At 46.6% G+C, this 139,624-nt stretch overlaps 16 protein-coding genes across 20 annotated transcripts in view; 9 read left to right on the forward strand and 7 right to left on the reverse strand.

Moving 5' to 3' along the window:
- The first annotated feature begins 5,967 nt into the window (after positions 1-5,967).
- Positions 5,968-6,893, forward strand: LOC128268736 (protein DPCD). Its single transcript, XM_053005931.1, has 2 exons — positions 5,968-6,576; positions 6,664-6,893. The coding sequence occupies exons 1-2, from the start codon at positions 6,073-6,075 to the stop codon at positions 6,751-6,753; spliced, it is 594 nt and encodes a 197-aa protein (XP_052861891.1). The 5' UTR covers positions 5,968-6,072; the 3' UTR covers positions 6,754-6,893.
- Positions 6,894-7,882: 989 nt separating this feature from the next.
- On the forward strand, positions 7,883-10,341 carry LOC128268735 (raf homolog serine/threonine-protein kinase Raf). Its single transcript, XM_053005930.1, has 4 exons — positions 7,883-8,191; positions 8,260-8,907; positions 9,160-9,309; positions 9,385-10,341. The coding sequence occupies exons 1-4, from the start codon at positions 7,883-7,885 to the stop codon at positions 10,339-10,341; spliced, it is 2,064 nt and encodes a 687-aa protein (XP_052861890.1).
- A 2,897-nt stretch (positions 10,342-13,238) lies between these two features.
- On the forward strand, positions 13,239-19,915 carry LOC128278700 (centrosomal protein of 164 kDa). Its single transcript, XM_053017431.1, has 8 exons — positions 13,239-13,325; positions 13,555-13,666; positions 15,592-16,565; positions 16,647-17,640; positions 17,716-18,424; positions 18,563-18,809; positions 18,840-18,914; positions 18,979-19,915. The coding sequence occupies exons 1-8, from the start codon at positions 13,244-13,246 to the stop codon at positions 19,260-19,262; spliced, it is 3,477 nt and encodes a 1,158-aa protein (XP_052873391.1). The 5' UTR covers positions 13,239-13,243; the 3' UTR covers positions 19,263-19,915.
- A 3,290-nt stretch (positions 19,916-23,205) lies between these two features.
- Positions 23,206-27,581, reverse strand: LOC128269166 (plexin domain-containing protein 1). 4 transcript variants are annotated; one of them, XR_008269183.1, is made up of 10 exons: positions 27,303-27,581; positions 25,995-26,665; positions 25,715-25,907; positions 25,425-25,643; positions 25,190-25,344; positions 24,993-25,065; positions 24,465-24,862; positions 24,154-24,171; positions 23,820-24,003; positions 23,206-23,728 (listed from the first exon to the last, which is right to left on the reverse strand). XR_008269183.1 is itself a non-coding variant. In XM_053006548.1 (9 exons), exons 1-9 carry the CDS (start codon positions 27,388-27,390, stop codon positions 23,935-23,937), a joined length of 1,884 nt encoding a protein of 627 aa, XP_052862508.1. In that variant the 5' UTR covers positions 27,391-27,581; the 3' UTR covers positions 23,206-23,934. The 4 variants fall into 4 exon arrangements, 2 of the variants coding, with proteins under 2 accessions (XP_052862508.1, XP_052862509.1); XR_008269182.1 differs by having other exon boundaries at positions 23,206-23,733; XM_053006548.1 differs by having other exon boundaries at positions 23,206-24,003.
- A 2,706-nt stretch (positions 27,582-30,287) lies between these two features.
- On the forward strand, positions 30,288-31,078 carry LOC128278315 (cuticle protein 67-like). Its single transcript, XM_053017022.1, has 2 exons — positions 30,288-30,343; positions 30,424-31,078. The coding sequence occupies exons 1-2, from the start codon at positions 30,335-30,337 to the stop codon at positions 30,913-30,915; spliced, it is 501 nt and encodes a 166-aa protein (XP_052872982.1). The 5' UTR covers positions 30,288-30,334; the 3' UTR covers positions 30,916-31,078.
- Positions 31,079-31,753: 675 nt separating this feature from the next.
- On the reverse strand, positions 31,754-38,935 carry LOC128269122 (LIM domain-binding protein 2). The gene is made up of 9 exons (XM_053006493.1): positions 38,533-38,935; positions 37,499-38,240; positions 37,308-37,398; positions 37,111-37,213; positions 36,823-36,995; positions 36,455-36,667; positions 36,120-36,255; positions 35,384-35,517; positions 31,754-35,177 (listed from the first exon to the last, which is right to left on the reverse strand). The coding sequence occupies exons 1-9, from the start codon at positions 38,537-38,539 to the stop codon at positions 34,908-34,910; spliced, it is 1,869 nt and encodes a 622-aa protein (XP_052862453.1). The 5' UTR covers positions 38,540-38,935; the 3' UTR covers positions 31,754-34,907.
- Positions 38,936-43,328: 4,393 nt separating this feature from the next.
- Positions 43,329-59,188, forward strand: LOC128278702 (uncharacterized). The gene is made up of 4 exons (XM_053017432.1): positions 43,329-46,716; positions 46,920-49,993; positions 50,051-55,660; positions 55,736-59,188. The coding sequence occupies exons 1-4, from the start codon at positions 43,329-43,331 to the stop codon at positions 57,602-57,604; spliced, it is 13,941 nt and encodes a 4,646-aa protein (XP_052873392.1). The 3' UTR covers positions 57,605-59,188.
- A 158-nt stretch (positions 59,189-59,346) lies between these two features.
- On the reverse strand, positions 59,347-61,360 carry LOC128268033 (uncharacterized). The gene is made up of 2 exons (XM_053005029.1): positions 60,922-61,360; positions 59,347-60,722 (listed from the first exon to the last, which is right to left on the reverse strand). Exons 1-2 carry the CDS (start codon positions 61,073-61,075, stop codon positions 60,280-60,282), a joined length of 597 nt encoding a protein of 198 aa, XP_052860989.1. The 5' UTR covers positions 61,076-61,360; the 3' UTR covers positions 59,347-60,279.
- A 787-nt stretch (positions 61,361-62,147) lies between these two features.
- LOC128268254 (xaa-Pro dipeptidase) lies at positions 62,148-84,966 on the forward strand. The gene is made up of 9 exons (XM_053005303.1): positions 62,148-62,451; positions 75,463-75,681; positions 77,918-78,109; positions 79,818-79,865; positions 80,138-80,199; positions 80,275-80,319; positions 83,782-84,496; positions 84,567-84,718; positions 84,781-84,966. The coding sequence occupies exons 2-9, from the start codon at positions 75,490-75,492 to the stop codon at positions 84,812-84,814; spliced, it is 1,440 nt and encodes a 479-aa protein (XP_052861263.1). The 5' UTR covers positions 62,148-62,451; positions 75,463-75,489; the 3' UTR covers positions 84,815-84,966.
- On the reverse strand, positions 62,471-63,186 carry LOC128268256 (bolA-like protein 3). The gene is made up of 3 exons (XM_053005306.1): positions 63,065-63,186; positions 62,881-62,970; positions 62,471-62,745 (listed from the first exon to the last, which is right to left on the reverse strand). Exons 1-3 carry the CDS (start codon positions 63,107-63,109, stop codon positions 62,563-62,565), a joined length of 318 nt encoding a protein of 105 aa, XP_052861266.1. The 5' UTR covers positions 63,110-63,186; the 3' UTR covers positions 62,471-62,562.
- LOC128268255 (uncharacterized) lies at positions 68,114-73,915 on the forward strand. The gene has a single exon (XM_053005304.1). It carries the CDS (start codon positions 68,267-68,269, stop codon positions 68,669-68,671), a length of 405 nt encoding a protein of 134 aa, XP_052861264.1. The 5' UTR covers positions 68,114-68,266; the 3' UTR covers positions 68,672-73,915.
- On the forward strand, positions 81,094-83,764 carry LOC128268253 (FAST kinase domain-containing protein 3, mitochondrial-like). The gene has a single exon (XM_053005302.1). It carries the CDS (start codon positions 81,276-81,278, stop codon positions 83,343-83,345), a length of 2,070 nt encoding a protein of 689 aa, XP_052861262.1. The 5' UTR covers positions 81,094-81,275; the 3' UTR covers positions 83,346-83,764.
- Positions 84,967-85,198: 232 nt separating the features above from the next.
- Positions 85,199-94,130, reverse strand: LOC128278703 (host cell factor). The gene is made up of 9 exons (XM_053017433.1): positions 93,917-94,130; positions 92,305-93,009; positions 92,088-92,239; positions 91,484-91,817; positions 88,898-91,413; positions 88,596-88,831; positions 87,979-88,495; positions 87,289-87,904; positions 85,199-87,194 (listed from the first exon to the last, which is right to left on the reverse strand). The coding sequence occupies exons 1-9, from the start codon at positions 94,128-94,130 to the stop codon at positions 87,010-87,012; spliced, it is 5,475 nt and encodes a 1,824-aa protein (XP_052873393.1). The 3' UTR covers positions 85,199-87,009.
- Positions 94,131-96,916: 2,786 nt separating this feature from the next.
- Positions 96,917-99,028, reverse strand: LOC128268384 (intraflagellar transport protein 74 homolog). Its single transcript, XM_053005456.1, has 5 exons — positions 98,898-99,028; positions 98,723-98,834; positions 97,673-98,651; positions 97,084-97,604; positions 96,917-97,024 (listed from the first exon to the last, which is right to left on the reverse strand). The coding sequence occupies exons 1-5, from the start codon at positions 99,026-99,028 to the stop codon at positions 96,917-96,919; spliced, it is 1,851 nt and encodes a 616-aa protein (XP_052861416.1).
- A 4,022-nt stretch (positions 99,029-103,050) lies between these two features.
- LOC128277500 (SLIT-ROBO Rho GTPase-activating protein 1-like) lies at positions 103,051-120,216 on the forward strand. The gene is made up of 13 exons (XM_053015963.1): positions 103,051-103,144; positions 113,381-113,564; positions 113,644-113,809; positions 113,903-114,253; positions 114,319-114,807; positions 114,878-115,145; positions 115,246-115,458; positions 115,531-115,636; positions 115,722-115,946; positions 116,027-116,198; positions 116,269-116,348; positions 116,477-117,074; positions 118,966-120,216. The coding sequence occupies exons 1-13, from the start codon at positions 103,051-103,053 to the stop codon at positions 120,214-120,216; spliced, it is 4,197 nt and encodes a 1,398-aa protein (XP_052871923.1).
- A 4,252-nt stretch (positions 120,217-124,468) lies between these two features.
- LOC128268892 (tubulin beta-3 chain) overlaps positions 124,469-139,624 on the reverse strand; it is a 22,269-nt gene continuing 7,113 nt past the window's right edge. For both annotated transcript variants that reach the window (XM_053006187.1, XM_053006186.1), the window contains 3 exons: positions 126,914-127,022; positions 126,337-126,581; positions 124,469-126,271 (listed from right to left, as the gene is read on the reverse strand). In XM_053006187.1, coding sequence (XP_052862147.1) covers positions 125,315-126,271; positions 126,337-126,581; positions 126,914-127,022 — 1,311 coding nt within the window. In that variant the 3' untranslated portion in view covers positions 124,469-125,314. The remainder of the gene's footprint in view (positions 126,272-126,336; positions 126,582-126,913; positions 127,023-139,624) is intronic.

Here is a 139,624-nt window from a genome sequence, read left to right on the forward strand (position 1 = left end):
AGAAGCAACGGATACGCAGTATTTTTTTAGAAAATGAAGTGAACGGAAGAAAGACATGGATGAACAAAAAAGAATACAGCGCGGTACGACTGCTACGAAGATTTTTGTGGAGCAGAATATTTTTACTATACAAAATGTAACACTAAATATATTTGCATTCAAAAAGCTTCCAATCAATTAAAAAATAATAATACACTATTAGCCGTGGCTTGTATTGATTATTTATTTGAAGAACTTTGTTTTAATTCGTGACAGGGGTAACAAATTTAACAATTTCTGTGTCAACCCTTCCCATTGTCGTTATTTTTCTGGACGGTCTGGCAGGTGCTGGTCCCTTGGCAAATGTCCACGAGTCATGTTTCCAAATGTGTTGCAGTACAAACCTTAAACTAATGGCACGTGCAGCACGCTTAGGTTTTGTAGCTGATAAAAGCAGCAATAATTCCCCACCTGATGTCAATATGTTATAAAGATAAAACAAAAAAGCCCCTATAGTGTGCGAACTTCGGGCGAAAACGCGAGGGTCAACGGCTAAGGGTGTTGGGCGAATCGATAGCCATCGCAACGCAACCACCATATACGCACTCGTACAGTCGAAATTTGAACAACATACCCACATGCATTCGAATTACGGTCATCCATTCAACAACCTTCGACAGCCCATTCATCATGACGCGCTGTCACAGAGGAGGTCCTAGAGCGACGAACAATCACCTCGCTAGCTTTGTCAGAAGCCAGGAGCTCCTTTGTCGTAAAATAGATCACACTTCAAATCAACCAGCATCATCGGAACCAGACGCCGTTTAGCCGTATCCCTCAGGGCGCTCGCCACCACCAGGTGTGATACCTGGGAGGCTTCGAATAGGAAAAGGTGTCCATAGGTCAGTTCCAGCAAACAGTAGTCTCAGAGATACATAAGCGGAAAAATGGGAATCGAAAATCTTCTAGGAACTTTGTACATCTTTCAGTGATCAAAGAGATTACCCAATAGAGTTGGACCCAAGTTACGACGACGTTACGGTCGGAAGTTGTCACTTCAAATCAAAGAAATTACTACTGCTTCTTGATCCTGCTTGACCCTACAGTGAATCAATTCGTTAAATGCTCGTTCAAAGATTGATTTTAGAAATATAAAACATTTGTTAAACAGAAACTTTCTTCAACGACATACATTTTCGCGTTTGCTTGGGTTTTGTTATTTTTGTTTTCGAATCAAGCCAATATCGTGCCAAAGACGGCTACTTTTTCTCGTAGCTCTTAAGAACCCGTAACCCAAAGACGAGCCAAAGTCGGATTTATCTCGAACGTGGGTTAAAACCTCGAGCGCGTTCCGATGCGTTCCGGGGTGCATCACAATTCCGTTGGTAATTAGATTTTATTCGTTCGGGATTTAAAACCCCAGTACTCGGAACCCGGACCCGGAATTGTCTTTACGCACTCATCATACTTGCCCATCCCTAATCAGGGTGCAGCCTCGGGCTTATGGTTTTGGTTTGTGATCTTTCCATTCTAGAACTGTGGAACCTTTCACTAGGTTATCCTTCAGCTTCCAGCGCGTTCGTTTTCGACCCCTTCTTATCGTCTATTGATTCTTTCCCGAAACCGATTAACGGACCGTGTGCATTCTTCGATGCCGACCAGCTTCGCTCGGGGTCTTTCTCGCTTTTCCTTTCACGGAGGTAGCACAGTTGGATGCAGGCGTTCTGCTCGTGCATGCGGGTTGAATTGGATTAAATTAACTGGACACCTAGCGCATTTACCCCGCAAAAAAATGCAAATTAATAGACCGTTGCATTCTCCCAAAACTCACATTATATCTCCGAAGTGGAAAACAAATATTTACATGTGGCACCGTTGGCAAACAGGACAGGTGTCAATTAGTAATGCTGTTGGACCCTTCCGGGAAATATCATGTGCTGCTGTTTCAATAATGAAATTCGCAAAACAGTTCCATATGGATTGGTGTCAACCGCACGTTGATTTTCAGTGGTTATGTGATTCTTTTCGCTTCGCCACTGCAAACCACAGTGCTCCGATACAGAAGGTTTACTCATGATTTGATCGTATTCTGAATTTAATCTTATTTGAATTTAACGAATGTTATTAAAAGATACTTTAAATGATCATTCAATGGTAGCAATGGTTTACAATAACACTCACACAGGTTACAGAAACGGACACCGTTACTCAATGTTATACGGTTTCTATAAACTTTTGAACGGAGACTTAAGCACTGCAGACAGCAAACCCTTGGCCGCCGATGTTTGACCAAAACCTTACAACAGTTGAAACCTTACGACAGTTAAGTTGAAATTTATAAATCTTCAAATCTCTAAAACAATGTTACCTTATTTCTATACAAAAAACAGACCCTTTTTCTAAAGCATTCGAGCTTATTCGTCTACTTTCCCGTATGTGTTCCCGGTTACGGTGTTCTTTGGTCCAAAATCCCTATAAGCACTCAATTCTTACCATATCATTACTCAGGACACTTGTTTATCAGCGGTTGCTGCTTTTGAAGTTTACCGTCGCTGCCCTTTAATTATCCCTTTAACTAAGACCCACATTTGAGACATGGTGTGGTCCTAGAAAACGATACCAGAAGTCCATCTCCCACGAGGAGTCGAACAATATACGAAGTATTGAAGTAACGAGAGGCCTAATCATTCGTAATCTCCCTCAATGGAAAAACGCAGGTACATCTTCTCGGCACGCTTATTGTTTTGCCGGCAGACCAAGTTGATTGTAATGGACAGGATTTGGAATGCATTTCGGTCATCTGGATGTGGACCCTCGATTTGGCAGATTAGTGCTCCTGATTAGCGCTGGTTTATGTCAGTCGGTTTTGTACCCCGATAAGAACAGCACAAACGACATTCAGAAATGTCCGCCGAAGGCTGTTAACAATAACGTACATATTTACTGTGCGCATGACAGTGAGTCCTGAACATTTGCCCCCTATCGAAAAGGAAATGATTAAGAACTGTCGCATACTTATCAAAAGTTATGAACACCGGCAGTTGACCAAATAAAGCGTAATCTTAAATCACGCTCCCGGTTCTCTTCCGTGATTTTATGGGTTTCGTCCTTCGCCGCACCCTGTTACACATCCGATCGCCTGGCCCGTCACCGTACGCCTGGTGATTACTTTCCTCGTTCCTTCTTTCGTTCCCCTCCTTGCGATGGCCCTTTTTTTGTTTCACTTTCTCACCTAGCGACGGGCCGATATTGTCAAGGAGTAGCAGCGTACTGCCTATAAAAAAACACCCGGCACCCGGTCGCCGGTCGTGTGTTGCTCTTGGTTGGGCAGTCTCAGCTGAGAAAATGCAGGAAGTAATCCCTGGCCGGACGTTGAGGAGGACACGCTCGGTTCGGCACGGCTCGGCCCCATCCAGGCCGGGCACATCTGCAGGGTGGGTAGCCCAGGTAAGAATCGGGGCCTCGATCTTTCGAACCTTTCGGGAAAAGGGAAAGGTGTGCCAAGATGTGCAAAATGAAAACACGGCCTCACACGGCTCAAACGAGACAGCGCGGACAACTGGAGGGTCCCTAAGGCGACCCGAAGGGATTCAAGATTTGGTGCGCGCGCTCAAAATCAACGAAACGAAAGAGGATCCCAAAACACCAAAACTGCTCCTGGATACGGTGCAGGGCTGTTTGGCCTTAGGGCCTTCGCGTTGTGGTAACCGAAATCAGTTTGCGTTCGTAGGTCAATGGGTACAGATTGCCGGGAATGAAAGTCGTTTCATCGTCAGGGACGACGTGGTTTCTGCCTGTATGTGTGTGGAGTGAACGGTGTGTTACGCAGTCAGTTACGCATTGTGCTCAACCATATGCTCGACCGTGATTTTGGCGGCACTTCGGGCGGTCTGACGGATCCGGTGCTCTTCTCGTGGCTATTCCATTTCCACATCAAAAGTTCGGCAATTGTTGGTAAGTAGTGTTCTAAAGGTAGCAAACTATAGTGGTCAGGCCCTAGTGTTTAAGAAAAGAAAAATAAAAGACATGCCATCAGTAATGACGACAGTGTTTACACTTTTGTGGTAAAAGAAAAAGCAAATATGACTAACAAGCCCTTTCCATACGTACAAAAATGAAAGCTGATGGCTTACAAGTTTCATACGAAGACTACGCAAAATTAAGGTGTTTGAGGACTAACATGGTTTTAAAACTTAATACACTAATTTTCACTAACAGCATACGTTTTGACCGACTCACAGGTTTTTTTATTAAAAGGTGCGGTCATCGACACGAACAACTCGTTTTGCGAACAATTCAGCTACTTGAACAAGCTATCCCAACTTCTTTCTAACATTTCATTATTAACTCACAATGACAGTTTGTTAGTACTACTAAGGCTCCAGGCGCAATGTTAAAATAGTATTTTACACTGTATAGAATATTTTCTTTAATAACCCCCATTTTTATGTATCACACATCAACACCACACATCGAATAGTTGCGGTGACATCTTTTGTCTATAATAATAATGTCTATTTTTTACAGAGCCATGCTGAAGTGGGTGGTAACGCAAGGTCCACAAGCCAAATGCGCTGCCCAACGATCGTTCACGGATCTGCGGTGGGACAGTGGCAAAGATCATACTCGTTTACATGAACATCTTGATATCGAAAATAACAATGTACCCTCAATTATCGCTAACAGGAAAGGGTATCTTGTTAAAACACCAGTTACTGTGAGAAGATTAAGTCAACCGGATGAGCCCGAGGACATAGGAACAGCTTCGCCGACCACGCATTCAGTGTGTTATGCGCAGAACTCGCCACTGTCTTCCTTCGGCTACTTTCTAGTTCACGATTCCTCGTCACCCTTGAGCCGTGCGCCAAAACACGTCTCCAACAGCAGCACTATTATGTGTCCTATGTACAGTAAAACACCAAAATCTGTAGGCCGAAGGATCTACAGAACAACTAGTCGTCGCCGATTATCGAGCCTCCATATACGGGAACCAACGCAGATCGATTCACCAAGTTACCGGCCGGCGGATGATCCTGCGAATGACATATCGCAAGATCCGCTTGAACCGGATGCTGCCTACGATGTCGTCTGTAGAACACCGCAGTGGCAACAGGTTTGGGACATATTCGCCACAACGAACGAGCACTTTAACGAGAGAGAAATCAAAACACCGGAAGTGGTGGAGCTTAGGAATGCGCCCTTGATGCGCCGCAAAGCAGTGCGTAGAAGAAAACCGGCACGGAGAGCGGCTGGTAAGGACCAACATTAGCCACACGGGTAGGAATCTGCTAGAATTTGTAACTAATACGGGAGAGCGACACAATCGTAATGAAATAATAAATCAATAAGGAAATTGCGAGGTGCTAAGTTGCTAACTGAATGTACAATAGGAAATGAGAGATTACGCCATTTATAATAGTTGAATAAACACGGCCTGTGGGAAACACCATAACACGTTTTCTGCAGTTCACAATAATGGTAGCTGATTTAAATTTCATTTGAAGAATTTGGAGCAATCACAATCTCAGATCTCAGAAACAACTGTTTTAATGGTTACGGGGAAGATTTTTCCATTTTGTTTGTTTTCCAAAAATTGTGAAAACCGTGGTTCAATGTGTTCCACCAAAATTCAAATTTTTTTTAACACGATAGGCCATTTGTACTAAAAATCAACACATTCTAAATCAGATGCATCAGTAAGTAGCAAAATGAAAGTATGATGTACTTTTATGTGATATTTAAAACATATATTTAAATTGTCTTTGAATTTAAAGGGTTTGGCAAAGCAACCAGTTTGAAATTATTAGCCGAGAGTGAGAGGAAGAATAAGGAAAAGTTTTTGTACTAAACGTCGGTGTTGCTGTTTGCGCATCTGCAATTCAGGATCTCTATGAGCCGGCTGTCACAACACAACCGCAGCTCTTTTTTTATTCCATTCTCCTTCACTTTGTTTGTAAACTGTACATAGCAACCATAGGATAAATGGGCAGGAGAATTGCATTTGAATCGGCTCTTTCGTAGTGCGGAGTTGTCGGATTGCAAAAATATCGCATTGTGTTATCGTACAAACTGTTAGGCGAAACATTCTGAAAAATGTCTTATGCACATTGGTTGCAATTGATCAGAAATGCAGAAAAAACTTCCAGTCTGCAGGGAAACGTGCGCCAAGTTCACTACCGTTTCCCAGACGGCCGAGAAATGGCCGAAGAATATAGTACGGAAACTGGCGTGATCATAAGACGAGCGTGGAAAAAGAAGACCGAATTGATGCGCAAGGAAGAATGGGAAATCGAACTCGGGGAACCACTTCCCGTTGGTTTGAATAGCAACGAGTTAGTTTTACAAGAAGCTGCAACGGAACCATCGCTGCGGAAACGAATCACGAGGCACGCGATCGAATGGCGAATCAGAAACGTACCGTACACCCTATCTACCTTCAGCGTGACCTGCGATGGCGATAAGAAATCAGTGACGATAAGAACTTCAAACAAAAAATATTTCAAAACTATATCCGTTCCCGAATTCGAACGATGCAACTACACTCCGAAGCAAGAAGATCTGAATGTTAAGCATCAGAACGCCACGCTTATTGTTACGGTATGGAGAAACGATGCAATAATCCACCATTTTGCAGATTACTTTTGGAGAAACGTAATTTACAACATTATTACTGTCTGCTTCCAGTACAAAAAACCACCCATTTTGTTGGCGATGGAGAAGGCTGTTTTGGAGGAGCTTCAGAACCTAGAAACGATGGAATATGATGCGTTCTAAAGCCATTGAGTGTAGTAGAAACACAAATAAAGACTTTTTCTTTCATGGAAAAGGAAGTGCACCTGCAAAATAAAATTTTTGCTATCTTCAAACCATACGGCCGATCCAAAAAGGCTGCACTAGTTTTTAGTACAATAAAATGCCGACACTCAGGACGCTCACAGCTGACAGGACATGAATGTTGTTTGCACTAAAGTTTAATGGTACGAATCTCAAAAACACAATAAATTGTACACTTTTCAGTAACGGCCTCAGCCAAAGAAACATTCGTAAAATGCTGTTTGGCGACTCATTCTCAATGTTTTTTTGTTTACATTATTTCCGTTTGAATCAATCGGCGTCAATGTGATTGAGTTCCTTTGCGGTCCGATTTGGGGGCTGCCAATCGTGAGAACCCGAATGCGAAACACACGCACATAACTAGATTGTGCATCTGACGGCCACGATAAAAGGTGCAGAAATCGTGTTGTGGGAACGAAATGGCAACAAAAAAGGCAGCGTCGGAAGTGAGCTGAAGTAGCTGGTCAAGTGCTGCACGGTGTTACTTTTCTCCATCCACGAACGAAGGAAAATCCAGTGACGGAGGTCGAACACGTTTCCCGGGCCAATTTAGAAAAATTGGCCGGCCACCAGTAACGGTACCTTCAACTCGGTAAAAGGACATCCGTACACTAGAGGACAAATTAAAACCATTCGACCATTCGGTCGAAGGACGAGCAGCGCAACAGGATGATGCTTTCGTTTCTTCGAACCGTGCAATTGTAAAAGTTTCCAGAAGACGAAGACACACAATCCTTGACCCGTTGTATGTGGCTGGTGGTAATCGATTTATCGGAAGGCTGACAATGTAGAAAAACAATAGTAATAACAGTGACCCTGACAGCACTGCGGGAAAAAACACCAACAAACAAAAACAATCGCACCGATCTAAGCTGCAACGTTAGGACAAAACTACGCCAGCATAACTGGAAAATAGTGGCTACGAACATCACCAGAAGCAAAAAACACCGTCGCTGAGGTACTGTGCGAACGTGGTGCTCCGTGGCCTCCGGGTGGGGGCGTTTTGTTTGTTACGACTGTGGATTTCGCCGGAATAACCCGGTTGGCACTGTATCCAACTACCGATTGAATGTCAGCGGCCGAAGCCGACGATACGGACGATGAGCAGCAGCTTCAGCTGGATCCGTTCTCTCAGCTGGAGGAGGATTTGCGGAACATGAAATCCGTTATTCATGTGACGCGCGAAAATATCGACGCGTTGAATGCAAAATTTGCCGACTTTCAGCAACCGCCGGCCCTTTACCTGGAGGAATACCAGGAGCTCACGTCCAAGCTGCACGACCTGGAGATCAAGGAGCAGGCCTTGATTGATAGGAAAATGCAGTTACAGAACGAGCAAACTGGCGATCCGAGCGAACCACCGGATCCCGAGGAGCGCGTAGAGGTATGGCCAACGAGAGTGCAATGGATTGGCAAGTTTGTCTAAATCTTCTTCCACGGTTTCAGGTTGAAAGCATGTGCGGCACGCTGAGCAGGCAGTCAAAGATGCTGCTGCGAGCCTTTCTACCGAACCAGCAGCGTACCTCGGTACAGGTGATCCCCGGGATGCGTCTTAAGGACGCGCTGGCAAAAGCACTGAAGCGGCGCAACTTAACGTGCGAGTTCTGTGAGGTGACGGCCGGAACTAGCGAGTATCCCATCCCGTGGGAAACGGACGTCAGCGCGCTGAACTGTGACGAGGTGTTCGTGCGCATTCTGGACATCGGGTTTCCCACCTACATCTCGCACCAGTTCATTCGCAAAACGTTCTTCTCGTTAGCGTTCTGCGAGTGCTGCCGTCGTTTGCTCTTCACCGGCTTCTACTGCAACCAGTGCAACTATAGGTTCCACCAGCGGTGCGTCGACAAGGTGCCGCCGATATGCAGCAAACGACACATGGACAGCACCTTCTATCATGTGTTGCTGGCGAACCCAGAAAGCACGGCCGGCATTATCAATCCCGGGGCCGGTGGCTACAGTACGAATTTGCGGCACCCGAGATCATTGAACCAGCAGGATCGCTCCAATTCGGCCCCGAATGTGTGCATTAACAGTGTGATGAAACCGTTTTTCGGGACCGAAGGCCGAAACGTTATAACCAACCGACCGCTGCAGGTAAAGAGTCCCAAAATGTTCGAGTTTGAGCCATTCAATTTAGATTGTGGTGTTATTATGGGTTCGGCAAAATGCTGTTGAAATAGTTGAGGCCACATTTCCGATGCAAATGCTGTATATAGCAGAACCGATTGAAACAATGGTTTTGAAAGGGGAAGGTGTTACGAGAATTTCGGATGGTCGAATCGAGTTATCGACACGCTCAACTCAAATCGTGTTTCAACAATTTTCTCTTCTTTGTTTATTCGGCAGGCTCAAACGAATCAAGAGCATTCACATTCCACACAAGCGTCACCAACAAACACGCTGAACCACAGTAAACGCCCTAGGGCACGATCGGCAGACGAGAGCAACAAGAATCTGCTATCACCTCGGGACTCGAAACAATCGGACGAAAATTGGGTAAGTTTGGCTGCACTGTGGGTCCCAGTGTTCGCTTAAGAGGCGGGTATTGTTGATTCCCATAATGTTTTGCAGAATATCCAAGCTGAAGAGATTTTGATCGGCCAGCGGATCGGATCGGGATCATTCGGGACGGTGTACAAGGCCCACTGGCATGGCTCAGTGGCAGTAAAGACACTGAACGTGAAAACCCCAAGCCCGGCTCAGCTGCAGGCGTTCAAAAATGAGGTCGCGATGCTTAAGAAAACGCGCCACTGTAATATACTTTTGTTCATGGGCTGTGTTAGCAAACCGTCACTAGCAATCGTAACGCAATGGTGTGAGGGCAGCAGCTTGTACAAGCACATCCACGTCAACGAAACAAAGTTCAAGCTGAACACGTTGATCGATATCGCCCGGCAGGCCGCCCAGGGCATGGATTATCTCCACGCCAAGAACATCATCCACAGGGATCTGAAATCGAACAACATCTTCCTGCATGACGATTTTTCGGTTAAGATAGGCGATTTCGGCCTGGCCACGGCCAAAGTGCGGTGGTCCGGATCGCAGCAATCGAACCAACCGACCGGCAGCATTCTGTGGATGGCACCGGAAGTGATTCGCATGAAGGATCAGAATCCGTATTCGTTTCAGAGCGACGTGTACGCGTTTGGCATCGTGCTTTACGAGATGCTGACCGAGCAGCTGCCGTACAATCACATCAACAACAAAGACCAGATACTATTTATGGTCGGCTGCGGCAAACTACGACCGGACCTGACCAAGGTAAGGTCCGACTGCCCTCAAGCCCTGAAACGGTGCGTTGAGGATTGCATCAAGTTCAATCGCGACGAGCGGCCACTATTTCGGCTATTGCTAAACATGCTCGAAACTATGCTGCGCACTATGCCAAAGTTCCATCGTAGCGCCAGCGAGCCGAACTTTACGCAAACACAGCTACAAAATGACGATTTCCTGTACATGTGTTCTAGTCCCAAAACTCCTGTGAACTTTCATGATTTCCAGTTCTACAATGGCGCTGGGAATTACTAGATTATACATTGCCGTCGTCAATCGGCCGAAGGTCTGAAACAGGATTCGTTTAATATATCACGACGTCGTCGACGATTACCTGTAAATAGTGAATGCAGTGATGTATGTTGATCAGTATGCTCTAGAAATAAGAGTTGGTTTAGAGGCTTTCTTTTTTATGTTTTAAACTCAGAAAACAAACAAAAATTTCATTCTGTTGTAAGTGGAGTCTAGCTGGAGTCCGATCCATCCCGTCGTGATGGGAAACGGTACGACGATTGCATTTGTGTTCACAGCAAACGGCATGACTCATTCTCGTATTTAATTCAATCAAAGTTAATAGATTGCTGTTGACCTAGCCTGCGTGCTATTACTACGACAGATTTGTTAAAAACATATTTGGAAGTAACGTTATTGCTTGAAACAGTTCCTGAAAGTGTCATTAAATCCCAAAATATGTCTTAACAAGAAATGAACATTGAGTGATTTAGTATGCATATGTGTAAATAATTTCAAAGTAAATATTAGTTTGTAACAATAGCTAAAATGATAAATCACTTATCTACGGCTAGCTCTTAAGAGGATAGCACCTAACGTAATAATGCCAGGCACCGGCCTCTGGTACCGCACTGGTTGGAACCTTAACTGCCGTATGAAAGCCAAGCGAGTACGATTACGGCGTTTCGAAAGCCAAGTATTGCGTCAAGATAATTTCAGTGAAATGGTTAAAAGAGCCCGTGTAAGGTGCAAGTGATGCAAGAAATGTGAAGATTGGTATCGAACAATAATAATGTTGACACTGACAACGACCCAGCAAAAAAACAACGATCGGATCAAAAGGAAGAAAAGAATGGAACGGACGACGAGGAGGATGACGAACTGGATGAGGTTGTATGGTAAGAGAACAGTTAATAGACCCGTAAATTGGATAGAAAGAGCATTACATGAAAAAGAAAAAATGAATCTGTTTCAGAAAGAAAGAGAAGAAGGAATCAGAGCAAAACAATTGAAGAAACACAACAAAGTACCCAATACAGATACTATGATATACGCTCACATAGTGGAGATACACCAATCATAAACATTTATGAACAGGGCATTTATTGGACATTGTATCATATATTACTATATCATGTACGTAAATACATGGGCATAAAAATGGCAAACCTTGGCTCCCCTTGGCTGTATTGTGCCGCGGCACAAGTGATCCCCAAGCTGGTGCATCACATCAAGCACGCAGAAGAAAAGAAGTGAAACAAAAAATACAAACCAACATAATATTGAACCGTTGATAGAAGCATTCGAACAATTTAACAAAAGTACTCCTTCCGTTGTACCCCGTATGTGCGAAATGGCGAAGAATTCCAGTATCTACTAGCAACGTAATCGTAACAGTAAGAAAGTTGGGTTATCCGTGAATTGCGGCGCAAGTTGTTGTTATTTTAAAAAGAGCGCAAGCTGAAATGTAAAACGGAAGGAGCAGTTTAACTACTACCATGTGGTCGTTCATTGAACCCATTTTTTCTTTGATCATAAACCTTGCTAACTAATTAGTATGAAAATGGATTAAATAAAACTGATCTACGCCATAAATGACAATGCAAACTGATGTGTTTTGTATTTATTCCTTGTTTTCCATGCTCGCCGCTCGCCTAGTGGCGGTTGCGTCCATAGTTCTTTCGCTTCGTCAAATATGCCCTCAATAGAGGTCCTTGATTGTTACAACGCCACATACCAATCAAAATGAAGAGGATTGCAGTGCTAATCGTTGTTCCGAATAAACCTTTTAGCGGATATTCGTACATGTACAGGTTGGGTGACCGCCTCTAAAGGGACAATTGTTGTGCTTTCAGAAATAGTTTTACCAAAACTAACGAAATAAAACAAGAAGAAGAATGTTAAGTGGAAGTCATTGGACGGACGGTCACCGACAACCATGCCGTCATACGTCGATTCTATCTATTTCTCGTTTTGGAAGTGAAAAATAATTTATTTTAATTTTGATAGTGGACAGCAGGTCGAAAGCGGCATGAAAACAAAGTGAAACATTCAAGAGGATCGAATGTTATCACATAAAAAACGTGAACCCGTAAAACGACCCCGATTTCGAGCGCATGCGTTCAAGGGCATCCGAAGGGTCTTACGGCTCTCTCACGCACTCTCTGCAGTTACTCCCCCGTCGTTGTTTAAAAGCTTCTCATCGCTCACTCTCTTTATGTGAGGCAAGGATGAATTTCCCGAAAAGGACGACGGGCAGCAAGTTCAACTTCCGTCACGGTGCTCGCCAGACGTGATTTCTCATTACCGATCCGTGTAAGACCAAAAGCCCGTACGTTGCACTAGTATTTTTTCACCACAAAATCAAATCCTTTTTCCGGCATTGGAAGCAACCGTGTGACCGTGTGTGCTTGTTTTCATGTGTTTATTTGTCCGTGTGTATTGCCAAGATTCGTCAGTTTATGACCCTTTCAAAGAATCCTTGTTCGAACAAAAAAATAGTACCACAGTACTTATTGGCTTGATATTCTCATTCCAATACACATTAGCGATTTGCACAAGATTTGACTACTTGGGCGATTGGGAAAAGGATTCTACCTCCTTCAGAAAACTTCCGTTCGACATTACCCCTCTTGTTGTGCGTCGTCCTTTCTACTGTGGGCCTCGTTCCTTTAAGAAAGTAGTCTTCTTATCGCTGCATACCTTTATTGGCATGCTCTCCATAACGTTGGGCCTTCTTTCTCAGAGCCAACAAACCCCTTAGGGAAGCGGCGCATTCTTCAACATCCATGTTTCACCGTCTTCCATCCCTACACCCTTGGAAAGATTCTTGCCGAATTACATAAAGTGAATGTGTGATCTAGTTCTAAGTTCTTTGACATGCCTTCTTAACGAGTGTGTTCTCCCCTGTCCAGTACTCTCTAACATGAGCTCCTCGGCGTACGCGGCCGGCTATGGCCAACCGGAAGAGGAAGTCTTTTACTCCACCTACGAACCAACGCCAGAAGGTACGCGGAACCGGGACCGGGGTCCTGGACCCTCCCAGAGTTTGTTTACAGCAAACAAAACAAAAAAAAAGACAGGTTGCTACACGCACGCAAGACTTTGTTGACTGACCCCGGAGTCCAACAGAAACTTGTGGGCCTCCCCCTTATTTTTGAAATGTTGAATGAACCCCTCTCCTGTGTTTGTTTCTGGTCTTTTTGGTGCTGGCTCTCGTACTGATTCTCGTGGTAGAAATTACGGAATACGCTATGAAAATTGGTATCGATCCTGATAAGGAAGCCAATCTAGTCTATCTCGCACGCCAAGGACTATTACACCCGTTGCCCGAACACTGGAAACCGTGGTAAGTATTCGTATCAGGAGAATTCCTCGCCACAGAGCCATATCCTTTGCATATCCTCGTAACGATGATGTCAGACACGAGCTTTGTTGGGAATATGCGTGTGTCGCACACGGGCACACAACTGCGAGAGTGTGTGCGACTGCCACGGGAACCGAAAAAGGCGAGAGCCCAAAAAAACAGAGAACAAAACAAAAAACAGTCAGCTGAGAGCAAGTGTTGGGCCACTAGTGTGTTGGTGTGGCCTACACCATCCATCCCAGCAGTACAGCTAAAAATGGTGACCCCACAGACTCCTCTTCATTGTGATTCGTCTGCTGTTCTCTCCGGTTAGAGCTGTCATATCCCACACCGCAAATGTTGAATCAAACACATAGTCTGCATCCAGTAATTACAATATCAGGACACTGGCCTAGCCAACGCGAGCCGCATTCTTGACCGTCCCCAATTGAGTCATAACAGATGAATTATGATATTGGCCTGATAGAGGCCAGGTTAAACGCTTGGGACCTATTATGTAAGAAAAAATGACGAGGCTTCGGGTTTCTAACACAAGCTCAACAATGGGTTGGGTCGGACGAACGTTTTTAGGATGTTTTAATCAAATTAATTGCAATATTTTTTTATGGAAAGAGTAGCTCTCTTTAAGCTAATTACTGGTTCAGGAATATGTGTAGAGTTATTTAAAATTACGGGTTGAGAAATATAAGCTATGATAAGAAAGTCTGGATCGAAAGTTAGTCCAGTTTGTAATCCTGCCGAAAAGACTGAAATTGTAGTCCTGATATTTGAAGCACATCTGTTTGTCATTATTCGGCCTCAGCTCAGAACCAACGATAGTCTGAAAATGACCCTTGTGCCAAGAATTGAAAGCAACAATTTGTTTGACAATTTCATTAATAATTCTTAGTTGGTCGATCAAAGTTTGCCTAGTCCTGTTCTTCGGTAGTTTGGCATATGGGTTTCATAATGCCTCCCTGCAAGAGCCGAAAGTAACATCTCACTGGCTTAAATTTAAACGCGATATCGTTGTTGCTACGTTAAGCTAGGCAGAGCGAAGAGGGTAATTATGATAGATGGTCCACACCCTCGATGTCAACATTTTGGATTACGTAAGCTTTAAGCAGGGCAGTGGCTAGTCGACCAGGTTTTGCTGGAACCTGGATCAATGATCGATGCTGAATGGATTTCTAGACTACACCAGACTCTTTTGCGTATGTAATCTCTCAAAGGCTTAGCGTTTCATTCATGCTGGCGGACTTGGCCGTGCTTTTAAGCGGTAAATTGATACCGTTCCGTTCCGATGCCGCATGCGTGAACCGTGCCAAGAAGTTTACCAACTAAGATATTATACCCGTGCCTCTACACTAACGTGCACTACTGCAATGCGGTATCGATTTCTACCTTACCTTATACTCTGCATACGGCAAAGAGTTCAACTTGATGAGTGTGAAGAACACGCAAACAATGGAATGCCGTTGCATAGTACTCGTAGTATGCCACAAAAATTACCACCTTAACCTTCGCCAAATATTCGATGAATGCAAGGCACAATCTAACAGTTTTAACTTAAAACAGACCGCTTTAATTCTTCAGTCTGGATGGCTGGTGACATCATACCTTCCTCGACGAATGTTGACTGAAAAGTGACTGAAAGAAAGTTATCCCAAATGTCTTTTTTATTATTGGCGACTTTCCACTCAGACGTTATAAATCTTGTCTTTGCTAAAACACCATCTCGAGAGCTTTGTTTCATAGCACTACACTATTATCCTGTTTATTTCAGTAAACCCCGTAACGTTACTGTATAAACGATACTTTGGCCACTGTAATTGTTGAACCACTTGTACTCAAGCACAAATCTAGATCGTCTCCTGATAATTGAGCCGAACCAAACTAACCACGCTTGTCTTGATCTCCTCCTGCAGCTACAGCAAGCAGGTAAAAGCTTACTACTACTACGATCGAATCTCGAAAAAATCTCAGTGGGAGCATCCGATCGACGTGCTGTACCGCGCCAAGGTAGCCGACGCCAGGAAAGCGACATCATTGGATAGGTCCGACTCTGCCTCACTCGGTGACTCCGGGTTCCGTAGCCTAAAATCGGCACACGATAAATGTGACACGTCAGTGGTGGGTCCCAGTAGTAAGTCCGGCAATCTGGCAGGATCCAACGAACCTGCAAAAGTAGATGATAGTGCTGCGACCAAGCAGGGAGCACAGGTACAATCACTGGGGCCGACACAATCGGCACCAACGTCACAGTACAACGAGGAGGTAGATGACGACGAAAGTGACTCCAACAAGGAGAACAATAGTCAGGAAGGAATCGCAAGCGGCGCTACCGGTGCAACAGGAGGTGGTGATGTCATGGCGCTCTCGACAAAACTGTCGTTCAACGTGGGCGCAAGTGTGCGGGATCGGGCCGCCGATGGTACCGCTGGACTGCCGCAGATTCTGGGCAGCAAGTTCGGGCGGATACAGGGTTTCACCCTGTCCGGCACTGGCTCGCAATTTCTAAAGTCCAACAAAAAACCTGAGTTCGGCAGTCTGGAACTGGTTAGCCGTAAACCGGAGTCGGAAGTGAAGGGAATACTGCGGGACTCGAGCTTGACGTACATGCGCAACAAAACCACTCCGAACGAAGACTCGGGGTCGGACGAGAGGAAAAGTGTGCGATTCGATATAGACTTGAATGCTGAGCTGAAGACCACCATGATAGAGACGGTTCCAGACGACTCGCTGATCTACTTCGACGAGGTTGAAGAAGTGGGCGACAACAAGTTGGCCGGGAAGGGGCCCAAGGAAGATGGAGAAGGGAATGGCGATGACGATGACGACGATGGCGACGATGATGATAATGAGGAAGATGATGACGAGGGTGATAGTGATAATGATGTTTGCAGAAATATCGAAACCGTCCACAACGCTGACGCCGGAGAGGACGACCACATAACGGGTTCAATTAAGTCCACGGCACCAGACGAGGCGATCGTTGGCGACCAAGAAGAGGACCTGGGCGGCATTGTGAAACAGCTGAAACAGACGATTGAACGTGAACGAGCCCAGTACCAGGCAAATCTAGAAGAGGAGCTAAACTCGTTGGCCACTCTCGAGAAGGCCAACATACAGAACGAGCTATCGAAAGAGCGCCGACGCTACGACGAGCTGCTGGTGCAGGAAAAACAACACCTGGCGCAGCAGCACCAGGACAACCTGGCGGAAATCAAGGAGTTCTACCAGGCCAAACTGAACGAGATGAAGAAAGATAAAGAAGAGGACACGACCAAGGAGTACGAAGCGTATCGGGTCACGCTGCAGGAGGAGTTTGACCGGAAGGTGAAGGCAGTAACCGAGGAGCACCGGGCGACGATGGCGACGCTGCAGAAGAACCACGACGAAATCGTCGAAGAGCTAGAGCGGGACCTCAAGATGGAGGAGGAGTTGCTGAAGAAGGAGCAAGGGAGGAATCTGACGGAGATGAAGATCAAATTGAACCACGAGCTCGAGGTGGAGCGGCAGCGAATGCGCGAAACGGGCGAAGATCGCCTTTACGAGAAGGTGCGCTGTGAGAAGCGCCTTCTGGAGGACAAGTACAAGTGCTTAAAGGAGAAGTACACCCGGCTGAAGACGGACGTGCGCATTTCGCTCGAGAGGCGCAAGAAGCGTCGCGAGCAGCAACAGCAGCAATCGCCATCGCAACTGCCACATCAGCACAACCACCAACATAGTCTGCTCAGCAACAGCTACGAAACGGACGACCGGACGACTTCGAAGCCGCTGCCACCGTCGTACCCTCCGTACGGAAAGCCCGCTTCGTCATCCGGGATGCTGGCGTCGGAGATATCCTCCATCAGCATGCCATCGCCATCGGCAGCCTATAAACGCTTTCCGCACAAAGGTAGCGCTGGCCACGCGGAGATCAACAAGAGCAACAAAATGCTCTGTTTCACCGCCGGCGGCGAGTCCCAAAAGGCGCTGAAACTCGTCCATCACAACATGAACGGCACGAACCATAACGGTAACAATATTAACAACAACGTTAGCTACAGCAACAACAATCACACCAACCATAACAACAATAACGTAAACAACAATAATCATAAAAATCGCGGCACCACCAACAACAACACGGACGCCACGAGCCACAGCGAAACGACGCAGTCCAAGAGCTACTTTCAGTTGCGTAACATCTTTGCGAGTGTACAGCGCGAGGACAACTTCAGCTCGGATTCCGAGTTCGACCGTAACCACGCGCAAATGGCGGTGGCCGACTGCAGTAGCACCACTAGCCAGAGTGTTGTGGCCGTAAGCCGCCAGAAGCGCAAGATTTTCACCAAAACCAAATCCGCCTCCACGTCGAAGTTGAACTCCACCAGGCACGAGCGAGACGCTAGGCCGTGTACGCCCGTGGAAAACCTGCGGATTCAGTTGAAGAAACTGGAGGAATTGGAAGACCAGATACCGGAGTGTAACATTGACGCACCATACCATCTGCGGTACCCGTTCATTAGTGAGCATGTTGGCAATCACGGGGACGCCAATGGTGGTGCCACCGGCACTCCTAAAGGGCAAGGGGTCGGTTATGGCAGTAGCAGCGAGATGGAGTTCTTCAAGCATCGCATTCTTCTCGAGCGTGACTCTGTCCAGCGCGCGAAGGAGTCTCTGCGAACGCAGAAGAACATCTTCAAGTCCAAACAGCACGACATATCGATGAAATATACGATGCAAACCAGCCACGCTATAGAGCAGATCTTCGGAGTAAGTACAACCTGCGCTGCATGTTGTTAGCTTTGACAGGTTCGGTTAGAGGAATGGAGTAATGTCTGCTCTAGTACTTGATTTCCGGTTTGGAAAGTTGATCAACTAAAGCTGACCACTGTACCATTTATTTCGCAGGAGGAGAAAGAACTCATTGAAATGGAGGTGTCGTTGCACCGTACACGGGCCCTTCTGGGTGAGAAAGTTATCCGCTTGCGCCATCTTGAGCGATCTCTGCAAAAAATGGCTGAAAAAGACGTCGGACCATCGAACCGTGCGGACCAGCTCGATCGACCGCCCAAGCCGAAGGAAACACTTAGTGACCTATCATCCTACTCGAATTCAGGCTTCAGTAGCACGGACCTACCGCTCACCGAGCACTGTAGTCGTGTAATACACAATATGTCACCCAAAGATGCCAGGCAGAACGAAGCCTTGCTGTACTTGGAACATTTGCACTCAGAGATACAAGAAATCTGGTGTTTGCTAAGTAAGTCTAGACGTTCGCGTGTCATGTAGCTCATTAATAATTTCCGCTCCCACTCTTCATCCAGATCCGGCCATTGCATCGCCGGACAGTAAGTTCGATATGCTGAATTTCGTCAACATTACCAACACGCCAGGCACCAAACACTCTACCACCGAGACAGTACTACCGCTGAAGTCGGTTGCGCCGGCTGGCATTATTGGGCCAACCGGCGGGCAACAGACGGTGGCGGACCACGAGCAACCACATCAATATACGGCTAATCTGCTGGACAAAATCCGGGATCTCAAGAACTGGTTACGACAGGCCAAAAATGAGAATGAAATCATCAACAAGCAAACGTTCGACTGAACAGTGCGCCGTGATGTCGCCATCTCTTGGGCGTAGTTTTACTTGGATAACCATTCTTAGAAACTTTTTTAAATACGGCTTAGTCGCCGAATTATTTCAGACAAACTACTTCCGAGTGCAAAGACAGTAAAAGAATACGCATGTCCAAACATCTTTTAATGTCGCTGGAAGCGTGCTGGACAGGAAGAGAGTAGAGAAAGTTAAAGTTTTACTAGATAAGGTTTTAGAATAGCTTTCGTTTAAGTGAAGCATACAATGGACAACCATTTTATATTTTATTGAGTGATTGGTTGAATCACCAAAGTACTGTGGGTTGTTTTGTATGTTACACTTCACGTTTTTCTTGATGTTCTTTTTGTATGGTTTCGTGAACATCGTCCAATCGTCTCTTGAATGGTTGTGCCAATAAGTATACTTACGTTTTAGTTATACTAGCCCGGCTGTTATCGCAGTTAGTTAGTGAGCAGAGGAAAAGCAGTTTCCCCTACGTATCGACATGGACTGACATATTAAGCATTTTCGGTCACTTGTTCTTTAGTCTCCCTTTTTGATAGCGTTTTTCAATCAATTTCTCGAACAAGCAGAAGCATAGTCAAATTGGTCATTCAATTCTGCTATTGTCAAATGGGATCATAATATAATATTACGGAGATATCGACATCAATACGGATAGCCGCAGCGAAATTTACATTTCGCCAGGAAATAAGTAAATAAAAGCAGCAATATGAAAACGTTGCAAAAGTACACGAAGGTATTCCCACTTATTTCGTTCACTTTGGCCATAAAACTGACCACACGAATGACCAGCGTAGAAAGTCGCCGAGAACTATGTTACTACTTGAATAGGTATGTATCTGTGGCAAACAAAGTATGATCAAACCTGCAATCCTGCAATATAAGTAAATTTATCCCGTTTCTAAGCATCTAAGCATCTATTTATAAGCATCCACAGTGCAAACTTGGTTAACGACTAAAATGCGACGAAATATTGCAAAGAAGGAAAATTTAAAGTTTTCAATCAACGACTTCTATGATGTAAAATGAAGTCACAAAAGAAACATCCTGAAATCAGGCCAAATTGTCAAAAAGCTGCGAACATATTTCCACACTACCCAGAACTATGACATCTCAACACAGTTTGTAACTGCGAATGCAAATATAATTAAAACTCAGTTGCATATGATTGCATTAATGGTTTTATCCCTATCTTTTATGAATATCCTACAAAACATACATAGAACCTTTTGAATAGACTAGAATCGGTCTCACAACCAGATAGATCGATATAAGAGCTTGGAAAACAGTGGTATCATCTACAGGAAAAGCAAAGCTACAGTACACTATACAGTAGAGACTACTATTCAGTAGAGACCATATAAAGACGTAGTGTGATATTAATTGGTGAACGAGAAAATTGGTGAAGAAATATTTTAATTCATTCCCATTCTTTACTGGCAGTGTAACAACAATAAAAAAAAATATTCTATTCATAATTGTAACCGTCCTGGCGATTGTTTACTTCATGCAGTATGAAAAGCTGTGAATACAAGTGTGAATGTTACCAAGAATACTTCGACATAGGAGCTGGTCGCAAATAGGTTAAAAAGGAGAAACCGTTTCCCTGCATCCGGCTGAAAATGTTTTAAACATTCATCAAACACCCATCAGGCTACACTGTAAATAGAGGGAACTAAAGCGTGTGTCAATTGTATGATAAAAATGGTGTAGAAGTAAATGGAAATCAAAACGTAGCAAGGTATTTAGAAATGAACTGAACAAACGTGATCGATTCCCGATGAAAAAGCGGATTCTTCCAGGTTGGCTCGAGGAGATCAAAGAAAATGTCTAACACCCATCTCCCATGTTTTTCTCCTTGATTCGAGCATGGAGAGACCACATGCAAAAGCTCTGCTTTTTTAATTTTGTTGAAAATCGATGAAATTTTAAAATAATTGATAGCTTTTAACTTTTATGAATATTCTATTCTATCTAGACTTAATCGAATTCAATCGGTTTAGCAGTTTTCGAAATAGACGAATAGAGTGAATTTAAAGTTTAGATACAAATTTAATAAAAACAATCTATGATTATACTAATAGACTACATCTTAAAAGCAAAATGATAAACTTTATAGAATTTTGCTGAATTTGATAAACTCATGTCGTGACAAGTTGCAGCTCCGAAGAAAAGCAGATAAGGCGCGTTGGGAAGGTTATATGGATTCAATAATAAACTCAAGCAAATAACATGACTGTTCAACAATAATACCCACAGAGTCAACAAAAAAGTATTGCAATAGTCAATGGAATTTTTTAATGAAACAGCTAAAACACCTATAGTACTGTTAATTGGAAATCCAACCGTACTCATGAGGCAATAAAGAGATATATAAAGTTACGCGTATTACAAACTGTAGTGAAAAAGAAATACAAAACATTACCTGGTACTCCTCAACGAGCTGAAAAAGATGATCAACCAATAAACGTCTCAGTTTAAACTTATGAACATCGTTTTGTAATATATATTTTACCTGCAATAGCAAATAGCTTTTTTGAAACTCAAACATCAAGAACAAGGGTAAATAATTATCGCTCTCATCAAGGCACTATGCTTTATTTTATTTTTCTGTTTTTCGCTCAATTCTTTTCTAAAACACCGTTATAAAAATTCCAGGATCCTAAAAGCCGCTATTGCACGGACAATACTAGGTTGCCCATAGGTGTGTGATGTCGGGATCTCGTTACTGTTGAATGTTGCTGCAATCCTGAAGTCAAAATTAGTAAACAGGAGCATTCGTCGTAGCGCCAATATACCAGAACAAGCTGACCCGAAATAACTTTGTAAAATCTCACAAGTGGGCAAGAAACATTGTCCATGCGATAGTGCCCAGATTAGTACGTCTTATTCAAGTATTGTGTGCGCCTAATGTTATGTTTATTTAAAAACTGTTTGTCATTTTTGCTTCTCGTCAGGTGAGATGCAAGCACATTCGCCGGCACATTCTTGATAGTTTCTTTGCAAAATATATCTTCAGCCGATCACAGAACATAAATGAGCTAATTCATAATTATCATATTGAAGATATACAATCAATTGAAGTTCTCAGGTAATCAGCAAGGTTGAAATAATTTGCATACTTTTGACGTGCTTCATTTAGCTTTATATAAAAGAATGACATAGCGCAAAACTGACAAAATAACCACATTCCGATAACTCCACTTACGTTCCCACTTCTTCGAAAGGGTTTATTGGTTGAAGTATGGCCCTCGATCGGCAAACTCTATTAAACTTTGTTAATCTCCATCCTCTTGCATATTATACAAGTGAAACCTACCGGAATGTGACCACTTTGACTTCTCATACGCGAGCCTTTACCCATTTCATATTTAACACCAGAACGACCTCCATTGTGCTGCGTATTCGGACTGAGAGTATAAAACGTGCAGTTGCTTTAATATCAAATTGCCTTGGGTGCAGTTTATATGGGTGAGATTGCCATTGTGTTATGATAATTTTGCTAATGTTGTACAATATACACTAAACCTGCCTTCAGGCTGCATCATTCATTTTTTTCTTTTATTAAGATTAGGCATTGCGCAACTATCTAATCGATTTTCAGAAAATAGAATTTGTTTCCGAAAATATTGTTCAAAATTGCACACATTTTCTCTTTTACTGGTGACCAAGCCGACCAGTCGTCGAAATTTTAAGACACTTTTCTGACTGTCTATGTTTTATACAATAAAAACGAAATGAACAAATAGACACATTTATCCAACATGCATGTTGACCTATGCGTGTTTCTAACAGGTGAGTATATGTGTATGTTTAGTTAGTTATGAGTCGAGCTTAAGCCTTACTACAAAGATTAAAATCGTTTTTGCTCAGCCTTATATGTAACAAACACCGTATGTAACACAAAAAGGAAGACAACGAAACAATCCAATTTTAAACAAAATTATATTCAATATTCTGTTGACAGGGGAAACGTGACAAATCGAATTCTATATAAGCTGGTTGAACAAAATTCAATACAAAAAATGGGAATATTTAAATACTAAGTGTGCGGAAATAAAAATATTATGCGTCATAGTAATTTTCTGGATGAGTACATTTTCTCTGCAAACTACACTTTCCAGCTATGCGATTCGCTTGGGTGGTTAAGTATAACCGGTTCATTCGATTCACCTAATTTTAGCTGTCTCTTTAAACTTTTTCAATCCTGCTTTTACTCTACTTTTATGTTTGTTTGTCTTTAAATGATCCAATTCCGTTTGTTTTTTTTTATTAACGCTTTCTTCCTTTTTACTTCTAGGCGCACCTTCGAACCATCACATAGGTGCAAGCTTTTAAATATTATTCAGCACTCCCTCGGCCACTATTAACTCCGGCAAATCTTGCATTTTGCAATGTTTTCAACAAGAATCGTATAGAATCGTTCATGATCGTCGTTCTTTTCAGCGACCCTGTACTTAAATATCATCAGCAAGGGAACAACCGATTATTTAAAACTGGCTGTCAATGTCAATTATTGGATAAAGATAGGGTGGTACCAACCGTTCCTCTTGCGACGTATTGCACACGGATGATATAAAAGCGGTTGACTCAGCGATATAATTACGTAGAGAAGATTACAATGTCTTGGACGGATTGTTGAGTACTCATTGTGAATTCACATATGGATGGTTGCGGCAGTGTATCTGGCCTCTCCGCGTCGCCAGGACCACTTATTAGGTCGGTACTGCAGGGAGAAAGAAAATCAGTATGCAACATTAATGCCTCAAAATAACCATTCAACATTCGCGTACATTAGCCTAGATGCAATTATATATTTACTCTATATTCTTAGTTAAACAAAAGAAGTTACACTTAGACATTCAAACAAACCAACCTTTTTCGCCTTTGCAATCTTTTGGGTTGGGTTTGCAAAGTTGTTTTCAGAATGGAAAGCATTTGGAAGGAGACATAAAGAGAAAGTTAATTTTTGTTGGTAAATATTTTTTGATAAAAAAAACAAAGAGAACATGCGGCGATGTGTACGCTGTTTTGGTGCAGTAGATACTTTATGATTTTTTACACAAAATATTGCTTCGGAAGTGTTTATTTGAGCTTCGATCTTCCTTTTGATTCTTAAGACGCTACGAAAAGCCGAAAAATTAAACTAGTACGCTAGAAACTCTCAAGTATTCTCCCTTTACTCACCCTTATTAGAAGTTGTCCACTTTTGGTGTGCGGGTTTCGATAGGCATACATAACCCAACTAGCGCAAGCAAACAGTATTAGAAAAACGATCAGCATCGACACTATCAGATTGCTACTCGAAGAGGCATCGTGCAGATCGGTGTGATAAGCGTGCACTTTGTTTACACTGTCACTATCGTCGGCGGCTCCGTTTGGAGTTCCTTTAGTCAATATTCCAGCAAGGACGGATCCAGGAGCCACCACTTTGCCAGGCAATTGCTTACGATCATTTATGCTGTAGCTGTTGTTGTAATTGTCTGTTAATTTTGGGGTCACTTCTACCGGCTCTCCGTAGTTGTTGCCCTTTTGACCAATTGCAGGACAGTACGAAAGTTCGGAAATGGTAGTCTTGTCGCAACCTGAGACGAAATGACGGTAAGAGAATTATTGGTCACGTTCAGTACTCAGGTATCTCCTATCATTTGTCGATTAGTAATCTTTCTCAGCAGTTCAAGGATGAGATGCACTTTGATTTTTGAAAAAACTCACCTTTCTGTACCCAATCTTGACGCTTTCGATCAGTACCGGTCGAGCAACGATTAATTGTTGGACACCACAGGCACTATAAATAAAATTACAAACAATACAGATACAGTCAGTACAGATGGCTTTCTGTCACATGCAACGATACGAAGCATCGGCCTGTGACACGTTTGATCGGATCACAAAGTCCTCGGTTTAGATACCTTGAAGTCTGCGCCTTCATGTGTAATGCAAGAGTCACAATCCTTGAAGGAGAAACATGTCGGTAGCGCTGTGAGAGTTATAACCGTTCCATTTTGCACCTCACTTTGGCCAAAGTTCACCCGATGATATTCATAAATAGTTTTCTGTTTCGTGCCTATTTCGTGTAAAGCCAAAAAAAATGGAATTTAATGTTAGCCCAAGTTACAAAAGGCTGATGTTTTCGCCAATTCTCACGTATAATCGTTTTATCGATAATGTAAGCATCCGATAATCCAATCTTGACCGGATGCTTCGTAGAAGGGTTGTCGATGATTTGCTGAATATTGATGGGAATTTTCTTGTACGCGAACACAATGTCTCCTGATTTGTTCAGTGTGACACTGAAGGTGAATGAACCATTATTTGGACGGTCTTGCAGGATAACATTCTCCCAAACCACTGTGAACGTTTCGCCTGTTAAAAAATATAAAACGAATTGTTAGTTTCTTAAAAAAAGTCAGAAAGTCTTACACTACAAGACTAACCGTCATCATTGTATTTAACAAACGATTGCTCAGACACAGAGGTGTCGAAATTGGCCATCAGTGGCGCAATGTACTGGGTTGAAGCTAACCACGAATGGACGTAATCGCCGGTGTACAAGAAACCTCCACTAGCAATCGTAATATTTCGGATGGGGAATCCATAGTACGGAAAATCGAAAGACAGCAGCATGGTCTGAAAATATGGATTAACGGATTGGAAATTGATTCACTGTCGAGACAGTTCAACATCTAATCCTACGAAAGACCAGAAAATATTTACCGTAGCCCGTCGATGAGAGTTCGAAAGCAATCTGTTAACAGTCAGATTGGCTGTTATCTTTTTCCAGAATTCTTCACTCATTTTGACATCGCTCGACCACATACTTTTGTAATACAGATGATTATCTTCAAACGATTTGGTAATGTTATGCTCCTTTAGTGTGCTGTTTAGTTCTGCCTCGGACTGTTCCGACGAATTAATGGCATCGCTCAGCGGGTTTTTCGTTGAAAGATCAGGAGCAAAACCTTTCAAGCCCGCCACTGACGAGCTCTCATCGGTACTCCCCGTCACTACGCCCTGATCCGAAAGCGTGGTAGTTTCAACTCCCTGCTTCAGCACTCCTCCGACAATGGGCCCAATTGTACTGCTGACATTCGAATAATCCTTCCGCTGGCCAGTTCCATTGACTCCAAGCAAGTGCCCCTCTTGCATTCCGCTAACACTAATCGTTTCTACCGGCGGTGTTTGCAGTTTTTTAACGTTCATATTTTCATTCTGCAGTTTAAGCTTAGCCGGGCTCAACTTGTTCTCATTTAACGGCATAACCGGACGAGCTGCTGTGAATCCATCGGCCCAACTACTTGTTTCGTTTTTCGTTGCAGGCGCTCCTGTGGCCGAACCGCTTCCAGGCTCGAGTATGTCACTCTGCAGATACTTTCTAGAAATAGGCACTGTAGGACAAAAATCGATTAAAGTTATTCATTATTAAACATTTCAACGCCGTCTGTAAATATGATTCTTGTATTGCGTAGCCTACTTTTCCTACAAAGCGGACACACTTGTAAACATTTTCCTGTTTTTAAATTAGTCTAGCTATGCTAATCAATTTATCTGTTTGTTTTCACACATGAACAGCACAGTCTCGTCTGTTTTGCAAATTAAATGAGGCATTGTGAGGCACATACAAGTAAGATAAAAAAAACGACACCAGAAAATCATTGTGAGCCAATGGTATTATGAAGGAACATGAAATAAAAGTGAAAGATGTGTGTTGGAACGTATCGCCCTACGGCTTCAACCATTTCCAACGCAAACGAAAAATAAATAAAAATGTTGCCGCCCGTATTGCGAAATAGAAAACATTTTTTCCAAACAAACAACAGCAACAGTCTATGTTAGTCTCGGACATCTTTCCGGCGAGCTTCCTTACGTAAAACGTCAACCGTTCCCGAGCATCTTTCATATGGGACGAAACGTTGGATTCTTTTTTGGGTATCGGAATGCCTCGACCAAAACAGATAGCTTGGATCGTTGTTTGCAGCAGATTAAGCGGTAGTCGGAGTGACAACACTACAGGAGAGATTTTACCTTTCGCGGTTGCAGCGAATTGGCTCTGAAATAGCACTACAAGCGCCAGCCAACAGAGCGGCAAGTGTCGAAATTCGTCCATCTTCATCGTAGCCGATTTTCTATCGCAGCTGCTGCGATCTGTTCAACGTTGTTGTCTCCTGTGGCCGTTTGCGTCGCAACTCCACCACCCGAAAGGCACTACGTAGTTGACGAAATCACAACAATGGTGGCGGAGCTCCAAAAAGGGGCTTACTGAAAAGCAATAGCAAAATCACAATCAATCAAAATCACTATATCTTCCCTCTTCCTTTTCTGTACGGAATACAATGCAAAAAAATGACATGCAATGACATGGCCAAGCAGGTTTGGTGGTGGTAGTGAGTGCGGCTTCTGTTTTGCTATCTCGCTCTACGTCACATGCTCATCTCCTCTCTCCAGGATTTTTAGTTGTACTTTTTCCCAATAGGTGGCGCCCTTTCCATTTTAAATTAATTTAAGCTTAAATTTAGCCGTTTAAACCTGAAAACGATTTCAAAAAAGGAAAGATGTTAAGCTGGAAGTGGAAGTGTTTTCCACTCAGAAGTTTATGGACGAAAATATTGAGAAGTGTATGGAAAAATAAAAATATACCGACAGAAAGGAACAACAAAATGGAAAACAGTAAATTAATGAAGTACGCTTAATTATAACGTTTTTCTATCCGACTTCGATTTGTTTCAATAAGTTTTAACCAAAACAAAGTGCTTAACCTCCTGTAGTAACTGTTTTGTACCCTTTGTATGATTCGTTGTGTATATAGTTGTATTAGCTCTACATTTTAAAATTTAAAAACTTATGAAAAAAAAATTAAAAAGCTTATGAAAAATAGCGTTTGCCTAGACAACATAAATGCAATGATCTTCATGCAATTAGTCAACGGAAAATATATGCATCATGTCATTCTGTTACGAATCGTTAACAAAAAGTGCATTTTATGAATCAGTTCGCCGGAAACGTCGAATTAAATTCATTATCGAAAAAAGTATTTCTACTAAGAAAAACGCAGAAAATACAACGATAGAACAAAGGAAAAGGCTTAGTAGATTCAATCAACAATCATTGAATCAGTGCTCTTATTATGCCATCTCAATTTCATAGCCACACCCTCAACATATGCTGCTAAGATGTCGCGATTGTTCAAGGGCATACGATCATGTTGCAGGTGTTAATTTAACATCGCACTACCACTATGAAGGATCGATCACGTTAACATTAATGATTTTCGTGCTGCAACTTGCAGATCTTTTACAGGCGACACCGTTTTACATTAGTCATCCTGTGGAAACAATGAGTCAATGTTGAAAGCTTTTAAGTAACTGAATCGGCAACATGATCATCTGGTTTTGGTCAACTTTAGAACAGTATAGTAACTAATCGTGAAACTTTTGCTCAAGCAGTTATTCCATAATCATTTTGTTTTGTTTAACAGAGATATTCACATGATGTAATCGTGATAAGATAAGTCATGTTCTTCAGAGAGATTAATTTTTTTTATTACTTTTGTGTTCCCTGAATTATTATACCAAAATAATAACAACATTTACGCCCTTCGCATGCAACACCATTCTGCGACTGCATAATTTAGTTAATCATAGGCTGTAATGGTGGCAGTTGGTAAGGCAATGGGGGCCAGAAAAAATCAATTCGTTTAAAAGCCAATCAAAATAGCAACTCAGTTCAGTAACGTGAATCGGTCAACTTCGATCACTCGAGTTAGATCGAGCATCCTCCGTATTATCTGGCGGGTTTAGGCGATTCTCGTCAAGTTTTAGCGCCCCTTGACTGAAAAGTGCAACCATGTGCTGTGCTGTCCTGGCCATCATCAACTCAACCAACGTGCGAAATCGAATGTGCGCTACCCCGCCCGAAACCGATTTATGTGCAATTTGGGGTGGGCAAAAAGGGCCGCACCCTTGTGCGCTTGTTCTAGTGCTTGTTTGTCAGCCTTTCACTTCGGCCTTTGCCCGACATAGAGCTGGGGTCGCAAACGCAAAACTGTCCCTCTGCGCTGATCATTTGCAGGCGACTAGAATAGGTGGCGGATAACATGACTTGTGGGCCCAGCAGCAGCCGTGTGCTAGCCATGTGGCCTGAACTTGAGGCCTATGATGATGTATTAAGATAATAGGTGTTTTTGTGGAGCCATTCCTTTTATTGCTCGAACAGCAAATTATTGTTTTTTTATGTTGCAACAAAATGATGGACCAAGAAAAATTGTCGATTACGCCAACTACCAACTGCATTTTTGACAGAAACTACTAAAGAATGGTTGTTAATGGTTCTTCTCAACCGTCTACGCAGCGCTGATTAATCGGTCGGTTCCAATGCGAAAGTCGTATGTTTGAACCCAGACAGTTTATCAACTTAAATACAAAAATTGGCTTCTACTTCTACGCGCGTTCTATAAAATAAAACAATAAACGAAAATGTCAAATTAGACAAAAAAAGATCGAGGAGTGAACAACTTCATAAAACAAGCTAGATAAATGAAAATAAAAAAAACAGAAGGTTCCATTGATCGAACCTTCAATCCACTTGTATTGTACTAAACAATGTTGGACACTTGCTCAGGATATCTAGCAGTCTAAGAACGTTTAAACAATTTTTATGAAAAAATGATTGTGCTACACATTCGCTGCACTGATAGGATTTGGATGCATATAAAGTGTGTACCTTTTCGCACACCGCACGTTCGCCACCACCCCTCGCATCGATCGAGACATAGTGCTCGCGTGCAACTTTCCGACCGTACATTGACCACGCCACGACAGGGTGCGTACGGCCGTCATCACTGGGAGATCGGCGTGAATTTAGTGTCTAGGTAAAAAAAGAACCCAACAAAACGACCCCACGCACAACCACCTAAAGAAACCCGTGTGCTGCTGCAGGTTGCGTAGACTATAAAAGACAAGCACAGCGTGAGACAAAGTTATCAGTTCACTTGCTGCTCTCTCACTAGACGCACATCGACCACCGGTTTTGATAAGCTTAGCCTCCACATAAACACCACAATGTTCCGTGTAAGTAGACATCCTTGCTTCTGCGCGGCTTCTCAGTATCTTGGAATCGATCGTTTACGTTGGTTGTCCTGTTTCCGTAGTTCGTTGCTTTCCTTGCGGCGCTGGCCGTCGCTCAGGCTGCGTACACGCTGAACCCTGCCGGTCCCACCTATGCTGGTATCCATACCCCGGCGATCACCAGCCAACAGTCGAACATTCTGCGCAGCTACGGAAACCTCGGACAGGTTTCTACCTACTCCAAGACCATCGACACCCCGTACTCCTCCGTCAGCAAGTCCGATGTCCGTGTGAGCAACCCGGGACTGGCCGTCGGTCACGTGGCCGCTGCTTACCCTGCTGTCGCCCCGGCTTACGCCCACCACGGATACGCTGCTCCCGCTTTTGCCCATCACGGATACGCTGCGCCCGCTTTCGCCCACCACGGATACGCTGCCCCTGCTCTGGCCTACGGTGCCCCGGCTGTTAAGGCCGTCGCCGCTTCCCCAGCCCTGCTCGGCGTTGCGTACTCGGCCGCGCCAACGGTCGCTCACATGACCTACAGCAACGGATTCGGGATCAACTACGCCTGGTAGAGCGCTTCCGACGATCGTGGATCGTGCAACAGTAGGAACCATCTAAGTCAACACACAGTCAATAAACACTAATATCTAGCTGCGTGATCAACACCAACAGCGTGCAGCACTGGTGTACTTGAAGTGAAAAGTACCCTGAAACAGTAAGCTAGACAGACTTCTGGGAGCTAATAAACGAGCAAATAAGCTACAAAAACACACCCGAAACCTGTCCTATCCAATGTGTGCCAAAGGTTGATTTAGAAGCACTAGGAGTGAACCCGACCACCCCACCGCCACAAATTGGTTGGCTCTTTTGATCTTGAGCGAGGTAGGGTCGACTATCAATAAGAGTCAATGCCCGCAGCTGCACGTGTGTTTCACTCCCACTTTCTGCCCTCGGTTGCATCGACTCGCATTTACAGCGGATTCGCATGTATATATTTGCAGCGATCGCGTGACCTGTTCCAGATCCAAAACGCAAATGGGAGAATTTAGTAAAGCTCCCAAAAGGTGGTAGACATGAAAAGTTTTCAAAATTGGATGAATATTCTATATTAGGGAGACATGCGTGAATCGTCCGTAGATCATTCCTCTACACCAATTTGAATAATCGTTTATTGTACAATAATTCATCAGTTCGTGTCTTGGCAGTACATCAACTGAAATGCAAAAAAACCTAGTAATGCACTGGCAAGAGCTTCAAATGACAATATAAAATCCATAAACGAACGAACGAACGAAGATGCTCTTTAATGTTCTGTAAAGGGAAAATGTAATTTCTGATAACAATATGTTGTAACACATAGGATGGGTTGCTTGACGTAAAACAGTCGCAATTAATTAACACTCATTGTCCAGTTATCCATTTTTTCTTTAATTACAATAATAATGAGATTTACACGTAAAAATAATTTTCTTAATGATCACTCTTTCCTGTCTAATGATTGTGTATTTAACAAATACTGACGATGCGGATGTTTTTCGCGATTTTCTGATTATTTTCTTCCATGTTGCACCTTCTTATTTTGTATTACCTTCTATGATCACTACAGTTATATCGCTTATACCTTTGCAATGACATCTCATCGGATCAGTAGGTGCTTTCAAATGCCCTTCTCAATTCATTATAACTATAAACATCGTAGCTTTATAGTTTCACTCCCGGATGACCACCTACCCACCTACATCTCGGATCAATTTAGACGCGCGGCCTCTAGTCTTCTCGGCCTAATCTTACTTTCTCCTAAACAATATTTTTATATGTGCCATTGCCGTCGCACCACACATATGATTCATTGCCGGATGTTCGCAATACTCCGAACGGAACTTCGGTTCTTGCTTTCGCCTTAAACTGCGCTACCCGAAGCGCCGACTTATATTATGTATATTCCCCAATTTCTTGCTAGCCTTTATAGTTTGTTGCAACCTTAACCCACTGCGAAAAGCAGGACACGCGAACGTACCGTACCGATTTTTTTGTTTGAATTTAATTTTAAAAATTTCGCAAAAAGTTTGTTTTTGCACTATACAAAACCTAAATTTTGTGACTTTTAATTACACTCTTGACGACCTCCAGGTGGCCATCCATCCGCCATTACTACGCAGTACTAGTGCGCGTACATATTAAAATATGGAAAGTGTTGAGTGATGGTGGTGATGAAACTGTTTCCTTCTTCCCCTGGGTTGTGAACTTTTACTTACTCGTTTGCCGCAATTTTTTACACTGAAACATGTTTAGCATAGGTTGGTAATGCGTATGACCCATCACCTTTTCTGTCTGATCGTTTTCCTGATAGTGTTTGTTATGCTTTCTTTTTCCGAACAATTCGAACAAAAAAAACCTCAAATTGCTAAAGATACCGGCGTTATACTATCCGTTTAACAACCAGCCATTCATCGTGCGTGAAATAAACCGTTCATTGTTCGAATCCAAACAAAAGTCTCTGAATATCCGAACAAGCAGTTAGCAGACCGTGTATGCATTTGTATGCTCGGATTTAGTTTATTTCTATACCACCGTGTCTGATCTGAAACAATTCCGATGAACTTAATCATACACACGCACGTTTCTGTTCATGTCATTTCAAGATTCCTTTCTGCGCCGAATGGAACTTATCTCTCGCAGGATGAGGTATAAATTACTTCGTCCTTTTAGCCATACGTTCAGCCATGTGTTGGTAACAAAATACACGATGCTTGAACGACATGCGATGAACATACGGACCATGGAAAACCCATGGTTCGTTTGGACGCTAGCGATTCAAGAAAATTTATACTGGTTTCCTCTCAACAATATATTTAAAAAAAAACCCGTTCAACAATGGTTGTTTGAAAACTGAACGCATAATGGAGTGCTGGAGATTGTTTCCTATTGTTTTTACTTGCATAATTATACATTCTCGGACAACGCTTGTGTGTGTTTGCGCAGGTATTTGCTTTCCTCTCAAACGCCTACTTATCTATGCGCACTATTCACAAAGCAGACATTTTGTCGATCATCCAGTTTTCTTTTAAAAAGAGATTCTCTATATCGTTCATGCTTGTTTTCCGTACCCTTTCGTTTTAGTTCACACTTAACTACAGTTTTTGTTTCCGCATCTCACTGCCCAGTGGAGGTAAAAAATAACATACTTTTACCTTTCCTCTAAGTTCTTAATCAGACATGCCCACCATGGAGAGAGTCTAAGCCTATTTGGCAAGACAACTATTTACTATAAGTGGTAGAGTCCACTTGTTTCTATTTTACACAATAGCGCCGCGGTATTGACGTATCTAACCCAACACTGTTCCCGGGGTTTTTATAGCTTCGCCCCACTTTGTTGTAACGTTTTCTGCCATTTCCCGTCCATTATTATGTACACTGAATTGTAGCTGTATTATAGATTAAATAAGTTATTCATCAAATATTCGCGTGTTCCGTATGTTTGCATCCCCATACAGTGTACGCGAACTTGGTATTCATCTGCATCTGTCATTTTAAACTCGAATAAAACGTACTCTCAGCTCTACCAAACGGCATGGCCACATTCGAACAATACTCGTGAAACGGTGTGTTTAGATGCATATTGCTTAATTAGGTCGAAAATTAAAATTTCAAAATTAAAAGCTGTCAATTCCGTTACTAAACCCGGTGAGTCGCCCGGACTGATTTGTGTGAATGACGAGTAACAAAGCATGAGGCATTTTTAAACAAAACCTGGAATATCCAAAGTAAGGCTAAATGGATACAATGTGACCAATACCGAATCTGTTGATTGATTCGTAACAAAAAGAAACCGTTCTCCAATCTTATTTATTTGGTACCATTTGTCGCTCGTGTTCCGTAATCCGTAATAAGTGTTGGCTCGTTCACTAAACAGTAGATCACGTCTGCAGTTGGTTACCAATTTGAACAAAATACAAAAATCATAACCCAACAAAAAGTGCTTGTTCGAAGTTCAAATGAATTCAAAAAGGGAAAATTCTCATTGGTTCAAGCAAATCTTATTTAAGCAATTAAAGAAAATGTCTCTCGGAGTACTCAAACTCTTCTTTTCTTGTCCACTCGCACATACGCACACATTCCGCACTTTTCAATCTCACTGCAGTGCGCTTCTGTCCGCCAAATCGCATTTCAAGAGCTTTTATACTCCTTGAATCCACATACTCTCGAATATAATACAATATCATTTTTAAATTCCAAAATTACTTTCTTTTCATCCGATGCGCAAGTGCTTTGTTTAATGTAGCAGAAGACAGCGGGGCAGAATACTTCTGTTGCACCGAGGACCTGGTTGTAGGTGATTGAGGATTATTCCGACTTTTGATGATTTTCGACTTCCACAAACCTGGTGCCGCGCGAATCACAAGAGCTCAGCGCTCTTCTGTTGATCTTTTGGAAGACGGTTTAAGTTTCCGTCTTTAGTTGTTGTCGCTGCACGTTGTACCCAACGCACCGTTTACCAGAGCTTTGTTTCAGTCATACTGACCGAATGCACGCTGGCGAGATGGTGCGTTGCGCTTTACATTTGTCACTGAGATACGGAAGGGCTTTTCTTGTCCACATCCTGGTTGGTTGGACCGGTGTTGTTGTTCGGGCCACCACCCCGATCCACCTGCCATGAGTTTGGGCCACCAGCCATTGGGCCGTCATTGTGGCCGCCGCCGAATGCATTGTGGCCATCGTGTTCGAGGGAGTTAGCCGCATCGTACTGCGTATTTTCCAGCCGTGTTATAAGTCGCTCGTCTTCATCGCCAAACTCACCCCCCATAAGAGACGGTTCACCGACCACCATGACATCCTTTGTGTTCCGGAAACACAACGAAAACAGAGAGAGACAGAGAGAGAGAAACGGGTCAGAAATTGCTTATTCTACGTCTACGCACTACGCATAGTTGTGCGGCGCCAGCCACATCCGGTTCTAGTGTTTGCTCTGAGTGTGAAACATCTCAAACAGCACACTATCTGTAGCGTATATTATAATAAGAATCGGGAAAATCAACTCACTACCTGAGACGCCAGCGAAAAATTTGGGCCCGGAGAGCGCTTTTTGCTGGGCACCTGTGGACCAGCGTTACCTGCTCCAGCACCTGAGCTGGACCCCTTACGTTTCCTCCGTTTGTTGGCCGGTCGTTGGGCATCTTCACACATCCGATCGTAGAGAGCCCGAGTTATAGTTGATTTTACGCCGTGTCAGTGAAAGGAAAGGAAATATTGTGCACATTACTTATTTGTGTGAATTTCCTCGAGCCGCAGAGAAAACAAATTAATAATAAATCGAATAATAACTATCCACAACCTCCATTTAGGGTGAAACCGTTATATAACACGAAGAGCTAGAACATGATACAAAAATTCGTTTACTAATGCAAACGTTAGTTACTATTCGACAGAAAAGTAGATATTTTTGGCAGGATGCACATTCTTCTTGAGCGTGCATTATGTGCATCGCAAATGAATGTATCTACTACATTTACATTATACAAGGGTCCAATTATTTATACATTGATTATTAAAACAATTATTTTTCCAATTGACAAAACAATCGAACCTAATTGAAATGTTCGTAGCATTATAACTCTGGAATGTAGACACTGTAACGGGCTCAAGACCCAAGAAACCGTTACTACCTACATCCAGCACTAGGGGGAAGGAGTTTGGGACGTGTGTCATGATGTAACCATATAAAATGTGTCGACTGATACACTGTCCTGCCGTACACCGATTAAGGAAAAAAAAGTACCTCCTTTCTTACCCGGCGGTGCGACCATCCGTTGCCATTTTTGGAACAATGTCGTTTTCAGGCAATCTCGGGGGCTCAGTGCGTAGGCTTTATGTCTGGACATTAATTCCTGCATAGGTTCTAATATCACACACAACTACTCGGCACATGATGGGTGGCAGCAGCATGTTGTACATGAAACGAAAGAGATATGTCAAATGTACACATTTAAATGCCAGAAATATTGTTTACTCGAAGACGGGATCTAAAGCGGGATTTCTAGCCAACGAGGATAGAGAAGAGAAATGGGACTAGTGTTTTTAAGAGGGATTTTCGGTAAAAACATCACCACTCACGCGCAGATAGTTTAATGTGGAGTTGGTAATTCCTTGTCTAGTAATATTCTTCGACAACTGCTCTATCATGACCGGGTCCGGTTGGGGACTGTGTAGTGCGATCACCGATCGCGGTATGAGTTCGCGGTGGGTCCGCACTGCCATGTGCCACGATTTTATCCGCATTAGATCATCAAACGTAAACTCTAGTATAAGACGACCTTCGGTGAGTACCTAAAAGTAAGAAATTCATAAATATTCTCGAACAGTCTCTACAAACAAATTTTCACCTGTTTATGTTTTGAAATGTTATATATTTGAATATTACTACTTGTTTACGAAATCAGTAGGACTAGTTGGTACACTAGTGATTTGCTTTTATACTGTACCTTGGTGTAAATAGGTTTCCCATGAACTGTCTCCATCGTACACTGATCGCAGTCCAGCGTGATCGAAGTGTTGTGGAAGGACTCTTTCGAGTGTCGCAAATTAAAGTACAGTTCCGATACGCCACCCTCGAAGATACTTCGAAAATAACGTGGAATTAGTGTGCGTCCTATAGCTGTAAGAGAACAAACAAACGTAACAATGAACCTTCCACATTTTTTCGTACGCCTGTTACAGTTTCGTGTAGCGCGTAAGAGATTAATTGCCTTTTTCAGCACATTATAACGTACTATATCTTTTTGGTCCATCCTCTAAGCAAAAGGTTAGAGTCAGTGTTGCATCATCTTCGAAAAACTCGTTCGCGAACGAATCCCACCAACAGTTATCACTTTCCTGTAAACATATAAAAAGATTATTGTAATTTGGTCGATCTTGAGAGTGCTCCAGCAGTAGCAAAACAGAGCGAAAAAATAGCGAAATCAATTACTTCAGTTCTTTGTTGTAGACGTTTGTTTAGCTCGTACATTCTATAATCAGGTTGTCCGAAGTATGCATGTCTTCTGGGAACGTTCAATTGACTAAAATTGATTCGATAACATCATAAGTTAGTAAGAAAAGAATAATGGAAATGGGTATGAGAAATGGTTTATGCGTTGGTGTCACAACGGAACCGCTCACCTTTGATCCATGCGGTCAACGGGCTGTGGTCCGCCCATCATGTGTCCTTGTCCCATCGGTCCACCCATGCTAGGTCCATTTGGCCCATGCCCGAAAGGCGATCCCGGAGGCATTCCAAACTGTGGGCCTCCGAATGATCCCGGACCTCCAGGCGACGTAAAATGGGGTCCACTACCGAAGGCTGAGCCTGAACTACCCGGCCGTCCGAACTGTGGACCATTAGCGGACGGTGAGCTGAACGGACCTACGGCAACAGGGCCACCACCACCAGGACCATTGTAAGGTCCGCCGGCATTCGGTGGAGGGAACCCGGAGCCAACGTTCTGTGGGGGGCCAGGTCCCGGTGTCGATGATCCAGATGGTGCAGGAGAAGCTGTATACTGCGGGGTATTGGAACCGGCACCGGGTGGAACATTTTGATAGCTGTTTGCTGCAGATCCACCTGCAGGGGAACCTTGGCCAGCTGCAGGAAACACAGGGCCACCGAAATTGTTGGCTCCTCCAGGACCACCGAAATTGTTTACTCCACCACCTTGACCCCCGGGCACTCCGGGCCCTGCAGGGCCGACGGGGCCACCACCTCCTGCGCCACCTGGGCCACCAGGACCACCAGCCCCGCCCGGGCCTTGCTGGGAGGGATCGGAAGGTCCCGTGGGAGTTCCTTTCCAATTATTCGTAGCGTCCTCCAGTGTAGATGCCAAGCTCAATGGTGGTCCTGCATTAACCCCACGGCGGCTTAAACCTAAAAAAATGTTCAAATATGTATAATACTGCTGAAACTATATGGAAATAACAACATAATATGCACGTATATCTTTTATAATCTGCCTCCTGGTTCCGCCGCTTATATACACGAAATTGATAGATTATTCGTTTAATGAGATTGTTCGTGAATGTAACAAATTATTGTTGCGCGTAAATTAAGTGTAAAAGCACAGTAGAAGAGAACAAGCGGAAAAGGAGCACAGTAGACAGATATAACAGACAAAAGCCTGACGTAGACAAATAATAGCTTTCAACTAATCATAACTTACCTATCATATTCTAAGAAAGGAACAACTCCTGGAAGAGAAAATGTTCCTTTCGGCGTCCGCGCTTTCCTAACGAACAATGCGCCAACTTGTCCCGTGTTATTGTACTGCTGCACCACAACCTTACGCTCACGGTAACCTTAACATACACTCGCGACAAGCAAGAACCCTTTCCAACCCTTATAGATACTAAAACGTAGATAAGTAACTTAGTTGTGAATGGTACACTATTTAGGTCAATACCATTACATCGAAGCCACTAACACTGTACCGCACCGCAAGCTGTCAATTTGCCTATATTATAATAGTTTGTATAGTTTTAGTGCATATCTTCCTCTGATCGCAATGCGAATCGTGGGGCCAAAAACCGGATGGTCGTACAGGATTCAATAGCCGCAGTAGTAAGCGCGCATACACTTGGTTTCACAGTCGGACCACTAGAGTACATTACAGATGCACCGCCAAAGTACAATTTATCGATGAAATGCCGGCTCATTGTTTTCTGTACGCTGCCAACGCACTGTATACTTGCTGTGTCCTCACAAGTTTTCAGTTACACTGCATTTCAGCCGACTCACATACCGATGCAATCAATGGGGAAAGAGTTGCTGGATAATTAATCAGGATTCAACTGAACTTGGAATTAGGGGCGATTGGTATTATTATTAGTATTGCACTTTTTACACAATTTACATCACGACACGTCTGCTGCCTAGTAACGGTTTGCGTACGGTAGCTAGATATAAAAGATGCACATGAATATACTGTAAACATACAAGACAGAAGTTAGAATTATGCAGAAAAATGCAATATGTAAGAATATGCACTGTCGTCATCGGCTGCTCTCGACACATGAACACTTGTATTTTGTATCGTCTATTGAACCCGGTTTTTCTATTGTCTTTATATTCAATTTAAATCTGAGTTTAAATTTGAATTAAAGCCTTCACGAGAGACAAATCATTCTCATTTCGTATCTTATCTTTATCTATATATAAAATAAAAAAATGCCAGGATTCGTGCCATTTGCTAGGATTGCCGTCTTTTTAGAACCGATGAATCGAAGTGAGAGTAATGACTAAACTACATCGCTTACAACATCTCTTAAAACAAGTAGGAAAGAAAGCCGTAAACAAACACGTTTCAGGATGCAGGATTTGAACAATCAAAACTGCCCTTGGAGACGTAACTTTCGTTGATTCCAACAATCGTGCTTCATGTCTGTGTCTTTCTCGAGGGTATTAGGAACATCCAAAATCGCACTGGCCGCATGTATCGTTTGTTATTCTTCCTGGCGGTCATTCAAAAGGGTGCGTAGCTATCGGCAACTCGAGCGAGCTTGAGTCACGCCAACACTATGAAGGTTGGCAGATACACTGGATCGTCGCTTGGTTCGGGACGACAAGTAATGGGTTGGGGCGTTGTCCAGCAGAACTGAAAGCGGATCACAGACGAAAATTGAAGTGTTTTTGATTTGTTTTCAGTTGATTATTAGACCGAAGCACCAACTTTGATCCCGCCACACGAACAATCGGCACGCAAACCATCTTCCGAGGAATCTTGTGTCCGAATGCGGCCATAGTTGTATTGGTGACGTTTTCAAGCAAGAAAAGCTATGGATGCAATCAAGAAAGAAAGAGAGAGCGAGAGAGAAAAAGATGCAAAGGGGGAGAGAGAGAAAGAGAGACCGAGGGAGAAAGCGCGTAACGCACCACGCACACACCGGCGATCTGCTATATTCAAGCGAATAAGTCCACGATTGAAAATGAAATCCTTTGGGTTCCGGCCTTAGGATCTCGGCACATACACATACACACACACCCCAAAATTTTACATACATCATATAGTATGTACATAATAAGCACAATTCTATGTATGCATTACTATATATGTTGTTATGAACATACCCATGCATACATATAAATATATATACATAGATATATACTTTCTTTATACATTAGTCCCCTACATCATCCACACATTTTCACTCGCATCCATGTAGGTGTGCATACATCTATCATAAATGAAACAATAATCGTTTTCAATCCATGTGTAGATTTTTTTTAGAATCGTCTCAACAAGTTTTTTATGTATATCACATCATTACTGCAATTCCAGCAGAATTCACATCCACACTATCGTTAACATGGTGTTAACAAACCACAGAAAATGAGCTTACTTTTGGCTACATTTTTGGTACTTTTACAACATTGTGCTGCAGTCACGGGAGAGAGAGAGAGAGAGAGAGAGAGAGAGTTCACAACGCATTTTCATAAATACATGTTCCACCGTTCAGCTCCACTCACACACGCTACACGAAAGCGTATACACACATCTTTCATCGCAGGCAACTATCGTCGATTCAGCTCGATTTTACCACATTCACTAGGCAACAGAAAAAAAATTGAAAACGCTAATCGATTGAGCTGAATGAGATAATTATTTTGACCGAACTGTGTCTAGTACTTATCTCTCGCAGTAATCCTTTCCGACTTACGGTAACACTACGTTCGAAACACGGTCTACGTGTTTTGTTTAATATGCAATCCTTGTGCAGTAGCAGTAATACGGAAGCCGATGCCCAAATGCTATTCCAACTGTCGGGATCACAATTTAGCCGCACAAAATCGAGAGTGTTGCAAACTTGGGATCACTTAATGCACTTTTCGGCAAGCGAATTTAGAAATCCATTCCTCTCTGCACAGCCCTCGATAGATAATGTTTTTTTCCTCTACTTCACTATCACTCCATCTCCATCAATGCCGTCTCATCGTGTGCAGTTTCTCCGTTTCGAACGCGTCGTTGACGACTTGACACGATTTCATCTTCAAACGCCACTTACGCACCAATCTCCTTGATCTCCAATTAGTAGACGGTTATACCAGCATTTCGGGAACTACTGTTGGCGCTATTCAACTTGATTAATGTTAAAAATTTCGCACAAATGTAGACTCTCGCACTGACGCTATCAATTTTTTTTCAACATTGGCGGCCATTTTGAAAAGCGAATCAACGTAGTTTGCATGGCGACCGATGGGGGCGCCAGTAGAGCGTTTCGTCGCTCAAGACTGAGATAGTGATCAGCTATCTCGCTTTCGCTTTCTTTGACAGATCTTGTGCAAAGGATAGCATTTTGACAGCATGAAACATTTCACTGCATTTTGGGACATTCAAATTGCCATAAAAACCTTATCCACCTACTTATTATAGTAAGTGAATTTAATTTTTTCAACAGATGGCACTTTTCAGGTTACAGTATGTGACAAAAGTTTGTATCACGTTAAAAAAAATATTTCTAACAACGATAAATTATCATCATCTAATACGAGGAAGAACAAAAATCAATCCACAAAACACAGTTATTAAACATCAAAAAGAATTATTAAAACTTAACACCAAAATCGACTGTTATTCATTAGCTGTTCAGTAGCTAAACCGCTTTTCGCTTTTTATCACAATTATCTTTTAATAATTTAAATTAAAAGATTATTAAATTTTGCTGTTTCTTTCGGTTTGCAGTGCTGCTTTTAGTTATACCAACCAATTGAGTTATTTCAAATATTGCATTATTTACTCAACATCTAATTACACACACAACTACACCACCACTACAAAGTGAAACGTTTGACAGCATGTTCGAACACATGACTTTTGGAGTTGGGAAATGGTGTTGAGAAAAAGCAAGATGGCGACCTTTGTGCTCTTCCTAGTCGTTGTTGAAATATTGTGAAAGAGTTGCTGCTAATTTCCATTATTGCTGTACGCAAAACAAAACGCAACGCGAGGCGTGATAGTGGACGTTGTAGAACAAGTCAAACAAGAGCGGAAAAGTAAGGTTTTGACGATTCTAACGCAACTCCCCAAACAGCCCTTGGAATGGTCGATTCGTCTTCCTTTCTCGTTAGGATAATGGAAAATTGACAGTGATAGTGAGTGTATTGGTTGGGTGTACTCACTGTTGTTGAATTCAATAGGTATGTACAATGCAAAAGTGTGGTCAGATTGTAAGAAATCCTTCAAGATTGCCCCAGAAAGAGAGAAAAAAAATCATTTTGTCGCAAGGAAGCAGGGAAGAAAATGTGTTGGATAGTGTGGTAGTGTGAGGCATGCGCGCGCGCGACTGTGTGTGTGCGCGATTGTTTGTGCCGTGCCGAGGGGACAAAAGAAACAAAACGCAGTCCAGGAATAACATTAACAGCACGAAAAGATTGCAATTACTTCTTCAATGATGGTTTGCAAACACTAGTGTACTTTTTTTTCCAGATTGTGTGCCTGTTCCTCTCACAACCGATGCAAAGGCATCGTTGAAAACAATGCGCCACACCTAATGTGCGATGAGAGTGTGACCAGCACCCAAGTATTATTTAACTAATTTCTCTCTTTTCATTGCGTATTTCAAAGTGAAGTGAAGGTGCGCCTCTGAAAGCAAGCAGAAATAAATTGGTTCAAAACATCATTTCGAGAAATATACGCGCGCGTGTGTGTGTTCACGTGTGATGCTGGAACGTGCAAGGTTTAGTTGTGTTTCCAGCTTCATAGCTGCTTTTACCGTGGCCCAGTAGATCAATACTGTGTGACCAAACGTGACATCGTTTGCAATCGCGCGTGAGGAGCTTAAGAGTACCGAGTAATCGGACGGCGAGGGCATTCCCACGGAAATGGGACATCGAACATGCAACGGCCAACAGTGAAGGAGCGAACAGCCTGAAGTAAAATTACAATGGTATAAACAGTCGCTCCAGTATGCGCTGGCCAACAGTCTTTGATCCGTTTGTCCCCGTTTTTCACTGCAGACGAAAATGGTACAACTGCCGGTGGGCGGCCAGGACCAGGAAAAGCAGCTGCCAAATGTAACGCACGACGAAGACCGGTGTGCCGCGGTCAACCCGCAAACGTCGTCAGCGGCCGTGGTCGGCAAAACGCAGCTTTCGCCATCAAAGCGAGCCATGGTTGCGGGCCGTCCGCAGCAATCGATCAGTGGCAACCGGCGCACCTCGTCCCGTCGGTTGATCCCTGCGGAAGTGGTGTCCTCCTCGTCCTCTTCATTGTCATCAGCGTCTCCTTCGCCTTCCCCGGTCGGTGATTTGAGCCACAACGCTTCCGAATCCTGTCCGAGTGGCGCGCTCAGTGACAGTGATGTATTCAAGGTGCCATCCGCCGCAGATAAAACAAAACCGAGCCTCGTGTGCAGCTTACCCTTGGATCGGTTGCAGTCGATATTGGCCGCGCTAAAGACCAACAAGCAATACCTGGCAGGAGGTTCGGGCGACGCTCGGGAAGATGGTAGCTCCACGTACAAGTTGTTGTGTCTTTACTGCGACCGTACGTTCAGCAACCAGCTGCTAATGGTCAAGCACACCGATCGAGTGCATCGGATAGCGAAGGAACGCCGTAGCAGTGCTCGGGTCATTTCTGCAGCCAATGGCACCGACGTATCCTCGTGCTGCATGCTCTGCCATAAGGGAAAGGTGTTGAATCCCGCCTCGGAGGACTTGTCGCAGTTGTTTAAGCATTTGGTAAAGGCCCACTCGGATCGGTATCATGCGTGCGAACAGTGCGTGTTACGCTTCCCCAGCGAAGATGCCCGTGAAGCGCACGTGGAAGCCATCCATCCGGTTGTGAGTGGAACACGGCCAAAATCCAAAGCTGCCCTCAAAGCTTTCGGCCCGGGTCATAGCATATACAACTGTACTAGCAGCAGCAGTAGCAGTAGCAAGCTGTGTAAAGCCAACAAAAAAATCCCTTCATCCACGAACGTCGAAGATGGGGCGCATCAGGAAGCAGCTTCGCAAGGGCCAGTAACTGATGCAGAGGCTGGGGGGTATGGCTCAAACATACGCCTGCGGTCTGCTCATCGTAACGCCAGCACACCGGAATCGCTGGACGCTGGTGGCTCTCAATCCAAGTCCAAACTGTTCAAAAAGTCCGAACGGCTAATAATGCGCAACGCTGAACCGATGCTACTCTCCCGGTTAGGAATTGCCCAGCATCGGTTACCCAGGCAAAGCCGGCGTCTACTGGCGGCAGCTTCGACGACAACTTCGGACTCATTGTCCGCGTCAGCGACGGTCGCCACCTCCAACGGCGGTCGGGGAGGGCGAAAGAAAGCCACGGCCGTCAGTTCCACGGACGAGGCGCACTTGCCCGAAAACTGCTACAACAAAGTAACCAAGCTAAAAACCATACGATCCACACTGAACGTCCCGTCACCGTCTTCGAGTGTTGCGTCGAGTGAAACAGCAGATGTCGTTGGTGGTCGAAGCAAAAATCCTAGTGAAAACTTGGCTAACAGTGCCTCGGGATCCAGTAACTGCGTTGCCACTTTTACCGCAAACCTTAGCAGGTGCTGTGGAACAGGTACGTGTACCGGTAGCAACAGTTCCAGCGCCGCCGGTAGCCATACTTGTGCGACTGCTTTGACAGCAAGCACCAGCGGGAGTGGCCTCACTAGCAGTAGTGGGATTTTCGATGAAGATTTCTACGAGAGTGTCAATCGCAACGTACACAACAACCTCAGCTGCCATTTGGACGGAAAGTTAGCCGCTTCTGCATCCAGCGCGCCGAGCCCACTGAGTCTTCTGGCTACCATACCAGCAGTGCGTTCGACGGTGGTCAAGAGCCCACTCGCTGCGGAGAGCATGATACACGAGGCGACGAACCTACCGGCCGTTACCGTGTCCTTCCCAACGCTGCTCACGGTCGAACAGTATGGTAGCGATTCGATTTCAACTTCGGTAGCGGTGGCAAAGACGAAGAAACCGATCACCAAGCACTCGTGGAAGTGGAAATGGCACTGTGTGAAAAAATACAAATATGTGAACGAGAACGGACGGATTGTCAAAAAGATCAAACAACCAATGCAAGGGCTGCGGGATCTTACCAAGCTGGACATGTGGACGCAGCTGACGATGCGCACGAAGCACGAACGCACGCGCAATCACGCGAGCACCGTAGAGGAGGCACTGGCCGAACAGCGGATTGCGGAGGTTGGGGCGGTTTTACGCCAGGAGAAACGGATCATGGTGCAGCAGTTGAACAACATCCTCGACGCTCGGCTACTGCCACAGATCGATCTGGAGCAACACGACCAGCGAACTATTAAGGTGGAACCATCACTAGAGAACGATCTCGATGGAGGTGATGGCAATGAACCGCATGTTCGGGCGGCGCTGGCACAGTGCACCAGCCAGTGTGCCAGTGTGCCTTCACTTGAGCAAGACTTTTTACAGAGCCTACAGCTTCTGCAAATGGCACAACCTGCCAACCATAAGTCGGTCGTTCTGAGTGGCGAGTGGGCCCGGCCTCGGTGCTACATATGCTATGAATGCGGATCCAAATTTGCTACGCTCAAGCAAATAGAGGAACATCGAACTTTCCGCCATCCACACGTACACTCGACATTCTACGAGATTGTCGGCCGAGAGCTGATCGAGAATCAGCTCTATAAGCACTTCTTCATACCACTCGTAGCACTGTCAGCACATCAGCTCCATTACGCTCGCTTCATCGTCGACGGTATGGCCGGGGGCACTGCCAGCATGAATTGGTTCACCCACCGGGAAGCTGGAAGTATTAGCAGTACCGAGATTAAGAACGAAGACTCATCCTCCAACGAAGCTACCTCGTTTTCTACGGCAACCAGTGCCTCCTCGTCTGCATCGTCATCCTTTTCCAGCATCACCAGCAGCAGCACCACAACGGCCACGCTCGCGTCTCTGATGCTGAACGACAGCACCAATTCCATTACCTCCGTCGCACAGTATCCGAGTGCCGACGGTGCCGCCAAGCCAACGGGCGCAAACGAGAACAGTACCACGATCGTGTGCAGCAAGTGTCGCAAGGAATGTCCGAATCTGTTGGTGCTGTATGCGCACATTCTGCACTGCTCGAACGATTACGTTTGGCTGCAGGCGAAGAAGCGCATGAAGTATCGCCGGGCAAAGCGGCGACGGGCCGGAGGAAGTCGAAGTGGTATCAGTAGCTGTGCAGCATCGCTGATTGCTGCGGCCCGGAAGGTACAACACCAGCAACAGAGTGCCGTCGAGAAAGCGGAAACGGCGTCGAACGTGTCTTCGTCGTCGTCGAGCGTGGATTGTAACAGCTGCAAGAGCGGTAGCAGCGACAACCAATCAGGTGTAAACGGGAATCACAAAAAGTCAAAGTCACCGAAGCCAAAGGAAAACGACAGTAAGTTCAAGCTTCACAAAAACGGCTTAACGTTTCTTTTTCTGTTCGTGAGCAGTATTTTTTGAAGACTGGTCCACTTGTGACAGGTGAACCAGCAGCACCATTAGCTTTGAAATTATTGCAAGTTATTTTGTTATGTTATGTAGACAGTTTCTTCGCATTTTATTCTGTTACTAATTGCGCCCTTTTTTTCATTCTTGTAGGTGACATTGTGAAGCGGTTACTGGCCAATCTTCCTGAGAAACGCCACTCTCGTCAAATACTACAAACATCCAAACAAATTCGCAAACAGTCCGGTGCAATGAACAAGAAATCGTTTGTGAGCATCCCGAAAGGGACACCAATGAAAAGTGGAATGCGTAGACCCAGTGCACCTGCTGGCAGTCAATGGAAGAAAGGATCATCATCTGCACCGCGTAAGCCTTCGCAAGCGACATCAGCAGTGCAAAGTACGTCGGCCAGTGACAGCCCCAAACGTTCGCCATCATCGCCTACGCCCGCCTCATCATGCTCATCCTCAATCGCATCTTCAGCCTCGTTAACGTCACCTGAAAAGGTGCACGATGTCGTCATTATAGAAAAACCAGCCCAATTACCTTCCCGGTCGCCGGATGAAAAACGTTTGAAAGCTAGCGGTAACAAAGTAAAAGAATCGAAGCCCGCAGCTTTCCGGCGTACTCGTGGCATCGTTGGAAAAAAGAAGGCCTTCAGAAAAACCAAACTAATTTCGAAAGGCATCGCTGTCGGTAAGCCGATGGACAAAATGACATGGAAAAAAGCCAATCGCCAGTTACGGAATGCTGCTACCGGCACTCTCCGGACGCTACGTAGTGGTAGACACCGTGAACCCAATGTGGCTCGGAGTAATACTAAACGTCCTAAAAAGATCAGGAAAGGTATCAGGAAAAAACGTACCGTTAGGGCAGAGTTGCCAAAGAGTCCTACGGACGGAGAGCTTGTTGGCAGTAAGACGCGAACGCACAGTGAAGAATTTCCTCATAAATCAGACGAAGAGTTGCAGATACAGGCGACAAAGAAAACAAGTGATGGTCGTAATGAGGAAGCTGCCGAACCCTGCAAACCAGAATCAGTTCTACAACAGCTGGAAGAAAATGAGCAAGCCGAAACGACGCTGGACGAAATAAAAGAAACAGAAGAACCCCTCAAAATCGGCAAAGAATCCGAGCCGGAGACTGTGGCTGAGGAAAAGGAACTCACAATCAAGAACCATAATGACGATTCGAGTGAGCAGCAAAAAGCCACAACCCCAGCCAACCTCACGGAACATCTGCCCTGTCCCTCAGCATCTGCCGCACAAGTTACCCCAAATCAGCCGATCAAACCACAGTCGAGCACGGTGTATCCATCTGCTCCCATCAAACGCAACTCTGTGGATACCGCACAGGGGTTGGAGTCGTTGCGTGAAGGTGGTACAGTTGAATCTCCACTGTCCGGTACATCAACGTCTCTGGCGAGCAACATTATTCCCAAATGTAACCTATCATCGGCACAAAAACGAAGACCCAAAAAACTAAACGACTGCATCGCTATGTTGACGGGAATGCTCTCGGAACGCATAGGGGTGGATTTTTTCAATCAAACCAATCTTACCGGCAAATCCAGTTCACGCCAATCTCTATCACCGCCACCAGCAGCACCGCCACCATGCCAAACACCAAACAAATGTCAGCCAGAGCCAGTAACGCTAAGTGTACCGCTGAGTAACAAACCGTCAGCGGCGGTAGCATCAACAATGGAGTGTGCTTCTCCAGTGAGCTGTAACCCGGCATTACCTGATGTGCCGGCCGTTTTGAAACGATGCAGCCCAGTTTCGTGCCAGTCGCCGATTTCTCCAGTACCGCTTCTGACGGTAGCCAACGCAACACCACTTCGTACTCCCGTGTCATCCAAAGTATTACCTGCAAAGGCAGTGGCTCCAATTCCGCTCCCACCCAGCCGACGACCATCAGTGCATGTTTCAGAAACGATCGCAAGCACCCATCAAACGGCCGCAATTGCGTTGGTTGTAAACAGTGCAGCATCGAAACCGCCGGAAGCCACGCCATTAAATGCTGCCCGTTGTTCGCTCCAATCGGTACAGCAACAAGAAGCGATTAGAGCGATGGTTGCGGAGTTTTCCGATGAACCGTTGAATCTGTCAAAAACCAGCACAATCGGAGTTGCGATGCAAAGCGAGATGCGCAATAACGGGCAAAAATTTAAATACGCTCATGAGGGTGCATCTCTGCCACAGCAGCAACATCAACAGCGAACTGGTATCTTTGCACCCAGATCATTGGCTCATTATCACCACCCACAACCGTTGCAACAGCAGCAGCAGCAGCAACAGAAATTAGTTCATCCACTTTACCATCATCAAAAGCAAACCCTGAACAATGGCGCCAATCCATTTAAAATGGAGGGATCGCAAGCTGCCAACAGTTCGTTTACCATTACACCGAAGGCTGGAAGTGGAAATTTATCATCGATAAAACTACCGCCGGGTTTGATCATCGAAAGGGTGGAATACAAGCAATCAAGGCCGGTCATTTCCAAGGAAGCACCATCGGTAACAATCGTCGCACGGCATCGGCAGCCGCCACAATCGGTGGATACGGCGCTTCAATCGGTCGGCGAACATCATACACTTTTAGTCAGGCCGCAAGAGCATGCGCAACAATTGTCTAATGCACACAGCACAGCTCCGTTCGTAAACAATGCAACGTCCAGTAGGAGCAGCTCCTTGGAGACAAATCGTAAAAATGTACCGCCTCATCAGTACGATGTTCCGACGAAGGAACTACCGCACCAGCATATGCACCTGAGGCCAAACAACAGCGAAATCGAGCTGCTAGCCAATCGTGAACCGCTCGTTGAACGACCAACAGGCCCTCTGATTGAAAACAAAATTTCAGTGACAATCACGGAAGCCAAGCGCGAACGACTTGCGGACATAACATTCTTACCGAGGAAAAGTTCTACAATGGTGTGTTCACGAAACGATCCGTCAGAAATGTTACCATTCCACAGTCACCCGAAACCAGTGCCGACTTCGACCTCGGCGTCTATATGCGCGAAACTTTCGCCAGTAATCCTATCACAGTCGCAGCTTCCGAAGAATTCGACCGTTGTCGATAAGCCTGCTTTAACTACGCTAATCATTCCACAAGTACCGATGCCCCAAATCCCTGCCGGCCAGGCGCTAGCATCGAAGCCAAGGAAACCGCGAAGGAAAAGTGTGTTCGTACCACTGCCTACCGCAGCACCATCGACCATGGTTGCCAGTAGCGCTCGAGCGGAAGAAAGAGGTTCATGCGGCAACGCTAGCAACGAGAGCAATTCGTTAACACCAATAACGACGCCAACTATGTTGCCTCCCTTTACTGGTGCCAATCTGCTGGCATCTATGTCGTTATCGTTTTTGCCTCCTGGTCTATTGGCCGGACCACCTTTGGGCCTAGACTTTCACCGACTGGCTTCGGTCGTACTTCCGGCGCATCTGAAGCCTCCGGAAATACCTCCACTGACGATACCATCTACGCCACCGGCAAACGTGGTAAAACATAGACGACAATCGACACACGCACGCAGCGAAACGATGAAGCATGCATTTGAGCAAACGCTGAACGTGCCTTGTGATTTGACTCCGAAGCTTCCTGCAACGGTTTCTGCCGTAACTGTAGATTCCGCTGCTGCATCGCTGTGTTCTGATCCTAATCCACCATCTGTGGTACCTGCAAAACTTCGGAACACAGCGTTGGCGCAAAGTGCCGTGACCATGACGTTCAATACAACGAGAGATACGGGTGTGGTAGCCACTGAGGCTAGCTATAGTAAGGGACCGGAATTCGTGCAAAAGGAAGGAACGGCGAAAGAACCCCAACTGACAAGTCTTCGAGAACAAAACCAGGATCGTTTGGCAACAGAAGAGCGACACAATCGACACCATTTAGAGCATGATCTACAGGCGATCCCTTTGACTATGAAAAGGAACGATCGAATCGAGCAACAACAGTACCCAGAAGCTGCAACCCACAGTGCGCACCAGAAAAGTGAAGCCGATCGACAAAATGAAAATCAAGACGATCGGCGTCCAGAAACAAAAGCAACAGAACACTCCAAAATAGATGTAACCCCAACGCAAATGACGAGCATCGACGATACGAACGTAACACAACCGGTGTTAGTCGCTCCTCATAAAGACCATCTGCTGCTGTCCGACACCGGCGCTTTTGACCACGGTAAGCAGAGTGACATTGTAGATTCAAAATTGCAGTCAAAAGCCAATGTCGCACAAAAAGGAAGTCAAGAGCAGGAATCGTGTTCGAACGAAGTCCACGATCAGTCCGCCGCATCGGATAGCCTCTTGCCACCGGATTCCGCGGCCGAGCGAATCGTGTCGTCTCCGTCGGTGCAGAAGATAACACGTAAGCGACGAAAGAACGAACTGGCCTCGATACTCTCCGATCAGCTGTTGGAAAGCTTCAAAGAGGTGGACAAATCGAGACTAAACGACCTGAAACTACTCCACGACATAACCTGCGAGAAGCCGGACGTCAAGTTTACCCTCGAGCAGATACCGCAGCTGGCTAAGCGTAAATCAAATCCACGAATACCCGAACTGCTGGAATCGTCCAAGGGTGGAGGATCGTCGGCGGACAACAATACTGCTGCAAAGAAAACAAACCCATCTGCCAAGAGAATTCAATCGAAAACGCCATTGCCCATGGAAAAAGCTGACAGCAAATCGGAGGAAAAATCAACGGAAATAGATTCGCCCGACTTCGAGTCGGATCTTCTGCGATCATCGAAGAAAAAACAGCAGGGCACACCAACACCTGATATCCAGGAAGCCGTCGAGGACAACGGCACGTTGAAGAACGTACCCAAACAGAATGCAACGACGGAAGAAGTGAAAGATGCGCACATAAAACAACCAGTTGCAGGAAGGCGTACACGGAAGCTTTCGATCGACATCGAGCGCGTGGCCCCGGTCGTACAGAGAAAGGAGCGAGCGACGACTGCTGTGCAGAAATTGATGGCGGTGGACTTAGTGAAAAAGCGAGACCTTGCAAACACACCAGCCAGTGGACCAACACGAAAAGGAAAAACAAAGAAAATTGAGATGGACACTGTGGAAGGACCAATGCGTAAAATCACTAACGCAAATGAACAACAGTCCTCAAATGTGATAAGTCCAACCTTGGAAGCCTCTCATATCGAGGGTAGCACGAAGGTGGCAGAAGACACGACACCACGACAAAATGGAGAAAATCCAAAATCAGGCCAGAAAAACACTAAGAAAACGTGTCAGGAGCCGAATAACGCACTAGCGGATGATAAACATTGTTCTACCGTCAAAGATAAAGTATTACCATTGGCAGATGGCAATAAAGTGCTGCGAGAAACAACTCCTGAAGCTACTCTTGAAAACACAACTCCACCAAAACGAATAATGACTCGTCGGAAGTCCGTGTTTGTCGACCGGGACCTGGCGCAGTACGTCAATCGAGACGAGGAGCAAACGCTACGATCCGTCAACTCGTTCCAGGACGATCTCATACTAACATCCCGCCGCGGTACGCGCAGCCAGGGGAACAAAAACCTGAGCCTGGTAGAGAGCTTCGTCGAGGCCACGATGAAGCCCCGCGATCCTAGAAGAAAAATCGTGCAGAAACGTTTAGAGGAGGAACAGCAACAACGGGTCGCAGTGGAAAGCCGCGAAGCAGCGTCCACCAAATTGCGCGATGAGTCCATCAATGTTGAGAAAGTTGCCAAAGTGTGCTACAAGACGGACAAGAAAGTGGACCCCCAGGAGGAACTTGAAAAGTCTCCACCCCGTCGGATCAGTACTCGCCGAGCGTCGGTTCTCGTACGGTCGCCATCGGTGCTATTGCAGCCACCATCGACCCAAGACACTCCATGCAAAGCGGAAGAACCACTTTCTTCCGCTCAGGATGATGACAATTTGCGAACGATTAGCAACGAAACGAAGCGGATCTATCGGCGACGTGCCTCTATCTACCAGCTACCAGCGGAACTGCTAGAGCATCCACAGGACGCCCCAAAACCCGATCTCGCGGTGGAGCCTTTGGAGGAGAAAAAGCGCACCGGTTTCCATAATCGTCGCTCCAAAACACCGGGTCCAGGTGTACGCGGTAATCCACTTCCGTTGAACGGCACACCGGAACCGCTGCTGGAATCATTGTTACTGCAAACGACCGCCGCCAACGCTGCCACGCCGAACGGATCGAAGAGACGGACCACAAAGAACAGTCAAATAGCCGAAACAGTGTCCAAGTTGTTCAACATCCAGGAGGAGATTATGCTGATCGACAGTACGAGGCGGAAATTGAAGAAAACTAGCAGCAGCACGCCAACCCCGTTAGCGACGACACCGGCCGTGAAATTAGAAGCGTTGGTATCAGCAGGGAGCGACCGGGTCGGTGATGAAGCGAAACCCGCACCCATCACGGAGGAGTTGCAATCTGTGGCGAACGCGTCCACGACAATGCCGAAACCTCAGAAATCGATTTCCTTCTCGAGCGACTCACCAAAACCGACGGAGGAAGCTGTTACTTTGAACTATGGAACCGACAGTGACTCGATGGGCGATTCGGACGATGATAATATGTCGCTCGCATGTTACGTGGCGCGCCGGATGGAGTCCGGATCGAATGGTCGGCGAGCGTTTGTAAAACCACCGAAAGCGACTGGCGCGCTGGAGGAAGGCGTCGTGTACGTCCCGGAACGTGCCAAGTCGGTAGCCGATGACGAAAGTGCAACGAACACTGAGGCCATGGACGATGACATGAGCGTGACGACCGAGTTCCAGCCGATGAATGCGACCGGCATGCGGGGCGGAAGGCGCCGCCGAAAGAGGCGCAAATCGGTGCGTTGCGGTAGCAAGATCCAGCGCCAGAAAGCGAAGGCCCAGGCCGAGGAAGGCAAGATGCTAGTGACGTACAACTGTGACCTATGCAAGAAGGTGTTCAAGAAGCAGGACGCGTACAACAAGCATCGCATGACGCTGTCGCACATTGCCAAGTTGTCCGAGCAGGAGTTTTTGATGGCCCAGCAAAGGGTGGACCAACAACTAGCCGAAGAACCAGTGCCAGATGGCACAGTTTCTGCCACTGAATCGCGACACAGTCAAGAAAGCAAGCAACATCAAGAAACCCACTGTGTGACTGTGGACACGTATCCGGTTTCAAACGAGCAGGGAGCCCCAGCACCGGCGCCACCTTCCCAGGCCTTGGACGGAGCTCTCGCAACGATGGACGAAACAGATAATCAACTGGTTCCGCTGAAGGAACCAGTGAAAATACTGAGCCAAGAGGAGAAATTGTTCTACGAGTGTTGTTCGATGCTGAAAGAGTCCAGCGCCGGCGATGCGGTGGGAGAATGCGGCGGCAATCTCAATCTGACCGTATCGCTCAAATCGAACGAAGCCATATCCGGTACCGGTGTGCCACCGGAGAACGTACTCGACTCACCGTTGGGGTCATCATTTGTAGGACCAGCCACAGCGAGCAAGAGCACAGTTGCAGGCTTCACGGAAGTTACCGCGAGCGAGTTACCATCAAAAGAGGACGACAGGGCGCAACCAACCATCACCTCGGCTATAGATGGAACTAGTTTTCCACTGTTTCCGGAGCTGGTACAACAGCGACCAAGAACCACCATGAGCGATGATAACTACGGTAGCGTTTCGCCACAGCACTCAATCAAATCGTCCTCGGCCAGCAACTGTTCACTGTCGTTTGCGCAAAACAATGCGAAAATCAAAACAAAGGGCGCCCTGAAAGGGTTCGACAACTTCAAGGTTTCCATTCCCATGTCCGGGCTGATAGTGTCGGCCAGTGGTGGTGGCGGCGTCAGCGGCTGTGCGTTCTCTCCGCTCGGTGTGGGTGCCGATCCACCCATAGAGTCGCGCTTGGACACACTGGCCGATATCGCATTGTGCGGAGACATTCCGAAGGAGTTCGGTGTGCTAAAGCCGCTGTTGGACGTTGACACAGTAATTGAAACCAAGGTTGACGATAGCATTCCCCCGGCTCAGGTTGAGATGGACTTTGCGTTGCAGTTGCGAAAGTCTGACAACAGTGGCGAGGGAGCTGGGCTCGTTACTGTAGCTAAAGTTTCAAAACCTCAATCCTTGACGAGTTCCCGAGCAAGCCGTACCAGACGGGGAGGTTCGGAATTCGGCAACAAACAGCGAAGGAATGCTTCTTCGATCGCAAGTAGAAACGACGATCGGTCGAAAACTGAAAATCATGGACCAATGATGGCGAAGAAAGTTGGCGCCGCCATATCATTACCGTTGATCCAGGTGGAGCGTCCACCAGCGGAGGAGGATGTGTACGCGTTTCAGGACTCACCGACCGACGTGTTCTTTCCTCCAACGTACGCATCGAAGAAGCATCTCTCTGAGACACTGCCGGTGCCAGCGGACACTGGATGTGAGGCCGTTCAACCTAAGGGGCTGAACTTTGCAAAGCACCGGTCGGCGAACGAACTGTGTACGGAGGATCAGGATCAAGACAGCCAGATGTCCAGTTTGAGTTTCTCCGATCGGGACGATTTCGTGTACGGCACCAACACGCTCTCGGAGGAAGAGGAAGCGGACGAGGACGAGGAAGACCTAAGCAGCAGCTACAGCAGCGGTGGTGGCGTTAACGCCGGCGGCAACGCTGGCGGCGGCCAGACGATTCCCAAAAAGCCAGTTAAGGCGGACGTCAAAAAGAAGAGTCTCATAATGGGGCGCATCTTTAAGAAGGGCAGTGCCAAGGAAAAGCTAAAGGAGGAGACTGTTAAGAAGGCACCGGTTGCAGAGTCAACATTCGATGCGGTGGCCACCACCACCAGCGCGGTAATGAAGGAAGACTTTGACAAGCTCTTCGATACGTTGAAGAACGCTGCCGAAATCGAAAAGATGGCGTCGGTTACTTTCTCCTCCGAGAAACTGCTTGGCGGCGATACATCGGTTGAAACCTTCGACAGTGGTATCGATAGTAAGCTGCCACCTGTAGCGTTCGGGGAACGTTCCGATTCCGATGGGCGCTTGCGTCGTAGAGCTGTGCAACAGAAAAAATTAACCGAAACGTGGGACTCGGATGAATATGAAGAGTTCCACGTCGACGACGTGATGAGATTGATAGACGAAGCCGACGAAGATGACGAACTGCAGCTGAATACGGAACCGTCAAAACCTGGCGCCAAGTGTGAGGACATAAAACTTCTTTCCGATGCCGCACCAAGGACGTTGTCGCTTCTTGTCGGAAGTGTGGACGAGGCTAAGGAAAAGCTGTTCGAACCGGCCAGCAGTGGCGTGGACACATCGATGGTGATTGACACCCCAGACATCGATAGAGCTTCCAGCAACTTGGGAAGCGTTGTGACGGACTACACTATCCGGAAGGTGATGGAAAGCGTTATTCTGGAGACGATGGGCAAAACCACTCACAAGCAACCGACGAAAGGGAAGTCATCGAAAGGGCAAAGCGGTGGCGGTGGTGCCGCCACAAGCAGCCGAGGTGCGAGCAAGAAAATTTTGCGTCCCGAAACTTCTACGAATGATCTCAAACCGGGACTGCGGCAGACGTCGCTCGAGGAACACGTGCTAGAGTCAAGCGTGGTCATATCGTCGCGTACGATCACTACCAAGTTCAAGCAAAAAATTAACTCGTCGATGCAACAGCAGCAGCGCACTGCCATCAGTGGTAAGCATGAACCCATTAGACAAGTAAGTGAACAGGACGGCCAAGCAGGAGATCCAATTGTAAGTAGCGCCGCAATGGCGAACCACTCAACGACGGCAGACGGCGGTCGAGTTACCCCGTCGCTGGGGAACAACAACAACAATAGCTGCAACAAAAATAACAACAATAACAACCCAGATGGCAAGGTAAGACAATCTACTTCGTGCACTGTCGGTTTCAGAGCGGGCCAGAGCAACACAGTGGTCGGCGCATTGAGTGAAGCCGCCAGCAAACCCAAAAGCGCCTCAGCGGAACTGCCTGCAGGAGCAGAAACATCAGTCCCTGCAGACAGTGCCAGCGGGACGACAACCGCCGGCACAAAAGATCGCAGAACTTCGCAGGCAACCACCAAACAGCGCAAGCAGCCGCAGAAGAAAATGAAAAACGTCGCATATGACCCGGACAGCGACTTCGAGGACAACATCAAGTGCAAGAAGGTTAAGCGCAAGCTGCTAGAAAGCGACATCGAGGGAAACCTGAAGATCGAACAGCTTCAGTCGACGCTGATCGATAGCAGTATTCTGATGGCGGTACCGCGCCGGAAGCGTAACGCCGTCGATATGCTGTACTACTGGTCGTCCACTAGCGACGAAGACGAGGATCATCCCGACAGTGATTTCGCGGAGAAGAAAAGTGGCAAAAATAAACCGATAAAATCCGCCGCCACAAATGATAAGAGAAAAAGCTCGACTGCAACCGCGTCGTCCGCAAAGCAGGCGAATCGTGGGGGAAAGTTCGGAGAAAATAACGCTGAACGCTCGTTTGACTCGGGAGACGGTGGCCAAAAGGCGCCAAAAGAGTCGAAAACGAAAAAGGCCACCAAAACGAAACCGACGCCAGCGAAAACATCCAAAACAAAGGAAAACTCGGAAGAACAGAGCGTTAAACAGCGCCAGAGCAGAAAGCAGCAGCCGCGCGATGCAGAATACACGACGGAAGAGTTCGGAACCTCCCCCACCGTGCCACCGGAGGAGGATGACTTCAGCGGCGATACGGGCACCAGTAACGAGCATCTGCAGCAGCACGGCTGGATTGTGGGGGACTCGCATAAGAAACTGGTAACTCTACTGGCGCACGCCAAAGTCAAGCACGACAGTCGCAAAACTGTTAACAACCGGCGAAAGTAGGGAAACAATGGGGGGTCCAAAACAGTGGATACTAACCGCACACTTCTTAGTTTTCTTAGTGCAATAGCGACTCCTTAGTTCAACCATAATCAGACCATAAACAACCCAGCATGCAACAGTCTGCGGTGGTCTGCTGCGGCAGAATGTTAGAAGCTTGTGATGAATGAGAAGAAATGCATTTCTAACGGACCGAAGAAGGGACAACGGATGGAACGGAACATATTTTATACTCAAACGAATAAATTGAACAATACATCAATAATACACTTCTAAAGGAAATTCAAACATAAGATAAGAATGTGATAAATTTTCACGCTACTACTGAGCGTGTAAAAAAGCGCAACGATAGGTGTTATGGTGACGGTGGGCGCATCAGTAGTATCAGTACCAATTTTTGGAAATAGTGATTGTAAACAACATAAATACACAGCGCCGCCGTTGATTTAAAGACACAACAGAGTTTCATTACAGAGCCCTCAAGCTTCGTTGCAAGCGTTCTCGTCCTTCTTCGTGTCAGGAGATGGCAACATCTTCAGTCTTTTAAACTCCATTCGAAGATCGTCATCTTCAACGCTAGATCATTCGTGTATAACGATTATTACACACAATCAAACGACTTTATAATTGCTGGCAAGTTACACCCGTAATCTGACCAACAAGAGGATAGAATTAGCAGTAGAGGGATGCGCAGTTTGCTGATGCATAGTGTGAACTAGACGATCCCAATGATGGCAGAAACATAAATTGCTGCATACTAAAATAGAATTGTAACCACACCAATCGACGCTTTAATGGTGCACAAATGCGTAGAATAATGGCCGGAACGGAGATCGAAACGAAACAAATAGGCAAACCCAGGCAACACAACTAAACGCAACATGATAGAGCTTCCTATCTGCCCCCCCGTTTAGAGAGTGCTATGGTGTGTAGATTGGAACATATGAGTAAGCCGCGCGCCATACTCAGAGACCCTCTTAAATATTGAGTCCGATGTAAAATAGCAAGACACTGTGTTTTTTCGTGAACACTATAAACACGCAGCTACTACCCATAATCAACAGTGCTTGATGTGAAATACCTGTCCATCGGTATGTGGACTGTAAAAGGGAACAGCAGGGGCAAAGTTGAGAAATAAAACATCAGCCACACAAATCCACAATGTCCGGGGGCGCTTACTCGCCAAATGTACGAGGGATTGTATTCGATGGTGTCTGTTTCTGTGCGTATATAACGTAACTGTTTAAATTAGGCGTAAGTTTAGTGTAAATGTGGCAAGTAACACACACTATTTTTAGATAGTGTTAGAAAATGAATCTACTGCAGTTTACTAAAAGAAACTATCGAACGTGCTTTCTTTGTCAAGTGCAATGGGCTTATCATTATTTGCCGTTTTCCGTCGTCACTTCCTAGCCTCTACTTTTACATCCTTACAGAAGACCTGAGTGAATGTGAACGTTCACGAATCGCTTCTGCAATAGCAATACTGTCGAACCGTGTTCTATGGCCAATTTATAGTCGTAATCTCAGTTAGCAAAGTTTGTTTTCGAATGTAAGTTTTTTTTTTAGTAAAAGGCAAACTCAACAGAAAAATTGTATTTTTTTTATTGTATATTGAAACTGGTGATATAAGTTCAGAAATATATGTATTTTATCAAAGGACAATTTTGGGTTTACTTTGAATTTCCACTGCACAGATCTTTAGCATACTTTTTTGGATTAGGAAACTTAGGTTAGGAAAGGAATGTTTTATGTACGCTTCATAAGCAGTAGTGAAGTTGTGATGTCAACGATAGTAAACTACTCGCGAACTTAGTTTTAGTGGAAGGGATTTATTATCGCCCAACACCAGTTACCAGTCTAGAGCCTTTCCCTGGCTTATCCCGTCCGCTGCAGGTTACATCGCAGAATTTGTCTAACATAATTCAATTATATAGTTCCTGTACGTTGCTGCAGTTGTTTTGCGTGCAACGTTTGTTTCTTTCTGTTTAAATGCTTAGATCTGGTCAGCAAGTGGCAAAGTGTTCTGTGCTCCGGGTAATTGAACCCGGCCGGATTACCGTAGCCTCCTTGTCCCTGCCAGACTAGCACTCTGGCGATGACTCGAACAACGGGACAAACGATGTGTATTTCTCGAGGTCCACTACACAAAGTTTAGATATCATATCTGCCACACGATATTCTTCTAGGTCTTCGCTAAAAGTAATTTGCAAAACCTTGCATCTCATCCACGACGTGGAGCAGGTAATGTATATCACAAGGAACGAACCCTACTCTCTCGTAGTATTTTGTGACGAAGTTTTGGAGTAATGCTCGTGCATAACCAAGCAAATGTGTGTACCGTTTGTGGTTGCATATTGCAACGGCAAAATGCAACCAGCAATATAGGGCATAGTCTTCAGGCTGTAGCACGGGCTTCAGTACTACGCACCCCACAACGTCCATGAAGTACGCCCACATTGATGGCGGCCACATGCTAATGTGCCTCGTAAATTGCTTGTGTACCCTTTCGTGTGGGAACCATACCTTACAGAGTGTGTAGTGCAAGTAACGTAAGGCATCTTCAGGCATCTCCTTGGCATCATGTAGACCCAACGTAAAGGTTTTAAAAAAATTCTTAGCTGCTCCTAAATGGAGCAGATGCCGATCGGCTGCCACACAGACATCCGTTATCACATTTATGTCCAGCAGCTCCAAAGAAGTCGCACGTCGCGTGGGTGTGGGTTTGCGGTGGGTTTCGTCGTATTGATGTCCGACAATACGATGTCGACCAATATTGGAATCCTACCTTTCACGAGCGCACGTGCCTCAGCATCGGCAAGCACGGCTCGTGTTCTAATGTCTGCAGTTTGCGAATCCCGTGCGTGTTGACGTAACTGGTTTGCTTCGTTGCACACGGGGCCGAGGAGAACCGGTGCGGTCGGTTTTACGCTACCGCAATAGACACTAACAACAAAAGGTTCCCCCGGTTCCCCGGTAGCTTCTAATAACTGTCCCTGTATTACCCATGTTTGGAGACCGGGGTGTGCAAGCTGTGGCAATGGGACCTTAGCGACGTGGAGATAGTACTGTAACGCTTCGATGCCAATGGTTAATGGCGATTGTGCTCGAATTCCTGCTTCTGTAATGATAGTACACATAGTATATTTGTATTTTTGCAAAAATGTACCAATATTCGTAAATTTACTTAATGGGAGACATATTTTTGTATGTTTTGTTATGTGGTACTGCTATACCTAGTTACTAGTTATGTTTTGTATAAAGAAATAAGGTGCAAATCAACAATTATATATGAGAAGGAAGCCTTCACGCGCACTTACCTAAACCCCGATGCCAGAATGACCCAACCACTTCACCAGAAACATGTAGGACATCTGTGGGTTTGATCTCCCCCGCTTCTTGGAACACCGTTCGTGGGTCTTTTGGCATGCCCAGAAAAAACGGGCCCAATGTGCAGAGGACCTGCTGCAGCATTTGTGCTGACCCAACCTGCGGGCTTCATTGGAAGATTTGGCGCACGACGTATGCCACCGTTTGACGCTACTCTTCCGTAGCACTGTCGAACTTCTCACGATCGGCCTTCAGGTCGGCAGGGCTCAGTTCTCGGTCACTATCGGAGTGACATTCATAATATGGATCACACGGCCCTGATTCGGGTGCTACCTCCGGTCGCCTCTTGGAAGGGCCCACCTGCCGCTTCTTCGTTTGCCGGTAACGTTCTACAGGTGGCATTCTGCTGAGGATGCGAAACAAAATTTTAGTTGCAAAAGTTGAGCAAATATGGAAAACCTATTCCCCAAATGGTAGGTGTTCAACTCAAACGGTACGATGTTTGAAAAATTCAATTCATTTAAGCTCCTTCCCTACTTAGTAGTATGTGTTGTTGCTGCAAACCAAAACCAGCAAGTGACTTGCGAATAAGAAATACTTCGCCGACTTAGTTAGAATTGTTGTTAGTTCTTCGAGAAACGAGAAACTTCTATCAGTAAAAAACGAACGAACGTTTTCACTTTGAGCTTGCGATCAAAACAAACTAATGTCAAACGGGCTGCGCACCAATATGAAGGGGCAGTGTTGCCTTCTTGCCAGACAATCCAAGCGAATTACAAAAAATTCATCAAATAATGGTGTTTATTGGTATGCAATCAACAAGCTTCTTTTTTATATGAATTATAATGTGTTTTAAGAATTCGCAAAGCGAGACAGTTTCGCATTCTGCGTTCAAAGAGCATCGTAAATTTTAAAAATTTACGGTTTAATTTTTACATCGTGTTCGATAAATTATGGCGCCATCTATGAGTAAAACTATCATTCATGTGCAATCGTATCCGATTCGTTTGAACAATATTTTGAAACGGGGAGAGTTTTGCAACAATAAGCTAGTTGTTGTAAGCTAAGCTAAGTTAGTTGTAAAATATTACGGAGTACGTTGAAATAACACCAAAAATACAGTCGACGCAGAAGTTTCTTCTTCGTTCTTTCCCTCGTAGCAAGTGTCATGATATCAGAACTGTCAAATCACTCTCACAACAAAACAAATGCGTAAATGAGATTGTCTTCGCTCTCTTTTGTTATTTAAGTGGCTGTAACCGCAGAGATAATCGTTGTTGGTTGGCAAATTGGTTCAGTGATAACGCTACTTGCGGTGAAGGATTGGTTTCATATAAAATTCCTTGTAAAGCGCGTATTTGTGACCACAGCAGTGGGCGGAAAGCAGTCATTTTAATGCTAAATGTGCCAAGTTTAATGACGTAGTCGATTGTGGGTGTCCCGACGAATCTGGTGCTAAATTTACGTTGTCCAGCAGAAAACATTCCAGCGATCCGAGGCCGCAAAACCACTAGCAAATCGTAAGTAACAACATTGAAATGCTATTCTCTACACTACGTTCTTATTGTTGCATTCTGAAACTATCATTCTAAACTATAAACATTCTAAAACTGAGGCTATCATCTGATCTTCTAATCAACAACAGAAGTATGTATCCGCAGGCCGTGCATGGTTTTAATTTCATTCTTCAGAGTTTCCGTTATTAGTCGGTGCTGCTTGACGGTAGACAGGCCTTTGAATTCTGTTGTCTCCACAAAAATTTCGTACATTGAGCCACATCCACCCGAGATATCACTGACTACGATGTTCTTTGCCTGCCAATATGGAAAAGACACGACTTATTTTAGTTTCATTGTTCCGTCGCTAACGATAAGATAATCTTCGAGAGCTCATCAATCAACGATTTCCCCTTCTGTTGCCACACGAACAAATATTATCGCCCAACGTACCTGGGGAAATTTGACCTCCAGTATTTTCCTGAGCGCTTCTTCGGAACTTTTTACAGCTTGTGAGTTTCCTGCCCAAACACGGCTCAGCACCTAGAAAAAAGTTCACACTATCACACTGCTTTACGCAAGTTGTGCTGAAGCTCTAGTAAAAAAAACGGTACGTTTTCAATTGTACCCAACTCACCGAGATATAGCGGCTGCCGTAAATTCGAAAGATATTTCCGCTCATGGCGATTTAGTTAGAAATCCCAACAATCTATTGGATTCAGACTTGCCGGCAATCCTTGTCTAAATAATGTGGTTCAGATTCAGACGGACCGTGTTGCCGAATTATTTGTTATGAAACCGCAAATGTCAGAACTGGTCTAAATCGTTTGACAACCAAAATGAGAGGCGTTGCGCTACATAATTCGAATTACCGTTGGTTACCGTATTTGACGGTTGATCCAACATTTCGATCAAAGTGAAATATAGATTTAGAGTATGTTAAGTTTGAGTCTAGTAACAAGTGAAGACGGAAGTTTTCGAACATGTTTCATATAACGTGGTAATATAATATAATATTTCATTAATATAATATAATCATTCTACAGAATTAGGCCCTGGTTGCAGCTCAAACACTGCCCTACATTTTAGCATGAAACATATCATCTTGCATTTCTAAAGAGTACGTGTCTAATCGAATGATGCCAGGGATAGGCGATTAAGGAACATTGGCGATTGTTACCGGAAGTGCCATGTACAGTTCATCGGGGAGATGCCGAAGGAAAATATTTACGTGATTGAAGAGCGATTGCTCGTACGTTCGCCTAAAGCCACCCAGCACCGTGACAAAGGTTCTTCAAACAAATTTCAGCTTATGTTGTTTGTCGTTACCTAAATTGTCGCCGACGGGAACACAGCGCGGAAATTCTACTGCGGAAATTGCTACAATTGGAATTGCAGCCTTTAGTCTTAATATATATATATTTTTAAATAGATTTTTTCAAAGTTTTGTTCCTATTTTGTTGAAGTCACTGCAGCTCTACACAGTTTCTATCAAAGCTATAATCAAGTAGCACACCCGACAGCAATTAAAGTACATTGTTGCTGTCTCTGAAACAATAACGCTGGCTTAGTTAAATATCCTAGTATGGAGTGGAAATGGATTGTCTAACTATACTAGCACTACGCTAAACATTTATTCAGGTACGTAAGCCTTTTTAAAGTGTCAAACGCTTTCTGTCATTACAAAAATTCGGTTGTTGAATGTGTACATTTAACATCTTTAGCATTTATCATTTCATTCTTCATCGACTCCGAGTTAACCTGAAGGAAAAATAAAACGAAAATATAAAAAGTATTATCAAAGCAATCCAAAATGGATTGAAACCTCAAAAGATGGTGCACGCTTTAAAGAAAATTAAACAGCGGCTCTCCAAAAGGTCGTCCCAAACCGCTGGCCAGAAACGTTGCCATTTTATGTACGCTTGCAAAACCAAAAAAACTGTCATTGAATGAAGACGGCCGGTCGCGGTGGGCTAAAATTTGCAAGAAGGTAAAATTCACGCCGTAAAGATTCGACAAAGTTTCTTCTTTCTCTCTCACAGCCGGCCGCGGTCGCTTTCTCTTTCAGTCCGACTGTTTTGCAAACTGCTGCCAGCGCCCCTTATCGGGTGACCTCGCCGGGCGGTCCCTTTTTTTTTATAAGCCCCCGAGAGCAACTCTCACAATGGCACGATGGCGGCGCCGGGGATATTTTGCAATGCGCCGTCTAATCCATTCGCCAATCGCATCACGTATCATCATGGCCGCTCTGTGCGGTCGGTCGTCGGTGCGGCGGGGTGGGGCGGCGAGACATGTGCCCCCCCTCGGACCGTGTTCGATATTTTGATCGCGTCAAAACAAAAACATTAGCGCGCTCCTAGAGAGAGAGACCTCCGCGGCCGTTTGCTTATGTTGGCAGAAAAGTAGTCCGAGCATCGCAGCAACAACTACTACGACGCAGCCATTTTCGTGACGCACACACATGCAACGCGATGTGCTCTGCATGGTCACGCTGGCTCGAGACGAAAAAGCCCGCCCGCCCGGTCGTATTGTGGGAAACAGGAATTTCGCTGCCCATTGGGAGTGTTCCAAGTATTGTATGAATAATACAGGTCTGAGGGAAAAGAGACAGAGACAGGGGACTAAACCGGGCGAGGTATTGGGGGCTATGTGGACGTTGATCTCTTTTCGGCACAGCAGAGATCCCATCGGCGGTTCGAATGTTTTGCTTCGAACGATTTATTTACATTCTTTTCGGCCCGCGCATCGTGGCGCAAATGTGGCCGGCTAGGAGAGAGCGAGAGAGCGCGAGAGTGCGATGAAGATGAAGACAGAGAGGAAAGGAAATCGCAAGCGGCGATGGCGTGGTGGTGTGGCGGGATCTGCTCCCATTTGCGGCCCTCACGGACACCACCACCACTGTCGTAACGTGTTCACATTGCCACCCAGTTTCAATGCCCGGGCCCGGGCCCGCGATGTGTCAAGGGCTGTGAATGTTTTGAAAACTTTACTATACGATTGTGCTGCTCTTTCCGCATGAACGAAACTTCAACCACAGACGGCGGCAGAGTTTGCACCAACGTCAACGGTCAACAGTGCGAACTTTAGAGGAATAACCTAAACATAAACCGCAGTTACTCAAAGGCGCGCTCTATATGTTGCTGCCTAATTTTAGAGGTACTGGGATTTTCATTGAACAAAAAAAAAACGCTCAATAAACGGTTGTACTGGGAAACCGAGCGGTTCGGTGCTGAAGCGCGCAGGCGCACTTACACAGCGGCACAGTGTGTGTCCGGCTGAAACTCGAATGTTCCGAATGTGGGCTGATGTTTACGTCTGTGCATCGCCATCGGCCTGAAAAACGACCCACGAATGGCATTTCCCATATTCTGTATATATGTTTTTCCCAAATAAGTGTGGAAAAATACCGGGAACACGATATTAACTGCCAGATACTGAAATAAGAACGCGGTCGTGGTGTTGATTTTTTTCTTGTTGTGTAACTTCCTACGCGCTGTTTGCCTACGCCGCCATCGTGTGATCGGTCCCGGGTGCGGCCGTAACCGATTCGGACGTGTGTGTGTGTGCGTGTCGGTCATGTGGAGTCAGCGAGTTCGGCAGCGAAACGAACTCCGACGAACTCGCCTCGAAGCAGGCCGTTGGTGGTGTTGGTGCTCCGACGAATGAAGGTTGGCTAAAAACGAAAACAAATGTTGGCCGAAGCCTACTCAGTCGGTTCAGTCGGTTCGAGTTGAAAGCATCGGTCGGTTGAGACGCGCGCACGTAACGCGTCCATTCGCTTCTTCTGTAAATAACCCACACAGAGTTAAGGCAACCACAGCAAGCGGTGCGAAAGAGATAGCACACAAAGGAGTTAACCAACACGCGTATTGTGCTACGTTGTTCGCAAAAAAGAAACGAAAAACACGAGTGCGCAGCATCGGAAACGGTAAAAGGAGACGGCAGCACACACATCATCCGCGTGTCCCCGCGTACAGTTTCAACGCTCGGAGAGTGTGCATACTTTTCCCTGTTCCCGGGAACTGTGTTGTTGCTGCCCAATCGATCCACGGCGGACGTGTGTCTTACTAGGACCCGGTATTGTGTTTTGTTGACGTGCATCGTTGTGTTGGGCGCATTGTTTTGCCGTACGCAACGCACTACTACAAGTGTCAGTTCACAAATCGAAAGAAAGTCGCTCAACGTCACCATCGTTCGTTTGGAGCATATATTATTATTTGGAACGCGTGAGTGAAGAAGCGGAAAAAGACAGAGAAAAGAAGCTTATCGGTTCGACTCAAGGTAACGCTAGCCGCCGCCGCTCAGCGACCGTAATTCACGGTTGATCAAAATAAGAAACGGTAGCAGGCCGACACGAAAACACAACTTTTCCAGTACACGGCGGCGAAAGAGTCGGCACCGGGCTGCAGAGTATAGGGTGTATCCGTTCCCACGGCCGATCACACGACCACCACACACACCGCCCTTCGCCGCTGCGGTTGAAAACATTGCCCTCGCTCGCAGCAGTCCGCAGGCTTTTAACGCGTTATCCGTCTCGCTTTTCTTGCCGGTTGCACGGTCTCGCCATCAACAAAAACAACAACAGAGCGCGCTGCGAGAGAAACAGTCAACAACGCACCGCGCGCACCCACCCACCTTGCGTTGCTGCCGCCGCCACCGGACGTACCGGGTGTTGTTTTGCTGTCGAGCTGTTGTTGGAGCGTAAAAGAAAGGTGACGGGCGCAGCGAGAGCCGTCCGTTGGTTGTGAGCTGGCACTCTTCTTCTTCTACACACAACCGTCTCTAGATTAATGACTCGTGCAGGTGCACCAGGTGCGCAAACTGTGGAACAACACCAATTATAGAGGATATATAGAGTAAACTTATTGAAACGGGCCGCAGGAAACTAAACGAGAAACATAATAAGTGTTTAATTGATGCTGAAAGCAACACACCGACACAAGGAAACGGAAAACGCAGAGCGTTAAGGTTACACTACTTTACATTAGCGGCAACTTAGTTAGCCCTCGAAGCAAAACGGAAAAAAGGACGACTAGAAGAGGCAACACCGCAGCAACACACCGTCAATTGAAGCATTTATCATCGTAGCAACCGTGTGCGGCAGGACTCCTGTTTAAAACAGCACCTCATTTGCTGCGCATCACTAACAACGGCAGCCTTGACTCACCGTCACCAGCCAGCCGTGAGTAACGACGGCGGAAAGCGGAGTCATTTATAGAGTCGCTGTGTGTGTGTGCTTGTACGCGCTTACCAAACGACCGGAATCCGGAGCGTCGACGGGACGGGAAGCAGCCCTGCGCGCGCGGTGAAAGCCCCCGGAAACCAAGTTCAGTTCGGAAGAGACGACTCTCTGGCCTCACCGACGTGACGTGACGTGTGTGTGTGCACACACATACCGCGTACGCCCATCGACTGTTTGTTTGTTGTCCGAGGCCGAGGCCCCGGAACCGTGATTCGGAAGACGGAAAATTTTTGGCTCAAGACTTCTCAACCCGCGGATAAACCCTATTGTGTAAACAGCGAGGCGTGGTTTGTGTTGAAAATTCGTGCTCTCGTACTCTCTCAGCCTACGTTGTGACGCGACGTTTTCGAGAAAAACAGAAGAAGGTGTGCGCGTGTCTCTGTGTTTGTGTCGAGCTGACAGAGTGGATGACGTAGTTGGTTGTGTGTGAGGTGGCAAGATATATCCGGGGCTTGGTGCGTCCCGCTTTTCGCGATCCAGTGATTCATCCAGTGTTTGTTCGGGCGGACGAGAGCAACACCACCACCACCACCATCAAAATCCCGTCCATTGTTGGTCTCTGGTAGAGAAGGTGAAGCAAAACAACCGCGCAACAACATGCCGAGCAAGCAGGCGAACGATGTGCTGGCGGTCGAGGAGCTGGTGCACGAGATCCGCGAAAACTTGCGCCTGAAAGCGAAACCCGCCCACCAGCCGACGCGGAGTTCGCGGCCCTCGCCCTACCACATACCGTGCCGCTCGTGGTCGGAACCGGTCTGCGGCGGCGTCGGTGTCCTCGGGGCGGCGGACAAAAAGGTCGTCGGCAAGGCGAAAAAGAAAGACGACCAGACGATAGACGATCCGTACGAGTTTCTGCAAACCCTGCTGAAGAACAACAACCTGGTGAAGGAGGCGGTGCGCCGGTTGCAGCACGGCCTGTCGCCCAAGCAGCGCTACTTCTACGAGAGCGACGAGGACTCGTCGCGCTCACCGATCGTGGTCATGTGTCAGCTAGAGTCCTAAGAAACTTGGGGCGCAGGCGTGCCACTTAGCAAAAACAAACAAGGAAGAAAACGAGAACGACAGCCTAGGATAAAACAAAATTAACAAAACATGAAAAACTAGACATACACAATGCGTAGAGGAACTTAGGTGAACTCTAGTAATCTAAATTGTTACATCTATCTCCATATAGTAAGTGCACACAGCCCCCGTAACATAGCAGAGCCTCACACAGCCCCCCTTCACACAATTGCTCTGGCCGAGGGAAGAAAACTCAACGGGCAAACATCTCTCTCTGCCCAATGCGAATTACGTTGTGTGTACGTGTGTGTGTGTGTAGTGGCCGAGGTTCACTTTCCTATGGCCGAGATAAATCAAGTGAGGCGCGCGCGAGGTCTCTTTGTAATTTTTTATTCTGGAATAGTTATTTGTTTTCCTTTTGCGGTACGCTTTTGTTTACAACAATCGGAACTGCCCACCAGAAAGAGAGCCAGTCCCTTATTTTTTGGAGCTTGGTTTTCCAGCTTATTCGAAGGATTGAAGATCTATCCATTTTTTGATTTTGCTCTAGACTACACTTTCGGGGAAACTACTTTGCATTCTGAAAAAACCAAAAATAGCTCTGGCAGCTTTTGCTGGCTTTCAGAATGCTTTTTGAAGTACACATCACATGCGTTTGTCTCGGTACATAAAATGTGCATACTGCCACCAGCCAGAACATCTCATTTCGAGTCGCATTCAAAGTCCAGCCCTGAAGTGTAAAGGGATTCGTCAAACCTGTCCGTGGGGCCCCCACCACAACATTATGCCGTAGAACTTCTCAACGGCTTCTTCTGAATCGATCTTGGCGTGGAAAACGCGTAGACACATGAAAAGAAATATGCTCTCGCGCGAAGTCCAACGTCTGGGAACGGTTGAAGGCCTCTCTTTGCGAGCGCGCGCGCCATTCATACACTCTGTGGACGACGTCGCGTTTACCAACAGAGCCACGGACACAGAGCAAAAGCAAGTTGGTGAGTAACTGTGGGGGACCTACTTGCTGCTTCGTGGAGTTGCCGTCTCCGTGTACCAGACGGAATGGGCGCAATTGGCAAATTATTGCCGAGAACATTGCATAGTTTCGTTACATTATGCAATGCATGTCTAATGTATTCTCACCCTGACGCTCACATTTGCTGCGCGCAAAGGCACGGTGTCGTTCCGCCACCGCGAAATGCAAGCATAGGCGCCAACAAAAATAATCATTTAAAATCGATAGAGCGGTTGCGCTAAAAAGCTCCTGCTGCTATGTTTGGCTTTTGAAGGTCGGTAAAGCGACCGGTATCTGGGGCACGCCAGAAGGGTTATGAGGTTCACGTAGTAGTAGTAGACTGTAGTCCCCGTACACTGTGGTGGAAAGCACGGGAACTGGGCAAACTCAGCCCGTGCATGATGCAATACTTCGGCCATAGGTCACCAGCAGCAGCAGCAGCAGCAGCAGCATGGACGGGCTGATAAAGTACAGGCAACAAGGCCAGGGGAAGCACGTCCGAAGGCATCCGTTGGTGTAATGTTTACTCTCTCGCTCTTTCTGTGCCCCTACTCCTTTCGTTCTGTTTCTTTTGGGAGACACGGTCAACAAACCCCGGTTTAGCGTAACGACACACCCAAACAGAGAGCCTGAGAGTAAGAAACAGGTCAACAGAGAGCCGACAGAACAAGAAAGGGAGCAATAGAGATTGAATAAGAGAGAGAGAGAGAGAGAGAGAGATAGCGGGCGTTAAGCCAGCTATGTAAAGATGGCCGACTTGCTTTTTATGTTTATCCCACGGTCCCCAGGTGTCTGTGCACTCTGAGATGAGAGAGAACAAGAGATAGAGTAGGGCGCCGGCCATGGCTTTATTCGGTAAAAGTACTTCACTCTGTGCACAAATATGTACACATCTACATCCACCACCACAAAATCCTTGGGAGCTTCGCTAATCCATCGCCTTTCCTTCCCACAACAGAACGGTGTTGGACTTCGCCAAAAGTTCTAGAACATTCAATCAATGATGCGGTTTTCGATTCATTCCATGAATGATCCAAAACATCTGTCTGTTTTCGTTGTTGTTTGTGCGCTTCCCCGTAGCTGCTGCAGTCAACGAACTCAAACGAACCATAATCCTTCTGAAAATCCTTGCGAATATGCGCCCTTTTCCATTGAGTCTTCGAACTTCCGTTCCGTTTCATAGCACTGATTTGAGAATCGGTACCCAGTTCCTTCGTTAAAGTTAATTGCATAACATTAGAAGCATCAGATTGTGGAGTTTAGGAGCCCCAGAAATGGGCAGGATGGTTCTCGTCCGGATTTTGGACTGACGGATGGCCAGTGTTTTCTGGATCTTCTGAGGATCAAAGCACCCGGTGTACCCGGTGACATTGAGGATGTCTTGGCTTGGCAGCCATCATCAATTAGAACCACAGATCACGAACTTGAGCTTCAGCTCTCAGGGGCAGATAACTGGCGACCATCTGATACACTCCTTCAGTCCTGAGAACTTTCCTCTCCGGAGTCCTAGAATTATCCCAGATGCTAATTAAGTCTCAGAATAAGTCTACCTAATTGTAGCGAACCTCTAGGTTTAGATGTTCAACGAACGCCCTCCACCACAAAGAGCTTCAGCGTAAAGGGTAAAAACCTATACAGAAATAAAGGATGGTGAACCCTAAGACGAGAACTGCCCTAGAAGTTCTTAACAGCCAAAATTGATACAGCTATTCCCATTAACATAACAATGGTGAACTGTTCGAAACTCACGAAACCAATCGATGCATTTGTTCTACAGTGACTTTCGTTACCTCTCGGGCTTGAGCTTTAGAAATCAATATCCTTTGAACGTTTCCAAAAAAAAGCCAAGCCTCAATATCAGTTCTTCACTTGTGTGATAAGAAAGAGTTTTGTTCGACGTCTCCTGACAACCTGCGCTATGATAAACTTGTTAGTTCCCGGGTTCTTTACGCATCTATACATTAAAGCACCACTTGCACTGCACTGCACTTAAATAACCATTCATTTAGATACTAAGCAAAATTTGTGGCAACACAGTGCAGCACAACACTGTGTTGACGAACCGAAAAGCTGGATGGAGGGCCAATATGTGGTAAATATTTGGGGGCGGTGGAGTGTCAGAGGCGACTTGGCGAGATTTGATTCGGTCAAACAATCAAAGGTTCCCTTGTTGTGCTCCTCTCGCTCTACGGTAAATGGTTCCGGTGGTAGTCTAGCAACCATTGCCAATGTGCAGAAAACCACAACGCTCCACCGCGTAACATCTTCGTACCTATTTTTATGGGTTATGGGTAGCTTACCTTTTGCTGGTGGACGCGGCCGAGTCCTTCATTTCGCGTTCTTTGTTTTTGGCATTGCCGGCCCGCGCTACGAAAGCAAAACACTCTCGCCTATTGGTTTTTGGATTTTCCACATTGAACTCTTAAAACTGTATCATCAATCTTCAGTTGAGTGGCTGTGCTTCTAAGTAATACACATTTTCTTATAATATAATAACACATAAATAAACAAAAAGACTGATACCGTTTAGGGGGAAAGAGGACGCTCTTAAACGATGAAGACATGCCACGAGAAAGACTAACGATAACGATGGGTGCATTTTAAGTGCAGTGCAGCGCGTTAAATGGACGGCAGGGGACAGTTTGAATATCGGTCTCTTAACAGCTTCGGGCGGCTTTTTGGTGTACACTCTAAATTAATTGAGTTTGGGGTAATGCTTAACACTCAATGGTGAAGCCGCCACTCAGAGTGCAGTGTGTTCTGGCAGGGCAGGGTTGAGGTGCGTGCCCTAGTACACGCCCCGTAGTAACTTGCATCTCGTTCGCTAGTTTGGAACATTATTTTCTTCCTTTGGTGTAATCCCGTCCCCAAATGGTTCTGCTGAAAAGTCCTTGTAAGGAGACATAACACATTTGGGAGGAAACTATTCCAATTGCAACAACAGTCTCGCGTTTTCGAGTGTCGCTTGTAAATACTGAGCACACGTTGATTAGATAGGCTAACACTAATAATAAATTATTCAAAGTGCTGATGCACGTTACGTTGGAGAGGCAGGGGTAGGCAGGCGGGCAGGCAAGCAAGCAGATACACGTGATGGGCAGGTAACATCAGCTAGGGGCGCGCTGACCCATCCCCAAAAAAACCACCATTCGTCAAAGAAGCTACAACAGAATATTCGATTAGTTATACTAACAGAAACATCGCTCACCGCAAAACTTATAGAATTTAGTTTAATAGGTATTTCTTTTGAAAATTCTCTTTAGTTCCCATTCGAGTACATCCTAACACAATATCGAATGGATTTTATATTTTTCTAAAACCCTTTCCTAGAAACGACGTGGTATTGCATTCAAACACGCATTAGTAGGCGACTAGAGATAAATGAAAGATATATAGATAAAATTTGAAAATGAATAGAACAAACGTGAATAAGTGGACTATTATAAATAGACAGTGCAGTAAAGTAGAACCGGCTACAGGACGAAAGATTTTATTCACTTCTAGCAGAGGCGGCGAGCACGAGCAAAAAAGAACATAACGACCCATATATACCATAAGTATAATGCATTTTAAGTCGTCAAAGTGGCCCCCGCCGGGCCACATATCCTTGCGTTTGTTGTGTCTGTATTAAAATCCGTTTTAGGATTGGTTTCGATTACACTCTACCGCTTTGGTAATTACGCGCCTCCTCCAGTTGCCGCAACGGTGTACACCGCTGACAGAATATCCGCGTTAATACGTTTTTTATTGTTTAGTTGGCGAAAAGAAATAAACAGCATACTAGTTACTGTTGGCCGTAAACGAATTCCTGTACCGCAACGATTAGTTTTGTTTAAACAATAGAAACATAATTATCATACTATGTACTATCAGAGATGAATAGATCAACGCGATACTACTAATAAGTAAGAATTTTATCACTGCGCATTCTTTTCTTCTCTCGTTTATGTTTTCATTCGTTCATTCTTTTCACTAATTTGCTAAATATGGCAGATGGACCTATCGGAAAGTGAAGAAGTGCTTGTTCGACAAATACACTCTGAGCAGCGTACGGAATAGTAAAAAGAGAAAATTGATCATAAGTGAAAGAGAAAAAAACAGCCTTTTTGTTTTTAGATTTTTGTTTCTCGTACTTGTAAACCTGTATATGATGAAGAGAAATAGTAAGATAAATAGAGAAAATTGTGCCGACCGCGTACTCAACTGTGTTGATCGCGCAAGGCGATGAAAACGTTCGATTTTATTGTTTTATTTCTTCAGTGACGGTTCTTTCTGTCTTTTTTCCGAACACAGTTTTCCTCAGATTGGTTTTCACCATGTGTGTGTGTTTTTTTTCTGGTCCTTTTCTCTCAACGCTACGCGCCAACGCAACGCCGGAACAATTAAATACGAAAGAAATTCTATTCGGTAAACGAAATAAGCACGTGTTGGACCGTTCAAAGCGGGCATCATGGTCCACAGTTGCAAACCGCATTTTCATTTACTTTTGCTCCTAAAAAACAAGATTTATTGTGGTCTCTCAAGATTAACTATCGTAACTCGTGGATCGAAGTTCTAAAGTCTTACATTTTTGTTGTACGTTCTAAAACCAATCATCGCGATTTTATCCTTAGGTAGTCCGTTCGGGTGAAATAAATGGAATCAATTGCCAATTTTAATTGTTTTACCTTACACATTGTAAAAAGTGCACAATAGGTATGTATGGAATATAAAAAAATTGGTTGAGACATCAAAGTTTTAAAAGATTGAACCAGAATAGGATAGCAAATCATTCATTGAATAAATAAATTACGCACTATGACTAAACCGTCAACAACGGCCACCGCCAGATCAACTGCTCTACGACGAAGCACGTTACCACACATGCTCCCATTAATAAATACGAATTTGAAAGATTGCACCGACGGAAGACACGTGTGTGTCGTTCAGATATGATAATCGTTATCTTTTTAGAACAGGGATTGTAAGAGTCTTCATAAACCTGCATGCTTATTTGTGTGTAACGGTTTTCTCGACTCTCAAAGGGGACAAATTGCAAAATGTAAAAAGTTGTATCATGTTCTTAAAAATAAAGTCTATTTGAGCACCTCTCACAAACAATAACAAGAATGGTATGTACACAATTGTACCTTTGTTTGATTTAAATCAAATTTATATTTTTAGTCCAATACTTGAACGACCCGAGAGGAATGTCAACTTCGGTGCGTTTCGTTCACATTTTCCTACTTCATTGTCCGATTGTAGTTAATTTAATTGTAATTTTTGTAGGTTGAGTCAAAGGCTTTCTGTAAGAAAGACCTACAAAACCGTAAGATGTCGTTGATTGATATATTGTTTTGGGTTTAATAAGTTTTTAGTGTTCTTTATCAATCAGTTTACAAGACATTATGAAATCAATTGTTTGTAACGTGAAAATCCAACATCCGCGAAAGGGTTCTTCGTTAATTCGTTTTATTTCGTGAACCTTGATGACAAACCCCCAATATTTAGTTGTTTAACAAAAAGCATGGTAACCACATCCGATGGCAACCGATTTTTTTGCTTCACCTTCGATTGTATTTTTGGTCACGTGTAGTGAATGGGCGCCACCCAGCGTCATCTTCCGATTATCGAATAGGTTTTATCACGAACAGCACCTGGCGCTGGTCTAGCGACCGAACGCAATCTGGAACACCCTATTGAAACGTTCCTCAGGCGGATACAATATCTGAACCTATGACTAATGATAAGCTAGATTTACTCAGCGTTCCGTCTTCGTTTGTGATTCTAATTGTGTAAATAGGAAGGTCCATAAGCAGCACCACCAAAAATGGCGTTCTTCCAAATGGGTTCCCACACGCACTCGATCCCGATGACGCTGTTTCGGGACAATCGACTGAAAGTGGTTAACGAACTGAAGCGCGCGCACAACTTCGGCGGCAACGCCAACCCCACGGTGCTGCTCCAGGGTGGCGATAACGTGAGTCACTACGACACCGACGTGGACTACGTGTTCCGGCAGGTGAGTGCACGCCATGGTTACGCAAGTCTTCACCCATCGTTCATTAGATGTTTTTCAAATGACATTCCCAATAGAGCCGAACAACCGAACATAAAATCAAGTATATTTGAATGAAGAAGATTAGCGCACAGATCAGCCATAAAAAACGTGGAACGCCCAGTACGGAGTAGAAACATGCCACACGGTGCTCCGCTGGTGCTCCATGTATAAAGTTGAGGTTCATTGATAAAATCTATAGCGGGCAGATTAGGCAATTTTGGCAATGAATGCTGCGTAGAAAGGCAATCGGGAGCGCATGTTGCATCACCACATTCTTCGGTCATTTAGCTCCAAGCAGCGATTCAAAATGGCGGCGCTGGATTAGAAGTATACTGATAAGGAGTTAGTACTATTAATTTCCTCTCCAATGTTGCTAGTCGTGGAAGAAGTGGCAAATGGCCATAGTTATTCATCGGGTTCACCCTCGTTCTAACCTACGCTCTTGGTAGTTTCTGCCCTTCCGAGCATTCCTCGTCGTTGACCTTGAAAAGTTCATTGCCTGTTTGCACGTGTCATTTCGGCTGGGAACCGTCGGTCGCGGTGGCAGTTCTGGTGGCGCGTTAACTCTCCCATTCAAAATCGTTCCACTGAGAGACGTTTCTTAAACTTGGCGCCCTTTTGCTTCCCCGATACTTTTGTTGCGGAACACATCTGGACATTTCATTTCACGAAAGGTCTGGGAAAACACTACAGTTTTCATACCTGCGCGGTAAGTACCTTGTAGTAACCGGCTTAGTCTCGAGATGGTTTCAAGACACATTGTACAGAATCTCTATAATCTCGGTGCTCCATTATGCGCCACTACGAGACTTGGCCACTATCCAGAAATGCCACGCTCGAAGGGGAATGCTCTCAGAACGGTTTTTGACTCAATATTGAATTTAAGGAGAAACACCGCGAGAGTCGTTACAATGTAATGTGTTGGGTCATCTAAAAATAGCGCCAGATGTGCGCGTCTCACGTTATTGTTTGTAGCTTGGACGTGGGCAACAATGTGTTTTTTATGGAATCGCCAACCTCACTGCAGGAGAATTTCAAACGAAACGGTAGCATATTCGAAAGACAACACAGATTTTTAGACTCTCGATGCTGTAAAATACTAACAAAGTAGACTATTGTTACTTTGAACACATCTTTGCGTCATTGCTCAAACTCGCCTGTGTGTAAGTTCCTCATTCGAGGGATTGGTTCGAATTAATCTGCATTTTAATGGGCGAATATAAGCACGAGAGGGGTAAAGGTATTTCTCGTTCCCCGGCGCAGAATATTTTAGCTAGCCAAACATACGTTTTCGGTCCTACTCTCTCGTCCAACGAGGAGGTTCAGTGAATCAACAAGTGCTGAATAAAACAAGAAACCTCGACAACAACGGTCTATCTTTGGTAAGAGGGTATGCGTTGGCGACGATCGGCAATATAGGCAACACACATCTAAGCAATCTCTGTTGACAAAACATAACCGGCAACATACGATCGGGATCGTGGGAATAAGAAGGAGATCGGAAAAAAAATCGTAGAAACCCCATTGATAGTAAACACGAGGCGTTAACAACGTCAGTGACTGCGCCGTCAGTGGAATTGACGCCGCGCGCGCAAGTCCCGAGCAGGCAAGGGGGCACGTGCGTGCTACCAGACAACGAACTTTCAAGGCCAACGACGAGACCGGAAGTGCGAGAATTTAGAACGTAGTGGCCAGCGAAGAAATTAGAAAGAGAGGGGGCTTGTTGAAGCTCGGTCAGCTCCTGTCGACGTTGCTATCGACCGTTTTAAATCGGGAAACTTAATTCGCGATTTATTCACGCTTTTGTTTTCATTTGATTAGAGTTTTGCAAAACACATTCGTAAACTGGCTAGACAAGACAAGTCCGTCGTCGTGCTGTTCACAGGGTGTTCCCATCAATCCCACAGCATTCTGATAACGACTCAATGGGAATGTAGTGCTGGCATTTCAATTATTTTCAGACTTAAGGTCATGCGTTTCGACCACAAAGTAGGAGTTTATTTAAATGAAGAGAGGCAAATGAGCATAGTTTAAAAAATATAGCCGCGCTATCGAATTGTTCTCGTAAGCGCGTGATGCACCTATTGCTTCTTCTTATTTTAAGTTCATTGATTTACAAGGAACTTCCCTATATAGTGAGCTCGTCGTGTATTGAGTAGCATAACAATTACTAGCGCTTTGGTTGCATTTCTTCCAGGAATCGTACTTCACCTATCTGTTTGGCGTAACCGAGCCGGGATGCTACGGAACCGTGGAATTGAACACCGGACGCGCCTCGCTGTTCGTGCCGCGCCTGCCGGAAGAGTACGCCGTCTGGATGGGTCCGCTGCTCGGGCTGGCTGATTTTAAGAGCAAGTACGAGCTCGACGCCGTGTACTACACCGATGAGGTAAGGTATAGGAATTTCCCGGCAGCAAAATCGCGACGACCGGCAACGGACGGCAGCAGCAGCACAAAAGCGTACAAAATTAGCAACACCGGCCACGGCCCGGCAAAGTGGTAAACAAACGAAGATACATGGGGCCGCGGTATGTACACCGTCGAGACATGTATAAACATGTGCCATTATTTACAGCTCCTCGGGACGCCGGCATCGTCTGCCGGGCACTTCCTTCCGCCGATGCTTTTACGTTGCTGTTGGACCGTTTTTTTAGACCCGACCCGCTCGCTCACATACCGACCACACAAACACACACACACTCTCACACAGCCACAGACCGGACCGGACCGCGAGCGACCAAGAAGCGCGCGCGTTCACAACATTGTTTGGCCAGTTCAAATTCCTTGCCCCACTTTGCAAAGCGAAGCAAGCAAAGACATGCGCGGCCGCGTCAACCGTCGTCCGTGGGAGAGACGTTGAATGTCTGGTTTAAGGCGGCTCAGCGTAAAGTAAACGAAACTTAATATTTCTCCCTTCCCAAGTCGGACAGGACAAACCCAACGGCCGTTTTTTTCGCGCCCGTGGTTTGCTTCTTTTTCAAATGGAGCAGTTCGCACCACACGTGGGGCGTCGTTTGTTGACATTGGCGGACCTCACTATTGCACATGACTTGAATTACCGTCCATAGGCAATCCCTTCACCGCCATCCGTGAAATGTTCGCAGAAAAATGCTGTACTTGCTGATGTAATGTGAGAGTCGGTTACCAGGGGACAGTTGGCAAGTTTGTAGGCGATGACTTTCAGGATTGCCTTTTGTCTTCAGTAATTCAGGTGTCCACTAGTTGCGTAGTACAGTCACGCACTCCCGAGACCCTCCAATGCCGTAGATCATTTGTAGTTCAAAATTAAAAGGTCCGCTCGAGTGGAACAAAGGATCAGTAGGGATTATTAGCTATGAGAGGGTATATATCATATGGCACGACCGAATGAAAGTCCTAGCCAGGCAGCCTAGCAATGGAAAGCGGTGAGATTACTGCTAACCGTTACTCTTAAGCAGGACCTACTGGCAGCGCGTGTGCGCGTGTCACCTTTCCGTCCGCCGAACGCAACTGCGCGTCGACATTTGTTTACCGGAGTTATTTGTTGATGTTTTGTTGCACGAGGCAATCCCCTGAGGCGCATATTGGGTTCCCAAGATATGCCACAAGTAGCAGGCAGCGTTTTAAGGTCATCACTCAGCGTCCAATTGTAGCCGGCTAATCTCACCTCAAGTACGGTGAATCCTACCAACACAAACCGCGGAAGTGCCCCTGTGCACGCTGATGGCGGCGGGTCGGAGCAAAGGCCTGTCACCTTGATCAGCACTACGCCTTAAAAATGTAACAATCAGCTGAACCGTCTGATGTTTACTGATTCGACGACGGTTTTTTATCTTATCACAAAGTATGATGACACATTTCGGAGAATCGAAAGTATTACTTCAAAATACTGGCAACTGGCCTTATCCGGTTCACCCAACGAATGCTTATTTCGAACGGTATTTGGAAACATCCGTAAAATTATTGAGATTTTTTTGAATCTATTGAGAATTTTTTGAGATAGAACTTCCCAGTTATTGCAAACGGCCACGATAGCTGAGCTTGAAGTTGTATATGTTAGCTCAATTTGCTAGTTCGCACTTTACCTTTGGATCATTTTTTAACATTACCCTTTACAGATGCCTAAAAAACTTGAGGATAGCAAACCGTCGGTGCTTTTACTGCTGGTAAGTAACATAATCTAATATTGTGCAATGATGACAGGTTTTCAATAAGAAACTCCAGAGGTGTTTTGGTGTTAGTTGAAACATAAATACAAAATTACTAATCGAATAAGCTTATGAACTGTAATGGAAATTTTTCGACCCGTTTCCCTTCTCTGCGATGAAGTGACAATAAACTGTTTATTAACACACCTGGATCTAACGTCGTCTAATAGAACGCATGATTAAAAAGTATGCACGAATTTCGCTCAATTATTGGCCGTTGTCTTTTGCAGAGTGGCCCGAACTCCGACAGCGGTTCGGTGGCCAAACCGGCTTATTTCAAAGGCATCGAAAGGTATGGGGCGGTTTCAAAGTACTCACAATGATGGAAAATAAACTGTACCACTGTTTATTTTGGTTTTATTTTTAGCTTCGTAGTGGACACCGATATTCTGTTCCCGGTCATAGCGGAATGGTGAGTTGAACACGTTAACTGAACTTAACTATTCTATAGAACTGGTTATCCTTCTTACAATCTTAAGTGTTAACTGTTAAAACCAATACACCTCTCATTACTGTGCCACTTGTGTCTCGAGGTCGTTATCGCGTGATCATTCTTCTGAATGACTTAAAACTGAGTCTGATTACGTTCGTAAAAAGTTTTTGCTTAACATCGTTCTACTAATTACTAGTGACGAACTGACTTAACTCGCCATACTCTCAGCTTGCCCGGTTTGCAGCGATTGCTAATTAAATCAAAGAACCAAATATTTAGAGTACAATATTATATTACATTCAAAAAGAGGCAGAAGAGGCTTATTCTCTTCTAGAAGTTAACATGCAGTTCGATAGCCTCTAAAGACGCTAATTGAATGTTCCTTAATTTAATTAGCGCCATCAACCGGCACAGCGGGTTGATGAACGCCTAGGATCATTTCTATGACGATCTTCTCCTCCGGTGCCGGCACCAACGATAGTTCAATTATTGAAAAATATTTGGATTTAGTGGATGGCTGCGTTTAACCAGCACAAAACACAATCAGTAAATGTATCTTGTGTTGATTTGAAAACTGTAATTTGGACAGTTAAACCTTGAAATACCACATAAAACCAGAATCACATGTGCGTATCTAATCGAGGGTCTCTATCGCTCGAATGACAGTTCGCGCGTTTGCTGTCAAAATTGCCAATGTTTACGTGCGCACATGACAGATGATGAAAACGATCGGTTGCAACACACCTTTCTGCATTTCTGTTTCGTGCAGAACAAGGTTGCACTAAAATCAGAAAAACTTACTGCAACTGCTGTTCTTTGCGGTGGAATGGCAAATTGCATCGACTGAGGGCCTACGAATGTGTTTTGCTTTTGGCCTGGGCAAAGTGTACAACTCTCTTGGCGTCAACGCAAACTTTACATAACACCGTCACCGAATGTCGCACCGGAACATGATGTGGTGTGCCCTGCGTTCGTATCGAATCGCGGGCTCGTTCCAGTATTACAGACCCCCCCCATCGGTCTGCGGTGCCACCGGTAGTAGATGCACCTTCTCGTCACAAGACACCGGCGACGGTGATCCGCCGACCACGGCCACGGATGTGCCGTCCGGCAGAAAAACGTTTGTCCGCAACGCGACGATACTGGTGCAGCAAGGGTGCGACATTCAGGAGCTACCGGTTGTGGTTCGTAAAATCGGCGAGGACGAGTTCGTGTCGTTCGTTTCGGATAAAGTTATTCGACCACCGCCGCCACCACCGCCAGAACGGACCAGGGTGGACAGCTCCAAACAACAAGCATCACCCGTTTCGGAGGCCGAAGCAGAGGCAATCAAGTGCATCGACAAATGTCACTCGATAAAGGGTGTGCTGACGGTGCTGGACGAGTGCCACCGCGACGGCCTTGCACCAGAGGTGGCCATTCGGGCGCTGGAGAAGATTTTGAAGGTGGGGAACTTGCTCGAACTGAAAGAGCTGGAGGAAGCCAACAAATTCGAGGGGCTCGTCAACGCCATCGTGTACCACGCGGACGCCAAAGCCATCCTGGATCTGTTGGATGAGTTGCGAAGCTACCTGGAGCTGCCGAAGACGATCGATATGCTGGGCAACGAGCTGGTGTACCGGTGCTCCGAGAACACGCTCACGATCGAAGAGTGCTGCGACGCGATCGAAGTGCTGACACAGTGCCGCCGGCCGGAGATGGTGGAGAAGTTCTGGAGCGGTGTCGCCGACCAGGAAAAGTCCATCACGGAGCGCAACGTACACTTCGTGTTCACGATGTTGCCGTGTCTGAAGGTTAGCCGCCGGGCGGTGCTGGCCGTGTTGGAGCGCCGCATCACGATGCTCTGGTGGCAGATGTCGCCGAACGCCACGATCGAAGTGCTGCAGTCCCTGGTCGTGTGCAAGCTGTCGCCGTACCGTGTGACGCAAGCGTTGGCGCGTTGGCTCAACACCAACATTCACGCGGTGGCCGAAGATGAACTGGGCGCAGTGTTGGAAGCGTTCACGAATCTGGGCTACTCGGATGCGCAGATCGAGCGCGCCTTGGAGCGGTACGTGAGGGCGAAGGGCGTCAAAATTGGGTCGCAAAACCTGATCGTCACCATCCTGCAGCACTGCCAGGAGTTCCGGCTTCGCAACGCTCACATCCTGAACGGGTGCAGTGAGTTTTTTATCGCCAACTACGCCCTGCTGGAGCCGAGCCACGTGCGCGCCTTCTTCTATCCGTTCGGTGCGCTCGATTTTGTGCCCGCCAATGCGATCAAGTTCTTCGACACGATCAACATGTTTGTCGACTTGCACTTTGGCAAAATCCCGCCGACCGATGTGATCGATGTCATGTTTACGTACCTCTGTCTGGAACGCTATCCGCTTAACTTTGTCAACCGGATCTTCAACCCATACTTTCTCGACGTGCTGCACGCCAAAACCCGCCCGGATCGGTTGGATACCGTGCGGGGCAAGCTGAAGGTGTTCGACACGGGCCTGACACTCGAGTGTGCCGACTACGATGGTCCGTTACTGCCCCGTGACCATTCGGCCAAGGCCGTGTTTCACGATGGCCGGATCAAGCGCATCGTCAACTACATCACGACCGAACTGGAAGAGTTGGCCGGAGGGCCGGAGTGTATGACGAAGTTCTCCGTCCTGCAGCATCTGCCCGTCAACTCGCTGTATCTGGTCGATATCATATTCCATCCGGCGGGCTTGGGGAACATCTTTTCGATGAACACGATGAAGGAGCGCAACATTAATGCGGCCGTGCTGGTGCACCTGCCCGAGTACTTTGACAGCACCGGCAAGTACCTGAGTGGCCCGCAGGTCATGCGGATACGGCACCTGCGGCGCCTCGGGCTGAAGGTTGTCTCACTACGGTTCGATGCACTCTACCGGCTCAAGATACACCCGAAGGAACTGCGCCGGTATCTGGTGGAGCGAATGAAGTGCGCCCTGGATGCGTTGCCCCCTCCGGACGAGAACCGTGATCCGACCGGCGGGACGCCGTAAGGAACGTAGGATGGCGATCGTGTGATATGAATTTTGTTAGTAAGTCATAGTCATAGTCAAACCGCTGTGCGGCTTTTCCAAAGATTAAATGAACTGATGACACTACAGCAAGAAACCAAAAACACAAATACAACCAATAATACATAAATCGCTATCTGCGTCAAATGAGGCCGCTGTGCTTCACGTACTTAATTTGCTATTCAATTCAAAATAATTTAAACTTAGTTCTCAGTTAATGCTTACAAGTACAAGAAAGTTGTACTGTTGTAATGTAGTCAGCAAAGTGTAGTTTTATTTACGTGTTCAAAATAAAGGAAAGTGTAGGACATTCGAAAATGATATGCCATTTTGTCAAATGTTTTACTGAAGTTACATGAAGTTTCTGTTCAAATGTGGATGTTAACTATCGATCTGTGCTATCCTGTGCCAATTGCAGCCGTGTCGTCAAGTCCCCCGCCGAGATAGAGGTCTTGCGCTACGTCGCCCGCGTGTCTTCAGAGGCGCACAAAGCGGTCATGAAGACGCTGAAGCCGGGAATGCACGAGTATCAGGCGGAGGCTGAGTTTCTGCGTTATTCGTACGCCGTCGGCGGCTGCCGCCATGTGTCGTACACGTGCATCTGCGGCGCGGGCACCAACTCGGCCATCCTGCACTACGGCCATGCCGGTTCGCCGAACGATTGCGCGATTCGCGACGGTGCCATGTGCCTGTTCGATATGGGTGCCAACTATGGTGGGTATGCGGCCGACATAACGTGCAGCTTCCCGGCGAACGGCAAATTCACCGACGATCAGAAGATCGTCTACAATGCCGTGCTGGCTGCCCGGGATGCTGTCTGCGGGGCGGCCCGTGAAGGCGTTTCGTGGATCGACATGCACCTGCTGGCCAACCGGGTCATGCTGCAGGAACTGCGGACCGCCCAGTTGCTGCAGGGCGACGTGGATGAGATGATGGAAGCCGGACTGAATGCCATCTTTCAACCGCACGGGCTGGGCCACTTTCTGGGGCTCGACGTGCACGATGTGGGCGGCTATTTGCCGGGTTGCCCGGAACGCTCGACCCGTGCCGGGACCAATCGCCTCCGGACGGCCCGTACCCTCAAGGCGGGCATGTACCTTACCATCGAGCCCGGCTGTTACTTCATAGAACCGGTAAGGGTGAACCGGGTGTGGGGAATTTGGGGTTGACGTGACCTCAAATGACCTCTTTCGCCTTTTCTAGCTGCTCAACAAAGCATTCGCCGATCCGAATTTGAGCAAATTTCTGGTGAAGGAAAACCTGGAGCGATTCCGCGGGTTCGGTGGAGTGCGCATCGAGGACGATGTGCTCATTACGAAGACGGGCATCGAGAACTTTACGCTCGTTCCGAGAACGTAAGCGCATACGGCGAGCGCCTGCGGAAAGCCACATCTAATATTTTCCTACCATTTTTCAGGGTTGAAGAAATCGAAGCCTGGATGGCCAAGTAAACCGGACGGATGGGGTGTTTTATTTACGTGTCCCGAGCCACTTTGAAATTGTTGAGTGGCGATCGGTTCACTGTCTATTGGCCATCAATCGACGAAAAGTGGCATATCACTGCGTTCTTGGTCCATGGTCTATCAATAAAGTATATATTTCTTGCATATGAAAAGTGGTGAACTCTCATTAGCAGCCGAAGTGTCCGAAAAATGGAAACCCACTGATTAATTATTGTGATACTATCTCATACTGACGCGGCGGCGGTTGTGTTACTTTCCTGTTTGTGGTGGTCTTTCGGAACTCTTCTTGGCTTGGCCGTTAGAACAAGTTTGAGAAAAACAAACACTGTTCCCATTAACAAGTAATCTTACTTATATATTTTCTTAGTTCATGTTCAAATTCATTCATTCATGTTCGTCGAAATTCACTCCATTATACAGCGGACCAGAGTTTAAATGAATCAGGGTTCTACTCAACACACCGTACTAAACTATCGCTGAAAGCGGAGCCGCACTCGGACAATGATCAATAAAGACTAATTCTATTGCCTTCTTTGCCCGCGGGTGCGCTACTAATCAATCAATCTTGCACCCGGAGCAGGAAGGTGCCGTAGCAGTGCCCCCGTAGGCCTCCGTTCGCAGTTGCCCTGCTCCCACAAAATGTAGTATTATTTAGCATATAATGAAAATTATGAAACAGAAAAAATCACAACAATCGCTCAATCAGGGGGGTACACCTTTACCGCTAGCGTTTAGATTTTTACTATACTCTCTCTGTCACGAATTGTAATCTCTCTCGAGCGCTGTCCGAATCAGCAATGTTCAATGCTATACTCTGGTCAAAGCAAATGCGGCCTTGTTTGGAGAAGAAGTTCCTTTAAAACATTGCGTCATCGTGATCGTCTCGAAAGAGAAGCGCAACGGCATTCCTATTGTCCAAAAAGCCGATTTAAAATACGATATCTGCTTACAATTCTTTTTATCTACCACTTACACAGTTTCTGTATATTCATGTATTCTTCTCCGCATTTGTGCATCGTTTTGTTTTGTTGTATTTCATCAAACGTCGGGGATGTGTGATCAAAAATGGCCAACTGTCTTACGCTGATTACACGCCTAAATGGTTGGATAGTTCCTAAACTGTGTGTGTTTTCATATATTTTCTACCGATAAATTCCTTCCAGTGAATCTCTTTGACGTCGGGCACCTTAAAATTATGTTTCAGATTTTTTACAAGTTTCACGAGCTGAGAGACAAATAAACGAAGGATTGGAACAGCAACGCATCTGGTAGAGTGTTGCGTTCTTTTTTTTTTGTTATCGCAAAGTATTTTGTGTTTTCCTAGAGGTGGTTGTTGCGACTTAACCCACCATCACGTTAATATAACATTACTGTTTGTTTTACTACTACCATTGTCCTATTACTGACTGCAGCCCTGCGATCTGTTTTTTGTTGCCCCCAGAATGTCCTCATTCCAAACCAGTGACAGGGTGCGCCAGTGATAAACACAAAACCACACACACGCGGCGCGTTAGCTTATTTCTGTACCATTTCATCAAGCTCCCCAGCTTGCCCTACAAACAGCATATATGTGTACGCCAATTAAACTAACATTGAACGAAGCGTTTTGTCCGTTAATATGCACTCTATGTCGTTCGTGTTCTGCGTTATCCACGCTAACTGTATCTACTTCAACAAAACACATTCCATAATTCATTCTATGGTCAAGCCATACCTGCCGTTCTTAAAATCAATCCATGTACACGCAAAAAGGAAGAATCTTGAAAAGGATGAGCGTCGCCGCCACCATTCCACCGGTGGTGCTTGTGGGAGCGACCATAGTAACAGCTAAGTAGGTAAGCAAAACAGAAATGGCATCCGGATGCGCGTCGCACAATGCTTTTCCGCGTACCTTGGCGGTATCGCACGTAACCAATTGGACGTACGTAAACTTAAACTACGCGTAAGAGGCGCTAACTAATGTGTACATGACGCGAATACAAAAGAAGTAAACTCTCTCCCCCTTGTTTGCACAACATATTTTCGATCTTTCCCCCCGAGTTGCCCGCAAGCATCGTTGCTGCCCGCGTGTTGCTCATTTACCTGTCAAATCTTTAGGTCGTCCCCGAACAATAAGAACGTCGGCTCCCCTTGTCGTCGTCGGCTTGCGACATATTGAATCGACGGTGGCCCAGTTGGCCCGATTAAGGCGACACCATCATCGAAGAGGACGAAGAATTGCCGCCCGCCCCGGAGGACGAATTAGGTTTCGCCCGCTTGTTGGTCGTTCCGCCAGTCGCTGACTTCTCGTTCAACCGCTTGCCGGCTGCGCCAGGCGACCCCCCGGGTGTACCTCCGGCCGACGCTGCCGATTTGGACGATTGTGGGTCTGATTTGTTAGGAAACAAGAAGGTCACAAAATACAAGCTTAGTAAAAAACAACCGACAGCCGGGCGGCGGATGAAACAGTGAATGACACTTACCCTGAAGCCACCTGACCTGGGTGGCAGGCCCGTAACCCTTGTCGTTCCGGGCCGCTATGCGGAAGATAATGGCCGGCTTGGAAGTGAAATCGACGTGCGCCGTCTGCAGGGAGTGGTTCGTGACCGTGCACTGGTTGGTGGATCCACAGTACACCCGGACGAAGGCGAGTTGCGCGGCGGAGGTGGTCGCTTTGTCTTTCGGCGCGTTCTGCGACTTGACCGCCAGATACACCGAGTACTCGAGAATGTCACCGGTAGTGGACGGTGGCGGTTCCCAGGATAGGTGCGCGCCTTCGGGCGATTTCGAAATTTTGATCGCCGACGGCGCTCCCGGGAAGCCCGGCAGACAGGTCTTGAAGGGCGTCACGTCGCTCCACTCGCCCCGCCCGCAGCTGTTGATGGCCGCGACGCGGAACTTGTAGGCACAGCCGGGCTCGAGCGATATTCGCCTGCGGTCCGCCAGGTTGGGTATGTTGTCCGCGGTGACTGTGGCGCCATCGATCGCGTTGTCCCACTCGGCCAGATCGATGTAGTTCGAGACGATGTGATTCCAGGTTTTCAGTATAGCCACCGTGTGCCAGGCTTCGCCCGCATCTTCCTTCGCCTTAGTTGGTCTCTGGAAAATACAAATGGCATTGTTGCTTTGTTTACCAGTTCTCTGAGGAGCAATATGAAGCTAAGCCCACTTACATCGTCTTTGTCGTCCTTGGTCTTGGAAGATGTTGTTGCTCCTTTCGGCGTCTTGCCAGCAACACTAGTTGAGAACTGTGCACCCTTGTTCATCGTGCCATTATTGATGGTAGCAATGCTGGCCGCCGCTGACGGGGGAGCAGCAGACGATGACGCCAGCAATGGGCCACTCATCGTGTACTGCTTGAGCGGCGTTATCGTCGAGGACGAGAGCAGATCTCCCATCAGCGCACCGACACCGGACGCGCCCGTGTTCATCAGCTCCGTGGGCAGAGCGGAGGTAGCCGAGGCGGCCGCTTCCGCCAGTGCATCCAGATGACCGGTGGCCGCGCCGTCTTCCACCTTCACCGGCAGATCGGATGACGTTTGCAGTCGCGTAACGTACGTGGAACCATCGCTGAGTGTCAGCGTCGTTCCTTCACTCCCGGTGTCCGGTCCCGGCGCTTTAAACATTATCGTTTGACCGTTTTCGTGCTGCGTTTGCAACAGAGCGCTGGTCGATCCGGCGCTTAGTTGACTGAAGGGAGGCACAAAAAAGAACCAAAGTGTCACGACGATTCCTTGGTGGGGCGAACGAAGGAACTAACAACCAGAAATTGGTTACTGTTTACACTCACATAATGTTATCGCTGCTGCCACCCGCAACACCACCAGCGCCAGCCAGTAGGTCGGCGTTGTGAAGCGCAACAATGTCGCCACCCTTTATCGTCGTGAGAATGTTGGCTGCCTCTGCTTCCGACGCCGTCGGAGCGACCCTTGTCGACGATTGGGCAGCCAGGAGCTCATTTCCGAGATGTGACTTTTCGCCTGCATCGGAACTACCATCACCGGTGTCGTGCTTTCCAAAGAAAAGCTGTCAAAAAAACAGGGAATTGTCCATTAGGTTGAATACGCGAGCGAGCGAGCGCATGATTCTTACCTCCGACTCATGCTGGGCACTCTCACCGAGAGCATTTTCCTGTTTCACCATCACCCCGCCACTGTCCGTCTCGTACGCGGACGACCCAGCGCCGGTGTCGAGCGCATCGACACTTTCGCCGCCGGTCGGGTCCATCTCATCGTGTCCCTCTTCGTTATCACCCGAACCCAGCAGCACCATTCCTTCGGCGTCGCCCGGGCCCTCCTCCGAGTCCATCAGCTCGTCCGGGGCTTCACCGTCGACAAGGTTCTCGTGCGAGAGATCCTGCTCCGATCCATCGCCCATCAACGCATGATCCTCGTGGGAGATGGCGTTGCTATTGGACGCTTCGCTACCACCACCAGCATCGGCCGTGTTTCCGTTGTTGACCGCCGACGTTCCGATGGTTATTGCTCCACCGAACAGCCCCAGTTTAACGTACCGGGGCGTGATCGCCATCGCCGCATCGTCGCAGCCATCAAGCTGCTCGAAAATGGGCATTACTGGACGCTCTTCGATTGCCTCGTCCCCCGTCACTTCCAGTGCCGGCATGATGGCACCCTCCACCACCCGATTGCCGTCGAAGGCTTGCTGCTGCTCATCTTCTTCACATTCGTCTACTGCGAAGGCCTCCAAGTCGAAGCATCCGTCCATCTGCTCCATTCCCTCACCTTCTGCGTCCATAAGGCCGGCTTCGGCGGCTAACGCTGCGAACGCTGCATCCGTTGAAACTTGTTGCTGTTGCTGCTGTTGCTGTTGCTGCTGTTGCTGCTGTTGCTGCTGCTGTTGCTGTTGCTGCTGTTGGGCTTGCAGCTGTTGCTGCAGCTGAATCTGCTGATACTGCTGCTGGGTCACGATGCGTGTGGTCGTCTTCGAGGGTAGCATCAGAATCTTTTGCTGCCCGCCCTGCCCCGTGACGGTGGTCGTGGCACCGTGAGCGCCTCCCGCACCCGACGGCACTATCGTGACCGTCTTCTGCCCTCCGGCCGATGGTGTCAGCTGTACGGTTACGGCCTTGCCACTCACCAGCTTCTGGGGCATGTTGATGATTTGTGTCCCAGTGATCTTCTGACCCGCAGCCTGCAATCCGCCGACCGGCATCGTGAATGTGATCGGTTTGCCACCCTGTACCGCGCGCAGCTTGATCGCTTGGCCGCCAAGGCTGGCGGCGGTAGTTCCCTGCACCGTCTGAACGGTCGCCCCGCCAGCTCCGGCTGCACCCATCACGGAGGTAGTTCCGGCCGCCTGCAGCATCGTCGCTCCGCCGATGCCCGCCGCTCGCGTAGTGCTGATCGTGTTGATGACCTGCGAGGACGACAGCGTCACAAAGTTGCTCGCGGCCGACGAGGTGACGGTTCCGCTGACGGTGCGAATGCCTTGCGGCGTGGTGACAACGATCACCTGTTGCTGGGCCCGAATCGGCTGCCCGCCCTTGTTGGTGAGCACGAGCGTCGGTTTGCCGGTCGCGTTCGTGCCCACCTTACCCACCTGGACAATGTTGGAATTTTTCATGAGAATCTGCTTGCCACCGAGGGTGGCTGCCCCTCCGGCAGACATCAGCTTCACCACGTTGCCCCCAATGACGGTCGCTTTCGGCACCGACCCGCTGGCAGTGCCCAGATTAGAAGTTATGATCTGTTGCTGCTGCTGCTGTTGGTGGTGTTGCGCCTGCTGTATGATTGTTCCCGGCGAGCCCGCCGTCTTCTGTACCACGCTCATCTTGGGCATGGTTTGCATCGTCATACCCTGACTGGTCTTTACGAGCGTCAGAATCTGACCGCCCGCGTTGCCACCGGTCGCGCTGGTGATGGTCCCCGAGCCACCGACTCCGGCCGTGCCACTCACGATGGTCATCGGTTTCTGGAGGATGATTTGCTTGCCTCCGATGGTGGCCGTGGTGGTTGTGTTGCCCGCGGGTGACCCACTCACGATGCGCTGCTGAACCGTCTGTAGCTGCGCCCCGGATACGATATTTTGTCCGGCGGCCCGCAGGACGGCGGTCGTGGTCGTGCCCGCTGCCGTCTGCATAGTCGCCGTTCCCGTGCCGATCCGCAGCTGTTGACCGGTCGAGGAGAGCACACGAATCGGAGTACCGGCCGTTCCGGACGCGAACTGTTGGGCGGCTGAGATGGCGGTGGCGGCACCGCCAGCGCCCGTAGCTACTACGCGAATGGTTTGCGGTTGCCCACCAGCGGCCATCGTCGCCTGCGCCACTGCCGCTTGCAGCGTTTGGTTCTGGGACGAAACCTGTGCTACGATCTGCACCGGTTGCTGCTGCAACACCTGTGGTGAACCCCCGGTCGTCAGCACTTTCTGGGGAGTCAGCTGCTTCGCTGGCTGCACCTTAGTAACGATCCGCTGAACCGGCGATGACAGGGCGTGCACCGGTGAAGTGGTAACCGTTCCGCCAAGGCCTCCGCTCGCCGTCAATTGAACGCCAGACGCTAGCTGCGGTTGCTGAGCTGCCGTCGGTGACAAAATGGTAGGCGATTGGACGGTCATACCAGCAACGCGGCCTGGTAGCTGCTTTAGTATAGCTGCAAAATCGGATTAGAAACACGTGAGCGGCACGAAAAGAATGTAGTGCGCAGTAACGAGAAAACTTACTTGGTAGAACTTCGCTAGGTGTGCCCGCGAGATTGTTGCCAACAACCTGCGCTGGAGACATCGACCCCGCGCTGGAAGCTGGCGACCCGACGGCTGCCGCTGGTGAACCGATGGCGCCCGCAACCGGCGCACTGGTCGGCTGTGTGACCGGAGCGGGAGATGGTGGTGGCGGTGGAGCTTGCGGAATCTTCTGGACCTCCAGGATGTAGTGCGAAGCGGACGGCACTTGTGGCCAGCAAACTTCGAGCGAGTGCGTCGCGGCACGTACCAGCTGAACGCGGGATGCTGCTGCCGGACGCTCTACCTCGAGGTACCAGAGGTCCTTGCAGCATACCTAAAACCAGCCGGAAGATTAGTGCTTTGCTCTCTGTGGGTGCGGTGCGGTGGCGTTTCTCGTCAGTGTAAGAACGCATATGCGACAACGGAAAGACAATTACTTTAGCCCAATGCAAATGATTTAACACTCTATTTGTCTGATAATGCAAAGAATCTCTGATAATGCAAAGAAACTCAAGTGGTAACTCTGAGAAACAATACAAACAGCAAACGTACTAAATACCGAAGTAAACAAAGGGGAGACTCTTATTCGGAAAAGGGGGCTCACCCTAACCTGGTTGTTCCAGGCCTTTCTGTAACCGTCGCGCCCCGACCATATGTAGAGTCGGGTGTGGATACCGACGGCACAGTGGCCGGCCCGAGCCCGTGGCATGTTGTCCTCGTCCATGTCCAGATCCAGCTCCTCCCAGGTCATCGTTTCTGTGAATGACCAAAGATGGAATTTACGCTACGCTTACGCTGTAAAAGTAAAGCCCACAACCTACCGAGATTCAAACACGCAAGCGTGTTCGTACATTTCCACTCTTTTTCGTGCTTCTCCTGTTTGACGTCATCGTTTACCAGCGGTACCCAGCCACCAAACACGTACATTCGGTTGCCAATGAGCGTGGAGCTGTGCAGGGAGCGGGGCAACGGCAACAGACCGAGCGTCCGCGGTCGGGTCCACGACATGGTGTCCGTGTCGAGCAGCCAGAGATCGCCCAACCGACAGCCGGACATGCCGCCGTAGATTACCAACCAGTACTTCTTGTTCTTTTTGTCGTACCACGAGACTGCGGTGTGCGATTCGCGCGGTGGCGGACTCTCGCCAAAGGTCGTCGGTATTTCCCACTGCAGGAGGTTGTTTTTAATCTCCAAAATGTACAGATCGTTCAGATACTTCGGTATGTTGTTCTTCGGGTCATCGCTCTCGTTGGCGAGTCCACCGAACAGGTAGATCTTGTCGCCGACTAGCGTGAAGCTGTGCCCGAGGCGCCGACAGGGTGGTGGACCGGACTCTGGTGGCTTCGGTCGCAGTTTCTTCCACTCCCACTTCGTGGCCTGCAGCTCGTACAGCTCGTTCGAATACTTTCCGTACTCCACCATGCCGCCAAACACCAGAATCCGGGTTCCGTCGACTACGAAGCCGTATGCTGCGCATCCCGGCGGCACATCGCCCTTTGTCGCCGGCACGTACCATTGGTTGGTAGCTGGAGATAGAGAATTATAAAACCATCAGGCGACACAGGCGATTATGGTGAATGCAGGTTTATAGCGAAGCTTGGATTCAGATTTTTTTTTTCTATAGTTATTCGCTCTCGAATTGCGACGTTCAATGCACTGCACTCCAGGAATGGTAAAAAAGGATTCTACATCGTTCCGAGTGCTAATAAAAGGCTGAGTACCGGTCATCACATTGGAGGCAACTTTTAGTTTCTTCATTTTTATTCCTTTTCCGTATTCCCCCAATTTGAAGGTTTATTTCGACTAGAATCACGACTCGTTTGGAATTAATTCAAACTGAAAGGAATGATTGAATTGTGTTTGCGTGCAAAATTTGGACAGTATGTAAACCTTGTGCAGATTCAAAAACCAGATGGATATGAAATTGTTCCGTTTCTGCAGGGAGTCAGCTCATTGTCAGCTTCTCGCTCCGTCTCGCTCCTGTGTATCGTATCGTGTCACTTGTTTCAACACAAAATATTCGCCGCCGCGACTTTCCCGTTGGTGGAAAAGAGACCAACAGCGAGACAGAATCATATCGCGTCCAATGCGCAGTACACGCCATTACAACGAATTATCCAACATGGCCGACTTGGTGAGCAGAAAAGTTGCAGTGGTAAAGTGTGGTGTTGTAGTGTTCGCCGTGCGCAGCGTTTCACGCCGGCCAGTGTAACAATGCGAGGACCACCACTACACAGCAGTGCGTCCTGAGTAGGAGAATGGAACCGCACTCTCTCGCTCTCGGTATTTTCTAGCCAAAGGGGAAGCGGAAAATAATACGGACTTGCGATGGGAGACGCAAGTTTGTTTGAAAACAAAACCTTCGCACCCAGGCACAATGAAGAAACTACAATGTTGTTATGTAAACTGTTGCTGACTAGAGCGCAAACTTACCAGTGTTGTAGACATGCAGTTCATCGACGATTCCTTCGTTGCCGCCACCAAAGACTACCATCAGCTCCTTGATGTTTACCGCGCGATGGCCATGCCTTGGTCGAGGTTGGGGGCCGCACGGGTTTGTCACTCGCTTCCAACGCAGAATTGCGTTATGCCTAGTCGCCGATGCCGGGACCAACTCGGAGCCCGTGGCGTCGGAATTGGCCGTCATGATGGCTTACGGTAAACCTGCTGCTGTTCTAGTGCTCCAAAGATTTCCAACTCTTTTTCGAAATTTCAGTTAGGAAAACTGCTCGACAATCTTACGATAACTTTTGAACACACTTTAGCACCAAACAGTTAAACGCGCGAAAAATTGCCTCCCCAAGAATCTACCCCCTACACCGTTTGATTTATGGAAAGTGCTTTTTCTCTACTATTTGGGCGATCGACGTTCCGGCTACCATTCAATAATATACTTCAACTTTTGCGATACCGATGAATTTTCGCCTGTATCTTTGAATTACATCGTCTCTGTGTCCTCGGTTTAGACAAAGTTTTTTTCTCTTTCTATCGCGCACGTTCGCTATGCTGACTGCTCTGACTACCTTCGAAAGCCCGATGATGCGTATGCGTTGCCCAACGAGCAAAAGAGAGATGAAGAGGTTGCTTCTAAAGCTAGCTGTCAGTGCGTACTCCTACATGATGACGATGGCTTCTCGAGTGAGACCACTCGATGTTTGTGTTGAAGGCTCTCACTCTTTTCTTCCTTTCACCAGCTGCGCCGAGTGCAAGGGAGAGATCGCAAATAAAAAGAGAAATCCGAAGAATGATTAGATGAGCCGCGAATGAAGAAAGAGCGAAACCGAGAAACTATTTGCGGGAGGTACTTTTACTCCCGGTGCACGTCCTATGTGCGTTTGACGACCGAAATCGGTACGGTCTGCCTACTCTAGTATCTATGCTTCTTTGTCACTCCATTCCAACACCACTAGCAATGGCGCGTTTATTATAAAACCGATCGACGGAATTGAAATACACATTACTTCTTATTTGCATGACAGCAAAGTAAAGTAAAGGCGAATTATCAAGAAGCTCTTTATGAACGGGGCCGATCGTAATGTTTGCCAAAAACAGTAACACAAAAAGGAGACGGATTAGCTCAATTAAAATTCGAATGAATTTAAAATTCTTCAGATTTATTTCTCTGTCACAGATTGTACCGTTACGACCGCATAGCGTCAAATAAAGTACAATCCGTCTAATTCCAATTCCATATTGAATTGCGATATTGAATTTACTGTATTCAAATGATGTGATCAATTGGGAAGTTACTAGTGACCATTAGTATCGTGAATTAATCAATAAAATAAGGGACTACTAATATTATGGAATATTTTTAGTTCAGAGAGTTGCAAGTTAATGTACGCCAGGAACTGTGAGCAAAATAATTTTATTTTCAAATTCGAAACCTAAGCGCCTTTATCCGATCAATTAACAAAGGGAAATAATTGAGCTACACTTTTTGTGATTGGACGTATCAGTACCTTTGCAATCGTTGGAGTAACCGAATCGGTTGACTAAAACGAAACAAAATATTCAAAACGTTATACAATTTTCCAACGCTATTTCAATTTCGATGTGGGCGACAAGAAGGGAGCGAATACACAGAGTTAAGCCTTCCTTGTCAAGCGCAAAGAAGGTCTTCAGAACCTGCTCTCTTTCAGTCGGTGCAATGGAAGTATATATTTCCCTCTCGTTTCACCGCTTCCTATCCCACTCGAATCAGTTAGAAAGCATATACCGTCGAAATTGAAGCATATACTGTGTATGCAGCTTATTGAATAGGTAACTCATTCGAATCCACGAATGGGGCTATTTTATGTTTGAAATAAGCGAATATTTAAAGGTTGCTTTGCTTTCAAATAAACGAAAGATGTACTGATTCCTTGGACTTCCGTCCCGCTCTCTCTGCCATGGTCGGTTATTCTGCTCAACGTATCCAAGCAAAAGCTACCAAAATCTAACTTACTTGCCAGAAGAATCCGCCAACAATTTTTGCCCCGCGTACACGTCCAACACCAAACACTTTAAGCACAATAGATCGTAACCAGGCGACACTTTACCTTCCAACGGTTATACTTCACCGGAGAACTCGATTTTGAGCATAAAAAATAAACAATGGCGTCCTCGAATGGCTTCACAGAGTCTTTGCAATCTCCACTATGGCGATGATGGATTGAAACAGTCGGACGTACAAACCAAAATGGACGCTCGCTCTCGCTCTTTGCAGTTTTGGCCGAAAGCAAAATTATTTCGCCGCTTTCGCCGCCTACAGATCGCCTGTTCGCCTCGGGCGAATCGGGCAAATTCTTTGACAACTAAATTTGTCATAAGAAATTTAAAAATGATTTCGGATGCCCGGTGAGTGTGCCCAAATACTTTGCAAGCTAACACAACACAAATTGCTGTCTTTCATAAGCAATCATTGCCAGTCCATGAAGCTGGCACCAAAATGTGTGCATTGCTAGTTACATCAACCCACACACAGCGAGTTTGTACATAGTTGTTAAAAAAAGTTATTGGAATTGATACTATTTTGAAAACTGTGGAATATATTTTTGTTTTAATTCCTATACACCTTTAATCTGGTTTGAAATGCCCAGAACAATTAAACTGTTGTAGCGAAACAAGGCGAATAGCAATATTGAAATGAGGCGAATAACAAAATTCCTATATATTGTGAGTTGCGGCGACAAAAAAGTTTCGCCATTCGTACCAAATGCGGTCGCATACTAACTAAATGTCATCCATGTTTCCAATTCCCTTCAGAACCGAAGTCAATTTTTAGCAATAATTCGGATTAATAATGTGCGTTTTATTAAATATAAATTTAAAGGCAATTTTAAAGGCATTTTTGAAATAAAATCTATGATTAAAAAACTTGGACCGACTGTTTCACTTATTTGCAATGTTTATCGCGGTTCAGTTTAAAATAGTACGAGTACGTAATGATATCTACAGCAAACGATTATTACGCTCACTATCGGCATCGGAGCACAACAGTTTGTTATGCTCGTCTACTAGCCCATTAACATCCTCACGCACCGAATTGTAGTCGTTTTCCTGTAAATTATAAGAATAAAATTACCAGTTGTTCCAACTATCAGCGTCTCGTTACGAACCTCTTGCAGTTGGTCAACTGACTCCTGAAGCGTCTTATTATCCTTCATCAAATCGACCAGCTTGTCCTCGAGATGCGAAATCAGGCGGTAAGTCTCGTTACTTTTAAGGTTGTTCTTTATCTCCTGATTTCGTTTACGTGCTTCATCTATTACGTTATCAGTAACACGTTTTTTATCCTCCAGCTCCTGCAGAACGCCGGAAAGTTCGTTCATTTTTACGATCGCCTCCGAACGGGGAACTTCTAAGTTAGCATACTTTTGTATATTCTGCAATGTCTCGGATTCCTCCTGTCTGAGGGCACCAACTTGCTGAAGGGTGCGCTTTTCGAGTATTTGAAGCTGTTTCAGTTGAATGCCCAGCTTTTTGTACTCTTTTATGAGACCAGCGTGAGAGTTTAGATCGTTCTTCGATGTAAATTCGCTACCCACTAACTTGTCCTCGCCCAGACCGGCTATGTTGATTCCTTGCGATGTTATGCGCTCAATAGCGAACGTGATTTGATTCTTGAGTACTTCGATATCTGAAAAGACAGCAAACATTACCAAGGAATGAACAATGAACATTTCTCTGCATTCTGTTCGCACTTACTATGTTTTTCCTCTGCCATATTAGTGCTGAAACTGTCCATGAAACTCGACATAACATCGTCTCGTTTTTTAAGTTCCTTGTATTTGACGTGCCGCTCCGAGTTGCCTTCCTCGAGATCCTGTTCGATTTGCTGCAAAGTTTCCCTTTTCTCGTTCAGCTGGTCCTCGACGATTTTCTGCTGCTTTCCCATGCTGGCCAGTGCCTGGTTGTTTGAGCGCACCTCGCTGATCAGCTTTTCCCGTTCCTGTGCCGGCGAAAGACGGTTCGTTTCTTCGTCCGCCATTGCGTTTCGCTTCGCCATCAGTTCTTTCAACTTCGACTTCAACCGGTGGGCTTCCGAACGGCTCTGCGAGTTCATAATGAGCGTCGTCAGGCGTTCCTTTTGCTTTTCAAACTCTGTGATTTCGCTGTGGAAGATGGTGTTTTGTTTTTTCAGATTTTCCGACAGGGTTTGAAACGCGCGGTATTTGCGCTGATCATCCGCGGGCAGCGACATGATTATTTCGTTGATCTTGTTTTTCTCCTTTTCCGTGTCCGCTTCCAGCTCGCGGTTTTCGGCGTCCCTACGCTGAAACTGCCTGAAGATCTGCTCCAATTGGTGTTCCTGAATGTGCTCGTTTCGCTCCCGGAGGGCAACCGTTTCGTTTAGCAAGTGCTGCCTGGTCATGCCGGAACTACAATTGTCCAGCGCCAAATTCATGGACGTCAGAGTGGACTGAAGATTGGTCAGCTCCTTGGCCGCCTCTTTCACCTTGCCTTCATACAGCTTGCGTGCGGACCGTTCGCGATCGAGAAACTTTTTCTCCTTCAAAAGTTTGTCGGTTTCCTGTGTAATTTCCTGAATTTTGCTCTGCAGCATCGCCTGCCAGTATCGCTTATCCTTGATTTGCCGATTGCCGCTCGTAGATGTTCCGAGGCGACCGTACGAGGTGGATAAACCACTGATCCCATGCTGCGTAATTGGCCGCTCGGTCATCCGCTGAAATTGCGCAAAACAACAAAGAAAACGTCACCAAATCGGGTACTCCATTTACATTTCCAGGCTCTTACATTTCCTGCATATCCCAGAGCGGTTCCAATGCGATGCGATGTTGAAGTATTCGTCGCGAGACTGTTCGTCGTCAAACGACTGGCAGTTCCACCGCGCACGGCCGACGGAGGTCTAAAAATTATGCAAATTAAGTATCCTAAAACATCTGACTAGAAGTGCCAATTCAACACTAACTTCATGGCCGTTCTCGGTCTCACGACAGCAACAGAATCGTTGTTCCCACCGAAATAACCATTTTCTCCAGCACCACGCCGCGATGAAGGGCGATCAGAACGTGCCGACGAATTATTGTTGTGATCCTCCATCTAAATCCAGGGAATTTTGCCCGGAGCCCCGAAAATCTTCTCAACAACTACGCAAAACACTAAAAGTTTGGTAAGCTTCTGCAACGCATAGTTTTGATGTCGGTTTCCTAGGCAACGCAAATTTTAATATTTTTAATTTTCGCTGCGCCCTCTGTATTCGCGAACTCGAAGCTGCTTGACGTTTATCGAGCAGAGAAACGAGAGAGAGAGAGAGAGAGAGAGAGAGAGAGAGAGAGAGAGAGAGAGAGAGAGAGAAAAGAAAAATCTCGCTATGGTCAGTTTCGGTTAAGAAAGGTAAGGTTCAAAAGTCAGGTTTGCATTTAGTTAGCAACTCAGAAAGACAGAGAAAGAGTTACTTCATAAAAAAATTCAAGCGTGCGGTTGTGTTGTTTTGTTCGGCCTCTTATTTACCTCTTATTTTCGACGTACAAAACAGTAAGTACGTAAGTACAGACAAATGTATGAGTACAGTCAAATGTCCGGCTATCGGAGCGTCAAACCCCACGAAGCGGCTTGATAAGAGTAAACGGATAAAACACTGAAAGTTCTCAACATTTGTGTACGCTGTGTTTTGGTAAAAAAAACAATCGGCTTACGAATTATCACCAGTTTCGCGGCTGCGATGGCCGATTCGTGTGACAGTGAGTTTGGTTTTCGTGTCGGCCTGTCGTAGAACTTGCAGAACGATCATCATCCAGCTTTACTCCTGGGCATCCTCCTATTTTTACAAATGTTGTCATCACTTAAACCGTAATTCCCACTGCGGCCCCAGACAACTCTTCTTTCGCGGGCGGAGACCGCTTTGTCTCTGGGACCGCAGTAAATGTGGCGAGTGTCGGAAGTGGGTGTTAAAATTTCATTTCGGTGTTCCTCAGCGTCAGCGTGGGAAGTGTGGCAAGAAAGTTGATCAGGCGCAATGGCCATCGGTAGTGTGCGCATGCGGAGCACGCCGTTTGGTCCGATAGCTTCAGCATCAGTCGCGCGGGCCATTGGAACTTCTAACCAGCTGACTCCGAGATCGAGCGGTTCGGTGGATTAATAAACAATCGAAGAACCCCCGGGCGTTCCCATTTGCCTTCTCGTTTGCCAGGTAAGACGCCGTTTCTGAAGCCGCGTTCTTGGGCCACATCCGGAGAACCGTCGTCGTCCCACTGCTGCCAACCGCGGGCGGTAAGAGTCGGTTACACAGAAACCTGTTCGGCGGTGGTGCCGTGTGTCCAACCATATTCGCCCCACCCAAGTTCGTCGCTAAGCTCGGCATCTAACGATTCTTTTCGCAACTCGCCATTCCGTGCACACGGTGGTGTTTTCTGTTCTTTGTTTTCTTGGCTGGCGGCACCCCTGCGAAAAGGTGCCTAACGCAGCTGCCGATCCTGAGCAGGACTCCTGAAAGGATTTGAAGGGCGATGCGGATCCGACGAATCTTGGAAGTAAAAGTAACTCGCGAAAGATCTGTGCACACACACGCACACTGTCTAACACTGTGTGTGCGGGTCTGGCCAAGTGCCAAGTGGTTAAGGTGGCAAATTCCAGCCTTATCTTATCGTGGATATAAATTCTCCCAAAAAGATTGCTTTGCCAACCAGGTGCAGATATAGGTCTGGCCGAACAGGAATCGCCACTTAGGTGCTTCCTTTCTAAGCGATCATCAACCTTGAGCAGCCCACATGCAAAGCAGAGCGCGTCTTCAGGGCGCAGTTAGGGGGTTTGTGTATTGGCGTGCCTCTGTGTATTCCCGGCTATTTTTAGGATTCCATTTTCCTCGATCTCCAGCTGCCGGCGCACTCCATGTTCGGGTTCTTTCGGCGAAGTGGTTAATATGCGCCCAGAAATGCTGAAGTGTAAAGCAGCTTGAACACTTCACGCGCCTCCCTTTGAGCATAAAAACCTGTGTAAACTTCAAACACACACACACGGCCGCGTTGTTTCGCTTAAACAAATAACAGCAGCGCTAGGGATTCCGGAAGGGGTTGGGTCCGCGGAGAGGGATTGCGGTGTAATATGAAACCCGAAGTCCAGGAAGTTTGACCACCATCAGTTAGTATCTCGGTCACTCGAAGAAAGGACAGTACGATGGATTTGCCCGTGTAAAATGTCTCCCAAAACTGAACGTTCTTTTGTGTTTCAAATTTCATTCAACTCGCGGACGGTTACGCCAACGGATCGTTTGCCAGACGACCGTGCAGGGCAAAACGTGTGTGGTTGGTTAAAAATGAGAAACAGATGTTTTTCGTCTTCCAGCCCGCGAGGCTTCCAACAACAAGGGAGAGGCGCAAAAGCGAAACATTTTCGGAAGGCTGCGCAATTTTTGTGTTCCCTCTTTCTCGGGAAACCGGCCCAAAACCGCGTCTCACCAGCGCCGCCGCCGCCAATGAAAGGGAAAAGGGTCTCGTTTTCGCTCGTTGTTGAAGTTCCCTCGTCTTCCTTTTCAGCGGGGCACACGACGCGAGAGAAGGAACTCATAAATGTGTATACCGATCGGCTCTAGTTCGAAACGATCTTTCAGCATCTTACGTCCGTCCATCTGTCCTGACACATTTTTAAAGTGAAAACTCCATCAATCAGACGTTCTTGGTAAAAGAGCAGGCCATGAATTGGCTCAAGTTTTATGCAAAGATCAACCAAACGATCACCAGCACGAACAACGCCAATTTTTGGTCGTGTCGCGCAGGACGACGCATCTGGCAATTACGCGACGTCTTGTCAAAAGTGAAATCGAAACGCGATCGCCAGCGTTACGTGTGTGTGCGTTTGTGTAAGAGACCGTTGAAAAGGTGTGTAAAATGTCATGTGTCGTGTCGCATCGGAGAGTTAGTTTTCTTTCGTCGGAACTTGCTCGGTCGCAATTAATTTACGCTGTTTTTTTTGGGGCGAATCACGAGGATGCGCGCTCGAGGAGCAGCCAAATCGAGAGTGATGTTAATCGGTTTCGTTGATAGCTCGCTTGGCGATTACGTCAGCGCGCGGGCGCAGCGCACAATATCGGCCAATCGGTCAGACGGCCTCTCAGGCGCCGCGGGCTCTTCATCCGTGGAGCGGGCGAGGAAGTGATCTCTGTTGTTTGGCAAATGGCACGGCGCGCAAACTCCGGTTGATTTAATTTCGGCGTGTCCGAGAGAGAGAGAGAGAGAAAGTCGTTCGCGGCCTGTTGTGCTTCGATTCCACTTTCTGCATCCCGGCGAGAGAGCCCCGTGTGAAAGTGAATTCGTTCGTGTGCAGTGTGAATGTTGTGTAATATGCCGCGCGGGTTTTTGTAATTTATGCGCCCCGAAAGCGTGCCTCGTGACGCGTGTGGTGTGGCGCTGGTTTGTTGTTTTTGCTTCGCCCGACACAAAGTACAAGTGTGAAAGAAGAGACCGGCGGCCGGAAATAGTCGCAGCTTCACCAAGGGTTCGCCAACCATTCTCCATAACGCCCGCCAGGAATCGGCCACCAGCATCCTGAGCAGCCCCGGGCGGCGTCGTCGCCATCGTCGTAATATTCCCAGCAAAAGAAAGTGAAAGATCGAAGGTGAAATGAGAGGGTATCCCAACGTTTGAGCTAGCTCCCCTGCCCACCCTTGGAGGTTGATTTATGCGGCGTAACCCAATCGACACCACCACCGACCGCCGTTCCTGTGTGCGGTCGCGCTGCGTTATTGTTTCGCAAAACACACCCCCTCGATCAACTCCCTCAATCTCGCGCTTTGTTTGTTGCGCGGAAGAACAATCTGTGGGCACGGTGGGAACAACAGCGGAACAACGAGCAGTGCGGAACACTTATGTTTTCCTCTTTTTTGTGGAACATTATGCACCCAGCGGGCATTAATTGTTTATAGTTTTCTGATTTGTTTCAGTGATTTAACAGCCGCGCTGTGTTGTGATTTGTGAACTGTGTTTGTTGTGCGAATTCTTCCTAGCTACCCGTAACGAGATGCTGCCAGAGAGCAGCTTTTGAGCGGTGGAGTGGAGAGTGAGGACTAATTTGAGTGGTGAATTCTGGTTGCAGCGCCTAGAGCGCAGGGAGAAGTGTGCAGTACAAAAATGAACGGGCTCACGATGATGGATGAGAACGATGGCAACATTAAGAGTCCGATGCGGCGACTAGGATCGACGAGGAAGCTAAATCTCTTCAACAGTAAGTAACACTCTCCCTTTTGTGGTGATAGTATCGAACTAATTACATTAATTAACTGTCAAAAATGAGTACAAATGATCAATCGTGTCAGAATGAAAAGATGCTTACGCATCCAAATCATCAGACGACCCCGTTCGGTACGTTTCTACACTTCTTTCACTGGTTATCATCATCAATTTTAATCATGGTTGCGCTCGTAGCTGCAACTGGCGTACGACAGCACCAGTTAGTCACCACATGTTCCCAGCTTCGCCGGACCAGACTAGATTGAGAGCGTAGTCTGAAGTCATCATCTTAATACTAAAAGATGACACGGCTGTTGCCGTTCAGTTCAACAAAGTAACATGATTGTTGAACAACGGGAAAACTGTGAAAAATACCACATTTATTTGGAGACAAAATAGCGTTAATCTGACTACGGATCTGTAAAGAACAACAATTTCTGTCCTTTTCTCTCCATTATTTTTATTTTTGAAAGCGTTGATTTACGGTACACAAGTACCCATTTGTTCTATCCTATCCCCGAAATGAAGCCCCTAATCATTCCATTAAGTTGTGGCCATCGCTTAGTTGGTTCACATTACATCTGGTTTGGTCACTACAGGAAGCTAACGGATCGCACAGTGGTTGTTCTAGTCAATGAAATTAAATTGTTTCGATGCAACGAATTACACTAGCCCCCCCCTGGCGAAGGAGTGCACGGCGCACCCTAAGAGACAATTGGTAGGGTTTTTTTTCCAACTCCAGCGTGACTGGTTGTTGGCCCCTCAATGATACGCTTGTAACCTGGCAACAGTTTGAAAGCTGCGTTCCAAAACTGATTGGCCCGCTGCAGTGTTGCAACGCCAGTGCGATTTTGATCCTTTAAGTTACCCTGAATTTGGTTTTAGTTTGAACCCTCAAATGATTCTATGAGAGACAGATATCTCGGGTAAATGAAATGGGGTACTAATGGGTTCAGTAATGCTAATTACGTGCCTTGTCCGTCATTGCTTCCGCGAACAGGTGAGGTGTGTTTTCGTCTCACGAAGCTCTTGAAAGGCCGTAATTTTCATGACTGTGAAATGGCCTTCCTCCGGTGGGTATGGTTTCAAAACAGCAATTTTGTGTTTGCATAACACTGCAAAACACATAACTCTGGGAGTTCTTTGCCGACGATAGAGTGCGCGCTGATGAGTAATGGTTTTTGCACGAACTTCGCCGGGAAGTGAAACGTTCGCCCGTTCCAACATATATTTCTCGCATATTGGACAAGATTGGGAGGTTCGGTACACAAATTCCACGAAACCCCTTTTCCGAGTTACGAGAGAAAGATGGCTTTGTCAAGCAGAAAAAGGCCGCCGACGACATGCCGTTCCTCTTTGGTCCGCCCAGCGTCACCCGAATGTTTGATTGGGAAGAAGTTATGGTTATTAACGTTTATTGGATTGTTTATTTTAGTTCAGCAGAACAGCTGAATTCGCACATTCTTCCAAACTCTCCCGCCATCAACTTCGACAAATGCAAGGAAAACCATCTGAAGGGAAGCACAAAAGACATTTTGAAAGCCGCAAAAGATTTGTTGGTGTGCTGCGATCGTTACGGCGAATTTCGATAGGTTTCGAGTGACCGATCGTAACGCAACAAAATGAAGTTTCAATTTTCATTTCGATGCGGAAAAAACCCTTTTAAACAAACTCTCTCGTAGCTGTTGCGTTTCGTGGTTATCTTTGCAAGAAAGTAACGGAAAGCACCTGGAACTAAACGAAGCTCATGTTCACAGCGCAACGGACATTTTAAACTCAACTGCAATCAACTGTGGCAAACAGCAGTTTGCCACAGTTGAGTTTTGTGAGTTTCTGTATGCATGAGTGAGTGAAAGAGCGCATCACACGCACACCACAACGACACCAACATAAACAAATAATCGTTCGGATTCGTTTGTTTCACTGTGTTCGTGGTAGCGCAACTTCAAACAAAAACAAATCGCAGTTTCGCTTCATTCAAAAGCATCAGAGCATAAAACAGAAAGAGAAGACTTCTACGTTCGGCTGTGTGTGTGGCGCTGTGTTACATAATGTTAGTGAGAAGGGGGAACTCGTTGGGGAATCATTCAACGGGTAATGATGATGGTCGCCGAAGCCGAGATAAATGACGATGATGGCGCGATGATGAGAAGACCGAGCAGCTAATGTGTAACATCGCGCGATGGTGTGTATTGTTTGCGCGTGTGGTGCATTGTTTTTCTTTCATGCAGATTGCGGTTGCTTATTTTCCAATTTATTCAATTGAAGCGTCTCGCCTGCTTTTAGCTTCGTTAGTTATTCCATTTCGTGCCGCCGGTTTGTTGTCCGTTTTTTTACGATTACTTACTGCTTTATATTAATTTGTCTGTAACTTACCGGATTTATGCCATATCTATCAGTGTTTAATGGGTGTTTAACAATCCAATCTAACAATGTGTCACTAAGTACTGGTTGCATTTAAAGCTGGAATCGTTAAATGGGAAAAGCCGCGAGTTATTAGCCGCGAAGTCCATATGGTGAGCATATGAACCGCGCGCTGCTTGGTGTGAGTGCGTGGGGACTCACACTCCCTTGCTGGTGTTGGCCAATGCTCTCTGCAACTCTGCTCTGCTCAATGCTCAACTCCGCGGCTCTGCTACCCTTCGCTTAGATGCTCCTCTCCATTACGCAGCAAACAAGCGATACGAGACGTTTCGTCGCGGGACGTGTTCGTACGAAAGGTAGTTCACAAAACAAGGGCCTCATCAAATCGCTCGTTGTGCGGAACTCGATAAAAAATGGCGGTCTGCAAAGTCACGGTGGCCGATGTGCGGTGATGTGGACAATCGCGCGGTGTGGGTGCCCAAAGTGAAAGATAAACCAATCCGATTCCCGCCTGGTTATCTCGCCGTGACAACGATCAGAGAAGAGGCTCGGTGAAAGTCCGTCAAAGTTTAGCTGCTATGAGATGGTGCTGTGATGTGCTGCTGTGTATTCTGCACGAGAAAGAAGGAGCATGAAGAATGCAAAACAATTTTGTAACCATTGGAAGAATGTAGAAGAGTTGAACAAGAAGTGGGACAATAGGCGACATACAAATAGCGGAAGTGTGAGGCCATTGTTTGGGGCGATCTTTAGTGGTTGCCTAAACTATGTTCTGGAAAGATTTATGCAAACGCGGGAACACGTGTTGAAACCGCAATTCTTGACCTCGCGAAGACTCTATTGTTCATTCGAGACTTCGTGACCATGGCTAGAGTTCCTCCTCATCTATTCATGAAAATATACACATTTTAGCATGCTTCCCATGCTTAGTTTTCCACAACAACGGCTCCCGCTGGTGACACTGTGTGACTATAACACTATAAAGCATGCTAATTTCGGACACGGAACATCGATCGAGTTAGCTTTGTTCTCCTCCGTTCCGCGGTGCAATCGTGCTCGTCCTGCATCTCCATTCCGGCTCGAGCATCATCCTCTCGATGATGGGGGGGCTTAACTTTCATCTTCTTATTTCGCTTTCGCGCTCCCAGAAAAGGGTCTCCAGATGCTCCGACGGAATCGCTCTCACTCCTTTATGCTCCCTCTGTCTCTCTCTCTCTCTCGCTCACTGGCGGAAGCAATCATCGGTACCAGAAAACCATCTCCTCCGACAAGAGATCGGAGCACACGAGCGACCCAAGAGAACGATACAGAATAATGTGGTCGATTTTGCGTCCATAGCGGGTGTGACTCTGCGGACCAATCTTCGCCGATTCTGGCCGATGCTTTCGGGAGGACGTCGAAAAAGCAAATTGTTTTGGGCAAAGTGTGTTTGTGCAACAGTTTACAAATTTGTCTACAAAAGTGTACCACAAAAGCGCCCTCCATTCGTGTGACACGGAAGGGAGTGCGTGTTTGGGTGTTGCTTTGTTGGCCGATTTGGTCCGCTGGGGGACCACAATAATTTATGGTTTCATTGTCTTTCGTTTGTGCGTTTCTGTGCCCGCGGTGTGTGTGTGTGTGCACCGAATGCAACCGGATGTGAGCCCGAGGTCGCTTCTCTGTAGTGAATGGGTTAGAATAATGTTTATTTGTACCAAAGCGGGTGTAGGATGGTTCTTTTCCAAAAACGCGTCGGTGACGGATAAACAACTGGTTCGAAGCTGACCGAAGCAACGAAGAAAGCTAATCTTAGCACACAACAGCCCTCGGATAGGAGATTTTGCAGTGAACAGGAAATTGATATTGGGTCCAAAGTGTGCTGTTTCGGTGTGTTACAAACGCAGCCGCGCGAGAACAGGAGAGATGCAGCTTGCCTCTCAGCCCAATGAAACCCGGCTCAATTGTGATATTGCGCAGCTGTTTGTGATGTCTTTTTCTCAAAATAGAGCAAATGCAAGCACTGGAACCAACCAGGAGGGATGCTGAGCGCAGTGGAGAGCAGATAAAATCTTTGCAATCGAATGCTTGGCTCGAATATGGACACACGCTTCGTCCACAACAGAGTGGTGCTCCTTTTGCGGGATTAAATGCCGCAGAAAGTTTACAGAAAAAAAGTTGATTAATTTTGCATCGAATTTCAGCATTTTAAAGTAGTGAACAGGAAAAACCGTATAAATCCTCTTGTCAATTAAAAGAGCGAAACGAACGGGGTGGTAGCTGCGCAAAAGTAACAGTAGTGCGTCTTGTGGAGTGGTATCAAAAAGGTTCACGGTTGTGCTGGTTCGTCGTGACCATAATAAGTGGTCGAATCCGAACGGAAAGCGATAAAGAGACAGTAAAAGGTTATAACTTCCTTCTTTGGCCGGTTGTACCGGTGGGAAACGTGACATGGGCAACCAATGGGTGGTGTCAGCGGCAGAGAGCAGCAACCAGGCTGCAAACAAGTCGCAGTAGCCTCCGATGGTAGTTGTTTCTTCATTAAATTCCCGCGATCCCAGCAAGCAAAGAACGAACACCAGGATGCACAGAGTCGGGAAAACCGGAAAACATCAGCGCGCTCACTATGTGTTTAACATTCAGTGATTTTACTTTCCTGTGGATGCGGATGTTGCGAATAGAGGAGCAGGCGCGCTGGTTCCGCTGTTCCGTCAACCTGCTGCTGCCCCGGGACTGATGCCGGTTGTACCAAGTCGAATGCGTCACCACGACGATCCACGATATGTGGAGCATAAGTAACGTGCTAGCCATAAGCAGTTTTCTTTAGGCTCTGGGACACTTCTTGTGTGTGCTTTCTTTTGTAGCTTACTGCATTATGGGCACTCATGCAACGTATAGAAAACCATTGGATTTTTGTATGCTGGAGTGCTTGACGGCGCGATCTTCTTTAGGTTGAAGATTGATGAACCCACAGTGATCATTACCTCATTAATGTGAAACCGGGCTCACAACCGGGGGAATGTGCAGAAGTTTGATTAGGAATTGGCCCTAATGTTGTTTACCAGCATAAATCAAATTTGAAACCGAATTCACTTCGACCGACAGATGAATATTACGCGTGATGGACGTTGAAGGCGTGCCTTTGCCATGTTATAATTCCCCGCTCATCAAGGAAAAAAATCCTCTTGGATTTATTTTTCACCGATTCACTAGTCACGCGTGATTGGCCACCAATCAACGAGCCTCGGTGAGAAAGTTGAGCCGAATAGGAATTTTCGCCAGGAATAGGAATGTTATGCCGCGCCGTTTCGTGGGATCCAATGGTGGAACCCGATCGGTCGATAGTATCTGCTTACACACTATCAATTGGCCAAGATAGCGTGATGAAGCAGAATAATAATTTTTTGCCGTCCGGTGAGAGTAACATTTCTCCCGTGCACCAACTGTGACGATATACGATACCGCGCCGCTATACGATTGGAATATAAAGTAATCTCTAACTCGTTCGATCGATCCAAGATACTTGACACAGGTATCCGTCTAGCAGGGATCCGTCAGGGATCGATTTTTCAGTAATTTTATACGACGCGAATCGAACATGATCAGCCAGCCACTCTTATACGGATCGGCTTGATCAACTGACTGCAAGAATAATTGGCCCTATGGCAACAAACCCCGCAAAACCTATTAAAAGAAACGGTTTTGGGTCACTTCGGTGATGCAATCCACTTTCTTGAAGATTGGCACAACGATACCGGTCGAGCGATTGCTTGTCAGTCGACTTCCACAAATCTGGCTTCCTATGTTAGAAACCGGAAATGTTCCAACCCACACGCTGTTGTCCTGGTAGTTACATAATTTTAGGTGTTGTTCACGGTGTGTTCGGATGCAGTTGCCGTTTCTGTTTTGGGATTCAATCATTTCAGTGTGGATAGTCCGGATACTCGCCTATCGCCTAGTCGCCTTGCCTAATCATTTCGATACTAATTGGATTTGAGCCTAACTAGACACAAGAAAAGAGCTCACGCTCGTTGTGAAGATTGAGCATATTTGGAGTAACAATCACACCCTAAAGAAAGTAAAAAGAAACTAAGATAAGGGAATAAAATAAATTGCCCCCCCCGGAAAGCACAATGGAAGGGTTCGAACACAGGGCCAGTGAAACAACAAACATCTGGTCGGTCCCCTCCACTATCGTCGTCGTGGGCCGCGCAAGGTGCAGCGGAGCCGATTGACGCGAAGCGAAATGCTCCGCCAAGGCAGCGCCGAAGAGACAGATAAGGAACCGTGACTCCTTTTTATTAGTTTCTTCCATTACTAAGATGGGAAACTGGCAGCAAAATGCCATGCCTGGTCCTCGCCTGGCCGTGCTCTGCCCTCCAACTCGAGTAGGAATTGGATAGTAATGCTTTGTTGAAGCTTTGATTTTTCTTATTCAGCTGGAAATTGCGCGCCATTCCTGCTTCCTATTATTTGTTGAGTTGTAACGGACAGAAAGAGAAAGACAGAGAGAGCGAGAGAAAAAGTTGAACTTTCACTTTCACAGCTGAAAAACATGATTGTAAAATGGGGCCGGATGCTGCTCGATTGACTTGGAGAACTGTCCCTCATGTTGGTTTGGTCGGTGGCTTTGCCGATAGTTGGAAGCGCAAATCAACACACACTAGCTTCGCGGGATGGTGTCTATTGACATCGTAACATGAGAAATGGTCTACATGATGAAATTCACTTTAAGTGACCTCCCTGCTGATGATGGTGATCTAATGAGTCTGTCATAAATCAACTCTCATGCATGCTCTTTTTCTCATGAATGAAATGTTTTCTACACGATTCGATTTGAATGCCTGGATCCCTTCTGCCTGCCATGTTTTGTCAACAGTATAATCAACATTGACCGTTTTAAGTGATAAGAACAATGATGAATTGACCGACCGACTCAAGTATATTACACTCGGTCATATTGAGAACCATCATGTAATCTTTGCGGTGTGTAAAGGTCACGCCTCTATCTAAACAGAACATCGGCCGATGATACTGCTAAGAGACAGCGTCTACCAAAAGTATTTGAACCATCGAGGGCAGTGATAATAGAACTCCTGGCTTGACCAAGTCACTTCAAACAAAAAGCCGAAAGTACGGTTCACCATAAAACCATGAACCTTTAAACCATAAACCAGATCTTTCTTCGATTTAACATAGACTCGTTTCAAGTTGGATTGCACATTGAAGTTGAAACGGTTTCTTGACTGAAAACTTGTGACCCCAGAGGTGTTTGTTCATTCTATTCGAACTAGTTACCCCATGTGAATGCCCCATAATCTCCTGTATTAACTCATCCGAGGCATTGAAAAGTGCCGGTGATTGAAGTTTATGGAAACTAAACATGTCGTTACACTGTCGGCAAAATATGTGATAAAGTTTCCCTAATCATTCGTTTGTTCGAAAAGAACAGTGAAAGCTACGAAGACGACGACGACGAACAGCGCAGGATAATTTAATCGTTGAACATATTCGAAGGCCTGTCCGCGAGAAGGCCTATAAAGTTGTGTGCTTGCCGCCATTATAGTAGTGGCCATTAACAAGTGAATGCGAAATGTTTCAATGCATAATTCAGCAACGCAACGGATGGATCCATCAACCCAGCCCCGAGTTCCGGGATGTGTTTCCAGGTAATATTTAGCATCGTATGCCAGTTTTATTTATCACAAAAATGTAACAAGACATTGTGAATCGTTCCAAAGAGATGCGTGGTCTATCAAGACCGCGCCTTATATTGGGTTGAAGACCAAATGTAGATGACAGATCGGTGGTACAACGCTTGGTCGTGCGTGGTTATTTATTTTGAACGACGAAAAAGAAACCAATTGTCCATTGGCACATTTTGAAAAAAAAAAGTTTTAATGTCACTCATTAAGCACACGAATGGCTCCGTTCAGCATACATTAAACCGCGTTTTTATGTGATCTTTTGCCTATGAGAATGGTGAATGCAAAAGCGAGCGTACTGTTGTGAGATTCGTACACGGTTTACATATGCAAAACACGATCCGAGGACTAGACAATCAACGACACGGCTGAATAATGAGTTGAACCACAAACAGTATGAGTAAAAACCGGAAAAAGTCGGACAGCTGCGTTGTTTCGGTTCATGGTCTCGCGGCTTTCTCGCTACTGTTTTTTCCCTTGACTAAAGCTGCAGAAATGCCCAAAGCGAAACTGTTAAGTTCCCCTCAATTTCTCTACATTTCAGCTACCGACGGTTTTTGGTATTTTTTAAATAATAGATATTATTTAATTCGGTTCACCAACATGAAGGAACATCATGTAATAGAAATAATAAGATGCTTCATCCCTGAGTGTAAGGCATATGAATAACATTAATCTCGGAAACTTTATCTTCAACATGCCATTGTGGACAGTTCTGAGTTCCCCGCGAACTTTGAATTTGAATTTATTCTGAAATTTTGAAACATTGACCTCTGAAGATGAGTTTCAACGGAAAAGTTGGTCCCTTAGCAAAGCCATGGGAGTAAAATATCTGTGTTGCAGTCATGTCCGTGCCCGTGTGGCATTCGGTGCGGAAGGCTGTATTGTATGTGTCTCACTTTGAGCAATCACCCCAAAAATTAATGTCCGCTCTTCCACATCAGATCCCACTAGTAAAGTCTCCATTTTAATCCATGGGCAAGAACCTTTGGAACCCCTGGCCCGGGTGTGGCCGTAGCGAAAGGGAGCAGCATTTTCGAAACATAGGGGAAGACACATCCCGTCCTTAGTCACACTGTATTGCATACGGTGCGTTGCAGGAAACTGTAGATCAAATAGGGCGGCACGGCTCTAGACGCCTACGCACACATGATTTCCGAACCACAGAAGACCAACCATCGGCACAGATGAGTCATCCGGCGAGAGAAGAGGGCCCGTGGTTCCAAATAAACGGAAGCAATTTGTTTGTGACGCTTGCGAGGCGGCGGCATATACGGCTGCGGGATCAATGTTTGTTTCGATGTTGGCTCGGGAAAAGAAATGGAAGACACCCGCCTTTTGCGGAGCGGACCACCGGACGATACATAATACCCCGGTGCGCCCACCTCACGACCTCAACCGACCACCGATGGGCCGTAAAAGCAGTAAATGCACCAGCCATAACGAGCTTGAACGTGTTAAATGTGTGCAATCCAACGGCGTGTCCGATTGTTTTGGATGTTCACAGTCGTGCGCGACTCACGGTTTTTTTCTTTTCCGCCTTGCTGCGGATGTGACTTAATTCTGGAAGTAAATAATAGAGGAAGGAACGGAAGTGACCGTTATATTTACCATCCTGGGGTTCACTAGCGGTGTTTGGTATATAACTACGCTACCTTTCTTCTTTGCACTAAATGATGTTTTAAAATGATGTCCATTTTGTGTGACATTTGCTTCATTTGTTCGTGTAACATAATAAAAATAGAAATACCGTTTCGTTAAATCCGTGGTGGCTGTGGGACTTCCAGTGTGCGAGATAGCCGAAAGTATGCCCGCATATGTGTACTTCGCTCCGTCTGTAGGTGATCGGCAATAGATCACTCCTGGCGTAACACGAGCAGCAACTCTGTTTGTGCACGTCATGTTTAGTCTGTTATTTTCGGCCCACACTTGAAGAAAACTGGGCCAATTGGCAGACATCGTCACGAGACACGTGCGTTCTAGTGTGTGGAAGTATAGCATAACTGAGTTGTGAGAAGTTGTACTGAGAAGCGAGAAGCGAATCAAAACCGTTTCAGTCCGTCATCGCTGATTCTGAGTAAAAGTCGCTGGGGTCGTCTGGCGTATGGACACATATGGTTCCAGTGTCTTCATTCAATTTACAAGTCATTAACGTTCTCTTTCTTGCATGATCCTTCTTTCGCCAGACATTCGACAGCAGCTCAATGAACAGCTCAAGTTTCTCGATGTGCGCATGGAAGCGCAGATCGCGTTGGTGCAAGAGCTGCAAGATTTCTTCCGGCGGCGCGGCGAAGTGGAGCTCGATTACAGCAAAAGTTTGGACAAACTAACCAAGAGCCTGCAACTGCGCCACAAGGAGCAGCGACAAAAGTGAGTCCTACGATTGCGCTTATCGTGTAATAGTGGGCCGTAAAATGTTCTTCTATTTCCCCACTACCTTTCTTCGCAGACGGGAGCAATGGCCCATGTTCTCATCGTACTCCTGCTGGCAGCAGCTGATCAACCAGACCAAGTCTCTGTCGCGGGACCACGCGGCAATGTCGGAAATATATTCCACGCACCTTGTGGCCCGCCTGCAAACGGTGTGGGACGATGTTCAGCGAATTTACAGAAAGGTTAGTGACTGGCTGCATTTTGTCGGAGGTAAACGACGTTTGACTTGATAATTAATTGTCGGGGTCCCCCGCACGTCCCTCACCATTCCGCAGTGCCGTGAGATCGGGTTCGAAACGCATGTCGAGATATTACGAATTCTGCAGGAGCTGCATACCAATATGAAAACATACCACACCCTTCAGACGGATGCGAAGGAAGCGGAGAAGAAACTGCGTGCGGCCGAAAACCAGCGCATGAAACTGCAGCAGACCGTCCCGAAGGAGAAGCTGGAACGGAGCAAAAAGTATCGACTGATTGAGAAGGAGGTGCTGAAGCGCAAAAATAAGTACAGCGACGCAAGACTGAAGGCACTGAAGGCGAAGAACGAGTATCAGCTGTGTCTCGAGGCCTCCAACACAACGATTCACAAATATTTTGTCGAGGACCTGAGCGATCTTATCGATGTAAGTTGAATCGCCCACTAATCGCTCCCCGCACCGCACTGATTTGATCGTCTTTCTTTTTGTAGTGTATGGATCTGGGCTTTCACTCGGTAGTTTCGCGGGCACTACTCATCCACGTATCGGCCGACCAGGGACGTTGCAGGGCCGTGTTGCACAATGCCGAAACCCTGTCGCACATTGTCAACTCTATGGACAGTCGGGCGGACAAACAGAAGTTTCTGGAGCAGCACAGTGCCGCCTTCATGATACCGAAACGACTCGAGTTCCAAGGCCAGGAAGAGGATGTCGAGCCCGAACTGCAGAAGGCGCTGCACCAGGAGATGGAATCTCGCTTGCAGCAACTGGAGCAGCGTGTCAACAACTTGCGCATGGAGTCGGAAGAAATCTGGAAAACGTTGGAAACGGCCGAAATCAATCTATTGGACATTCTCAACACCAAGGACTATGATTGCACTGGTGCCTTCGGTGACGGTGCAGTTGCATTCCAAAAGGCCGAAAATGTTTCCGTCAAGTTGCGATCCGATAAGAACGAAATCGAGGAGTTCTACATTACGGTACACAACCGGACTCGTCACCCCAGCGGTTGGTGGTATTTTCTAATTGCATATGTTTCGTTTCGTACAGAAAATCAGAGAATATATTCTGGCCACATCACGAATAGCGAGACTGGACTCGAAGGCCGAATATCTGCGCAACGCGCTGGCGAAGGATTCAGCCATCAAAACGGACACGCTCGTCAAATCGAACGTCCCCAAGCGGAAGCGTATTGGGCGTATGAACAAATCGGGCCGACCGAAACTATTTGGCGGTTCACTCGAAGAGTATCTCGAAGTATCCGGGGAAGAAATACCGCTCATTCTACGAAGCTGCATAAGAGTCATCAATCTCTACGGTAAGGGCACACACACACATTTATATGGGATTAAACTGGGTGCATATTCGGTCACATTAAAAGCAACTTTTGTTGGCGCTTTACCAACGTGTCTTTGCAGGATTGCATCACCAAGGCATATTCAGGGTGTCAGGATCTCAAGTAGAAATAAGTAACTTTAGAGAAGCATTCGAACGCGGTGACGATCCGCTGGCCGATATGACTGACGCGTCCGATATCAATTCCGTGGCCGGTGTGCTGAAGCTCTACTTGCGAGAGCTACGAGAACCGCTGTTTCCATTGATATACTTTGACCATTTCGTACAGCTGGCACGTAAGTGTTACAAACAGTGTATTCCATGGTTCGTCTAGAGTTTCATATGTGTACTTGATGTTTTTTTGCCAGAACTGGACTCCAAACACGACATAGTATCGGGAATACGAAAGTTCTTCCAAAGTCTACCAAAGTCCGTTGTCGTGGTTATTAGGTACCTGTTCGCATTTTTGAACCAGTAAGTATCGGGATCCAGTGTTCCGTAGTTGATGAGTAGAAGGTATGATGCTGAAAGAATTTTCTCGCTTCCTGATCTACCCTAGTCTCTCGGAATATTCCGACGAAAATATGATGGATGCGTACAATCTGGCGATTTGTTTCGGACCAACGCTAATGCCTGCACCCGAGGACAAGGATCAGGTGCAGTATCAGAATCAGGTGAATGAACTGATCAAAAACATAATCGTACACCACGCGGAGCTCTTTCCAAAGGACCTGGCCGGAATGCATTACGAAAAGTTTATCACATCCGAAGCGTTTGAAGATATGTGAGTATTATTTTGTTTAAAATAGGCATCTTGATCTCTTCCTTGTGACGGGTTTCTAATTTATCCTGCGTAATTTCTAGCGATGTTGGTGAATCGCCTACCGAGCAAGTTTCTGAGGATCTAGACTCGGAAGTTTATCCATCCGAGGATGAGTCGGACACTTTTGAAGCAATTGTCCAGTTCGATTTCAATGCCCGATCCGAACGCGAGTTATCGTTACGCAAAGGAGATACTGTGATACTATACAATCAGGTTCGTACCGGAAGGGGAAAACTAAACTCTGGCCACGTTTATTTTCATACATTAATGTACTTGCCAACAGGTTTCCAATGATTGGTGGCGTGGTGCTGTCAAGGGTAAAACTGGACTAATTCCCGATAAATACATATCGCTTAAAATCAAGTACGTAACACTCTTTTACTGTTTTGTTGTAGAAACAGTTATTCCCCTTTCCTGTGTTTCCTGTTCCTGCTACGGCATTATTGATTCACGGAAATCATTATTTCGATTCTCTATGTTAACCTTTCCAGAGATGAAGATCGCGACAAGAGCGAGCATTTGAAATCATCCAGCTCCGAAGAATCCGTTCGAAAGCGTCGTCCCAGTGGAAACATTTCGCTCAACAGCCAGCTTTCGATCTGCACACAGAACTCCAACACACTTTCAAACATCACGAGCGGAAGCGATTACACGGCATCAACCATAAGTGCTACAATAGCTCCCGGAGGTGGTTCGGGTTCCGCCGGTGAAGGCGGCATCGGTCCATCGGGAAGCAATTGTGGAGGATCTGCGGGTGCACTACTGTTGAGTGGTCCATTGGCGTCACCGGGGCATCCTCAGCATCAGAGCGTGCAGCATCCCTCACAGGCAACCACGGTAAACCATCCACCGAAACAGATGCCACAAGTGAGCACAGCCGTCACCCATCAACCACCTTTACCGGCGGCAACACACCACACGTTACCGGTGATTGGCGACAAGCTGGGAACCGACCTGAAGGACGTCGATTACATCCACTACGATAGTGTTGATCATTTGAAAACGTCGGCATACAGCTACCACGATGAACCGCACTCTTTTGAAAACTCTTTCGAGTTCGTCGAGGACATGAATCATTTCACATACGAGGTATTGGAGACAACCGTTTAACATTCGTGTATTTTCGTGTATTGTCGATGCTTTTTCTTTGTGACCGTTGTACGCTAGTTTTGTTCATCATTCATGCCTTACGTGTGTGCTGCGAATGCTATCATACCCTGTGTGCGAATGCGAAAGTGAAAAGTGGCATCACTTTCGTACATTAAAACAGCTTTGGCAAAAGGACGTGTGTTTATTTGTGCAGCGCAAAGACTGCCAAGTGAGCCGCTTTCAATCAATCAATTTTTTTTCGATTTTATTTTATTACTCTGTTCGCCAGTAGCAAATTTTTCTCGTTTTGCTATAACCTCATTGGTTTGTAGCAAAGCCTTGCTTGCATAGAACAAACATAATTTTAAGTTGGCTTTGTTCGCTTATAAGATGCATGTGAATGTTCTTTGTTTTTAGTTTTTTGTCTTTCTCGTTTGTGTGCACCATCGCCAAAGGTGTGCCGTTCGTAGTGTGTAAGAAATTGAAACTTCAGTAGCTATGTCGTCCTTTCAAGCTAAGGTGTAAAGTCCTTCCTACTTTTCCTGGTTCACTGTTTTTCTGCAGCTTCTTCCTGATTCTCGACATGATGAAATCTATCTTTTAGATGTATAGTATAGAACACATAAGTTAAGAACAGTAATTGAGGAAGTTGGTCTAGTAGCATAGCCACCACCATGGCTACTTGGGTAGCATAGCAACGGTTGACTATTTGTATGATAGTGTCAAAACGATGTAAGGTATCGACTAGAGTGGTGTGACATTTTCATTTGCAAAACACGTTTAACAAGAGACGTCAACCATCAGAAGCTCGACCACAATGTTTCTGCCGTTTATTATCACTATCATCATCGAAGCGAAAGGTATTCTTTCTTGGTAACGATTAGAATCAACAAAAATGACAAAAATAAGAAAACAAATCAGGTCATATTAGATATGACACGAAACAAGTGAAGACAATTTTCGCATAGGATTGCTTCACAATCTGCTAGGAATTACACTAATACCCTAAGCGAGTCGAGTATAGAATGGACTACATTTAAGATCATAATTTTGCTCATAAAGTTACATGAACAAATATATTATCGTGCTTTTTCCTTTAACGTGCAGTTCACTCAAAGTAACTTTGCCAAGAATTGAGCCCCGTAGTAATTTTCTAAACAGAAACTTAACAGATGGTTTGTTTGGTTCTTTGATTGTTCAGTATTTGCTACTTGCGTGTCAGTTTTTTGGTTTCAATTTTATTTTCCATTCGTTATCCGTATTGATGTTATTTGTGAATCCATAAAATTATGGTAGGTACGAGCAGTTGTAACCCGTTTGTTAGGTGAGTGCACGTCCGCGTAAGTTGTATATTCTTTTTTCTATGTTTTTTTGAATTTTCATAGTTTATTAGACTAGATTACTACTAATTTCCAGACTATTTTCTTCGATATGATTTTACATTAAAATTTTTTGTTCAACGCTGATTTACTTAAATTACATAGATTAATTCCACTATCGGCAATGTTACATTTCTTCAAATTTATACTAATGACGCATTGTCTATATGTTTATTTATTTATTTGTTTGTTTAAGTCAACGGGCCGACATAGCCTAGTTGTTGTACGTAATTGTCTACGTAACATTTGGTAGTGGACAATGTAATATTGGTACTAACGAATTAAAGGCGTGATTTTATGACTCCCGATTTCGTTCACAGCTAAACAAATCCAAAAATGTACTCTATTTAATAATTTTTCACCATCATCCAGCATAACATCCAAACATTATCACACGTTTTTATGAAGTAGATGCCATTGAATGCTTTCATAAAATTCGAACGTCAAAAAATCGTTTTTGCATCTATTTCTACACATCTTAGAAAATACTGATTAGTGTTGATCAATTTCAGACACAGAAGCCAGCGGAACCGATATATGCCGAGCCCACAAAAATCACTATCAACCGTGAGAAAACGTCGGCGAGCGACACGGATACTAGCAGCAACACTAACGACGATGACACCGACAGTGTGGAGCTGCGTCCGAGGCTTGGTGGCATGGGTGACCCTTCGGAACATAGCAAATCAACGCTGGGGTTGAACCGTCGAAGCGAAACGACTCTTTCCGCTCCGAAACCGACTGGCAGTAGTGAAGCGGAACAATCGAAACCATCTGGTTCCGAGGAGCATTTCGAACCACCGAAACCGGCAAGAAAGTATCATTCGAAAAGCTTTAGCTTATCTGAAAACAAGCTCTCGTTGGCGATTGGTGGAGTAGGTATGAGCGGAACGACCGGGAACGTGTTTCAGCACAATCGGGATCTGTGGCAGAAACGTGCGACACAGAGCTCCTATCAGAACTTGACGACATCGCGCATCTTGAGCCGAAATCGTATTGCCCCCGATCTGGTGATGGACCTTCCACCGTCGGCCATCGGTAAAGAGGAGGCCATACGTGTTTCGCGCGAGTCGCTCGATGCGGAACTGGAGGATATGACATCGGCGGAACGCTTCGCGGCCCAAAACCAGTGCACGCTGAAGAAAAACGAGCGTTTTTCGAACGAATCACCCGTGTACGAAAATAACACGGCCAAGAAAGAGGTTAAACTGGACGCGAAAGACTCGTCGGCGGTTGTGGAGAAGCCGAAAGTGGAGGTGAAACCACAGGATATCAGTATTAAGAGTTCCTGCGAGACATCTGTTGCTGTTAGCATGAGCGTAGACAATTCGAAGATTATCGAGCCCTGCCCGAGTAACGAGCCCACTGGCCCAGGAGTAAATATAATCACTTCTTCGATTGCACCTACTGTTACCCTGGAAGAGACCCCGGAAGGACCGGCGTCTTCGATCGTGGCATCAGCTAGCGGTACCGATCTGGTCGGTGCCGCCGTACCCGTGAAAGAACTGAGCAAAAGTCCCATTCCAGCGCGAAATACCCAGAAGTTTGTTTCGCAGTTTGCCGATCTGCATCTCACCGGAGGTTGTCTGATGAAGACCAGCGAGGGAACATCGGCGGCTGGAGTTGCGTCACTTACGCAGGAGCAGCAGGCAAAGAATCTGAGTTCGTTCAAACCGCAGGTTAAGTTTAAACCACAAATTTTGAAGAAACCCCAAGTGTTGCCTCCACAAACCCCGGAGATGCAGCGTCGCAATGCTGACTAGAAGTGGGTTTTGTTCTCTCGCTCGAACACGTTTAACATGTAAAAGCGTCTGGCAGTGACGAGAACAACAACAACAACAACCACTAGAGGTCCAGCGTAGCAATGGGGCCTATTAGGCGACGACGCGGAAGAAAAGAACACGTTTTAAACAGGGACTTGGTGGGAACGGGATCTCAATCAAGCATACAGCGAAAGCAGAGTGCACTCGAAGTGACATATACTTGAACGAAGTTTACAAAATTTATACATTAACATCAAATTGGAACAATTAGTCATACGATGATGGTGCCGGATCGATATGATCGCGGGAAGTGTTTAGTTCTCCGTAAGCCACAGTGGCGGTGCCTAGTAACGTCCATTCGAATATCTAATCGATTTGCGTATGCGGTGTTCGGTAAGGGGAAGAGGAAGAAAGCATGATTGGGATTTTAGTACTACGATCAAAGACGTGCGATCAAAACACCAATATTGCGAGTACGCACATACATACTTCCAAAACTACACAGTAATAAAATACCACACAATTTAACGACTCAGCCTAGACCGACGCAATACACATCGCCCGTGATCAGGCCAACCAAATGAACCCACACCAACACTAAAATCCGTATTCCGTAGTGTAGCGTAGTAAAGTAGAGAGAAAGGATTAGAGAGCTGATGTTTAGTAGAAGACTGTAGGCTGCGTAAAAGTAAAACATTGCAGCAGAAAGCCATAATTTCCTGCGTACCACGTTTCTGGTGTCTGTGCTCACGTCGGACTCCCAGTGTAGTATACGAAGCAACGAAACTGAAACGTTTGAAATTCTGATAGTTTGTTATAGTTCATAAAACAAAACATCGGGGAAAGTTTTATTTTCTCGACCACTCGGACTGTGTTCTAACGGTACCGAATTTCGTTCGCCAATCCAGTGTATTCCGAAACCTGTTTCTTTCTCCCGGCATTGGGTTGGTTTCAGAACTTAGCATAAAACCCGCAACGGTGCTAACAGTAAATCCTTTGACTGATATGCGCAAGAATTTATTGCACCAACGATGAGCAAAGCGTTTGATAAGCAACAACGGTGGCAACCAAGGAATGCGAAATATTTACATTGCTGTACCCGCATTAACGAATGAGCAACCGGCACAGTGACGCGAAGCGATAATAGTAGTAAAACCAGTAGAAGTGAATCAAATCGCAACTGGCCTCTGAACATGGACTGAATGAATGGCGCCTTTAGCTCGGACTAGTATGGATTCGAACTGCGTGGTTCATTTGATATTATGTTTTAACCTACATCTGGTCGAGCTACGGATTTGCGTGTCTCGAGTTGCGACCTGTGTGCAGTTTTTAACGATTTTTTTTTGTAAAAGATTATTTTAAAATTTAAGACGCTCATAAACACATGCCAAAAGCACCGTGTAAATCAAAACCAATATCATCGACCCCATAAAAACCATCGTCTAGTTCTTATCCCTACATGCACCACGATGCTTTTCATTCCGGAGATACAGAGGAAATTATAGGACAAGGGCAGAGGAAATGCTAGATGATTTCAAATCATAAACCCCTAACAATACGCCACTAATACTATCTTCCTCTCTTTAGGCATCCAAGCAAATGGAACTAATGTATAGTATTTCTAACCTGTTAGAATACCCTATTCATAATCTCCTCATCCATTCTACAACACTGCGGTGTTGCCGTGCAGCATAAAGGATAATAAGTAACTTACACTTGAAGCACAAAACACAAACTAATAAAAGGGCAAACTCGTGTTCCTCCTCTTCTATTTAACCGAATGGCGCACAACCAGGCTTAGCGGCCCGTACTACCTGCGTTACTATTGAAGTACAGAATGTTCTGGTTTTTTACGTTAAAAAGGATACGCCTACAAGCAGAATATCGGAAACACTAACCGTATCCACCAATATATGCCGTCGTATCAATATAAGACAGGTTGTCTTTTTTTCATTTTCGGTACAGGCCCCTTAATGCAAACTTTCTTTTTAACCAAAGCCAAAATATAAACTACGTGGCAAGTCATCAGTGAGTGATATAACTGTAGTAACTGTCCTATCACTATCAGTACCAATTAGTCTTCAAGTGTTATAATAACAAGAAAATGACTGGCCCCGACCAAGAAACTATGACTGGTAGCGTGCGATGCGTAGAGTTGCAGTTAATTGCATCGTCTCTAGTATAGCTCGCTTGCCATTTGTTTACGCAGGTGAAGATTTTGAATATGTTTGATTAAATGAATTATCATCTTTTCTTAGTACCGGCGTTACATGAAATGAAAAGCTTAGTTTCGTTTTACTGTACTATTCAAATCCATCCATGGGGGTTAACGCTTTTGCCATTCACAAACCAGTGTTCGTGTTACGTGTTTTGTTACATTAGCTACGGTTTTAAGTATGCTTTTATGATTTATAGCGTACGCCAACACTTAAACGGTGCATAAATCGTTTTTATCAAAACGAAAGAAATGAAGTCGCACAATAATGAACGCAAAAAAAGTGAACGGCGCGGCCGCGGCGGTATACACGATACATTAACTACCGAAGCAAAATAACGTGAAGCAAAGTATATATACATATACATATATACAGATATATATTTGAACAATCGATAATTCAATGAGAATCTGATATACAAATAAATGTGAAAATAATAACTAATAATCTCAAGCGACCGGGTTTCGTCTTCTTTGTCTGGTTTTTAGCCAATTTAAACCAAAAGCACATTTTGATTGAAAACAACAACCACCGGGCAAGAGAAAAAGAATTTTCCTTTATTTAAACCAGTTTAGTTTTAATGTTAACGCATTGGGTTTTCCACTTGCAGATTATTATTTATCCATTTGATTTGGTCACTCCAAATCGCATTATGTTCGTAATGTGCTTGTAATGTGCAAATTAGTTCACTCATTAGAAAGACGATATCCACCGCAATCGTTCGAAACCCAAATTGATATCGCGACTCGGCCGTTGGGGAATTTTGGGACGATTACAACACACGGGACACTGTTGAGCAGCCTCGGCCACTGTCCTTCTAGTTCGTTAGTCATCCCGAGATGTTTGTCGAAACTGACACATGGACGCTAATGGTGGCGGTCAATATGGAACAACGCATGCGCGACTCAGTATACCGTGGGCTCACTCAACGCTTAAAGTGCCATTTGTTTCAGTCACTTTTCGGAAGGCGCGAAGGCTACATAGTCAATTTGTGAATACCGGAGAAACCTACAAAATGGTGTACCCACGGCCTGCACTCTTCCTGTGGGGAGCTACGATCCTGATAGTCGCTTTGGTGATGGTCCCGGCCGCGGTTGCCGAGAAGGAGACTAGTGAAGGATTTTTCGAACAGCTGTGGGATTCCCTCTTCGGACCGAAACAGCCGGAGTTAGTAAAGAATGAAACTTTGACGACGACGACGGTGACCACAGCCGCATCCACTGGGAAAGATGCCACCGAATCCACGATCTCCACCAACGCCCCGAACAATGGATCGCAAACAACCGCAGGTTCCTGGATCTACCATGGTTTTACTACGGAGACCACCACAGCATCCGATCACAGTTCAGTTTCAGGTGATAACGCTGCAACAACAACGCACTCGGGAACGTTGACCACCGGTTCGCAAACGAAGGGTTCCCAGTCGGACGATGGAACTACGGAGAAAAGCACCAACAACAGCACCGAGCGTGGAGGAACTAAAGAAACGACCAGCAAATCAGAGGAAACGACACAATCTACTACTAAATCAAATGTATAAGTAGCGGTTAAAAGGAGCGGAAAAGTGTGTTGCTTGTATTTAACACAAAAACGTGTTTTCGAAAAATAAATGGTGTCCACATAATTTACTGGATAGTCTATGAATATCTATGATAGTCCGGATAGTTAATTGAATTAATCAAATTCACCGTTCTTTTGAACTATTTTGACGTCTCTTTATAGTTCAACAAAATGTAGGTAGGTGGCGCTGTTCCAAAGCGGGGTGGTGTCCTAGCTAAATGATTTGATGATGATGTTGATGATTGCAATTTCATGCAGTGAAAGTGAGTTTTTATTATTCTATTCATATATGTTCGCATGTTGAAGCTCAAGATTAAATCTTTCAATACAAATTTAAAGCGTTCATGGATGACCTATAAAATGGAAGTATTATCAAAATAGGTAATGAAAACGTCGAGGTACGTGGTATAAATAATGAGAATATATTTTGCCTTGACTCCACCAACGCACACGCACGGTGTGTGGCGGATGGGGTTACAATTGGGTGCCATTACAATTGTCTTTGGGTTTGGGGACCGCACGCAACGCACGCGTTTCGCTTTTGTTTGCTCCCGTGTGATGGTGCGAAAAAGCGCGGAACGGAAGCGGTCCTATCAAACTCTCGGGTGTGTGTCACCCATTTCGTATGGGCTCCCTGTTTTCTGTTTTCCCTAGCTGTCTATCTACGATTTTGAGGAGTATCTTGCCCAAAGCGGTTGTAAGTCGATGCAAGTCTCTGCTAATCTCTACTACTGTTCCGGCCCCCGGAATAACTTTGTCGCAACGTTCGTCATCGCCTGACCAGAGGGAACCGATCGGAATCTTCGCAGATGGGCTCTGCCGACTTCTGGCACACAGTGAGCGCATCTTCAACGCCGTGTCTTCGTGTTGCCGGCTTTGGTTTCGTTTGATCGGCCGGGGCTCGTGGCAAGCAGTTTCTCTCACCCGAGAAACTCTGCCGGAGATCTCCGATGCCGCAGGCTGCAGACGCTTGTAAGTGCACGGTATCGATTCCAGTCGGTGCCGGTAGCTTCTTATCGGTCCTGGTCGATGGCGTTTTCTTCGACAAGAGATACAAGATCGTGCTGGTGGTACACGATGGTTGAGCTCCTCGTTTTTCCCCCCTATTTCCGGTTATATTTCAGGCGAGTTATTCCTGACGCTGATCCTTTAATCACACACGCACACTCACACACCTATCCGACTTCCTATCTGCGTATTCCGTAATATAAAATCGTTTGCCTAGCTACGAAAAGATTGTAATAAATAATAAAAAAAGAAATGCGAGCCGACGGTCAGTCGACTACCGCTCTCCACGGGTCGCGGCGAGGCCGTGGCACACTTTAGACGCACTCGCCCTCCATCATCTCGTCGTGGCATTCCTCCTGCTCGAACTCGTCGTCGGCGGTGGCCTCCTGGTACTGCTGGTACTCCGACACCAGATCGTTCATGTTACTCTCGGCCTCGGTGAACTCCATCTCGTCCATGCCCTCGCCGGTGTACCAGTGCAGGAACGCCTTGCGACGGAACATCGCCGAGAACTGCTCGGAGATGCGCTTGAACAGCTCCTGGATGGCGGTCGTGTTGCCGATGAACGTGGACGACATCTTGAGTCCCTTTGGTGGAATATCACAGACGGCGGTCTTGACGTTGTTCGGAATCCACTCGACAAAATAGCTGCTGTTCTTGTTCTGCACTGCCAGCATCTGCTCGTCGACCTCCTTCATCGACATGCGCCCGCGGAAGACGGCGGCCACCGTCAGGTAGCGTCCGTGGCGCGGATCGCACGCCGCCATCATGTTCTTGGCGTCGAACATCTGTTGCGTGAGTTCCGGCACCGTCAGCGCGCGGTACTGTTGGGAGCCGCGCGACGTGAGCGGCGCGAAACCGGGCATGAAGAAGTGGAGACGCGGGAACGGCACCATGTTGACGGCCAGTTTGCGCAGATCGGCGTTCAGCTGACCCGGGAACCGCAGGCAGGTGGTTACGCCGGACATGGTCAGCGACACGAGATGGTTTAGGTCGCCGTAGCTCGGATTCGGCACCTTGAGCGTGCGGAAGCAGATATCGTACAGGGCCTCATTGTCGATGCAGTACGTCTCGTCCGTGTTCTCGACCAGCTGGTGGATCGAGAGGGTCGCGTTGTACGGTTCGACCACCGTGTCCGACACCTTCGGGGACGGGACAACCGAGTACGTGTTCATGATCCGGTCCGGGTACTCCTCGCGGATCTTCGAGATCAGCAGTGTGCCCATTCCGGAGCCGGTGCCACCGCCGAGCGAGTGCGTTAGTTGAAATCCCTACAAGTCGGACGAAGATTGCATTAGTCGGGCCCAGCCTATCGGGTGTCGCGGGGTCCACCTACCTGCAGACAGTCGCAGTTTTCGCACTCCTTGCGCACCACATCGAGCACGGCGTCCACCAGTTCGGCACCCTCGGTGTAGTGGCCCTTGGCCCAGTTGTTGCCGGCCCCGGACTGCCCGAACACGAAGTTGTCCGGACGGAACAGCTTGCCGTAGGCACCGGAGCGGACGGCCTCCATCGTTCCCGGCTCCAGATCGAGCAGGATGGCGCGCGGCACATACTTCCCGCCGGACGAACGCGAAACGGCTGGAGACGGGAGGAAGATAGAACCGAGCGTGACGGAAATTCAATTACGGTTGCATATAGGTAAGTCGCGGCCAGCTGAATCAGATCGGCAAATGACTCATCCCGCAATTCCGCATTCGGCACACGTCCTGCGCGGACGGACTACCTCGACGGAGACACACGGAGAGAGGTTCGGCACCTTCTGACGCATTCTAATTAGTGTGCTGCCAGGGCCGCTACCGGAAGTGGCTAATGGCCACGAAGCGAAGGCCACCAACCTATCGAATGGCGGTACCGGTGACCGAGTTCTGCGAAACGTTACAGGGCCCGAGAGTATTGGTCTGCACACTAACCTGAGGCTTCGTTGTAGTAGACGCTGACGCGTTCCAGCTGTAGGTCCGACTCGCCTTTGTAGATGCCGCTATTATCGATGCCGTGCTCCTCGGAGATGATCTCCCAGAACTGTTGAAAAAGAGTGTAAGCAAAGAAAAGGATTCCGTTACTAGGTTGTAAGCAGGTTGTGGTTGCGATTCCCCCGAGATGTCCATTCTTCACATCGAATCCACTGATCCACGGAGTACATTCCTAAGATCGATCCAATCGCTTAGCTTAGGAGCTCTGCTCCATTACATCCATAGAGTGTCCACACAACCTACTCTCAACCGGGAGAATATAGCGAAGCTAAAAGCGGGGCGACACTTTTCGTTCAGCGCCATTAAAAAATGTAATTTACGGCGAAGCTATAAAAGTAAAGCAATTAAAAGGCGCCGTGCCGCCCGACATATTTTTCATCTGACCAGCCTCCCTTTTTACGGTTCCCTGTTTGATATCTGTATCGAATCGACGGTTCGGGTGAGTCGCAAACCATTAACGATCTGTGTAACCAGTTCGAACGGGTGACAGAGTGTGTCACTTCCTCGCCTCTGCACGCAACCGCTTTAGGATCGTTTAGCTAAGCTCGGATCATAATTGCTCACAGGCCGCAGCAGATACACGAGTAGGGAGGTCATTCGAATAGGTGGAGCCCGAGGAGCACTTCAAACGGAGACTATCACAACACCACGGGATTCTAGACTAACCTGGCCCCGGTTCGTCCTAGTGGGAGTTATTGTCGGAAGCGCTTGTTAACATTTTCACAGCCATAAAGATTAGGTTTTACGGTTATGTCGATCTTGTGGCCAATCATGCGTTGTGTGTGGTTCTCCCAGAGAGCTGGAGCTCCACGCCGACGGTGCATGATGTGGGTTTAAAAATAAAATCAACACTTCTGTGGTCGGTGATGTCGTTCGCTTCCTCGGTGCGCGTCCGGATATGCAACCGGACGAAGTCGAGAAGCCCTAAGCCCTCTCTAAGAAAAGTGGAGCTATAAATATAAATCGGAGACCGGCATCGGGGTTGAACTGCTTTTTGTCATCTGCCAAACGGTGACAGCGTGCGCCTGGCCGTCAATTAGAAAGAGGGCCTCCCCCTTCGAAATGGGAACTGGAAATCCGATCGTGGTCCATCCGGTTCTGCAGTCACCGAAAGGGCTACCTTCCACTGTTGATGACGTGTTGCAACCCATTCTTGGTGAGCACTTCTGATAAGATTGCTTCATCTTCGGGACATCAAGAGGTTGTTGAGGGGATCGGATATTGTGTGTCGAGTAACACTAGGGGCACCCTTTTCGAGGATCGCGAAGATGTTTTCATTATAAAACTCTATTCCGGTTCTTGAGTCCGTGAGCTTGTGAAGAAGTCTTCCAAAGGGTTAGCACGATCTAATTAGAAAACGAACACAACCTAAGCACCGGTAGCGGATAACATTTGATCTGTTTGCCAGGCATTCTCGGAAATGAGTGCATCTGGGAATGGGTCTTAGAGGGCGATTCGCTAGGGAGATGGAAGATATGGGACTGGAAACACTAGACAGGCCTGTACCCATTCTGGCTAAGAGTGCCGGGTGTCGATACCGATTTCGGTACCTTCTTTCGTCGCGCCCACCGCTACAAGATCCCATATCTGTATCCCAAATGCTGAAGGTACTCCGATGGTGCGCAGGTCATAAAACCAATTCCGCGATGCCACCATCCATATTCAGACCCCGATGGGCGAACTAGCCGAAACCCGAAACGAATCGAAGCGTAACGTACAAATAGTTTACAGTTCCACTGTACGCCGAGACTGTTTAGGCGAACAATATGTGGCCACAACCCGTCCTAAGCGTCATATACAAAAAAATACCGTTCCATTGGATGCGCCCGGTGGCCAAGTCCGCCCCGAGAGAAATTGGGAAATGGGGCCGCCATAAAGGGATAAAATGAAGCTTCCAGAAATCAGCGATCCGTAGGTTACGTGCTGGTGGTTCGTGGTTCTACTGGAGATACTTGGAAGATCTTTTTGGGGGTCCCTCCCAACAGCAATTACTCGATCGATCCAGGCTGCGTGTGGTGTTGCCACAGTTCTAATCACCCTGTAGCAGGCGACCCATTGTCACTTCCGATGACGCTTCGTAAGACGGTCACTACTTGGTATTCAGGGGTCGTTGAGCAACAAACCAAATGGGTCAATTGAGCTATTTACACCGAAAACCCTACCGGTATCGACGGGTATACATTAGCTACGGTCTACAGGTACACGTGACTGTATTTAATCAGGTTTATAGTGGCACACGTGCCATACCGTTGATTTGAACGGTGTACTATTGTTTCAACAGAGGGGCCTCTAGTTCATGGTGCGAATATTTCGGAGTGAGACCACCACCGAGATGTTTGGTTTAGGTGTAACTAACGGTGCCTCAATCATTCCCGGAATGCTCCGCGGAATGATTCCACCGATGCTGTCACCGTTTTTTTCAACGACCAACGACCACGACCCTAGTGACGGCCGTTTATTTCGTTAATTGTTTACAGATCGAAGAGCAAACAGAGCTTCATTTTTATTTATTAGAACAGGAGCAATAGTTCTCAGGCCTGAGTGCCCAAAAACGGGGTTCGAGGGGGGCCGCACCTATCATAACCGTCATCCTAAGCGATGTGGAAGAGAGCATCCCACGAGTTCTAATAGGTGAGGGTGCATTCACCTTGTGCGTGAGGCCAGGTCAATGTCCAACGACTCCTTAGCCAGGGAAATGCCGCGGAAGACAACATATAATTTATCTTCCACACGGCAGACGGCAATCTCCAACGCCACGCCACGTGACAGGACTTATTTTCGGCACCAGCTCTCGAAAAACGCACCGCGCTTCGGCCGCCGACAGTTGGGCTCTGTCACGCTGCACGAATGTGCCGGGCCACAGCATAAGGCCGCGTTATGCTGCAAACGCGGCCGGCTTATGCTTTTTGGGGAGCAGGCAACATGCAAAAGATGTGCAAAGGCACACCAAGGCATGGGTGTTTGGAGTTGAGAGTCCGTCCACCGGCACGCGGCAACTTATTAGTATTTTTAGACGCCACAGACATAATTTATGGCCGACTATGGAGCATCGAGCGACGATGGCTGGTGGCGGTTTTTATGCAACCGCACCGAACCACAAACGCGGAAATATGAGACACGCGAGCATTAATTGGGAATGGTGGGAATGATTTACTTGAGATTTAGGGTTAGAATACAATTGTGCTGATAGAACAAGAGAAGGAAAATTGTTGAAATAGTTTCAAACAAATGATAGAACTCCTACACGACGATCAATAAGGTGCGACAAGTATATTTTGATACGAGGCAGTAGCTAATCAACGCATCAAGTTACATCCATCTAAATTTTGATTTTTTTAAAACTGGGAATTCAACTCAGTAGTTTAATTATAATCGATCATGCACGTATGGTCTTTAGTAAATTCATTTGTCAATTTTTGACATGAGTCGGAAAACCACGTGTGGATTGTACAACAATCTTATTATCTTATTATTGTAAGATAATAAAGCTATTATCCTGCCTGAGTTCTGGTTCAATGCTCTGGTGCTTATTATCCGCACTCTGGTTAAGTGGTAAAATTTATAAAAGTGAAAACTTATTTACAAAAATCCATCTTCCTAACACTTTGAATTAACCTTTAATCGGTTTCATCCATTTCCAAAGAACGGTCGCATTCTGGCAAACCATAAACAATTCCGTTCTCCCCGGCACACTGTTTATGTCTGTCCGGTCGGTGTGCTGAAGCAACTCTTTTCGTTTGCAGTTCTGCAATCTGACGGCCACTCCGAAGGCTCAATAGAAGCTTGAAATGGGAGCCTTTCCGTGTACGGTTGGCGGAGCAGGGGTAGAAGGCAAACAACGGGGAAGTTATGATCGAAACGAACCCACGATCGGGTGATTCAGGCCGCCGCCAACATTGTAGAGGTCAGTCGCACCCGGCTAGTAGTCGCGGCGAGGGTGAACTCATAACTCGGGCACAACATTGTAGCGACCTCTAAGGAAATCGTTGCTCTTCGCTTTTTTGCTTTCTCCAATGTGAGGCTTAGGCGTCGAGACGATTAATCCGTCATCATCAGGGACGGGAGGAGGAACGATTTCGCGACTTCTTGCGATTGCGAAAAACCTTCTTTTTTTCGGGGTCGGTGCCATATCGCATTTCAATGTTACAGTCTCCCCGCTCGCTTGCCATATTTTTATGTTTCGGGCGCGGTGGCGAACCACTAAAACCCAAACAAGGAACCGAACGGAGCGATGATGGAAGGATGCTGGGCTGGAAACCCGATCCGTTGTAGTCGTCGTCGTCGCTGGCGCGACGATCGAGCTACGCGCATTTTATTGCCAAGAATGTGTGACCGATTCTCGCGCCAGACAGCCGACATCTGCGCAGACTCGGCTCGGTCCTTCCAGAAATGAATGGCGGAATGGCGTAGTTCTCCAATTCCAAGCCGATCCCGGTACCGTGCAGACGGTGACGCGTGAAATGAGAGAAGCACGACCGGAGACCCCCGGACGGACTGCAATCTTCGCGGACAATGGCGAACGCCACCAATTTCCTTTGTCACGCGGAAGGCAATTTCGAACAGTTATTGCCGAGTCGGCGGCGGCGTCGGTGCTGACAATTAGCCGATGCGCAAGCATCGGAGTGGAGAGTAGAGAAGACGGTATGATTAATACGAATGTCCCGGCATCTGTACCGTCTGAGTCATCGGTGGGTCTAACGCCGTGCCGGTCAACAGAGTCGGCGCCAGCGGGTTTCAATTTAAAAATATCGGTCCTACAATTGGTTATAATAAGCCAAAATGAGTGTGCCTTGGCTCTGGGCACAGTGAAAGAAGTCAGTGTATTGTATTTCGGCGCACTTCTGAGAACTTTCTCCGCAGCTTGAATGATTCACCGAATGTTTGCATTTTGAAGACAGAACTAATTTCATTTGAACGATTATAGACCACACCAACAGGAATGTTTGTGTACAATTACTATTCCAAATAAAAGAAAAAAAATGAAAACTGCATTATGTTTTAAGTAGTATATGTAGCAGCTAATCTAGTGTCTAATTTGTACCACGAGGATTGGAAATCGATGCTGTGGCTGTTGAGTTAAGCTCTTTAGAGCACTTAACGAATGTTGCTAAGTCAAATATGTAAAGTTATTTAACTGATTGATTCAAAGGAACACCCGTGTTGTTTATTTCGACGCATCTGTCTAGATTGACTATCCATATATGAAGGGATAGTCAAGACTACCTATTTGAATCAACTCTACACAAAAATGTATATTGTTCGATTTCCAAAATGAGGTCATCTTGAAACATATGCAAGCCAAGCCACCAAGTTGTGAAGAAGAGTCACAAAGCGAACCTTCAGACTTAGTTGGTTTTTATGTGGTCATTAAAAAATCTCCAATTCCTACTGCACCGAACGTTTCATTTTGCGTAGCTACTCCAAGACCACCAGAGCCCATAACAACCAAAGACCATATTCATCCCCAAGTCAGGCGACCATAAACTACCGTGCATAATCCGCCGTCAGAGGGTATGTCAAAGTTCCACAAAAGTGCTTAAATTATGAGCCAAAGCAGAACGGCCGAATCGACGGTGGCTCAATTACCTCATCCGGAGGATCGCGATGAGGATCATTTGTGACCCCCGAAACGGGTGTAAAACGAGACATAATCGCACCGCATTCGCATTCTTCAAATGACACTCTCTCAAGTGACACGAATCAGGAAGGTGGACGAAGCAGCACATTATCATAAACAGACATTAAATGGCGACTCGAACGAGGAAAGAGGGCTTCAACCCTGGCGACGTTTAATCGTTACCCCCACACGTTGCGCTCACATGTTACTGAAGCAGAAGAAGGTGTTGTGCACTGGTGTCCCCGGGCTCTTCTTTGAAGCCAAACCGAACAATGTTGCGCCACAGGGCGAGAACCGCGAGTGACTTCAATCGGTGAGCGGTGGTGGTGGTAAAACGAGCGCAATTTAAATCAAATTAAAGTACCCGCCGACGACGACGGCGACGTAGCGACGGCGACGCTGATGAACGTATGATGGGTTCTCCGAAGAGGACCAACGCGCGCGTTGGGACAGATGACGGCCCTAAGGCAGCGAAGCCGCGAAACCCGGACTGTCTAATTTAGTCCCCACCCTCAAAAGTTGTTGGAGATAAATTTCGGTTTTCCTTCGGTTCGACTACCCGTCCCATCCGGGCCGGGCAGCTGGAGAAACTCCACCGATCTCCGGGCGTCTTGTGACCTCCCTTCCCCGAAATGATGACATATAACTGAACTGTCTAGAGAAAATCGTCCATAAATTGGGGACACTTTTCTCTGCTCGCACCGTCGTGGCAGTCTAATGAGCAGTGAAGGCCCACAGAAGGTGTACGAGCAGAGGCCCAGCATTGCTCTCCAGCTAACGGTATGAGCGAGGGGGCCAAAATTAATTGCATCCTCTACATTTGTTTTTCCAGGCCCTCCCGAAAAAACCACAAACTAGATCAACTAGAGGTATGGAAATTCGACAGCAACAGCACAGAGAGACAGAGAGGGAAAGGGAGAAAGAGCATGAAAGAGAGACCCAGTCAAGTGCTTCTTGGGGACACAATCGTATATTTTACTGTCCGTGGTTTGTGACGGGATTTTATGAGCCCTTCCGGCCCGGTGCCATACTTTCCATCCGGGTTGCGGCGGGGGCAAAGTTTTCTCCGGGCGTGCCGTGGTGCTGGTGAAATGGTCCATTCATCACCGTCAACCGTTGGGAAGGAAATCCCTGATCAGGCTGTGGGGCTATTCGGACTTTCCAATGGTTTCTCATCGAGAAATGTAATCGCAAAGGTCAACTGTGATCAGAATACATCAATTTGCAATGCACCTCCAGCCATGAACTCTGACGCAGTTGGCAGGATCGACACCCTACGTCTGCTGGGCTAGGCAAGAAACATTCCACACTTGCTCCCCAGCAAATTCCGTCAGATTTTGAGTCATGCTTTGCGCTTCTGCTGCATCGTAAGCCCAGAATCAATTACGATGTGAGAGAGGCGGTCCAAAAGGTGAAGCTCGGTGTTGATCTAATCAACGGCAGCCGCCCGCAGGTGCACAGCCACTTCGATCGGTTACGATCGCACGCCAGGGGTTTCCCATAAAGTCTAACCTCCAAATGCGCCCGGGGGCTGCTGTCACAGATGGCCAGACATGTACTCTGCTCAGAAAGCGTTGCGGCGCTTTGCCCATTCATTGCACTCACGCTGTTGTGGGCAATCGGGCGCGCACGATTCGATCGATCAAAATTCCATTCCCCGTTGGCCGTAGCAGTAGCAGCAGCCAGGGGCCTGATGTGCGCGGCAGGTGCGATCGCTATAACAAACCGTTAACCGGCGTAACCCAAATTCGGTGCGCTGATTACAAGCCAAGCCGCACCCGTACACACAGCTTCACACTCCGGCACAGCAATTAGCCGAGTAATTAATGGATTTTCATCGACCACCGAGGCCGGCTTCCTGGGCTTCCTTCTCCCCAAGAGTGGCCTCTAATCATGTGGGTTTTCCATCGCATTCGATACGGTCTCGTCCGTGTGCTGCTCCGTCTACCGTGGCCGGGAGCTGCAGGCCACGAAGCACGCTGTCACTTCTTGCTACCATGGTGCATCCACTCCGTGACCATCCAGTTGCACTACTCTGCTGGTGTTGGAGAGCCCGACCAGACGAATCCACCGGGATTGATACCGATTCCGTCCGAGTTGAGTTGAGCAAATTTCACAAACCTCGCACCCCCAGTGGTCGGTTCCAGTTCGTCGGCTTTCTGGTACACGGTGGTCACCTTTGCGCCTCGGTTTAAATCCGGTCAAACACCGAATGGACGGTGAACTAACCTCCGCCGAGGCTCTTTACGATATCGATACTCCCGAAAGTAGGTTCGATCGATTGGCGAAGTCGTCGACCGTGGATCAAGCAGTCAGGGAGTGTTCGGAGCGTGCCAATTGCGATGCAAATTCCCGTGTTACCGACATCAAATTATGATCCGCTTTTTTGTACGGAAGTTCGCCACCTATCGGCGTGATCTACTTTCGGGCTTAACGCAGTAGCAGCTGCAGGAGTGGGGAAACGACAGCCGCGTCGGATTGGCCACGACGAGATCATGGAATTGCGACACCAGTGCCAGTGCCTTCGCCCAGGATCTCAGGAGATCTGGTTTTTGGCATTTCAACTTCTGTGGCTAAACCTTAAAAGATCTGTGAAAAATTGGGATGGTGTTGCGTTACAGATTGGGACAAATGCTTTAAGACAGGCGACTACCGAAGGAGACGCACCAGTAACATGTACGATCTCTGGAGTTCCAAAGGCTGTATTTGCCCAAAACCGACTGACCTCAGGCATTACCACTTTAGGCTGAAGCCGTCACTTGACCGAGTTCTTGACGCCATGATGAGTTTCAGGAATTCATTCAGGAAGAACATTCACAAACCTGCTTGGATGGCATCAATAAACAAAATGTATGACGTTATTGTAAGAGATGCTGGTCAAATGCACATTTAAACCTTGTCCAAATGTTGCTTCACTGAACTGTCCCAAAGAGACAAAGCCACCAGCCACCCTATTAAAAGTGAAACAAGCGCCCAATCATCCGTCTCATTAGATGACGGGCCCTCCCAGCGATCGTCTCATTAACGGGGTAAGCGCTTGTGGGTTTAGCGAAAACGTGCATTTAGCTGGGAGAGCGAACTGGGCTAATCTCGGCCGATCGCGGATCGGAGCCTAGTCGCCTTAGCCACCAAGGCCAATCAACAAAACCAACTTTCAAATGCTTTCTCTCGCTCGCTCTCAAACGGAAGTTTTGCCTTGTCACAACTACAATCGTTCATTTCGCCAACTCTCGCCTCGCAGGCAGGTTCGCACCGGAGGCTGATGGATCGATCCGGTCGGTTGGTCCGGACCTGGGTTCCAAACCTCACGACACAACAATTAACTTCTTCTTGTGTGCGAGCATGAGCGCGCGCGTCAGACCAACGAATCGTGACTTTCCAAAAGGACGGCTGTGCGCTTCCGGAAAATCGGTTCACCGACCGCGGGCCGTTCATCGATTTGCAAAAATTGAAAACCGCGGCCACCGGAAAAGAGGCTGTGTGCCGAGCCGAGCCCAGTTTTCTATTTGCTGTAGCCCCAAAACTCGGTGGTCTCGGTGGTCTCTTCTTCGCGCGCAATTAGTTGCTTACCTTCGCGACGGACTCGTTACCCGGAACTCGATCTCGATGGTCCGTGGTGAATCTCGCTCGGGAATCGCACTGTTTCCAGAGTTTAAACACAACACGGCGATTTGGGCGATTTGTTGTTGGCCGGCGAGCTTCGAGTTCCAATTTTCGCTGCGCCACGAGGATACAACATATGGTCTAATAATGCCCGACTACCGTTAGTGTCTTCGGGGCCGGCGAGAAAGCGAACCAGACCAGAGCGCGTCGTGTGCCTAATAAAAGCCAACATGGTGGAGTGAAAACGATCTGCAAAGTAAACAGCCCGGTCGGCGGTATGCAGCGTGAGAAACGGCTTCGCCAAATTCAACGGGTAGCTTCACCGGAACTCAATCCATTGGGGAGAGGCTTCTTGGCTGCTTGGCTTTCGCTTTTAATCCGATTCGATTCCTGGACCGCGAAGTCCGACGTTTCGCCGAGTCGCTGACAGATCGCGAACCCCTGCCGCTGATGAGGGACCAGGTATCATGTGTCAACTCAACGATCAAAAACGGATGATGAACGATTTTAAATGATCTGACAAGCTCGAAAGGGAGAGACAGAGATCTAAGAGATCGACCAAACTACGAACCGCGTGCGGGAAGATGAAAGCAAAATGGCGAACCAAGGGGGGGGGCACGTCAGAGCGCCCCGGTCGGTGGAGGTCTTAATCAGTCATGCCTAACCTTAGGAGGTCTAGGGCCCGTGTTCGCGCCCCGTGCCGTGATGGAAAGGAAACGGTTTTGTACTCCCGCAGACAGAGGAGATATATTTTTCGCATTTTCATCGTCACATCGCGCCAGCCGGAGTAAGTGTCATCCGCGAGTAATGCCGAAGACAAAGCACCGCTCGCAAGTTAAGCTGGCTTACCGCCAGCGGTATTAACACTGTAAGCCTCATCGCGAAAGATTAAGTGGTTCGCCCAAGAGAGAAACAGAGAGATCGAGGAAAGTTGAATTATGTTACGGTTGGTTGTCTTAAACGCTGAAGGCTGCCCCAGAACCAGATGCGCTCGGTGTGCGATCCGGTAAAAAGGAAGCAATAGCAGAGCTGTGCGCGAACTACCGTTTAGGGCACAGTTTAACATGAAAGTGTAGCAGAAGAGGAGCAAGTGGGTCTATGCAGAATTGTTGGCCTATTTACGTTGTACAATACGGTTAAACAGTGTTCATCTTCTCAACTGAAGTCTGTTCAACACATTGCCCAATGGCTCCCGGGACTGACATTCGCAAATGATATTTTCGCGGAAAATGAAGTTGAAAAAATGAAAATATAGTTTACTATTTTCATCCGTACGATTGACTTCTGCGAACCTTTTACGAATGACTTTCATGTCATTTCTTTATCACAAGGCAATGATAGTCCAAAAGTTACTTCACATTTACTTTACATTTAGGCTTCGACAAAATTGCGATTATTTTCAGTTTGATTCATTCATTTGTTTGATTTGATTTGATTATTTCAGTTTGAAAGAATTTCTCATAAAAACATTTTTTAGCAATTTTTTACTTTTCCATTAAAGTATTCATAAAATTGTCTGTCAATTGAAAAAGAGATAAGACTAAGTGACCGTGACTGGTGCACACTGTAAGTTGATTTCATAAAACGAAACCATTGTTACCGCCCAGCTTTTGTGGGGTCGAGTTTTAGTAATTTGACAAGAGCTTACCTGTGAAGTAAGACAAGAAAAGGTTAGCATAAGTTATCATGCATTTTGCGTGGCTTTTTAAGTGTGCCATTGTTTGATGGTGCCAGTTTGTTGATGGTTCAGACATTCAATCTTCAATCTTTGCTCTGAAAGCGTAGTCCTTATCGTTTCATATTCAAGAGTACTCTCAAACAGCTTCCGAGCTCCATCAACAAGGGTACTAATGCTATCAACAGAAATGTACATACAAACACAGAAAACCAGTCAGATGGGCCGAATTAATTTAAGTCACCACCCAATAATCATTAGACTGTTCGGGCGAAACCTCCGACGACCCCGATAAGCTGTGCGCGATGGATTCAATCGGATTGAGCGCACTCTCCCCGACGGTGGCCGATAACGCGGGCCCTGCCGCCGACGCCAGAAAATTGGGATGTGAAAGTTTAATTAATTGTAGCAAATTAAATTAAAGGCCTCGCTTCTTTCTTCGGGCGCCCGCCGGAGGTGCGCACCGAACAAGTCTTCCCCAATTAGCTCCACTTTAGTCGTCGGCACATGGCACGGGGGTCCAGCAGCGTCAGGCACGCCCGACAGAACGCCGGCACTATTTTTAGTCTTCAGCGTATCACCAAATCTGTCAACCGCCCTTCGTGTGGGAAGTCCCTTCCCGGGATGCTGGGTGTGGGGTCTGTACCTTTTCTAATGCCTCTGAATTCAGGACAACTCCAACCCAACGCAGGGGAACGTTCGTGGTGCAAAACGATCGCTCGCTGGCCGCCGACGTCTGCTGTCGCATTGTCCGCGACTTTGCCTCGGTGCATTTGCATGCACCGCGGTGCATCACCAGGCTGTCTTCGGTGGTGACTATATTTAGAGAGTGGTTCTCGGATCTCGGAAAAGCACAGCCACAAGAGGGCCCTCTACGGCACCGGCCGGGAACAGGGGCCCCGAAAAAGATCCGCGTTGGTCCGTTGATAAGTTGTCAGGTCGTTAAAGTGCGGCAACGAGGCAATCGCATACCGCTACCGTTGGGACCTCTACGACAGAGCAACGGACGAATGTGTGCCATCTTGGGGTGCAATTTATTTATAAACCATCACGCATTCCCTGCGACATTTGGCGTGCTGCAGCGGTGCCTGTGTAGGCTGGTATTCCTGGAAGGTATTTTCGGGGAAAACGTCTTGACTAGACCTCGCCAAGCGCGCCTTCAGTTCCAACCGAATGAGTCATCTACTTCCCGCACTTCCCTACTGTATGCTGATTTGGGTGGGGATATTCTCCCAGTTCGCCAATTTGGAACAAAAGACCTGAAGCGAAGCGAATCTGTTCCGCAATCAGCCCTAGTTATCTCTAGGCTCCTAAAGTGTCGCACGCCGCAAGATCGCACTCCACGCACGGTGCGTGTCTTCAGCCACTAGCGGTCTAGTCTAGTGTCTAGCTTCGTCACGCTGTGGCGCTGTGGTCTGAAGGTGGAATTCAAAAACCTGGCCATGTCTTACATCCGTCAGCTTTCGTAGCGCGAATAATTATCCTCGGTGCTCCACTGCCGCCATTGTCCAACGAAGTCACCCGAGGGAACCGCGATCTGATCGCGACGCCAGATTCACGTCTCACAAACCATTCCCCAACTTGCCTTAGACACGGAATGGTCCGCCAAATGATACGCCGGCATTTGGGCTCGCATTTCGGGGGCTTCATCAAGTGACAGCAGCAAAAAACGGCTTAATTTGCGTTTGTTTGGACTGTTGGTGGATTGCACGGTGTCCGAATCCGAAACCGGTGGGTCCTCGTGCTCCAGGTTCTG

This window comes from Anopheles cruzii, chromosome 2 (assembly GCF_943734635.1).
Source record: "Anopheles cruzii chromosome 2, idAnoCruzAS_RS32_06, whole genome shotgun sequence".
NCBI classification, from domain to species: domain Eukaryota; kingdom Metazoa; phylum Arthropoda; class Insecta; order Diptera; family Culicidae; genus Anopheles; species Anopheles cruzii.

Bases quoted from the DNA above. Each gene is read 5' to 3' on its own strand.
- LOC128268736 (XM_053005931.1), top strand. From the start codon at position 6,073: ATGTCTTATGCACATTGGTTGCAATTGATCAGAAATGCAGAAAAAACT. The intron at 6,577-6,663 runs GTATGGAGAAAC...GTCTGCTTCCAG, and splicing joins ACGCCACGCTTATTGTTACG to TACAAAAAACCACCCATTTT.
- LOC128268033 (XM_053005029.1), bottom strand. From the start codon at position 61,075: ATGCTGCAGCAGGTCCTCTGCACATTGGGCCCGTTTTTTCTGGGCATG. The intron at 60,723-60,921 runs GTAAGTGCGCGT...CTATCATTACAG, and splicing joins ATTCTGGCATCGGGGTTTAG to AAGCAGGAATTCGAGCACAA.
- LOC128269166 (XM_053006548.1), bottom strand. From the start codon at position 27,390: ATGAAGATGGACGAATTTCGACACTTGCCGCTCTGTTGGCTGGCGCTT. The intron at 25,345-25,424 runs GTGAGAATTGGC...TACACGAAATAG, and splicing joins TATCGATAAAACGATTATAC to GCACGAAACAGAAAACTATT. The intron at 25,066-25,189 runs GTATCTAAACCG...TTTTATTTATAG, and splicing joins ATGAAGGCGCAGACTTCAAG to TGCCTGTGGTGTCCAACAAT.
- LOC128268253 (XM_053005302.1), top strand. From the start codon at position 81,276: ATGTCGCACCGGAACATGATGTGGTGTGCCCTGCGTTCGTATCGAATC.
- LOC128278702 (XM_053017432.1), top strand. From the start codon at position 43,329: ATGGTACAACTGCCGGTGGGCGGCCAGGACCAGGAAAAGCAGCTGCCA. The intron at 49,994-50,050 runs GTTGCCAGTAGC...GCTAGCAACGAG, and splicing joins CCGCAGCACCATCGACCATG to AGCAATTCGTTAACACCAAT. The intron at 55,661-55,735 runs GTTACTTTCTCC...ATCGATAGTAAG, and splicing joins AAATCGAAAAGATGGCGTCG to CTGCCACCTGTAGCGTTCGG.
- LOC128268735 (XM_053005930.1), top strand. From the start codon at position 7,883: ATGTCAGCGGCCGAAGCCGACGATACGGACGATGAGCAGCAGCTTCAG. The intron at 8,192-8,259 runs GTAGAGGTATGG...CCACGGTTTCAG, and splicing joins CACCGGATCCCGAGGAGCGC to GTTGAAAGCATGTGCGGCAC. The intron at 8,908-9,159 runs GTAAAGAGTCCC...TTTATTCGGCAG, and splicing joins TAACCAACCGACCGCTGCAG to GCTCAAACGAATCAAGAGCA.
- LOC128268255 (XM_053005304.1), top strand. From the start codon at position 68,267: ATGCCGAGCAAGCAGGCGAACGATGTGCTGGCGGTCGAGGAGCTGGTG.
- LOC128268384 (XM_053005456.1), bottom strand. From the start codon at position 99,028: ATGGAGGATCACAACAATAATTCGTCGGCACGTTCTGATCGCCCTTCA. The intron at 98,835-98,897 runs GTTAGTGTTGAA...CATAATTTTTAG, and splicing joins AGACCGAGAACGGCCATGAA to ACCTCCGTCGGCCGTGCGCG. The intron at 97,025-97,083 runs GTTCGTAACGAG...TATAATTTACAG, and splicing joins CAGTTGACCAACTGCAAGAG to GAAAACGACTACAATTCGGT.
- LOC128268256 (XM_053005306.1), bottom strand. From the start codon at position 63,109: ATGAGCGGAAATATCTTTCGAATTTACGGCAGCCGCTATATCTCG. The intron at 62,971-63,064 runs GTGAGTTGGGTA...ACTTTTTTCTAG, and splicing joins ACGGCAGCCGCTATATCTCG to GTGCTGAGCCGTGTTTGGGC. The intron at 62,746-62,880 runs GTACGTTGGGCG...CCATATTGGCAG, and splicing joins TGGAGGTCAAATTTCCCCAG to GCAAAGAACATCGTAGTCAG.
- LOC128278700 (XM_053017431.1), top strand. From the start codon at position 13,244: ATGAGCTCCTCGGCGTACGCGGCCGGCTATGGCCAACCGGAAGAGGAA. The intron at 13,326-13,554 runs GTACGCGGAACC...TTCTCGTGGTAG, and splicing joins CTACGAACCAACGCCAGAAG to AAATTACGGAATACGCTATG. The intron at 18,915-18,978 runs GTAAGTCTAGAC...CTCTTCATCCAG, and splicing joins AGAAATCTGGTGTTTGCTAA to ATCCGGCCATTGCATCGCCG.
- LOC128277500 (XM_053015963.1), top strand. From the start codon at position 103,051: ATGAACGGGCTCACGATGATGGATGAGAACGATGGCAACATTAAGAGT. The intron at 103,145-113,380 runs GTAAGTAACACT...TTCTTTCGCCAG, and splicing joins GAAGCTAAATCTCTTCAACA to ACATTCGACAGCAGCTCAAT. The intron at 113,565-113,643 runs GTGAGTCCTACG...CTTTCTTCGCAG, and splicing joins CACAAGGAGCAGCGACAAAA to ACGGGAGCAATGGCCCATGT.
- LOC128269122 (XM_053006493.1), bottom strand. The intron at 35,518-36,119 runs GTACTTTTTTTT...GGATGTGTGAAG, and splicing joins ACCGCCGGGTAAGAAAGGAG to ATGCCCAACGACCGGCCAAC. The intron at 35,178-35,383 runs GTGAGTTGATTT...CGGAACACAAAG, and splicing joins TTTCGCTGGCGTCTCAGGTA to GATGTCATGGTGGTCGGTGA.
- LOC128268254 (XM_053005303.1), top strand. From the start codon at position 75,490: ATGGCGTTCTTCCAAATGGGTTCCCACACGCACTCGATCCCGATGACG. The intron at 79,866-80,137 runs GTAAGTAACATA...TGTCTTTTGCAG, and splicing joins CGTCGGTGCTTTTACTGCTG to AGTGGCCCGAACTCCGACAG. The intron at 84,497-84,566 runs GTAAGGGTGAAC...CGCCTTTTCTAG, and splicing joins GCTGTTACTTCATAGAACCG to CTGCTCAACAAAGCATTCGC.
- LOC128278703 (XM_053017433.1), bottom strand. From the start codon at position 94,130: ATGACGGCCAATTCCGACGCCACGGGCTCCGAGTTGGTCCCGGCATCG. The intron at 93,010-93,916 runs GTAAGTTTGCGC...CTCTATCTCCAG, and splicing joins ACTGCATGTCTACAACACTG to CTACCAACCAATGGTACGTG. The intron at 88,832-88,897 runs GTAAGAATCATG...TTTTTTTGACAG, and splicing joins GTGCCCAGCATGAGTCGGAG to CTTTTCTTTGGAAAGCACGA.